This window comes from Rhinoderma darwinii, chromosome 2 (genome assembly GCF_050947455.1).
Source record: "Rhinoderma darwinii isolate aRhiDar2 chromosome 2, aRhiDar2.hap1, whole genome shotgun sequence".
In the NCBI taxonomy this organism is placed as follows: domain Eukaryota; kingdom Metazoa; phylum Chordata; class Amphibia; order Anura; family Rhinodermatidae; genus Rhinoderma; species Rhinoderma darwinii.
In genome coordinates, this window is record NC_134688.1 from 44,343,696 (window position 1) to 44,487,874 (window position 144,179).

Here is a 144,179-nt window from a genome sequence, read left to right on the forward strand (position 1 = left end):
CCTTCCCATAACTGACAGGGGCAGTGGGAACGTCTGTAATCTGCTGAACCTCAGGATAGTTCTAATAGGACAATCTTTCTAATTCAGAGCAATTAGTTATTGTAGTCAGTGGTTTGGATGAAGTGTAATCTTCCCCAGAGACCTGACTGTTGTACAATATGTCTAACGTGTCATCCTCTCCAGTCCATACAAGCAAAATGGATGATATCGTGAAGAAATATGAGCTAACAAACAATGTATATGTTCTAGATTTCTGTAATTTTAGGAGGCTGTACGTTCTCAGAGGGCACCTATAAACTTGCCCTTTTTGGAGATAGGAGGGAGCCATGATACAGAGTTATGTCCGGTAATTTGCCCTACTAACAGGGGGTACAACAAAAATGAGCATTACATTTACAGCACCCCTGCATCAAACTAAAGCTAATCTGGGGGTCCCAGCAGCAAGACCCCAGTCAACCAGCTTCTGGCAAAGTGACCAGTAATCTACAATTAGTTGTCCAAACTGGCCTTTAAGGTCTCTTACGCGCCTTTGTAATGACCAGAGAATGGTTCGTAATGGGAAGAAAATTGGAGGACAGGCAGGACAGTTATTGAGGAGGAACATAGGGGGAGGGGGCATTGTTGAAGCGGTGAGAAAAAAAGATAATGGTCGACATGATCATATAGTTACAATCCTCTTATGCTAGTCATTGGGACAAGGTTGTGACCATCTGAAAAAGGGGTTTGTGTGAATTGTTAGATAAAATATCTGTTGCTTTGGAATATTTGGTGATGAACATGAAATGGTTCAAGAATACATGGTTGTAACTGAAAAGTTATACCAAAGATAAACAAGTAGGGGTAACTTATATTTTTGGTAGATCCTTCGCACTCTATGAATTATGCAAACTGTTCTTCAAAGGTGCAACTTGAAGCTCCTGGGCCCCAATAAAAAATTTGTAACAGGGTCCCCACCCACCATGTGCCATTTATAATGCTGGTGGGTCTTTTTGTTACCCTCAGGCATCAGGACCCAGATGCAACTGTTACCTCTACCCCCTACTATAACTATGCCATGTGGGTATCTGGATAGACCAGGCCGCCATCTTAAAGTTTGGGTATTACAAACTCTATAAAGTGCTATCAATCCCACACAATGACTTCTGCCCTACAACATTATGAAATGTTCTGTGACTCTATGTCTAATTTTTACTTTCCTTCATTTTTAGGAATTCAGGTCATTTTATCAAGGCTTTAGAACTAATAAAAAGGTGGAGCCGGACACATGTACCGGCTTCATGGGCTTAAAAGATGACTTTGGCCATAACTTTGGGCGCCTTTACACAGAGACCAGTGATACACACTTAAGTGCAATTGTACCGTGGACTATTCTGCGGAAGCCAACCATGGATAAAGTTAATTCCCGGAAAGATGATTCAGACAAAGATACCTCTGAGGAGACCTGTAGTTCGAGTTGTGACTCAGAAGAAAGCACAAATTCTGATAATGAGTCTGAACTGTCAAGTAGACTTGTAGCAGAACCTTGCCGAGTGGCCAAGAAGCATAGACAGCTCTGTCGTTCTCCTTGCATCGAGCCATATATACTAAAAAGGAATGAAATTCTAGAAGACCTTAAAAGTGAACATGACCAAACAGACTGTAAGGTGATAAAGAATCCACCTAATGAAGTAAAGGAACACCAAACTAAATTGGACTTTGCACTTAAATTGGGTTACTCAGAAGAACAGGTTCTTCTCGTCCTCAACAAGCTTGGTACAAATGCTTTAATTAATGACATTCTGGGTGAACTTGTCAAGCTTGGAAGCAAGAGCGAGACTGAACAAAATGGTGGTATGAGTAACACAGTTATACGGGAAGCATCTTCCTTCGAATCTCAAAGACCCGAATCTCCTTTTCATCAGGAGGTAATAGATGACCGTGAAAACCTAAGACCAATTGTACTTGATGGGAGCAATGTTGCTATGAGGTAAGTGATGGCGTGAGATCCATTTCATGAGATGTGTGGACATTGATATGGCTGAAAACCAATTCATGTTTTATTTGGTCCAGACGAAAAAAGCAATCCCATTGATCTGGGCAAAAACATACTATATATGAGAAATCGTCTACAAAAATTGTTTACATTTTTGTTGTCTCGCAGTTTTTGGCTGAATTGTAAGAAGAGAGAAGAAAAGCCAAAAGTGATTACTTTTAAAACAGACGTGTAGGCTCTGAGCTTGGCCAGTAGACAGAGCTGGATACTAAAATGGCCGACAGGAAGTAGCTTCTAGTGTAAGACACTGAAGGCAGCAGAAGCCTGGGACACAAATGGTTAAGCTTATAAGAGGAAGAATGCATACTGTTATTACCCATATTTCCAGGAGATCTGCTCATTTTTATATTTATCAATTGTGCTGCTGATCTATATGGGGGCACTTAGATCAATGATTGATCTAAATTTACATTGCCCCCATATCGATCAGCAGCACAATCGATAAATAGAAATGACGCTCATAGTGACATTTACAATACATACATTAATAAATAATAGTAAATATTGTATTTCTTAGAAATAGTCTAAGGAGTGACGGGGCCACATGCACTTTGAGCCACAGATGGCTGTTTGTATACAGAATCCTTAAAGGCAGCTTTTATCCTGCACAACATATGGATTAAGACTTCCCTTTTTTATTGATCTTGGAACTAACCCTTGGGAAAGATGAAAACCATGATTCAGGATTACCTGAAAAGGGCATTGCAATATTTGACAGGATGGTGGTACGCTAGGTGAGGTGCTAGGGATCTGTGCCTCCCAGAGACAATGCTGAACATAAAGGGTTGTACAGGATTATAAAAATATGGCTGCTTTTTCCAAAAACAGCGCCACACCTGTCCACAGGTTGTGTGTGGTATTGCAGCTCAGCCCCATTCACATCAATAGAGCTGAGCTGCAATACCAGACACAACCCATGAACAGGTGTGTCGCTGTTTCTGGAAGAAAGCAGCCATGTCTTTCTATATTGTTCACTTGATCTGTTTTAGTGCGCAATTTAATTGAATAACTTATGAGAGATGATACAATGGTTACTTGATGCAGCGTCCCGTTACTATTACATTGCCGTGTAGCTCAGCATTAGACGTCTTTATATATAAGACGTCTTGTTGCCTTTTCTATAGGAAAATTAAGTTATGAGGTGAAGAGCAATAAATGGTACTTGGCAATGACTGAAAAAGAAAAAGGTTTATTTTTGCAGCAACAGCGACACTCTTATTCATAGGCTGTTTCTGGTATCGCAGCACAACCCCCTTGCCCTTGAGATCATGCCACAGCGGCGTATGACGGAAGTGCTGAGTTATTCTTCATTGACGTTGATCCTTGTGCCTTGAATCAGTGTTTACTGACTGGATCCTATTTCACTACTTCTCAATCTGTTTCAGACACACTAAATATATTTATTAGCTGTACACTAAAAATATAACCCTGCCCCTAATGTCACTATTCTCAGATATTTTGTCTTTTATGTACATATTGACATTTATAATCTGAGCAGAACTGTTAGTCGATTCACTTGGACAAAGTAAAATGGAATATTTGCCTGAGTGCAACATAACACTGCCCCTAGTGGCCATATTAACATATACATTTTCAAAAGTGTAAGGTCCCGTGCACACAGCCGACCTGAGCCTGTACGGCAGTGCACAGAGACTATGCAGCAGCCTAGTACACCGGTGTCCGGTGTACAAAGCTATTCTCCCCTAAAAGTCATGTTTGGAGCATGCCACGAAAAAAAAATAATCTGTATGAAAACAGAGACAGGTGGAGGTGCAGTAGAGGCCCCATACACTTGAATGGGAGTCCTATTACATATCCATAAAAAATGGAGCAATAATGTGGCCATGCGCACGAGGCCTAATAGTGTGGAATGAATTCACCAACGACAAAGCAACTGTGCTGCATTGAGGAGATATATAATATTGTGGTCAAGCTGTTTCTGCCATATATCAATTGTGTTATGCTTAGCGCAGGGCCTGAGGGGCGGTGCATGACAGATAAAACTATTATGGTAAGTTCTCTCAGGGCGGATATGCTGCGTAAAACGTACACAGCATATCCGCCCTGGTAGCTGCTGGGAATTCCATGCGAAAAACCGCATCAAATTGTGGTGCAGTTTTTCACCCGGAATGTCCGCTGCGGAAAACGGCAGCATTAGCATGTTTCATCCTGCGATTTTTTGCGACGTAATCACCACAAAAGTCGCAACCCTTGACGGTTTGTTGCAGGTTTTAGATCCCCATTGAATTCAATGGGGAAAACCGGCAAACAAAATACCGGCGATTCCGCAACCACAATTGACGTGCTGCGGCTTAAAAAACTGCACCACAATTTGTTGCAGGTCAATTTGTGTGCAGAATTTCCGCATAACACGTACGCGGCGTGTGGATGAGATTTCTGGAACTCTCATCCACTCCTCTGCTACTGTATTATGCTGCAGATTTTCCGCGACTAAATATGTTGCGGAATATCCGCAGTATTTACGTCACGTGTGGACTAGCCATTAGCCTTCTTTTACACACACTGTTTGGCAGTTTGTTTGTTTTGGGTGTTTTTTTTAAGAAAAGCTTGTAAAATGGCAACTTTTTTATGGTACATGCACCTTTTCTAACATTGTTACAGCGTTTTTTGGTTTTAGTACCTGCATTTTTACATGCGTTTTTTGTGACGTTTTTCACATTGCATATCATGTGATTAAAAGAGCATGTGATTCAAAGATTCCTCTTTGCACCATATGTTTATTCTGGGGAAAAAGACACCAAAAAAGGCATAAAAAAAAACACCATAAAAAAACATGACACATTGACACATATTTTTTTTGGATCAGCCAAAAAAAATCCTATAGAGGTCTATGGGAGAAAAACAGCACTAACTTGCTAAAAAAAAAAAAAAAAAGCGCCAAACCAACCCCCTGTTGCAATTTGAAAAAAAATGCCACTGAGACAAAAAAAAAATAAACGCAAAAAAACGCACTGTTTGTAGTGCGTATAATATTTCCCTATTGACTTCCTGCTAACATCAGCAGCAAAAAAACTCTAGGAAAAACGACACCATTCTTTTTGCATTTTTCCTAATAAGGGCGGGTTCACACATGGCGGAATTTCACTTAAATTCCGCTGCGGACACTCCGCAGCGTTAATCCGCAGCGGAGCCGTTTCTCCATTGACTTTCACTTTAATTTAGCAGTGTTCGTTTACACGATGCGTACAATTCCGCTGCGGAGCATAGGCTGCGGAGCGGAATTTGGTGTCCGCAGCATGCTCTGTCTGTTGCGGAGCAGTGGCGGACTGGTTGCGGACTCATGGCGGAATTTCTCCATTGACTTCAATGGAGAGTCAAAATTCCGCAATGAAGTCCGCAGATCTTATGTGTGCTGCGGAGCGTATTGTTTTTACTACCATGACATTTCTTCATTCTGGCTGGACCTATGTATTTCTAGGTCTACAGCCAGACTGAGGAAGTCAATGGGGCTCCCGTAATGACGGGAGCGTTGCTAGGAGACGTCTGTAAATAGTCACTGTCCAGGGTGCTGAAAGAGTTACGCGATCGGCAGTAACTGTTTCTGCACCCGGGACAGTGACTACCGATCTCAATATACATGTATCTGTAAAAAAAAATATAAGTTCATACTTACCGAGAACTCCCTGCGTCTGTCTCCAGTCCGGCCTCCCAGGATGACGTTTCAGTGTAAGTGACGGCTGCAGCCAATCACAGGCCAAGCACAGGCTGCAGCGGTCACATGGACTGGAGCGTCATCCAGGGAGGTCGGGCCGGATGCCGAAAGAGGGACGCGTCACCAAGACAACGGGCGGTAAGTATGAATTTCTTTGACTTTCACTAGGGAAAGTGCTGTCCCTTCTCTCTATCCTGCACTGAATAGGGAGAAGAGAAGCACTTTTCCTGCAGTCCGCAGCGGCCAGTCCGCATCAATTTTCTGCACATTTTGTGCAGATCCGCTGCAGAATCTGCAACGCAGATTCTGTGCGGCATTGATGCGGACAGTTGCGGAGGAATTCCGCCATGTGTGGTCATGCCCTTACTGTGTCTGGAGGCAGCCTAAGGACTTGCCCACACGTAACAGAATTGCTGCAGAAATATTCTGCAGCATTTCCGTTAAGACTAGCAGACATTCTGCTACGGAAAAACTGCACCATTTCCTGCGTTTTTTTTATGGCAGAAAATGGTGCATATTTTGCTGCGCAGCAATTCAGTCCACTTTCCGCAGCAGGGATTGACATGCTGCGGTGCGAAAAATACGCACTGCCGGTGAATTTCTGCTCGGAAATTTTACGCAGCGTGTGGAGGAGATTTTTTAAATCTCACTTACTTTGCTGCTACTGTATTCTGCTGCGTATTTACCGACCGCAATCCTGGACGGAAAATACGCAGCAATTCTGTTACGTGTGGACAAGCCCTAAGACTACTTAGAAAAAAAGGATGTGGATAAGTGAGCAGACAGGCGGCACTTCTAGTGATATCACAAGGGCCAGATCAACTTGTGTGAACTTTGAGTTGCTTCCTTTGCTGCGTTTTCGTGTGTGCGTTTTTTGTGGTGTTTTCAATTGTTGGGGTTTTTTTTGCAAAGTTTTTGTTGTTTTTCTTTTTGGTGTGGCCAGATGTTATATTAAAGTCTATAGTAAAATATAAAGAGCATTTCACACAATTGCGTTTTGGTGTATGGCATATTTTAGGCATTTTTGTGGTCAGTGGCCGTTTTTTCTTAACGCAGCATGCACTGTATATGGCGTTTTATCAGCCATTTTTTTCTTATAGGCTTCTCTATAAGACTTCAAAAAAGGGCAGATAAAACGGCATGCACATTTAATTAACGCTATACTTTTTAGAACCTTTAGTATTTTGCATTAGTATGTGTAAGCCACAGCCAGGAGAGGGTCCAAAACATAGAAGGGGTACAAATCTTTCCATTATACTTTTTCTCTGTGTAGATTCCTCTCCTGGTTTTGGCTTCCAAATACTGACCAAAATACTGATCAAAATACTGCCATGTGAATGTGGTCGTAGTCTTCTATCATCTACCTACACCCTGAACAGCTCCAGTTTTTCAGAACGTGGAACTGATTGCTAGGTGTATCCATGATGCCGAATACTGGGGGGGAGATCACTGAGTTGTTTTACTTAGCAGGTAATGAGGCTTGGAACAAAGTTGGTTCTTTCATCAGGAAGTCCAGAAATTGATAATTGCACTACTCCTGATTGAATATTGTTCTACGTGTGAAGTGCGTATTGTCTGACGTTAAGAAATTCAAGCAATAGGGGAAAGTAGTTAAATTCCACATGGTGTTCAATTAATTATCTATCCATTGCAGCAATTCCCTGGGCTGCTCTGAATAGAAATGCGTGTGATAAGTAGTCACTGGTATAATTGCTAATGTTCTCCAAGAGATCCTACTCTAGACAAGAAATCATTACATCCAAATTGCTCTTGTAATTTCCTTTTCATCTGTTGGATTTCGAGAGGTGATTTCAGACAAAGGTTCTGCCTGAAAGTTTTAAATTAAGAGAACGGGTGAGAATTTTGAAGAAACTTTAAGTGACTAATCATATGTTTCTGACAGTGAATGACAGGCATGTATTTTCCATTGGATTTTTATACGAACTTCTTCGACCAAATTGTGCACTCGGGTCATTTCCATTCACCTTATCCACCACAGAAAGGGGTTGTATGAGATTCAGTTTTTTTTTTTAGAAGCAGCGCCACCTTAGCCCATGGCGGTGTTTGGTATTGCAGCTCAAATAACCCCTTTAAACCTAGGGATGACTATAGACACAAATATTTGCGTATGGAAAGGTCTCCGCCAGTTGTTTTCCGATGCTGCAGGGATAATGAGTAGTCAATGAAAATAATTTTTTTACTTCGCTCTGATAAATTTTCTGACGATGGAATAGATTCTCTCTGGTCAGAATGCTCTTTGACATTTATAAGCTCTGTGTACCATCAAGATTTCGCAGTCTTGTGAGTTTTAAGATTTAGATGGCCATAATACGACAACCATTTTGACATTTGTATGCCGGCCACAAGACCTTAACATCCATTAGTTCTAATAATCTGATTTTAGGTCATCTCAGGGTTCCATGTGGCTGTACCAAGGATGCTAAAATGTGGCCGTATTATAGCCGTCCGAAACCAACATGGAGCAACGATCATGGCTATATAAGATCTTCAATACAATATTTCGTCCCCATACAGTATGCATCTTGTCGTGAGCACATTCCCTATTTACACAGGTAGACGTGCTGCCGACAAACAATTATTTTTTAGGTAGCATCAATAATCTGATCAGCCATGTTTATACAGGTCAATGATCGGGAACGAGCATTTAAAAATGTGCTTCTTCATCCGATCATTGGCCCATGTAAAAGGGCCTTTAAGGGGGTTATCTGGGACTTTTTACAATCAGCAGAAAGGCAGGTACTGGCATAACATAATAAACTAGCAAATACTTACCCCTGAAGTGTCCCTCCGCTCCAGCACTGAGGTCCTGTTCTCCGCCACTCTGGTACCGGTAGCTCCTTCAGCGGTCACGTGCTGTTTATCAGTCACTTTCTGCTGCAGCCAATCACTGGCCTCAGTGGTTATGCTGCCATGAATATTACATAACAGCTGTGGGATCTTACAGGACAGGAGCAGCGAAAAACGGGACCTCAGCGCTGGAGTCCAGCTGCTGATTGTGAAAAGTCCCTTATAACCGCTTTAAGGTGGAATAACGCACATGACTAGATTACCCCAATTTCGCATTTTTCTGCTGTATTTTTGACGTTTGCTGAAGTACCTATGTCTTCAGGTGTGTGGACAAAACTCAAAGGAGATCAATTAAGGGGTTTATTAGCCCTCAATTCCTCTGACATAGGGAAAGTCTACAGACTATGGGGACAGTCTAAAACCCGATTTGGGGAAGATAATATCATTGTCAGTCTGGAATAATTATTCCAAATTATTCTTTGGCCCTACTCTTCGGATCACACAAAGCAAGTACATGTCAACTTTAATTGCTTGATAACCTGTGCTGTTATCACTACACCGTCCCCCGAAAGAGAGAAATCAGGAGTCTTATTATGGTACAGTCTCATGTCTGACTATGGTTGAAATTGATTCCGCATCCACTAACATCAACTTCTGTCTGTTTTAGTCATGGAAATAAAGAGGTGTTTTCTTGCCGTGGGATCAAGCTCGCTGTCACCTGGTTCCAAGATAGAGGACATAAAGATATTACAGTATTTGTACCTGCCTGGCGGAAGGAACAGTCCCGACCGGATGCTCTTATTACAGGTTAGCGATAATATCCAATCCCCTCAAATCTGAAATGATCATTTTAAAGTTATTCTAATAATTTGTATTACTGTGTGCCAGGGCAAAGCAAAGCATTCGCCCATTACACTTCTTGCATTTCCTACAATTGTCCTGCACATTATTTTATTTAAGGGTGTTCCCGCTTAAAAAAATTCTTAGGTGTCATTAAGACAAATCATAAGATTACAATGGGGGGTCCGGAATCTGTTCTAAATATCGGAAAAGTTGAACGTGCTTTTACCTTTTTTCTGATTAACCCAAGCAGTTTTCTATTTAAAAATCGAATCATTGCATTGAACTATCTTGTTGTTTTTTTTCCAGATCAAGAAATCCTACGGAAGTTGGAGAAAGATAAGGTTTTGGTGTTCACACCATCTCGGCGTGTGCAGGGCAGACGGGTGGTCTGCTATGATGATCGCTTTATAGTAAAGTTGGCTTTTGAATCAGATGGCATTATTGTGTCAAATGATAACTATAGGGATCTGGCAAACGAGAAGCCTGAATGGAAGAAATTCATTGATGAAAGGCTGCTCATGTATTCATTTGTCAATGACAAGTAAGTCAGTCATTTATATTGTCCAAAGCAAAACAAAAAATTGCATAATATTTGAATTGGATCAGTATCTGTGCAGAAGTTTATATGTAGAAGGACAAGTTTAAGGGTATGTTCATACGGCCTATTTTCAGACGTAATTCGGCCATTTTACCTCTCGAATTACGCCTGAAAAGACGGCTCCAATACGTCTGCAAACATCTGCCCATTGCTTGCAATGGGTCTTACGATGTTCTGTTCAGACGAGGTGTAATTTTACGCGGCGCTGTCAAAAGACGGCGCGTAAAAAGACTTGCATGTCACTTCTTGGGATGTAATTGGAGCCGTTTTTCATTGATTCAATTGAAAAACAGCTCCAATTACGTCCGTAATGGACGCCGCGAAAAACGTGTGCTCATGCAAAAACGTCAGAAATTCAGGAGCTGTTCACATGTATTTTGTTAAGACAAGTGAACATAACCTTAAGCATACAGTGAAGGCAAAATGTTACTGGACTATGAAGGTTGTGCTATGTGGAGTCACCTCTACATCTCAAACTAGGTGATCTGGTAGGATTAGTGTCATTAGGTTGGGATGATATTTGTTCCTAAACTGTAAGATTATGTTTCTTGTTGAACATCCACTATATATATATATATATATATATATATATATATATATATATATATATATATATGTGTATATAAAAAAGTGGTCCGAATTTCTGGACCCTAAGGGCATTCGAGTGATTCTCACAGGGTTGGAATTGTCTATTAGAATACCAATGGATTCTCCAGAGTTCCCTGCCTCTGGCACAATAATGTTTACCTAATATAAGAGGGCACCAAAGGTCCAACAGAAGACAAACCCATTCAATGCTGGCAATGGAGCCAATCACTTATCACTAGGGTCTATTTCTTATGGGATAATTTGGTAATAACCTATTAGACCTTACTGGAGATATGTCCTGTGTGTTCAATGATAAGAACAAATAACAAATTTAAACTAAAATTGGACGTGTACATGTTCTGTACAGATATGAATGATATTCTGTCCTCCGAATCATCTCCTCTGGTGGGTCCAAGGAACCCCAGTCTGACACTCACGGGAACATAGACTGAATACAATTACATAGATGTTGTATATATAGTTATGATACTTGTTGAATATGAGGAGTCCTTATGCCCTATATGGGGTGACTAAGTGAGGAAGAAATTAACATGTACCAGATGTGTCCTCTTCAATCCTTTGATATGAAATCTAATTTCAAAATAATGGATGAAAACTACTAATCAAAATTGAGACAGAATTCTGGTGGACATGCCATGCGCCACATTTATGTGTTTTGCACACTTTTTGCCACTCACTCGACAAGGGCCATGGCCGATAATAAAACAGGCATGGCTAAAGATGCAGAAAGCGTTTGCTGCAAAAAAGTAGTCTAAAGTTACCAACCGAGAGGTGGTAGAAGGTTAGACAGAAGTGTCTAAAAATGCGCCAAATTTATCCTCCAACGTGAGCCACTATGATCATTTTAGGGCATCTTGTCTAATTCTAAGCTGTCTAAACTTAAGACAGTATTCGTAAATCTGCCCCAATGACTTTTAGTACACCTTCTTATTCATATTCTAGTTTAGCACAATTCACTATTTATAATGTACATGAATAAAGTAGACCCTCTACGTCACATCTTTCATCGTGCCAGTATTAGCATTTGTGATTCAGAATGACGTTGGCATAAGCGAAATCTCATAAGCGCAGAAATAGAAAGGAACCTCATATAATAGAGCATTGAAGTAGAAGATGTCACGTTACTCTCGTCTGTAGACCGTTCAAGAAGCAGTCATCTATAAATAGCGTTGATGTAACGGTCTTTTTTGCTCCTGCACGCATGAATGCTTTTATGAGTCAAAGACGTAGATAAGGTGACCTGAATTGTCTTAGAAAATAAGTTGCATTATAAGATAATAAGACAGTGTACAGTCAATGGGATCAGTAATAAAAACCAGATCATGTAATGTGAGGACTTTTTGTTTTCCATTTAGTGATAGCCTTCTCATGTTAAAGGGATTTTCCAGGACCAAAACATTGGTGGCCTATTCTTAGGAATGAAACCCCTGCTTATCATCGAAACAATAGTGCAGTGGTGGCACTTGATCAATTGTCATGGCCCCTTCCATGTTTATCAAGGTGCATCCATACGTGCGGCTCCGCTTGTTACTGCATCTGAGCTCCATTTATGTTGGACCCACCGATGAAACATTGATGTCCTATGTTAAGAATAGACCATCAATGTTTTAGTCCCTAAAAACCCTTATTAGGCCCCATGCACACTACTGTAAAATCACCCGTAATTATGGGCCCATTCATTTCTATTGCCAACGGACACCTTCCAGTATGTCTACGGGAGGGAGTCCGTGCCGTAGAGACCTGCCGAAAAAAATAGGACATGTCCTATTTTATTATCTTACGGACCGTGCTCCTATACTTTATAATGGGAGCACGGCGCATAAAAAGTCTGAATGTCCGCGGCTGGCCGCGCCCGTAATTACGGGTCGTAATTACGGGCACGGTCGTGTGCATGAAGCCTTAATTCAATAAACAGCAAGCATTGACATATTTGAGACACAAAACGGTTGATTTCAGAGCAGTTATATATATATCTTTTATTTTTTTGGTAGATTTATGCCACCTGATGACCCTCTAGGCCGCCATGGACCAAGTCTGGACAATTTTTTAAGAAAAAAACCGGTAGTGCCTGAGTGCAAGAAGCAGCCTTGTCCCTATGGTAAGTTACTAATCATTTGCAGCAATAATCTAAGATCAATAGCATTTTCAATCTACTGCTGTCAGGTTAGGACTGGCCCACCTGAGTACTTGTGGATCTTTTAGTAGACCTAGGCTCTGACACAATGATAATGTATTTCCCTCATACAACACGGCTCTAAAGGTCCAGCACGAGCCAAACCCATTTGGAGCTGATTTTGGAGACACTCACTTGCCACCAGGGTATATAGGTTTTATTTAAGGTAGAAATCACCAACATCCACAAATATAGTTCAGACACATTGTTTAGCACAGAGGCCACTACTTTACATTCTAAATATTGGGGAACGTCCAAGCTAACAGACAAATGAACCCACGGAAATGTCAGATCCTCCTTTAATAGTAATAACTAATAATATAGTCCTGATATTTAAAGTGGTTGTCCAGTTATAAGAAATTGATGGCCTATCCTCAGGATCATGGGGGTCCGACTCCTGGCACCTCCGCCGATCAGCTGATTTGAAGGGGCCACAGCGCTCGTACGAGTGCTGCTTTCCCGTCCTTCCTTATCTGCTCGTGCTACAAACCTCTGACACACTTTTAGCGGCGGTTCACAGTATTACAGAGTTCTTCCATTTAAGTGAATAGGAGAAGGCTGTAATACTGTGAACCGCTGCTACATGTGTGTCGGCAATTCACAGTTCGAGCAGGGACAGGAATGAAGGAAAAGCAGCACTCGCCGCAGTCCCTTCAAAACAGCTGATCGGCGGGGGTGCTGGGAGTTAGACCCCCACCGATCAGATATTAAAGGCGTATCCTGGGGATAGGCGATCAATTTCTAATGACTGTATAAATCCCTTAAATGTACAGTGAGAAACAAAGTATTCAAAGTTGTAGTAGCGTATTGTCTATTATGTGTGTTGTAGTATTCGTATGATTAAAGCTGAATTTGACCATAGAGCCTTTTGAGAAAATTGGTGTGATCCATATTCTCAAAGATCACAGACAAATCATTCGGTCAAAATGAATAAAGATTTCATATTGTCTATTCTTTATTTTGTCTTCTTAGGGAAGAAATGCACCTATGGGCATAAGTGCAAGTATTACCACCCAGAAAGAGGAAACCAGCCTCAGCGGTCAGTAGCAGATGAACTTCGTGCCATGTCTCGGAGCAACATTACTAAGTCTGCCAATGAAGTTGGGTTAGTCAAGAGCAATAGTGTTCCATCAAACACCAAGATGGACACTAACTCAGATGTAAAGCGCTCAGCCCCAAAGAGGCAATCAGACCCTAGTATTAGAACTCAGGCTTATGATATGGAGGAGAAGCTTCCCTCCAAAAACAAGTTGGAAACAAGGTCTGTGCCATCCTTAGTTAGTATATCAAGTATGAAACCACAAAGTACAACTCCATCTAGAAACGGCTTACATACTACTGTGCATTTACCATCTCAGGACCAAGTACCACCAGGACTCTACTCTCCAATGCTAATGTCCACAAAGAATCATGGGACAATCTCATGTGAACAGTATCCCAAATGTGAATCCCCCGTTGATTATGGATATTATTCCATGATGAATGCTTACTCTAACCTCGGCATCTCTGGAACACGGAGTCCAGAACGGCGTTTTTCGCTGGACACGGATTACAGGATCAGTTCTGTGGCATCTGATTGCGGTAGTGAAGGTAGCTTGAGTTGTGGGAGCAGTGATTCCTATGCTGGATACAATGACCGTTCCTACGTTAGTTCCCCTGACCCACAACTGGAAGATAATCTGAAGTGCCAACATATTCATCCACACAATCGATCAAGTTCTCAAGCATTCATGCAAGGCTACCATGATTCCTTAACCAGAGTCCAAAGTTTTGGGCATGAACAAGAAGTGAAGCATCACCACAAGACTCTACCACCCTATATGTCTTTACCTCTGCAGCACCATGCTGTTGAAGCTCGGTCAAGTTGCCCAAATGAGTACCATGTTACTCAAAAATCTCCTGTATCAAAGAATGGAATTATGGGCAGATCTCTGGTGTCTACGAGAATGGAAAGCATCTCTGATTCAAGATTATATGAAAGCCCACCACAGCGTCAACACAAAACCTATTTAAGTCAAGAAAGTCCCAGAAGCTGGGATCGAATGAGTTATGGGGATGCTTATGGTTATCGACCAAATTACCCAATGCCAGGCAACCCGTCCCAACCGTGTTATGAGCAGTTTGCTTTCCAAAGCCCACCAGAAAGCCAAGATCCCTCTTGGAGGGTACCATATTGTGGAATACCCCAGGAACCCCAAAGATTTTCAAATACCAGAGAAAAGATTTTTGTGAACTTGTGCAACATCTTTCCAGCAGAACTTGTGCGAATAGTTATGAAAAGGAATCCGCACATCACCGACGCCCAACAGCTTGCGGCAGCCATTTTGGTGGAAAAATCCCAATGTGGATATTGAAGATAATAACACAAAAAAACGATACACCTTTTGCGGTGTGAAGTTTATTTCTTTTGTTCAGCTAATGCTGAGGGAGGTTTGCTACAATAGCATTTGTAATCTCCTTCTCAGCAAGGGGGTTATATAGTAAATCATGTATGTTAATAACTGAGCCATGCATCTCCAATGTACACCAGTATGCTCACATTTTAGCAGTGCTCACGTATTGTATTGAGGTGTGATTGCTCAGTTACAGCACAGGGTTATATTGCATTTGTACTACAAGCAAAGGTTGTTTTTTGTCACATTACATAATCGGCAGCCTTTGGCTTGGGCCTAACATTAATTTTATAAACATAGATATTTTATTTATATTTTGATATTTTTGGTGCATCAGGGGTTTTTAGAGAAGCACTTTTTATTCCTCTTCTCATTTCCTAATGAACCAGCTTAAAGCACCAGTCCCTTTTTTTTTTTTACTTACTCCTCATGCCAACAGTAGAGCTCTACAGAGGCACACAAAGTCCCTGTGGCTGTGTACTACAGAGCTGTAGGCACTTCATTTGCCGCCATATGGTGCTCCATATTATGGAGATATTCTCTGGAAGAAATATCTCCAGGTGAGAAGATCTCCTTAAAGAGTACCTGTCACTTGTCCTGACATCTCTGTTTTGGTAAATAATTGTATTCCCCGTAAAATAACAATTTTTAAGCATTTTTTCTTAGAACTCGACATGGGCTTCTCCTCTGTTATACCTCCTAGAAATGTATGTATACATTGACAACTGGTTATTTTTAGTTGGGAGGGGGGTGTTCCTACACAGACTGACAATGCTAAATCACTTCTAATAGAGTGAGACTGTGCAGGGACACACCTCTTTGACAAATTAAATGGTAGCACCCAGCTGTCAGTTTATTCATACATTTTTAGGAAGAATAACAGAGGAATGGCACAGTGCAGATTTCTAAGAAAAGATGATTTAGAATTGTAATTTCATGGGGAATACAAGTATTTACTAAAAATAGAAATGTCAGAAGAGGTGACAGGTTCTCTTTAATATGACATACGGAGGTACAGTAGAGCCCCATAGACTGCTATAGGTGCTGCATTACAGCTCCATACTTGTGTGCATGAGCCCTTATATGAGAAGCAATTATGCAGTGGTGACCTGCTTGTCTTTTTGTTTTTTACAATTGACAATGATATACATTTATCCAGTAAAAAGAATGAACTGCTTCCACTAACACTATTCTTTAGTTCTTCCGAATTCATTTATTATTATTATTGTTCTATTTATTAATTTTTTTTCCATTGTTCCACTCTAGATTAGAGTTTTGAATGATATCTATGTATATCCTCAGAAAAGAACTAGTGTTCTGTCAGCTTGTGATCAAAATGAAATTAAAAAAGGGACTGATTCTTTTGATAGTGGGTTGATCACACATGTAGCTTAATACATGAACTAAGCATTATAACTCTGTAAATTCTTTGCATTATATAAGTGTTTTTTTGTTTTTTTTTTATTTATAAAACAAAGACCAAACAGCACTGATTTTATTTTATACCTATTTATTTTTTATGGTTTCATTTTGTTTTGTATTTTACCAACTAACATGGGTTACAATATATTGACGATGTACACACAATGTACAGGCACTTTTTATAGTATTTTTTTATTGATCTCTTTCATAACATTTATTTTGTAAACAGGATATGGCTCTACATGTCCTGAACCATAGATTCGTATGAGTCTACTTTACAAAAAGCTATGTTTATAATCCAGTTTGTAAAATGGGCATTAATTTGAGACGTTTCTTACATAATTATACCTAGTACAGAGGAATTTGTGTTATACACAGCTTTATTGTATCCCTCTGAACCATTTCTGAGCATAGTTGGAGAGCTCTATTACATCTGGAGAGTTTTTGACCATCATAAACATGCCAATAGTGATGTCATACATATTTAACTACTGCACATTAGACCACATTCCCAATTTAATGTATCAGGAAGGGATTATCACACGTTATTGTGTAGTGAAGACAACATTTAATGCAGAACTGATGATGGGAATTAGGTGTGGAAATTTGCACAATGTTAAAATTGGAAAGTTGACTTTACCATAAATTTATCATACAGTTAGGGTCAGATTGGCCCACCAGAGGATAGGAGCTTTCTACTGTTGGCCCAGGCCTGGCATGATAATCGGCCACAGTCATAACAAGGCCATTAGGTTTAGCAGAGTGCACAATTTAATGAAAGGAGGCATGCACCTATTCTGTATAGCAGGATGGTGCGCCCTCAGTCTTAACTCCTCTGGTGGACTCAAGGTAATCCAATCCGACCTTGCAAACTTTATGTATTTGTTATTGTGATAAACCATTATTTTTTTTGTGGTCCCCTCTTAAACTAGGGTCACATTTGCGTTGTAGTTTTCATTAATAACGGAACCCACAACGCTCTACCGGATCTGTCACACGACAGATACCATCGACACCTCAAGGACCCTATTGATTAACAATCAGGTACATTGGTTTCCATTGTGATTTCTGTCTGTTTTGACAAGAAGAATAGCTCTGCAAGCAGCACTATTCTTCCAGTAAAATCTGCTGGGACTGCCAACAGAGGTTTCGGCAGCAGTGTGAACATTCCCTCAGAGATTATAAATGTAAATAATATCATAATTCCCTTCCTGATAAAAAATTGCTTGATATACTATTACAATTCTCTTGACAATAATGATACCAATATTCACAAAATATATATTTTTGTATTTTTAATGCGACAGGTAACTAATGCTCAGCTATTTGCATATAGATCCTTTGTGAATTTGATATTCTGTTTATCACATTCCATTTTTATAGTACAAAAAGTAAAAAAATTTTTTTAAAAGACAGGAAAGCTGGCCATAGACATGAGATTTTTGTTAGTGGTGACTGGTAAACTGTTTCCTATAGTTTCATATGGGCCCCCTGAGATAAGCATCACCAAATGTGTCTGGTCACCACTTATCCCACTTTTATCATTGTAGTAATTTGCTCGCACATCTGTCTCAAATGTGCATAGTTAAGTCACGAGTGGTGGCTGTAAGCCGAATGATTATTCACAGGACAGTAATCACATGTCTATGGCTTTAGTTGGAGCAGTAAATGTACTCAATATTACATGCTTTGAGCAGGGAAAAAATAAAACATCAAATAATTTAATGTCAATGATGACAGCAATGGGAGAGGAGTGTGCTGATTTTGTGGGAGACAGTGACTTGTCCATTCATGTGATTATGTTCATAAAGACAGGGCTGAATGTGTTTGGAGCGGTTTTATAAATTGTGCTAGGATAGAACAACATGTAGCCAATCAGATGATGAGAATGATGGCAGCAGAAGATGAAGAGTGTGTTGATTTAGTGGCAGTCAGTGATGACAAGATGACAGACTGGAGAGACCTGTTATGATCTAATAGAGAAAAATGGAAACTTTGGATGAACATAGACATTTAGTGGATATAGTAAATGGACCAAAGCTTCGAACCTGTCTCAATTTGAAGACAGTTTTGTAGAGCCAAAAAACTTCTTGAAGTAAGACATAGCTTCATACAAATATATTGGACATTGGACATTGTGGGGAACGGCTGTTTTTCAATATGGAACATTGAGAGACATGGTTACCAATGTGAGGAAGTCATTGCTATCAAGCAGAAATTAGAAAAACTTGTAATGTTGGATGAACATTGTTACTGAATAATCATTTCTGCAATTTTTTGAAAATAGTCTTAAGTTTAACTACTGTATGAGTTGTATATAGACAGCAGCTCCTCTGGCGTTTGATGCTCCATTAACAAGTGGAGCACTCCAGTGACATTAGGAGGGGCTGTGACCGATTCCTGAGTACTGAATATATAAGCGATATAGGTTTTCTTGTGATACAAAATGTGTTTTGAAATGTGCTGTATTTTTTCAGTAGCCATTCTCTCTATTCCCTGGTGGCTTTTCCCAAATGAGATAAATGAGAAAAAAATGCAAAACACAAGTGAGTATTTACTTACATGAAGTAGGTCTTACTTTTTCAATCATTCTGGGGTATTTTTGTGTTTATGGCACCACTATTGAATCAAAAACAGCATGCACATTTACACTATTAGGCCTAATTCACACGAACGTGTCCGTTTTGCACGCATAAAAAATGCAGCGTTGCAGTTCCGTGTGGCATCCGTGTAAGGTGCGCGTCTGCGTTTTTACACGCGTATGTCATCCGTATCTCACACGTTTTTTACGTCAGCAAAAACAACTGAAGGAGAGGTTTTTGTTTTTCTCATCATTCCTTTAGCAACTGTTGCGTGAATCACGGACAGCACACGGATGTGCGTCCGTGTGCTGTCCGTGATTTTCACGCACCCATTGACTTCAATGGGTGCGTAATGCGCAAAAAACACACAAGTATAGGACATGCAGTGAGTTTCACGCAGCGGACACACGCTGCGTGAAAAAAACGGAATGTCTGAATGGCCCCATTGAATTGCATAGGTCCGTGTGATGTCCGTTTTTTTAACGCGCGTAACACGGACGTGAAATACTCTCGTGTGAATAAGGCCTTAGGCTGCGTTCACATCTGTGTCAGAGGCTCCATTAGGGGCCAGTGAAAAATGCCGGAAGAAATAGTGCAGCATACTATGCTATTTCTTCCGCTAAAACAATGAACACTCTGACGGAACCTGTTAAAGTCAATGTGTTATGTCGGACTTCGTTAGTGTCCGTGATGCAATGGCTCCGGCAATTCTATTTTTCGATTCTCTGTTCCTATGATAGAACAGAAGAACCGAAAAACTAAGCGGAAATGTGAACAAAGCCTTAGGGTAGACTTACATCGTCATTTTTTTGTGGTTTTGCAGCCCTTTTTTGCCATGATTTTTGTATTTGTGGCAAAACCATGCCATTTTTGTAAAACAGCAGCGGTTTTGCCACAATTAAATAAATAATGGTAAAAAATGTAAACACCAAAAAAAAGGTGCCCATAGCCCAGAATCACACACAGTTTTAATGCAGTTTTTGGCTCAGTTTTTCCAGCCAAAGCGGAAGTGGATAGTGGATCCTCAAGGAAGGAAATGTTTGAAGAAAAGACTGATGCATCTTCCTTAGTTTTTGTCCCCTCTTGTTTGGCTCAAAAAACTGATGCAAAAACTGCATGTGTGTGATTCTGGCCTAAGGCCGGATTCACACGAGCGTGTGCGTTTTCTGCGCGCAAAAAACGCGGCGTTTTGCACGCGCAAAAGTTCCGTGTGTCAGCAGCGTGTGATGCGTGGCTGCGTGATTTTCGCGCAGCCGCCATCATTATGACACTCTGTTTTCATGTTTGTAAACAGAAAAGCATGTGGTGCTTTTCTGTTTTCATTCATAATTTTTACTGCTGTTGCGCGAATCACGCGCGTCCCACGGAAGTGCGTCCATGTGCCGTGCGTGGTTTTCACGCACCCATAGACTTCAATGGTTGCATGATGCGCGAAACACGGCCAAATATAAGACATGTCGTGAGTTTTACACAGCGGACACACGCTGCATGAAACTCACTGACAGTCTGCACGGCCCCATAAACTAACATAGGTCCGTGCGACGCGCGTGAAAATCCTGCGCGTGGCACGGACGTATTATACGTTTGTCTGAATAAGCCCCTGAATAATCACACGCGTCGCACGGACCTATGTTAGTCTATGGGGCCGTTCAGACTGTCAGTGATTTTCACGCAGCGTGTGTCCGCTGCGTAAAACTCACGACATGTCCTATATTTGCCCGTTTTTCGCGCATCACGCACCCATTGAAGTCAATGGGTGCGTGAAAACCGCGCACGGCACACGGACGCACTTCCGCGCTACAGTAGTCAAAACTATGAATGAAAACAGAAAAACAGAGTGTCATAATGATGGCGGCTGCGCGGAAATCACGCAGTCACGCATCATATGCTGCTGACACACGGAGCTTTTATGGACCTTTTGCGCACGCAAAACGCAACTTTTTTTGCGCACGCAAAACGCAACTTTTTTTGCGCACGCAAAACACACACGCTCGTGTGAATCCGGCCTAAGGCTGTAATCGCACATGCAGTTTTTGGTGCCGTTTTGGGTACAGTTTTTAAGCTAAACACAGGACTTATTCCAAAAAGAAGGAAACGTATAAAGGAAAGACTGATACAGTAAGTATCCCTTCTATTAGCTCAAAAATCTGCACCAAAATCTGTATATATGAATCCAGCCTAACATTTGACTTTTGGATGCAATAGTTTATCAATGCCCCAGTGCGATCCCAGCCGAGGGGAATTTTGTTATAAACCCCCTTACTGCGATACATTTTTGGGTCAGTACAGCTGTTGTCCCCATAGCAGACATGTACTACAGTTAAAGCATATAGCTAGAATTCCAGTTAGATCTCTACTAAAGGGAAATGTGTTACTTTATTTGGAAGAATTTGTGAAATACATCGAGTACATATAGTAAAAAAATGTATTGTTATATAAAATATGAGGTCGGCTGACTCTAGGATTGACATTGGGATCTCCATTATGACTTGTAAGTCATTCTAGAGGGCACTTTATTAAGGGCATGTTCACACGTGGCGGAATTGCTGTGGAATTCCGCTGCGGACAGTCCGCACTGGAAATCCGCAGCAGACAGTCTGTCCATTGGTTTCCACACCTTTTTAGTTATCTTCGTGCAGACGTTGCAGACAACTCCGCTGCGGACCATAGGCTGCGGTGCGGAATTTGGTGTCCGCAGCATACACTGGCTGTTGCGGAGTTGATGCAGACTTGTGGCGGAATTTCTCCATTGACTTCAATGGATTTGCAAAATTACGCAATGAAATCCGCAGATGTTATGTGTGTTGCGTTGTGGATTGCTTTTGCGAACAGGATATTTCTTCATTCTGGCTGGACCTATGTGTTTCGAGGTCTATAGCCAGACTGAGATGAAATGTTTTAAAAGAGAGCAGGATGTACTCTTCACCTGAATACGCAACGACTAATCCGCAGCATTTTACTTCACATTTTAGGCAAAGGCGCAACGGAATCTGTAACGCAGATTACGTGCGGCATTGATGCGGACAGTGTCTGCAGAATTCCTCCACGTGTGAACATGCCCTTATAGTGCAACTTCAGTGTGTAAATCCCTTCTGATAGAAGAACAAGGCTGTTGTATTACTGTTGGATCTATCCTTATACATAACTAAGACACTGTTATATTGCTGGTTAATTTGTCTTACAGTCTGGGCTCATACACACATCCTTGTCCTTTTATACGGACCCAAAAACTGGATCTGAAAGAAAAGGACCGCATTGACTAGAATAGGTGAGACAGATCCGCAAAAACTAACAGGGATAAGACCTGCCCTGAGCTTTGCGGATGGGACACACCGATCCGCAGAAAAACCCAGATGTGTACATGTGCCCATACAAATGAAAGGGTCAGTGTCCTATCCGTTAAAAAAAATCAGAAAGCACACTGAAAAAATTAACTGATATGTGCATGACCCCTAAACTTACACTTTTGTGGAACTTTAAAGGCTTACAGAGCCCCTGGTGTTCACATTGGAAATTGCTTACATAACCTAATGCCAGGAGAAGGTTGTAGGAGCCGTAGATTATTCAAAAGGAATGTACAGGATTAGAAAAAACACGTCTGCTTTCTTCCAGAAACAACGCCACACCAGTCCATGTGTTGTGCCTGGTATTGCAACTCAGCTTTATTGAAATGCATGGGCCTGAACTGCAATACCACCCACAACCTGTAGACAGGTGTGGCGCTGTTGGTAGACAGAAAGCAGCCATGTTCTAATCCAGTGCAACCCCTTTAAAGCACATGATATGGAGCTTCAGGTCCGATTGAGTCCTAGAAGGCAATGTGCTTGGCATGTGCAGGATGAGGTGGGAGATGTGATTCCTAGTGCTAGCAAAACAGGAGCTAAATAGTCTGTGCTTGTGGTTGGACCCAACTGTATACCAGCAGTTTTCGCTGCCAGACTTATAGGATGACATTAGACAGGTCCATGGTTTTCTTGTATTTTTTTAGTTGTTTGATAGGAGCCAAAGGGTCATTCGATTTAGGATATGGATTTAAGTGCCTGTCAGACAGCAAATCTTATATTACCAGTCCCTTCTGTATTCTCCAGCTTTGAAGAATGATGTTTACTAGCAAAATGTTGTGGCCAGCTATGCTACTGTGTATGTTCATCAAAGGTGGTCCCTCCATGAAAGAAGCGAGTCCATAGAGGTGTCCAGTGTGGATTCTAACAAAATGTCAAAAATGTAGAACCAAAGGAAAAATAGAATCCAGTGGAGAATGTTTCATTGTAGACCCACAGATAACTGTTAAGTTCTTCTGACTAAAGACATTCTCCTGTAAAACACTTGTAATCGGTGCAGGTCCAACCACTCAAACCCCTTCTGATACCAAGAATGGAGGTGCCAGGTCTGCAAGTGGGAGATACAGAAAAAGCCAAAAATGTGTTTACCTCCCACGTGACAGGCACCACTGTAGAGTATATTTTCAAAAAGAAAGTGTCACTAGAAGATATGCTTACGTAGGATATTTTTAGAATTTTTTTTTACTTATATCCACTATTCCAGAGTAAAATGAAAAAAATATATATAAAATTTCATAAGAAAAGAATAATGAATAAATAAAAGTAACATTTCATCAAGAAGCATTGCCAGTAAAAAACTAATTTTAGTAAAGACCACAAAAATTTTATTTTTGCATCCTGAATAAAGACCTTTTTCTAGTATATAAAATAAAATATATGGTTGATACAGCAAAGATATTCCGTAGAAGATTTTCCTATAGCTTCTATTTATATTTTGATATTCCCAGAGACAAATTTCAGTATGCTGGTATGAACAGCAACTAGGGATCTAACAGGAACCTCCTCCGGCTACACTTTTTTATTTTTGGATCACTCTAGTTGAGCTTTGTCACTGCATGTTCTAGTACTTCTATGTACCTTGGTAAAATGATGGGGTGATGGCACCTATAGATTGTCTCAATTACTAGGAGAGAGGATTGGGAATTTGGGAATGTGATACCAGTCAAGATGGACCTTAACCTTTCTTTTTGTCCATTAGTATCCAACATGGGATCAAGTGGCGGACACGCTATGTAACTTTGCCTAGGTTGACCCTACACATCTGATCTTACTCTGAGTGAATTATGTAGGGCTTCCTTCAGGAATGACAACGAGCTGACAGAAATGCTCGTTGTGGCACATAAAGATTTTCACACACTTTTGGCCAAGAATTGGGAAGTCTGAAGAGACATTTGCCCATACATGATCACATTCAGTCCTAGTTTTATGACCTTTTTCCAATTTATTTATTAATAACTTGAATCTTAATGTTATAGCTGTGAGTGACTAATAGAACTATACATAGGCTGATCATCGAAACCAGTTCTAATAAAGTATTAAAATGTATCCCATTTTACAGATACCTGAGTGTCAACATTTTATAAAGTATTTTTGAATAAACCTTTTTTATATATATTTTTTTCACTACTTTGTATATTACAATGCACAGTGCTGTACCTTCATCAACATTGTATGCCGATGTCCACTGTTATTGATTGGATGATCAAATTATTAAATCTTTTAAAATTCACCCAGCGGAAAATTAATTTTGTTTTATTGTGCATACACACAGTGGCCATGGGTCAGAAATATATACAGTGACATCAGGAATTTTCCTTTAAGCACCTTAGGCCTGGGTTTAGCGTCCATGGCCGAGGTTTACTCACCTCCCGACGCCCGCAGCCATGGATCTGTGAGCGCTGGTCCCCATCTCCTTCCTAGGAGACGCAAGCGCTCACTTCTGCTCCGTTCTGCTGTGTCCCGTAGGGTGTGCGCGCACGCTCGTGCCTGCCACGCGCACATCAGGAAATCATCATCATAAACGGCCCATGATTTCGTGGTCTATAAGAAGGCCCCAGCCCTTCTGATCCTTGCCTGAGCGTTGTTAGTTATCCCAAGTCTGTCTTGCAAATGGTCCCTTAGTGTTTCCCGTTCCAGTTGTTACCCGTGCCTTGTTACCTGTTCCTGTATCCCATGCTGTTCTTGTTCCTGTGCCTATTAGTGTCGGAGTCCTGTCACGTCCTGTGTCATCTGCCATGTCCGGAGGAATCCGCCATGTCTGGCGCAACATGCGGCACCTGTGTCATCCGCCACGTTTGGAGTTACCTGCCGCACACATCTCCATCTGTACCAGAGCTGCGGCCACTGTCTGGACTATTGGGGTACCCTTGTGCGGGACATTGCATTGCTGGGGTTCCCTGTTGTTTGGCCTGCTGCCTCCCCGCTACGGCAGTACGGCCTAGTGGGTCCACAAACCCGCAACGTGACACTGGATCTATAGGTCACCCTGGGTCAAGGGCACCTGCTTAAAGAGGACCTGTCACTAGGTCATATAAGTTGAACTTGTTTACTGAACTGAATAGTGCTGTCTCCCTGATTCCAGTGTTGTTATTTCCAGGACCCCCATTCTCAGATATATGGCCCACTGTTAAGTTGGCTCCCTCTATACAAATTTGCTGTAGTTAGCCAAAAGTGCGTGAACTATTCTCATCTACATTTGCGCTGATTGGTCAGCATCAGAGGCAGGGAAGCTATCTCCACTCCGTACAGCAAATTAGCATATAGGGAGCCAAAACAACAGTGGTCCATATCTCTGGAACGGGGGAGGCAGCGATGGAATCAGGGAGACTGCGCTATTCAGGCCAGTTAATCAGTTCAACTTATATGACCTAGTGACAGGTCCTCTTTAAAGGAAAACTTATATATGAATAAACTAAAGTCATATATAACTTATAGGTATTTGTATGTCACTTTGACACACTCAGTGCTGTCGGAGTAAGAGCAGAACACCCAGGGGGGGGTTTGAGATTTTGTGAGAAGTGCCATGCAATGCTCTTTATTTTGTTAGACCAGACAAAAATTTTACAGCCATATATGACTTGTGTGGCCTTAATAATGGGCAGGGTCTATGGTGGGGAATGCTCCAATTACCATATTTTCGTCTTGTGCTTCCCCTTGTTAGGTATTCCTCCTAAATGTGTCTTCTCACATGCCTATAATTTATCATAAAATAACATTGGTGGGGACTCCATGAGTTTGGACCTTCAACGATTCTCTGGAAAAAGAGACTATGGAGCTCTGGCACAAACTACAAAAGGTCCCTGTTCAAAAATAGTGTGAGGGCCCCTTCTCTCCTACCGCTGATCCGCATCCCATCTCTCTTTTAGTTCACCAAGCGTTTCAAGATGTCAGGACACATTTTCCTACTACACTTACTAGCGTTAATTAGAGAAATAGATATTAAGATAGAAAGCCATCTTACTCAAAATTCATACAGATGGTGTCCAGGTTGAAGTCAATCCCAGGACCAGTGTTACATAGCCGTAATGATGTGATCCCCTCACCTATTAAAAGGGTAATGGTGCGATCATACATAGATTTCCATAATTCCCTTTTTTTTTTTCAGTAAAGAAGGGGGGCAACACATGCCCTATCATCATCAGTATAGGCATACATTAATTTACAACATAGGTGGGTGACCCAGCTACTGGACCCTCACTGAAGTAAAAGGATTTAATGACATGTCAATCAGATATATTAGAATAGTCCTTTAATAAAAAAATTAAGACTTATCCTGGGTTATAGGCCTCATGCATATGGCAGAGCTGTGTGCTTGGGGCCTCTATGGCTCCACACAGATTCCCTGTGGCTCCGTACACTGTCGTATTATCTTCCCTAGAAGCAAGACATACAAAGGTAAAGTATGACCCCATCAATTTCTATGGGTGCTGTACAAAGTTATAATTCAGCCGTGTGCCTAATGGGATTGTAATTGAAAGTATTATTAGCATTAAAGTCTATGTAGACCTTTGCAGGGCATTTTCTTTTAATAAAAAGGTCAGTCTTTGTGATTAGTGCAACTTTATAAATAATTTTTACTTTTCGAGATAAAGCGGCTCCGTATTCCATATACAGGGCAGCTGTATCGTTCGCTAAATCCTGCTTCCGTCAAGTCCACGGGACTGACGGGTTCAGTAAAAGCGGGTCCTGCGTGTCTCTGACAAGTTCATAATTTAGATGTGATAGATTACAGGTGGAACCTACATGTCAGAGACATGCAGGACCCGTTGACACTGGACCTGTCAGGTCTGCGTAACTGATGGATTCAGGTCTTGGCGAAAGATACAGCTGCTTTGTATAGAGAATACAGAGCAGCTGTATCTCAAAAAGTAAAAATAATTTTTAATAAAAACTATTTATAAAGTTGCACCAATCACACGAATTGACCTTTTTTTATTTAAAAAAATAAAAATAAAAGAATGCCATTCAAAAGTTTACATAGTTTACAATGTCTTTACCATTTACCTTAAAGAGTAGGACACCAGGAATTATCCTCTAACTCACAGGCTGTCTTGCCACAGTGACCCCCAGCAATCAGCTGTGATCTGTGGGAACACCTGTCAGAAACTGTTTAATTTCCATGCAGCGCCACCATAGAAAAAAGTGAGCGTTACACATTATCCATGAAAATCAATGGGCTGTCCCTGTGCATGAACGAGTTGGATCCTCCAGAACATGAGACGCTCTTCGTAGCTGTACTCCACTCCGGCTAATAGATGAGGGGTCTGAATGAGGGATCTCCTCTATTAACTCAGAATTAAGGTATACGAAAATAGTTTTTTTAAACCAGACAACTCCTTATATATGGTAAAAGAGCTTTATATAGCTTTAATATATGAGCGCAGTTAGCATATCTCATAGGGGGTAATTTATCAACCTTTTAATGCTAGTTTTCTGGTGTAGAAAAGTCGCAAAAGGGCCCAAAAGTCACAATATGCGGTGCAAATTGCGACTTTTGTCATTTTTGCGACACCCTAGCCTCTTTTGTGGAAAGGGCCGTGACTTTGAGGAAAGGGCGTGGCCATGGAGGCCCCATAAATTTATTATAATTTATGCCAGAAAACTGGTGTCAATTACAGTGGAAATCTATGACAAAAAAGGAACTGGCGTAGATTATATTCTATGTGGCGTAGCAAGGTAGAGACCTGTGCTGGGCCCCCACCTTGCTCTCCACGATAAGACATGAAACATTTAAAATGAAAAAAATAAATAAAAAATATTAAATCAGACTCACCTCTTTGCTCTTTTTCTTCCCTGGCGCAAGCAGCGTCAGGACCTTGTAGGCAACGCAGCATTGATGACGTTGAAATGCTGCATCGCCTACAAGGTCCTGACACTGCCCGGTGTCAGGATCTTGTATGAGCGACGCTGGAGTCATGAGGGAGCCAGAAGGGAGAAAAGGAGCAGTGAGGTGATTATGAGGATTTATTTATTTTATGTCCAATAGGGGGGGATGGATGCCACAATTACTGCGCACGACCTGGCTGAAATATGCGACACATTTTTTAAGAGGTTTTCGCCTCAATGTGTAACTGTTTAGTACAACATTTTTTTTTTTTGCTCCCATTGTGCTTTCACATTAACCACATATATAGCTGCTGTTCTGCTATGTAGCATTGTGGGGTTTCAAGAATATGGGCCTGGTTGCAACTCCAACCTCTGCATCCCATATAGCTTCCCCTCTTATAATACAAATATCCACAATTAAATAAGAACAGTGTACGCTGTAAAATAACAGATGGAGTAACCCTGCCGCATGCCCAATTTACCTCCCTTCAGGCAAACAATAGCAAATAACAAATGTGTGTGTGTTCAGAGCAGAAAAATGGAAATAAACACTTTAGTACAGTATGTCATGTTCCTTCTATACACGACACACAATTATTCACTGTAGGATTTTTTTATATACTGTGTAGCTGACATATACTGTGTATATAGAGTTTATTTCATACCAGGATATGAAAGGGAAGAATATCTGTCGTTTTCACTATGGAGATTTATCAAAACAAGCGTAAGGGAAACGAGGAGCTTGTGGCAACCAATCGGTTTGATGAATGAAAGTGGCAATATGATTGGATGTTATGGACAACTGCTCCTCTTATCCCTTGCACTAGTTTTCATAAGGTCTAATGCACATGATGGGATGAATAATCGGTACAATACGGTCCTCTATATGGATGTGCACTTGTGTGCTACCGTATTTTGGCACATGGAAGTATGAAAACCTCCATAGTATAACTTTACTGCCGTATTTCAGCTCTGGGGAACTTGTATAGAGATGCAATGCGGTCATGTGAATGAGGCTTAAAGGGGGTTTCTACCTTCTGACACTGATGACCTATCACTTTTTGACCAAAAATATAGCGATTCTGGCTTTTCCAATTTTTTGTTTTTTTACGGCGTTCACGTGCTGGTTAAATAATGATATATTGTAATAGTTCAGACTTTTACGGATGCGGTGATACCAATTATGTTTATTTTTTTACTATGCTCTAGGGGGGAAATGGGCAAAGGTATTTTTTTTTTAACTTTTCATTTTTTTTATACATAAAAAAAACACGTTATTTTACAAATTTTTACTTTTTTTTTTATTAGTCCCCGACAGGGGACTTCAACCAGCGATCGTTAGATCGCTTGCACTATATACTGCAATACTAATGTATTCAAGTATATCGTCTTTCTGACAAGCCTCTAATAAGCCCTGCCTTCATTAGGCCCCCAGGCAGCCATAGCAACCATCGCCTCCCCCACGATTGCAATGCGGGGGGGGGGCGCGATGAGCTGCTAGACGGGGTCGCCCCCCTCTTTCTAACGATTTAAATGCCGCAGTCGCTATTGACCGCAGCATTTAACGGGTTAAATGAGCGGGATCATGCTCAAGCGCGATCCTGCTCATTACTGTGAAGTATCGGCTGTAACATACAGCTCTGTGAGCCCTTTCCATACTTCCCGTTCCTGGCTATGACGTATGGATACGTCAAATGTCGGGAAGGTGTTACAATACAGCGGCATTAGTCACTGATAGGCTCCCATGATGAAAAAAAAAAAGTTTACCTCGCGGTATGCTTTTTTTTTTTTTTGTTAGATGCTTCTGGATAGAATAGCGTAGTCGACTACCACCCAACGGAGGCCAAAAGAACACTCTTTTGGCCTCTGTCAGTATAATGGGAGCCTATGGGTGCATTTGAATGTTTTCTGACTTTTACTTCTCTATGGGGGCTGCCATTTTGTTTTTCATCTCTGTATGTGTCGATTAACGACACATACAGAGATGGAATACGGCACATACATCCACATAGAGAATGCGAACCGGAGCCGTTCCATTCTCAGTTGCGTGCGCCGTCCGTGTGGGAACGGCGCATGTGCCGCTCCCACACAGACCAAGACAGAGCTCGTTCGTAGAGCGAAATCCGGCGCCATTTTCATGTGGACCGGAAGCCGCTGCCGGACAGTAAGATGACGACTTCTGGCCGCTGCTTCCCGCCATATGTTCAACGAAGCGAAGGCGCAAGGAAGAGGAGCGTAGACCGGCGGAGGCGGCGGCAGGAGCAGGTAATTTATGTTTGTGTGTATTATGTTCGTGTGATACTGTCTGCTGAGCCCTGTATCTAATCCTCCTAGCACTGTGCAGTCGCTCAGAAAATGGCAGCACACAGTGTAGGAGGTTTGAAGACATTCAAACCCTTCCTTCTCCTGGCACTAGCCAGAAGAAGGGAGGGGGGATTGTGTGAGGACACTAAAGGAGTGTGTCCACCCCAAATTTGAAGCATACATCAATGAGGTTGCTTTACCACAGTGACCGTGCTGCAATTTTGGAAACTGCTCCCTCTAGTGGCCAGCACATGGAAATGTTATAAAATAGAATCTAATTTATAATATTTCCTGACTTGTGAAAAAATTAAAAAAATTAAAACAATGTGTAATCACTTATATACTAACTGTTTAACTGAAAAAATAAAAATAAAATATAGTGACACATTCCTTTTAACGCATTATCACGTAACTGTACGTGATAAGGTTTAAGGGGAAGTATGGAGCGAGCTCACAAGCTAAACACACGCTCTATACACAGCGGGTGATGGCTGTGTTACACAGCCGGCAGCTCACTGCAACGGGCAGAATCAAAGTTCACTTTGATTCCGCCCGTTTAATACCATAAATGCCGCGGTCAATCGTGACCACGGCATTTAAAGTGTTAAAATCAGGGGGGCACTCCATCAAACAAGCCTCGCGGCACGATTGGCTGGTAAAAATGGTTGTTATGGCAGCATGGGGGCCTAACAAAGCCCCCCAGGTCTGTCATCTTTGTACTCCTTTGAAGCTCTGCCTCCGGCAGGGTTTCGAAGGCGACTGTCCGTATCACGATATCGCAGTTTTTTTGCCCATTTCACCCCACAAATAATATTTTTTCAGCTTCCCAGTACATTATGCGGTACAGTAAATAATGGCATGAAAAACTACAACTTGTCCCGCAAAAAACAAGCCCTCATATGGCTATATAGACAGAAACATAAAAAAATTATAGCTTTTGGTAGGTGGTGAGGAAAAAACAAAAGTGAAAATCAAAAAAGGGGGGAAGGGGTTAAATGCTATCACATGTGTACGGCAGCTGCTTAATAGCAGGATGGTCAGTTGAAAGCTATGATATGGAGTTGGCACCTTGTATTATTGAATTCACAAATCATTTTCTGTATAAAGCGATTATCCACCTTGAACAAGTTCTCATTCAAATCAATGGGTCTGTCCATGTAAGGCAGAGTGAGATAAGGGGATTTTTTGAGTACTCATTTTTGTCTTAGGCTGGGTTCACACGTGGCGGAATTTCACTTGAATTCCGCTGCGGACACTGCGCAGCGTTAATCCGCAGCGGAGCCGTTTCTCCATTGACTTCCACTTAAATTTAGAAGTGTTCGTTTAGACGATGCGTAAAATTCCGCTGCGGAGCATAGGCTGCGGAGCGGAATTTGGTGTCCGCAGCATGCTCTGTCTGTTGCGGAGCAGTGGCGGACTGGTTGCGGACTCATGGCGGAATTTCTCCATTGACTTCAATGGAGATTCTAAATTCCGCAATGAAGTCCGCAGCTGTCATGCACATGTTATGTGTGCTGCGGATGCGTCTTGCTTTTTTAACATGACATTTCTTCATTCTGGCTGGACCTATGTATTTCTAGGTCTACAGCCAGACTGAGGAAGTCAATGGGGCTCCCGGAATTACGGGAGCGTTGCTAGGAGACGTCAGTAAATAGTCACTGTCCAGGGTGCTGAAAGAGTTAAGCGATAGGCAGTAACTGTTTCTGCCCCCTGGACAGTGACTACCGATCCCAATATACAGCAACCTGTAAAAAAAATAGAAATTCCTACTTACCGAGAACTCCCTGCTTCTGTCTCCAGTCCAGCTTCCCAGGATGACGTTTCAGTCTAAGTGACGGCTGCAGCCAATCACAGGCTGCAGCGGTCACATGGACTGCCGCGTCATCCAGGGAGGTAGGGCTGGATGCCGAAAGAGGGACGCGTCACCAAGACAACGGCCGGTAAGTATGAAATTCGTTTACTTTCACTAGGGAAAGTGCTGTCCCTTCTCTCTATCCTGCACTGATAGAGAGAAGGGAAGCACTTTTTCCGCAGTCCGCATCAATTTACTGCACATTTTGGGCAGATCCGCAGCCGTAATCCGCAACCCGGATTAGGTGCGGCATTGATGCGGACAGTTGCGGAGGAAATCTGCCACGTGGGGGCATGCCCTTAGGGTCCTCTAACACGGTCTGACCATATAAACGAGCGCTGATCAACGAGACTGCTCGCCTTTAGTGTCAGCCTCCTATTGGCGACAGCCTACACCCAAGGTGCCTGTGTCTCCCAATGACACGAACGAGAAATCTAGCTGCTCTCCACTCGCTCTATTAACTTAGAATACCCTAAGAGGGTATTTTAAAATGGGTTTTCTAAACAAGACAATTAAGCACACACTTTGATGAAGTCAGTTGCCTTACATTAAGAAATATAATATGGCATAGTCAGTGCTGAGTCGGGTAATATAGAACGCTTTATGGGTATAAACAATTTAGAACATAAGATTATTTTTTTGGGCAAATTTTCTTTATTTCAGACAACAGTTACTATGGTAAAGCACAGCAAATTGTACCAATATACACATCTCTGCTGAACCTATGCTTCGTTTTTATTACTGTGCGCTGTGTTTATTCCTATGACAGCCACTCATGCTCTTATAAGGTGTTCCAGGAAGTAGCTCAGGTACAGCAGCCATTTTTAGCAGCTATAGAGCTGTAACGGTCACAGGGTCACCAATTTTTTTTTTTTTAGAAATTCATGATCTATACTTCTCCCCTTTCTGTGACTCAAAACAGCTATTTTCATAGAATAAGATGGTCAGATTGCTTCTTCCACTGTCGAGTCTGTCCACGTAGGACAAGATCTCATCATTGATATTACCTGCAAGTCTAATGGCTTGTCCTGCAATAATAGTCTCTCCTTTTGGTGCTCCTTTTCTAAGTGTTGTGTCCAAATATTTGTTCAATAGTCATTACCATGTCACCAACAAACATTAATACTTTACTGATAAAGGGAAAAATCACTATGATGCTGTAAATCGTCCATCGTTGCCAACCTTGGGAATATAAAAACAGGTTTATTTCAATAAAAAATCAGGTTGATGTTAGTATAATTCTGAATTTCTCTAGGTCTATATTATTCTTGGATAAATAACCTACCTTGAATGCTTGTGTTCGGTTGTATTTCCGGTCCCGGTTTCATCTAAATATTTCTTGTTACAAACCGTAGCAGATCTCATCAGCGGGAACGGTAGAAAACAAGGGATCCCAGTTTTAAAGGAAATCTATTGTTAGAAAATGACTAAGTTTTTATGTTGAATATATTTGAACATTTTTTGGTGGTTCTTTACTGCCAAGGACGTATGTAATATGTCATGCCCTTAAACGCTTGCTTCGTGTAGAATATTAGGACTACAGCTATCAAAATGATACCAGGCTCAATATTCTAGGTGCTATATATTTAGGGAGCAACACTCATTTGAAGTCGTGGAGCAGCAGGAAAAGCTGTCTTTCCTAGCTTGTGCCAGTGTAAGGAAGGGGGCAGTCTGCAAGTGACAGCAGGAAGACCACAGCCTAGAAGGGTATGTTCGCGCGCTTTTCAGACGTATTTTTAAGCAACTCGCGTTTTTCGCAGAATTTTTGGAGCTGTTTTGCTATAGAGTCAATGAAAAACGGCTCAAAAAGTGACATGCACTTCGTTTTAGCGGGCATTTTTTTTTACGCATCCTTTTTCCGATTTTTCAGCCGTTTACGGTCCGAAAAACGGTCGAAAATAAGCCGTCTGAACATACCCTAACTGCAATCTCTCGCCCTGGACAGCTTCCAGTAACCCCAGGGGGAAGGGACACAGGAACTTTTCTTCATGTTATCACTCTATTACAATAATCGTCGATGTGCTTTCTGGTTGTCACATTTAGGGCTTGTCCACATGTAACAGAATGTCTGCGTATTTTCCGTCTGGAATTGTGGACAGAAAATACGCAGCAGAATACAGTAGCAGCAGAGTGGGTGAGATTCACTAAATCTTATCCACACGCTGCATAAAATTTCAGACCAGATTTTGACCTGCGGTGCGTATTTTTCGTACCGCAAGTCAATTCCTGCTTTGAAAAGTGGACTGAATTGCTGTATTATTCAGAGATGTCACCATCTCCCCACATTGAGAAAACGCAGCAAAATCCGCTCCATTTTCTACAGTAAAAAATGCAGGAAATGGTGCAGTTTTTCCGGAGCGGAAATCCTGCTAGTTTCTGCGGAATTGCTGCAGAAATTTGCTGCAATTCTGTTACATGTGGACAAGCCCTTATGTGTATTATTATCCCTCAGGCACACGGCTGTAGCTTTGTGCACAGTCCGTGATAACAGCACGGACAGGCCGCAGTGTTATCGGCAGAATGTTCGCAATCACGGACTGTGCACACATAAAATGTGCATTCATTTCAATGTGCCGGGACTGCAATTGCGGACCGTATAATGACATGTCTTATTTCTTTTTTTGCGGTCCGGGCTCTGGGCAATGCACGGACCGTGGAAACTAGGGTCGTGTGCATTGGCCCGCAGGTTAATATGTGTTCTATCAGCATTGTGAGAAACTAGACATGGACCGCACAATCCACAGTATATACGTTGATCTGAGCCGCTAGGCATAATTTAGAAACATGAACATGAGGTTCTTTGTAAACATTTTGATCAAACTGTATAAGCCCACTTGCCACTTCACGGCGACCTCTTTAAAGTGGGTCCCTACTCTAGCGGTTGCAGCACCGCATGGCGGCTACCACCACCGCAGCACCGCTCCTGCAGATATGTGTTCTATACTATCCGCAATTGCAAATAATATACGGCCACAAATGCACAGTTATGTACATGACACCTTAGAATATAAGAATTTACATATCTAATCACCCCCTGCACATGATCAGACCATTTACTGACTTCATGACTTTTTACCGGCACCAATTGCAGAGGTTTTTGGTGATTTTGTGAAGATATATACATAAAGATACAGGGATAAGTCGAATGTAGAAACTCTGCAAAACTTGGAACTTCTAGTTTTGTGCATCTCCGGCTCTGCTTGGGTCAGATTTTTAGGCTAGGTTCACACGACCTATTTTCAGGCGTAAACGAGGCGTATTATGCCTCGATTTACGCCTGAAAATACGGCTACAATACGTCGGCAAACATCTGCCCATTCATTTGAATGGGTTTGCCGACGTACTGTGCAGACAACCTGTCATTTACGCGTCGTCGTTTGACAGCTGTCAAACGACGACGCGTAAAATTACTGCCTCGTCAAAAGAAGTGCAGGACACTTCTTTGCAACGTAATTTGAGCAGTTTTTCATTGAATTCAATGAAGAACATCTCAAGATTACGGGCGTCAATGACGCCTCGCAAAATGCGAGGAGCATTTACGTCTGAAACGACGGAGCTGGTTTCTCCTGAAAACAGTCTGTAATTTCAGACGTAAAAGCCAGTTGTGCACATACCCTTAGCCACAAACATACATTTTTATGAAATGTTATGCTTTGATGCAAACTTGCATGAAGGTGCCCATAAATATGAGGGTATGATCACGCGCAAAATCAAAAACGGCTGAAAATGATGGAGCCGTTTTTGAAGCTGAAAACTTATTTTTGAGGCGTTTTTCTCTAGAAGTTTTTGGAGTTGTTTCTCCATTGACACAATGGAAAAACAGCTCCAAAAACGGCTCAAGAAGCGACATGCTCTCTTTTATAGGACGTTTTTTTTACATGCCGTTTTTTTAAACTGCGGTGTAAGAAAAACACCCCGTCTGAACAAACCGCCGTTTTTCCCATTGAATTAAATGGGAAGATGTTTTAGGCATTTAGCTACTGTTTTTTCAGATGTATTTTGGGGCATTTATGACCCAGACTACGCCTGAAAACACAGCGTGTGAACATTCCCTAAAGTACTGGGGGCCATTTTCACAATGTGCTAAGAGTCTTTCAAAAAATCTACAGGTATGGGGATATATGATTTTTATATTTAATAATTCAGGTTATATTTGTGTTGGTCAAATGCGTTCGACCAGTCCTGGCAGCAAAAGGGTTAAAATACGGATACTATTGCACTGAATCCTTTTTTTTTTTTAAATTGTCCATTTGCTTCCCAATTGCAAAATTAAGCAATTTTCTACATAGTGTTCATTCAAAATGTTCTTCTGTTAGGGAGTCTATGCTTGTATGAATTTTGAGGCGTTCACTTTATCCAGATTCACTAGCCATCTGTGTGATCCTTTAGACATTGATCAAGAGTATCCTTTTGTAAGCTATTAGGCGCTTACTTCAGGTGACACATTTCTATAGGCTACTTCACACACCGTTTGTCAGAAAATAAATTTATATATATATATATATATATATATATATATTGTACTTCTTTACATTGTGACACCAACTTGGATCTAAAAATTTTTTTGTATCTTTGCACTGTACCTTCAACTACACAGTTGGCCCTGTAACATATATATATATATATATATATATATATATATATCTCCAGCCTGCACTTGGCTTACTGTTGTATTTATTGTTTGGCCTATTTTAATGGATTTAATAAAATGTATATTCTAAATCAATTCCACTGGCTGTGGTTGTAATGCTCCTATAAAGGTCTTATGTAGATTTGATGTTCTTTGGAGTTTAATTCCAAATTATATTCGGTCTATGCTCCGGCTTCTGACAACCCACTGGTCTGGCCGGCTGTGTCATCTGCTCTCCCCTTTGCGCTCAGTGTAAGGTCGAATTTAGACAAACGTGGGGAAACGTCTGAAAAACGTCTGTTTTTCACATCAGAGTTGCCCCCGTGCAGGTCCCATTTTCACGATCCCCATAGACTTGAGTATCGAGGGATCCATGAAAACGGAAGAAAATAGGACACGTTCTATTTTTCAATTGACTCTTCACACAGTCCGTTTAAACAACAGCCGTGTGAACGGCCCAATTTAAACACAGCCGTCCGTGTGATGGCTGTTTTAACGGCCATCTGAATTCGGCCTTCGCGATGGACACAGCAGAGTAAATGATATCAGATAACGAGAAAAGAACCCACAGCAGAATCTGCAAGGGGAGGAATCAACTGAGGCTGTAGCTAGGGAGGAGAGAATCCGAAGCAGAGTGTGCAGGGGTAGGAAGAAATCAGACAGGCTGTACTACAAAGTAGATAGGGAGGAGAGCACACTTGGCAGGATCTACATGGGGAGAGAGCGAAATCACAGGCAGCATTAGTGTATGCACAGTAGGGAGGCGATATTACAGGGGCTGTATTAGAAGCAGTACAGGAACCAAGCTGTGCAGATACAGGAGAGCTAGTGAAGACCGCAGCATCCTGGAGTCACAGCACTTACATCCAGCATGTACAGTGTTACCAGTAGGGACACATCCACATGAGAAAACCAATGAGGAGCAGGTTGTCAACTGAATATCAAGGGGTCTGAAAACGTATGAGAGAATTAAGATTCCTCCTGAAACCATTTTTATTTTAACTCTAAAACTTGTTCTTAGCTTTTAAGCTTTGCACTTTTTCCACAGTGGCCACCGAGCCCTCACAATAGGCTGGCACTTCGTCAGTTTTTAGCAATACTACATCTGATGGAACAGGTCAGGATTTCTTCTCTGTCAGATGCATATAAACCCGTAGATTTAAAAAAAAAAAAACAAAAGAAAACCCCTCAACTCATGGTTTTGAAGGCATAGCGAGGTACAGTAGAGCTTCAGAGCGCTGTGAGAGCAGTATCACAGCTCTATACAACTGGGTACATGAGCCCTCACAGTGAAACTGAAAAATACGTTGGGTTTTTTTCTTCTCAAAACTCCACAAGTCCCTTTAAATGAAGAAAAATTAAAACCATAAACATATATTCATAATAGGCCATTGGGACCAGTCACAAGAATGCATTTTGGGAAAAACTCCTTAAGAGGATCTGTCACCAGTTTATTAATGTCCTATCTCCTAACTAATCTAATAGGCGCTTTGCTGCTGATAACTACAATGTGATTTTTTTTCAAAAACTTATTTGCAAAGTAGTGAGCATTTGTCTAAATATGGTAATTTGGTTATAAAAGCCAAATGGGAGGGGACTTTCTTTTCACTCTGGACAGCGTCATACAGAAAACATTACACCGTCCAATCAGCATACAGTTCTCCTCTTCCCAGCCCCACAGTGTGATCACATTGTATACGGCTTCCATTCTCTACTGTGTTTTCAACTGGTGATATCTCCGATTGTTTCACAGCTAGAACTGCGATCCTGGCGTCGTATGATTTAGAATCTCATATTTCATATGCCACGATATGGCTATTTGAAGTGATCCCGCTTCCCTCCAGCCTCAGTCTCTCACACGGTGTGAAGCAGCTTCATGCTGATAGGACAAGTCAGAGGCAGTGAGGAAGCTCCACCTCAGGAGAATCGCTGCTGTTGACGCCCATTTGTCAAGTATAGACACATTAAAATTTTTGGGCTCTTTTCTAAAAATGCAAAAGTGAACTTTTTGGGACACAATTGTTACTAGTATTATCCGTGTGACAGCGTCTATCAGTTTAGCGGGGAGATGGGGCATTACTAGAATAGTGACAGATCCTCTCTAAATCTACCACCTTTCATATTGCAATCCTGTATAGCAGAACAAACAATAAATATAGGCCCAAAAACCATAAGAAATGTCCATTATATCTTTATTGTTAAACAACCTGGCTGAAAATATTTGCAACTGCAGCTTTAATATACAAGAAAGATGCATAAAAGGGAAAATAATCCTAAATTTACTGTAATGAAATGATGCTGATCAATATACAGTCTTCAGAGCGTCTGTCTGGTATAGACCACATCTCTTCTCTTCAAGAAACTAAGAAAGAAATCTTTAAAGCCATGTGCCTGCTCTTGTGGGATGTACAGGAGCATATCCGAAGCTAGATATATATTAACCATTTTCTTCAAATGGAGCTGCAATATATTGCTTGCTGATTGGCCAGCGCATTAGGCCCATTGGTCCTTAGCAGGATTAATTGCGATAAAAAAAAAAAGTTTCCCTTTTCCGATAATGGCCACCTACCTGAATCAAAACTTCAAGTGCATTATCATCAAACTTGTCATTTATACCGGCACTACAAATGAACCTACAAATCTGCTCATCATTGTCTAAACACACCAGTAAACGACCAGAAAACCAACACTGATAGTGATTTAGTAGACTACGTTCACACGTTGCGTAAATTCCTGTGCGTAAATTCCACAACGTACTACAGGGGTCAGCAACCTTCAGCACGCCAGGAGTTGTAAAACTACAACTCCCAGCAAGCCCAGACAACCTTTGACTGGAATAATAAGGGGTTGTAGTTCCACAACAGCTGGAGTGCCAAAGGCTGCTGACCCCTGGCGTATTACAATAGCAGCAAAGTGTAGGAGATTTGAACAAAACTCATCCCCAAGCTTTTGTGCGAATTTTTTTCTGCTACGTGTGGACACTAAATCTGCAGCTCCTCAAATTTCGCTTGCAAAAGTGCTGCAGAATTTACCTGAAAATTCTGCAGTATTTACGCTACGTGTGAACTTCGCCGTAAAGTTAAAGCCTGCCGCACGATTGTCCCTCCAGGATCAGTTACAATATAAAGTATATATAGGAAGGAACCTATGCACATGGCTGGAAACACAATCTGAATGCTCTGTCCACTGCAAATGCCAACTCAGATACAGCATTGTTATAAGGCCGGTGCTATATCTACGGACAAACACATATATGAAATGTAATGACTGCAGCCACATTTTGCACGAGCCCATTATAGTGCAGGTTGGCGAATACTTTGGCTATGATCTGCCTCTAAACCAAGTGACGGCCAACGCTGACCTGCCCCCGGCCCGACCATGTTGTTGGTCATTTCTCAGCTATGTTTTAGGAGTCCAGGGGTTTGGCAGGAGATTGTCTGCAAAGTTGAATCTGCTTTTTGCATGGAAAGTTCAATCAGGACGGTCTCCATGTCAGCTCTATGTGCTTGGCTTATATGGGCCAGAGATCAATACCTTAAAGAGATATACACCTCCAAATGATATGTCCGTACAAGACACGTAATAACGCTGCTTTTTTTTATTACATGTGCTAAACCACCAGATGCCATGAATTCAACTGGTGATCGCGATGGGTTGTACTGCCCAGAATAAACCTATCCAAAGCAGCCAAAACGGAGCGTCATACATTACACGGAAGGCTGATTATGTGGAGGCGTTAATATCCCATAATGCGATGGTGGACATTTATAAAGGATTTCATGAGAAGCTCTTCATTACTAACTTCACATTTATCAAACAGAAAAGAAAAATAATCACATACTGAATGAAGGACTGAGCAGCCGGCAGCTAGCGGAGCCTGATGGGTGAAGTAGTTTAGAGGCTGCTTATAGACAATTACCATTCAGGACTGGAAGGTGGGACGTGTAACAAAAGGCGCATTATATGAAGAACGGATTGCATACAGTGCTTTCATGCCTAGAACATTTGAATGGTTATCAGACTCCTCTAAAATAATATGCTTATGACGACATACAAACTAGTATAGACATGTTATCAGTGGAAAATGAAGTTAGAAAAAAAAAAAAAGTTGAAAAAAACAACTCAAATCTTAGTGAAAAAACCATGTCGCTGGTACTAAGGACCAGTCATGGTGAGTATGTGAGGTAGTAGTAGTATAAAGCGCACTCCCTAACACTAACCTCTTATTAGAAAAGAAGCAAAGAAATCATATAAATGCCTTGTTATTGCTCGCATGCTAAACCAATCGTCAGGACATGGAACCTTAATTATGTTCCAGAACATTCTAAGCGGAGAAAAAAAAAATGTGCCAAAAATTATTATAGAATGGGATGTAAAATTACCAATGATCCCAAATTATGCAAGAACGAAAAAAAAAAAAAAAAAATTACATACGCACACACTAAACCGTCAGTTCTAGGCTCAAACTTGAGATGTCCTTTCAAAACTCAAAGCTTTATTAGCGGCTAACAACTACCTTTTAGGAAACTAATTGTGACGATATGAATAAGCAACATTGATATGGTGGAGTTATACACTGAAATCAGGCGCGACATGTTCAGCACTGCGGATAAAACCCATCTGTAATAGTCTCGCTTGATTCTATCCTCCACAGTCAGACTGCTACAGGGGCTTTGGCAAGGGGTGGGGCACTCTCCGTCATTGATTCCTCAAAGTCCTACTTTCTAATGTTGGTGATTCAGCATAGTGTAGAACGGGGTCCGTGCCTCTTCACATGGATTCGAACTCATCGATGCGCTGTTTCGTGTTCCCTTGTCGTATCTGGCGGAGCGTCTTGTACTTGTCGCGGCCTGCTTTCACGTTTTCGGCGTGAAGAACGTCGTTCTGTGTTTTCTTGGTTTCATCTCTTGCTTGTGCCAGCTCAGAACTTAAAGCCTGAGAATAAAATAAAAATGAAGCAACTTTTGCAAAATGTAGGGCCAGGAAAAAAAGCAGCGCTGGAATCAGGGAGACCGCACTATTCAGGTCAGTAAACCAGTTCAACTTATATGACCTAGCGACAGGTCCTCTTTAAGAGGACCCATCACATTTCCCGACATGTCCATTTTAGTAAATCGTTGCGTTTCTCCTGAAATAACAATTCTGGAACACTTTTAGAACTCTACGTTGCACCGTTCCTTTGTTATTACTCCTAGAAACGTGTGAATAAATTGACATCTGGGTGTTACCATTATCCTTGTTAAAGGGGTGTGTCACTACAGTCTCACTCTGTCTGCACTGATTGGATAAGGTCAGTCTGTGTAGAGACACGCCTCCCGACTATTAACACCCAGTTTTTAATTTATTCATAAACTCCTAGGAGGAACAACAGAGGAATGACACAAGAAAGAGTTCTGAGAAAAGCTGTTCCAGAATTGGTCATTTCATAGGAAATACAATTATTTAGTAATACAGACACGACAGGGGAGGTGACAGATCCTTTTAAAATTAGGAGAATATAGTGCGATGGGGTGGAACGGTTTATATTGTAAAGTTGTAGTATCGGTAATACAAGTTGGGTCATGGCATCATTATACGCCCCATCACCTTATTCACCGAATGGACGGCATAAATTTAATTAGGCCAAAACACAGCAAGGCCACTGCATAAGAATAGCGGAGGGAAGGTCTGGTCCCTTGTAGTCCAATAACTCCAACTATATTCATTAAGGTAATAAAAACACAATCTGCAGGACGTCTGTTTTTAATGTCTTAATAAAGTTATAAACGTGTTGCGTGCGCCCAGTCACCAGTCAATGGACCAACATCCAATCAAATATATGGGAGATGGGGACCGGAGTTCCTGCAATGTTTTGGGAGGGCGGCTCCTGAATGAGGTCGAGTTCCGAGGAAAAAAACCCATTTATGTTTGTGGCATTTTTCCGCTGATAATTAATAACGCAGCTGATGTTAGTTTAAAGTCAATAGGGAATGAAACGCACGATGAATAGCGCAGCTTTACTTAGCGGCTGTGGTTTTTGTTTCTTCGGCCCAGTAGTACTTTTTTTTTTAAATTGCAGCAAGCCTGGCTTTGGCATTTTTTGCCGCATTGTCTCCCATAGCCGTCCACAGGTTATCGCCTCATCACAAATGCACGTGTAAATGTGTGGGGTGTTTTTCAGAATTAATGACCATAAAAAAGTGCTACCAAAAGCATGTGTTGCAAAGAAGAAACTTTGCACCACATCAATTTTTAAAAATCACACGATTAGTAATGTGAATAACGCCACCTAAAAAACCCCGCAGGTAGTAAAACTATTTGCAAAAAAAAACACCAAAATTGCTATTAAAAAAAAAAATGCACGTACCATTACTAAAAAAAATAAAATAAAAAGCGCTTTTTTTTTAAAAAAATATTTTTTTTTTTTACACAAAATGCAATAAAGTGTGTGAAGGAAACCTTACGCTGCATATAAACATCAGTTAACATGAGCGGTTACCTGGAGCTGCTTCTTTACACGCTCGTTCTTTTCCGTTTCGGTCAGTCTCTCCTCTTCGCTCCGATGATTCATTACCCCTTCAGAGGAGAGTTCTGCGCTGGCCTCGGCGCTGTTCTCGTCATGCTCATCGTGCTCGTGTTCATTTTCTGCCGGCGCAGCGGGTGGTGGTGGAAGAGGCGGGGGAGGGGGTGGTGGCGCAGACATCACAGATTTCAGCTCTTCTTTGGTTTTTACCAAATCTTCTTGTGCAGAATATGCCTGGCAGAGAGAGGTAGAAGTCGTCACATTCTAAGTCTACATATAATGGGGGGATTTGGTAACTTTTCTGGCGTACAAAAGTCGCAATTTGTGGTATTTCTCTTTTAAAAAGGTGCGGAGGGGCGGTGCCACCTGCGGTCCGACACATTTACTATAATTATAGTGGAAATTTACACCAGCTCCTAGCGGTCTTAGATTTCATTGGTGGCAAACCGTCAAAGATGCAATAAATTTATTAGCCGGCGTGCGCCTCTAAATAAGTTTGTCGCATCTTACTCCTGCGGGCCAGTCTGGCGTATGAAATACCAGTTTTCGTTATTGCGCCCATGTGTTGAAGGATTCACAACAATGTCACGTTTTAGGACAAGGCTGAAGCGCTACTACCGAGATATCTTAGTACCGCTCAAGCTCCTCTGGCAAATTGTTATTAACACTCTACACTTCCACGACTTCACTGTTTGTAATACAAGTCAAAAGTCCTTGAAATATAGAAAAACTACAATTAAAAACCAGGGGTAGAGAAAAGACGTCTCTCTGTGAGAGATAAGAAAAACACAGAAGCCAACGTGAGACCTTATTGTCACCAACAGCTACAAAAAACCTCTCTAGAAGGGAATGTGGCCATGTGCTCAAATGTTTGAGTTCGCCTTCTCCATACTGTCCATCGCGCTTTCTGGCAGAGAACAATGCTGTGAAGGAGAAGGATGGGCTATAACTTGACCAAGACCCTAAGCATTGAGAGATATAGTGGTGGCCCATTTCTCAAGGCTGTGTTACCGCCATTACAGAAAAACTATTTCCACCCGAAAGAAAAATACGTCATGAAGATTTACAGGAGGCAAAGCAAACCCCAAATCCTCACCACTAACCATAGTACAAAATCTGTGTATATGTTCAGATAGCACCAGATATGTGGAAGGATGGGGTTTTGCATGGATAGGGGCCCAACCCGAAGAGTATAAGGCACACCAATTTTGAAACAAATGTATTTTTATTTTTGATGCCAGTGGCAGAGTGCGACGTTTCGGTCAAAGCGACCTTCATCAGGCACTGAGCCGTGCTGGAAAACTGTATAGGCGAGCGCTAGTGGTGCTGATAGCGGCTGGCCGCTGTATCATGGCGCTCAGGTGCTTTCAGCACAACTAGCGCTCGCCTATACAGTTTTCCAGCACGGCTCAGTGCCTGATGAAGGTCGCTTTGACCGAAACATCGCACTCTGCCACTGGCATTAAAAACAAAATATACTTTTTGTTTCAAAATTGGTGTGCCGGATACGCTTTTATACTCATAGTACAAAATCATCGGGCTCGGCACGGTTTGTGCAAATATTAGTTTATTCACCTGCATCTTCCTGTGTGACGACCAGCATGTAATATCCCCAAAAAAGCAGAGCAAGTTCCTAATCTCTTACATGCAATGGATCAGATTTTCCATTGATTGGAACCTGATTGTTTTACCAACAAAATACAAGGATAACGAAACTTTTTTTTTATACTGTACATCATACCATATACATCAATAGCAAACCACTCAAAAAGTTAGGCATTGGCAGCAAATTTATAGGCGTATTGCTAGCAGGCTGCTGGGATATGTGGAGCCCTGATATACATTGTAGTAATGTACAGGTTTGCCCATTAGTGCATTTAGACCCAGAGAGGGAAATGCTGGAATATATGGTATGTCGTGTCCCCCCTCCTACTATAGATGCTAGAATAAAGAAAGCAAAGGAAATCATCTGTGTGGCACTAACAAAAAGACTAAAGAATATTTAGGATTGCCCATCTTATTTCAATCTATCGAAAACCTGATCCCTGAAGAGGTGGAATTAAAAATAAAATGATAAAAATAATTATGACAATGATCTTGATAAATAGTTCAGTTTCCTCCGCTAGCCTCAGGAAATGGTTGATCTCATACTTCTCTAATCCGAATCTCTCTCAATTAGACATTAAACCATGACACACAATGCAGGAACGGACTGAAGAAAACAGCGCAATCCGACTGCTGGAGAGAGGACGGATGGGAAATGATCTGTAATTCTGAGTCATATGTTCTGGACTTCACTACATTAGAATTAACACGGGGAAAAAAATAAAAAAATTCTCATCCTTGTTTGGTCAAGGAATTACCACTAATGTTCAAGGAAAGACGCAGCAAACGACTGAAGAAATTAAACTATTTCGCAGATTTTATATACCATGATTATAAAGAAAAGAAAAAGTCAGCAAGACACACACAAACCACTTTGGGATGTGGGAAACCCGATACGTATTGATTTATAATGGCATATGCGTTCTACACCTTCCAAGTGCGATTCACAAGAAAGCTACATATGCAGTAAAGAAGCTTTGAATTTTTCCCAAAACCTTGGAATCCATCTGGAAAGGACCGGAAGGAGGAGCAGCTGACATCCGCAGTAGTGAGAACAATCCCATAGATGAATGACAGGTCAGAACTCTCCTCCCTTGTCCTTTCCATATAGATTTAGGTACGATATACAGCCTCTCCCCAACGTGGTGATTATAGTCATTTGACCGAGGAAAAAACATAAAAGTGGGTAATCGGGAGTACCTGCGGACACTGGCGACAATTGTGCTGTTCTTTCTTGCCCTGCAATAAGCCCCATGGTGCAGGGAGGTGGGGGAAGGTAGAACAGCGGCACCACAACTCCTGAGGTAGCTGCGCAAAGATGATATTTTTCTTCTGTGCGCAGATCAAGCGAATGTACGACGGTAATTGCAGCTGGAGATATTTTGGGTCTACTCCAAAGCTTGTCTGCCGCCAAATTGTTTTGAAACGAATAACACATTTGTGTACAAGTGTTTGCATGTTCATCGATCATAAATACACAATGCAGCCATGTCTCGGGGCCGCGCCTCAAGGTGCTAAAATTGTTGAGAAAATGTCTAGAACCAGTAGATCCACAGCGGGCAGAGAGAGAGATTACCTTCTGCTGCCACTCTGACGCTTCGTCCTCCTTTATCTTCTTCGCCTCTTCTAGTAAAGCAATCTTAGCGGTAAACTCTGCAAGCTCAGCTGCCTAAGGCGGAAAAATAAAAAAGTACACATCAAAAGCCGTAATCTTATTCTGTGCTGAATATCCAGAATATATACACCATAGATCAAATCTAGGACTACATAGAATTTCCTCACAGGACATCCAGTGCACATTCGTGGTTTCCTTCAGTCCCCCTCCCAGGACTGCCCCACTTTTTTAGTAATTAAAGTGCATTAGGGAATGTACTTTGCCATTTGAGTAATTTTTGCTAAAATATAAGTCCATCTCCCGCTACCATTTTATTATTGCTTAAAAATGCAACTTTGCAAATAGTCTTGATTAAAAGTATCCTCGTGTTTTGTGTCTACAGCTACTGTGGGCGCTTTCATGGTTACGCAGCACAAAAACTGTAGTCCATATGTCGAGTAGAATAGCTAAAGGCTCAAAGGCCACGGTGCAAAAGTCCCCCCCCCCCCTCCTTTCACTCTGGGCCAAGGGCCCCAACTTTAAGCCACATCTCTGGGTCTCACTGGCGGCCAGTGGCATCGCTAGGATCTTAAAAGATCAGTGGCCAAAGTCCCAAGGCAGGATGTGGTCTTCTCTATGTGTGCTGTGTATGGGAGACATGATCGCAGTTTTCCCTGAGCTAGTGGGTTGAGCCTAAGAATTAGAGACAGCCTGCAGAGGGGAAAACTGCGGCAAAAAAAAAATGCAGACTACAAGATCTCGATATAGATAAAAATGTCGACATTTAAGACTACAATTACCTAATGTTCTGATGGGAAATACTCCGTCCAGATGATTATATGTGGGGCTCACTAGAACTCTCCCTGAACCTGCCCCTTGTTCGTATGGGACACCTCCTCCCTACCCTGAGCGCGGTCTTACCAGCTGTTCTTGGTTTTTCATCTGGTCTGCCGCTTGTTTGGCCAGTGTAGCCTTGGCTTCTTCTGCAGACCGTCGCTCTTTCTCCAGACGTTCTGCCTCCTCTTTTGCCTTTTTTCGTTCTTGCTCCAACTCTAAAGCTTTACGCGTCTGCTCTTCTAACTCTATCAACACAAAAAACTGAAGTTTGTACACGAGCGCTTCTTCTTTCCAAGGTGTTTACTCACGACCGCACATACATCAGTTGGTAGCCGATATAATGAAAAACAAATGGATAGACCCAACATACCCGCACATGGTCTTGTAATGACGGATGTGCACTTATCGGTTTGGTAAGAGATCTGGAAAGCAAGTCACTTCTCATACAAAATCCGGATGTGGGGTCTTATGAGGAAGTGATTCCTTTTGGCCCCTTCAGGCACCAGTTCCCAAATGTGGCCACTGAAACTACGCTTCTATATTCAGCAACCAATCAGCTTTTATCAGTAGGCACCAATGAGCACTTCCCTCTGAGGCCCCATGCACACGACCGTAAAAAAGATCCATAATTGCGGTCCGCAATTATGGACCCGCCCGGTTACATTTGCTGCGTACATCTTTCCGTACCGCTATGGATGGGTGTCCGTGACGGGAATTATGGAGCATGTCCTGCTTTTCAATTTTTACGGGCCGTGCTCCAATACTTTGAACACGAGCACAGCCCGAAAATGCGGCGCGTGGCAGTCGACGGCCAGCCGTGCTCGCAATCGTGGGCCGTGATTATGGGCGCGGCCGTGTGTAGGAAGCCTAAAAACCTACAAAATCTTGCGGTTTCTTACATAGTAATATTATGTTTACATACGGCAGATGTTTCAGAAATTCCTGCAACCTTAAATCCTTCCCATACATCTGAACGGGGTGGTTTCTGTAGCATGTGCATTGATTTCTGCAAATTCCATTCAGATCAATGACAGATGTAGAAAATTTCTGCAACAAATGTGCCTGTGAATGTATTTTAAGCCTCCTGCACACGTGGCAGATTTGGTCACAGATTTAGCTGCAGAAACATCCCAATTAATATGAATGGAACAGATTTTAGGTTACTGTAAAAAATTTATGTAACAAAATCTGCAGTGTGTGCAGGGCCTAAGACTATGGTCACACGCAGAATTTTTCCCGTGGAAAAATCGGACGTGGATTTGTCTGAGATTGCACGACAGAAATCAAAGACGGGCCCTTGGATTTCGGATGTGGTTTCACAGTAAAAACAGCCGACTTAATTCCTGCAGATTAGCCCCATGCAATGGGTAGAACCTGCGAGCGGATGGCAGACACTTTTTGTGGTGCGATACGCAGTGTAAACCACATCTAGAATGGACAGGTCACTTATTTTTTTCAGCGAGGCGGTTTGCAATTCCGACTAAACAAGGTAGTTTCCCATTGAAAGCCATTGGAGGAAATCACCGATTCAGACGCTGAAAACGCATCAGAATCATGCCAGTTTACCTCGAGGTTTGTCCCCCCCCTGCCGTCACAATTTACTGTAAAGGCCCCACTTCACATCAAGTTTGCGCCCCACGTTTATTGCGCAAGTCGGAGAAGCTCCTGACAAACGATAAACTTTTTTTTTAATAGGGCTCCTTTTGGCGTCAGTCGGGCTGGTATAAGTTTTTTTAAGGATGGAATAGTGTAGTAGGACGCAAATCCTTCCAGAGGGATTACGCAAAAAAAAAAAAAAAGTATGCTCTGCGGTATCTGTCACAGGGATATGTTAAACGTATACATCAGTAAGCTCCCGATATCACGGTCCATAGATTGACCGGAGTCCCCGGGCAGAGAATATGGACAGTAACATCAGGGGATTCTCCAGGGGCGGATTTAGAGAGTAAGGAAGGAAACATCTGTATCACCTAGCTTTCCAAGACTCCGACATGGTAAATCTACCCCAATCAAAGGAGCCTTGAAAAGCCAGATAACATGCCAGGCGAGCACTAATATTGGTTGTCATCCAACTTTCCCAGAGACAGATAATTATTAAATGACAGAACCCCCATATTTACATCCACTCTCTAGAATTACAGCTATAACAGTCCATTCAATGAGGCCTATTCTTAGTCAGTTTACCTGGTAGAAGGCAGTAAGTATGAGTGGTCGGCACTAGTCGCCAGCTGTCTACATATGCAATAAGCTCTTGTTACAGATATCAGAGTATAAGCAGCTTGTAACACCAAATCAGTTTTACTTGTATAAAACCTGGGTGACATGCTGACTGGTTGGAGGATCACACAGGGTATATATGAGGAGGTTTGCTGCAGTATATTGGGGAGCACGATCGGATGCCACGGAATAATCAGTGTGTCCACTGCAAGCACTACAGGATTTTGAAATCTTGTGATTCAATCTGGAAGCTGCGAGTCCTACTTCCGGTTCACCCCACTTACAGTCAACAGGCCGCACTGTTCTCCCTCCTCGCAGTGGGGTAACTGGGTGATCTAGGTCTGTCTCCTACACTAAGCAAACGACTGCAACTCCCTCGTACAAATACTAAAAGCAATTAAAAATCTAAAGCTTCAAAAAAGGCAATATGTTTAAAAGTGTAGCTAAACGTTCAAACAAACTAGTGACATGTCAGAAGTTTGTATTGGTGGGGTCCGAGTGCTGAGACCCTCACCCATCGCTAAAACAAAAGCAGCAAAGGTGCTCGTGTGAGCGGTCCAGTGCTTCGTTTCTATTCAGCTTTTTACGGAAAGCCGATATATCGGAGTACGGGCTCATAGACTTTCTATTGAGTCCGTACACTATACATTTATTTTCGGAAAAAGGCGGACACTTAGCGGCTGAGCGCTCACACCAGCACCTTTGTTGCTTCGTTCTAGTGATTGGTATGACAATTCAGAAGTTTGTCAAACGTTTAGCTGCACTTTAAGAGGCTGAGCGTCATTCAAAATACTACCTGTCTGCACAAAGCCTTAAAAATACAAAATTAACAGTGTACTGTGAATTTTCAACTGCTGCGTGCGTGCGTGCCTCTTGCAGATTTTACTATTTGCAATGCAATGGGTAAAATCGGTCACCGAATCTGCACCAAGATCAGTATGTGACGGATTTCATCACAGATTTTTATGCAGGTATGGTTTCTGCTGCAACCCGGCAATATCAGCCCTTTACCTTTTTCCAAAATTTAGATTCACGTGCTCTGGAAGTTGAAGCAAAATGTCCACTGAGAGAGACTTTTTTAATTTATCATTTGGATCTCAAAATGAGGCTCTTGGTAAATGCTGCAACTTATTTTTTTAATATCATTAGAAATTTCTGTGGTTCTTTACTGATCAGGTCTACAGTAAACATAACAGAGCTCAAAATACCTCCATAAGACCCCATTCACATCGTGTTTGTGCTATCCACAGGGCGTATACGTTTTCAAACGCTAAAAAAGTATTGAAACGTATAGCTCAGCGCATACATGGACTATAATGGGTCAAGCGTAGACTGAAGTAACATCCGTTTGGTCTATGTTTGTCATGGTTTACGTTGGGATACTATTTTTTGAAAGTACTGAAAACCATAGTCTGCTAGGCTATTCTGTACTTCAAAAAAAACATATACGCGACGTAACTTTTTTTTTAGCATTGATCTCAATGGACGTTTGCAAACGTAATGCTATATGTTTGTATCCGTTTACATACAGTAGATCTATCAGCTTTTTTTTTCTATCAGTGTTCACTTTAACCCCTTAGTGACCACTAATACGCCTTTTTACGTCGGTCACTTATGGGCTTTAGGCTAGGCTGACGCCTTTTCACGTCAGCCTAGTCTAAGTCCTGCACGGGTCTCCCGTGCAGGCAGGAGCCGGGGCTCTGCTGTCTGATGACAACTGAGCTCTTGCTCCAACGCCCGCGATCCAAGTTTACTTCGATCGCGGCCGTTTAATGCCGCCGTCAATAGCGACCGCGGCATTTAACTTTGTTTACAGAGGGAGTGCGCTCCCTCTGTCACCCATCGGCGGCCCGCGAATGCAATCGCGGGTCTCCGATGGGGTGTCATGGCAGCCGGGGGCCTGATAAAAGCCCCCAGGTCTGCCCTGGACATATGCCTGTTAGGACGCGCCGGAGGCACGTCCTAACAGATTGCCTGTCAGATTTACACTGACAGGCAATAATGCTCTGGTATACGAAGTATACCAAAGCATTATAGCAGCGATCGGAACATCGCACAGTAAAGTCCCCTAGTGGGACTAATAAAATAAGTCATCAAAGTGAAATAAAGATTATTAATAAAAAGTACAGTAAAAAAAATAAATAAAACCATTTTTTTCCATAAAAAGTGGTTTTATTTAGTAAAAGTGTAAAAAAAAAAAAAAAAAGTACACATATGTGGTATCGCCGCGACCGTAATGACTCCATTAATAAAGTTAATATGTAACTTAAACCGCAAAGTGAACACCGTAAAAAAAAAACGAAATTGCAATTTTTTTCCATTGCCCCCCAAAAAAGTCATAATAAAAATGAATCAATAAGTCCCACGCACCCCAAAACAGTACCATTCAAAACTACGTCTTGTCCTGCAGAAAACAAGCCCAAAATATCACTACATTGATGGAAAAATAAGAAAAATTACGGCTTTTGGAAAGCGACGATGCAAAAACAAATAATTTTAGTTCAAAAGTGTTTTTATTGTGCAAAAGTCGTAAAACATAAAAAAACCTCTACATATGTGGTATCGCCGTAATCGTACCGACCCATAGAATAAAGGTCACATGTTATTTATGTCGCATAGTGAACGGCGTCAATTTAAAAACGCATAGAACAATGGCGGAATTTCAGTTTTTTTTTATAATCCCCCCCAAAAAGGTTAGTAAAAGTTAATATAAAAATTATATGTACCCAAAAATGGTGCTATTAAAAATTACAACTAATCCCGCAAAAAACAAGTCCTCATACAGCTATGTAGACGAAAAAATAAAAACGTTATAGCTCTTTGAATGCGACTATAGAAAAACGAATAAAATAGCTTGGTCATTAGGGCCTAAAATGGGCTGGTCACTAAAGGCTTAAAAAAAAATAAAAAAATATAAAAAAAAGAATATTTTTTTTTTTTACCTAAAAAAAAAAAAGTGACATACGTCGGTATAAGTTGGAGTATTCGCTAAACGTACACGCATAAAAAACCAGACGTAAACAGAAAATGGTACACGTTTAAGTTGGGACTGTTCCACGTTCTTCTAAAAATAAAACCTATACGCTCGGCGGATAGCACAAACGCGATGTGAATGGGGCCTTACTGATCTGCAGGCAGGCGAGAGCAGCGCAGCTGACCGGTGAACATGCAGCCAGTCCTGGGACGTGTGGTTCACTCCAGACAAGGAGCTTACAATGCTTCCACCAGTCTATCGTCATGTGATTCATCAATATCCCTTTTCATCCACATTGCCCTTATTATAGACTGGTAAACATGCCCTATACGCTGGTCAGTAGGAGCTGCATTAGAATAATGTGAAGCAAGAAATTCTGACGTACTCACTAAAGGCCACATCATTATAAAGAACAAAACAAGGTAAAAATGGATGAAAAATATTATAAGTCCCCAAGACATTCTGAGGTCACTTACAATATCCTTCCCACAAGTGGTACAAAACCTCTAAGACGAGGTTCAGCAGTTCGGGGCTCGGAACGAGAAAAACAGCCATTGATGTGCATAAGGCCAAGCTTACACAGGGCAGATTTAATGCTTCATAACTTAGATGTGATCGATTTTAGGTGGACCCTGCGTGTCTGACCCAATCTCAGCCGAGCCGTCAGTTCAGCCGAACTGACGAAATCTGCTAGGACAGAACGATTCAGCTTCTCCGTATACGGGATACATAGAAGCTGTATCGTAAAAAAGAAAACATTTTTTTTTTAAGTCAATTTGAAAAGTTGTTTAAAAACACAAATCATTGACTTATAAAAACAAACAAGCAAAAAAATCCTTAAAGAAGGTGTACGGAGCCTTTAAGAATTCGGTTTCTTTTACTTTTTCGGTTTTGTTGCAACATAAATATTGGTTATCCCAGTTGATTTCGTTTTTCAGACTATGCTGATCAGCTGTAAATTTCTCATGTTCAACGTGACTGGGTTCACACTGTGCATTTTTGGTGAGTTTTTAACCCGTTTTTTTTTGTTTTTTTTATATTCCATTTTAATTTTTTTTTACCAAAAGCGCAGTGTGAACCCAGCCTTACAGTTTTCCTATCAGCTTGTGAAAAGCCAATTCAAAAGGCAACAACCAATATTGCGGAATAGGAAAAACTTAATCTCTCTGTAAAAGAAAATCACTACCACCAAGGATAACCATTAAGGACAGGCCATCAACATATGAGAGGTGGGGATCAGACTCTCGGTACCACCGCCGATCAGCTGTTTTAAAAAAAGCCGTGGCACTCGGGCAAGGACTGCTTCCCCTTCATTCCTGTTACCGATTCGCAATGTGAAATGCCGATACACTTGCAGCAGCAGCGGCGGCGGTTCACATTACTACAGCCTGCTCCTATTCACTTGTATTTCAACAAACCCCAAAACATTGTGTAAAAAAATAAATAAAAAATAAAATGAATTTCCAGCGGACTTAAGACATGCGGCGGATTTTCAAAAATGTAGGATGACCTGATCTGTTGCGCAAATGCTGTAAAATTTGACCGTAGGTTTATTTAACGTCATTACTGAATCGGCGGCTATAACCGCACTGAACCTTCACATGCAGATTTTGTTGCAGACAATATTTGCGACTAAAAATCAGTCCCATTCATCCGCATGAGGAGGTTTCTGCAGCAGGCGCATGCATTTCTGCAAGTTCTTAAGATGAATGGAACAGATTTGCAGTCACAGAAATTTCTAACACGTGGATTCAATCGTGGATTTGCAGCCTGGATCAAAAGCAAAATATTTACGTGATGTGGGAATATCCAATGCTCTCCAATGATGATCTAATCATTTGTACCTGATCTGCTGGCACCCAATTCTAACGTTAAGGTAGTGATCAGGTTTTGCTTTGATGCCGCTGAAAAAAAATCTGAGGTTTGAGAAAATTCACTGCAAAAACAGCCACATTGTTGCAGCCTGTGAATACAACCCAAAAGCGGAGTACTTACTTCTTCCACAGAAGGAGAAGCAATGAATTTTTTTGATTCATTATTATAGCCCAAATAAATCCTGTGGGTTTTTTCTTAGTAAAGGATTGACCTTCGATATAACCGGTTAGATTATACAATGAATAGTTGTATTTCACTGGTTTTATACCTTTCTGCGCCTTTAGTGTCTGCTCCTCAATTTGCCGGAGACGTTCGATCAGTTCGTCCTTTTCCTGTTCTATTCGCTCTTTTTCCTTCTCCGCTATCTCCCTTTTCTTCTTTTCATTTTCTAGCTGAGCTCTAGAGAAGAAGAACAAACATGCGGGGGTGAAATAAACAAAGCCAAAAGGAGAACGGTAAGAACAAATCTTAATGACACTTCCTAACACCTGGCGCACAGCTGGGTGGTGTCGGCTGCAGACAGCTCATCGCGGTCTCTTGTACAGTAGGTGCCAAGAGAAATACTCAACACACAATTATCAGTTTGGCCACTGAGTACAACCCATAGATCATTAGGCAGTTTTTCTTTATGCGTAAAGCATTTAAAGAGACCGTACATAGAAAAAAAAACCACAACTTTTTGACCTATAGTTTGTAACTATCCATTTACATTTTTTTACAAGATTAGGAAGAAAAACAAATGGTCGGTTTGATGTGAATGGGGCTGAGCTGTAATACCAGTCACAGCCTCATGAACAAGAGTGGCGCTGTTTTAGTGGTGGAAAAAAAAAGCAGACCTTTGTTCTAACCCTGGATCAGAACTTTAAATCTACTAAAAGTAATTTAAAAAGTAATTTAAAACCAGACTACTTTCTTTCCCTGTGATGGTCCAGCGTGTTTCCAAAGAGTCTGAAGAAAAATGGTGCGGAGACGTCTCCTGCAGCACAGCGTGGCGACAGAGCCATTAACAGCGCGCACACCCTGTTGATGAATCTGAAGGGGGTCTTAAAACCATTCCAGTTCGGAACCAGCATTTTTTCCCTACCCCTTAAGTTAGAAAGGTTTGATAAAGGAGTCGCGCTCGGTGTGACTAGGAAGTCCTGCCTGGATTCCAAAAACATTCATATATGTCGGAAAAGTGTAGCACAGAGGGTTAATAAATTTGCAACAAAAGTTTGAGGTATGTGATCAGTTTTTCCGTGCTCTCTGTTGAGCTCTATTTTAAACTTTTTTCTCTTTTTAGTAAATCTTTACATAAACAATTCTATCGTTCACAAGGCATTTTTTTTATTTTTTTTTAAATCATCAACGGGTGTCTGCAGCCATACGGACACACTATGTCCGATCACCACCACTGCGGGGCTGGTCCTATAGGAAGATAAATCCACAAGTAAAAGTAAAAAAGTTTCGTTACCCTTAAATGATAATCGTATCGTCTGAAACTTTTCATGTCATATGTTGATGTGGCCAGAGAGCCGTGAATCTCTGTGCTACATCTGTACGATTTACATACGGGCGTGTGTAAGGCAAGTATATGGGCAGTATATTTTATTTCTGTCCGATTCCATATGAAAAAACAGTCAGTAAGTCTCTATAGGACATCAGAGGCATACAGAGATACAGTAGAGCCCCAGAGACTTCTATGGATACAATATTACAGCTCCATACAACTAGGAGTATTACGGCCCTAAGACAGATATAGATGTATGATATATATATAATACATGAGCTTCCAAAGTGATTTTACCTTCCTACACTTCTAGGACTAGCACAATAATATAACATATTTAGTTAGTCCTTGCTTATCCGATGTAAATCATTTTGCAGAGTCCATACATAACTGCACACCAGTGACCTGCAAGATGTGCCCCCCCCCCCCCGAGATGTTACAAAACTACACCTCTCATCGTGCCACGACACCCACTAGCCTCAGACCACTGCTCTAGACATACCTGCTTTACTATAGACAACCCGTTTACCGTATAATGACACAGACGCCGGTCTTCTTGATGAGAATGTTATATACAACGTGCAGTCTCATCAGAAGAGACACTTGCTACAGAGAAGTCCTACATCCCATACATAACACTGCAGATTACTGGAAGCAGTCAATGTAAATCTGTGTAACATAATCTAGTCTGATCTACTCACCAACTGACACGGTGAGAAGAATGTCTTGTAGAGATATTTAGCTGCGTCCGGCGGACAGTAGAGCATCTACCAGACAGGCCAGGGCATATTTAAGCCATTTTATACCATCATCTTCATTGAAGGTCTTCGGTTTAGTGACTGCCAACCTGACCTGTGTCTCCACCCCTGCCCTAATTCAACAAATCCTCATCATACGTGTCCCCCCTCCCCTAATGTATGTCATCTGCACAGCAGCAGGTAGAATGGAGGAGAATCACGACAGGTCTGACAGGTGCCAATTCTAATGCAAAGTGCAGAAAGGTTGGTGATAACTGGTCATAAAAGTAGAGCGGTAGTTATAGCCCTTATATTTATTGCAGCGGGGAGGAGGAAAATAAATAAAAAGAGCAACAAGTTAACATGAAGATTTAACCATGTAAAGGGTTCACCATGTAAATAAAGTTAAAGGATTGTAGAGAATTTTAAAAAACATAGCCGCTTTCTTCCTATAACAGCCCCGTCCCTCTCCAACGGTGGCGTCTGGTATTGAAGTGAATGGGGCTGAGCTGCAATACCATACTCAACCTGTGTACAGGTGTGGCGTGGTTTTTGGATGAAAACTCCAAAGAAAACTTCAGACTGGGAGATTTATATAAACTGATGCAAAGGAAAAACCAATCAGATTCCAGCGCTCCTTCAGATGCCTTTTGGAAAAGGAAAGCGGCAACCTAATTGGTTGTTATGGGCAGCTGTAGCAATTTTCTCCTAATCTCTGACGACCCCCCCACACCACCTAAATTTGCAAATTGCTAAAAGAAAATAGAGAAAAAAAACGAAAACTTTACTTAAAATTCCTGAGTCAAGGACCAAATAAAGCGTGAATTTCCTGGAAATCATGCGGACTATCAATACTTCTGTAGCAGAGGTGACCACACTGGATCTACAGACCGGAGTACAGATGCAATGTGGACACCTCTACCAGATGTATAACAATGATGGTGTATCTGACTGCTCGTGCCATTGGAAAACCCCTTTAATGAATAATGCCTTTAAAACATAACTGCGAAAGATCGGCAATGAGTATGAACTTCTGCAGCTGTACATTTGGATCGCTACTACAGCTAAAAGTGATTCTGTAACATTAGATTAGGTACCTTATTTAAGGGGAACCTGTCAAGCTGAAAATGTAGTCCAATTCAAGTGCATTATGTTATATAGCCGGGGGAGCTGAGCAGATTACAAGTTATATTGTATCTTTTGCTGCAGAGATATATATATATATATATATAGTATTCATTTAAACCTCAGAATATTCTGGGATCAGGAGTCCAGTGAACGGTCCTAAATCACTGATTGACCACTCTCTTATGCACACTCCTATAGAGAAGTCTGTCAATCAATGATTAGGACCGCCCACTGGACTTTTAACCCCAGAACGAGCAGAGGTTTAAACGAATAAATTACAAATTATACTGAATCTTTGGCTACAAAACTATATATAATCTGCTCACCCACTCCTGCTGTATTACATGCTGCCCGCAGATTGGACTACATTTTCAGCGTGACCGGTTCCCTTTAAGTTGTTCCCTAATAGGCAGCTAAAAAGTGAAGAGACACCTTTGGCACTTTCATACTTTTCGCACACTAGGAGGCATGAACCCAGAAACTGTACCTCTCCAGCTGCTTCTGATGCTTCTCTTCTCTGGCTTGAGCTTTCATTTGCTGAACTTCGATTGTGTCTGGTTTCCTTCTCCTCATGTAGAGCTCGTGGTTGCCCATGCACAGGGCCAAGATCCGTTTGTTAATTCTTAAACGTGGAGCATAAAATACAAAATCCTGCAACAAATTATATGAGGATTATTTACAGTTTCAGCCATTTCCCAAAGGAACGTAGATTTATAGGGGTTGTCTGGTTTGCAAAACTAATTTTCTAATATCTTATTAGGAAACCCATATCTAGAGTGCCTACACATAGCCTCTCTCTCTGGAGGACCCAGCACGTCTGCATTACATATACAGCGCATTGATTTCATCCTTTGTGGTGGCACTGCAGGGTAATTGAATACTTGCTGCTGGGTTCCCGCACAGTATGCAGCCTAATGCTCAGCGTCCCAATAGCTTATGATCAGCGGACCCTCCTAACAAAAAAGGGATTGTCACATTGAAAAAAAACCAAAACACATTGCTAAGGGTCTGTTCACATCTGCGTCAGGGCTTCTATTAATAAGTGAAGCCATAACCATGTGCCGAATCTATTGTAGCACCATTCATGTCACAGACAGCATGCAACCTCCAGCCCTCTGCAAGAAGGGACATAGATGATTGGTTGGCAAAATTCTTATATTATCTACAGCAGTCAGAATGAAGGAGATTCAGTGATAACTGCAGAATACAGAGAGATGCAAATCTGCATTTGTCATTCAATGCAATCCTGGATTGATGCTATGCAGTTGCTCCGGTCAATTCGGATTGCTATTTTACCACTAGAAACGGTCGAGAAAGCAGTGTCAGAGATCATGATTACAGGCGAGTTATGGTTTTAATTGGAGGTGCCTTTTAAAAAAGGATTGTCCCAGAATTAACGGGGGGGGGGGGGGGGGGAAAAAAAAAAAAAAAGAAGAATGGAAATGAGACATAATATAGGGCATGACAATCCATAATAAATCTAGAACCAGCCCTGTATCTTGCATGGATCCAGAGATATCCCCATTTCTCCAATCCCTCTGCTAGATGTTCTTCAGGCTAGCAGATCAGGGGGTGTGTCCTTTCTGCTGCAGCTCCTCCCCTTCCTGTCAGCTTGTATAGGAAGATCGTTCTGTGTCCCTGCCCCAGCCTCCTCTCTAGAAGCTTTACAAATGCCCCCCATTACATGTATTTTTATAGGTAGAGCCCCAGCCCTATAACACGTAAGAGCGAGAGCCTGCAGCTTACACACAGTGAGAGGATGAGCAGGAGAGGGGAAAGCCCAGCCCTATATAACTGCAGGAGAGCAGAGAGCCCAGCCCTATATAACTGCAGGAGAGCAGAGAGCCCAGCCCTATATAACTGCAGGAGAGCGGAGAACCCAGCCCTATATAACTGCAGGAGAGCAGAGAGCACAGCCCTATATAACTGCAGGAGAGCGGAGAGCCCAGCCCTATATAACTGCAGGAGAGCGGAGAACCCAGCCCTATATAACTGCAGGAGAGCGGAGAACCCAGCCCTATATAACTGCAGGAGAGCGGAGAGCACAGCCCTATATAACTGCAGGAGAGCGGAGAACCCAGCCCTATATAACTGCAGGAGAGCGGAGAGCACAGCCCTATATAACTGCAGGAGAGCGGAGAGCACAGCCCTATATAACTGCAGGAGAGCAGAGAGCCCAGCCCTATATAACTGCAGGAGAGCAGAGAGCCCAGCCCTATATAACTGCAGGAGAGCGGAGAGAACAGCCCTATATAACTGCAGGAGAGCGGAGAGCACAGCCCTATATAACTGCAGGAGAGCGGAGAGCCCAGCCCTATATAACTGCAGGAGAGCAGAGCCCAGCCCTATATAACTGCAGGAGAGCAGAGCCCAGCCCTATATAACTGCAGGAGAGCAGAGCCCAGCCCTATATAACTGCAGGAGAGCGGAGAGCACAGCCCTATATAACTGCAGGAGAGCAGAGAGCCCAGCCCTATATAACTGCAGGAGAGCGGAGAGCCCAGCCCTATATAACTGCAGGAGAGCAGAGAGCCCAGCCCTATATAACTGCAGGAGAGCAGAGCCCAGCCCTATATAACTGCAGGAGAGCAGAGCCCAGCCCTATATAACTGCAGGAGAGCGGAGAGCACAGCCCTATATAACTGCAGGAGAGCAGAGAGCCCAGCCCTATATAACTGCAGGAGAGCGGAGAGCCCAGCCCTATATAACTGCAGGAGAGCAGAGAGCCCAGCCCTATATAACTGCAGGAGAGCAGAGAGCCCAGCCCTAAATAACTGCAGGAGAGCAGAGAGCCCAGCCCTAAATAACTGCAGGAGAGCAGAGAGCCCAGCCCTATATAACTGCAGGAGAGCAGAGAGCCCAGCCCTAAATAACTGCAGGAGAGCAGAGAGCCCAGCCCTAAATAACTGCAGGAGAGCAGAGAGCCCAGCCCTAAATAACTGCAGGAGAGCAGAGAGCCCAGCCCTATATAACTGCAGGAGAGCAGAGAGCCCAGCCCTATATAACTGCAGGAGAGCAGAGAGCCCAGCCCTATATAACTGCAGGAGAGCGGAGAGCACAGCCCTATATAACTGCAGGAGAGCAGAGAGCCCAGCCCTATATAACTGCAGGAGAGCAGAGAGCCCAGCCCTATATAACTGCAGGAGAGCGGAGAGCCCAGCCCTATATAACTGCAGGAGAGCAGAGAGCCCAGCCCTAAATAACGGAAGAAGAGGGAGAACCTGTAGCTTATACACTGAGGATGAGCAGGAGAGGGAAGAGCTCCACGCTGTATGCAGGTTCTCTCCATCTAAGCAAACGGCTGGCTCTCCTGTGTATTTCTTACGGTGTGAGTCTCTACTCACACTACAGGCTGTGTCCCTAAATAAAAGCTTCTTCTCTACTTCTTTACTGACCAGCAGAGTAGAAAAGAGCATGTGCGTCCTCGGATTCAGCTCAGTAGGAGGACGTGCACACTAATATACAGATTAAACACCAGGGGGCGCCACTATAATGAAGGGAATATCTCGCAAGCGGACCATTTATGTAACATAAGGTACAATACAAATTCTTCAGTTTTAATGATGAGTTATATTACAACATTTAATACTGGGACAACCCCTTTAAGGAAGAGCCTACTTCTTGATATGACATTCTGATAATCCGGCACGTCACCAGGAAGTAGTTTGAAGGGCCCTCCTATCAGTCAATTCAGGCTGGGGAGAGGAGGACTGCAGAGTTTTGATAGGATTATTGATAAGAAATCCAGAAAAATTCCTGCCCTAATAATCACTACTTTGTCTCCAGTTCTGACAACCTCCAGATACCTGAACATACCATGGTGTGAATGATACATGCAGTTTTTCTTTTTTATAAAGGTGTGTAGTATTTGGATCCCAATGAATTCAGCCCATAAAACAAACAATGAGCCTGGGACTATTCTGGGTATAAAGGGCCGGAATAAATAAATTATCCTAATATTTCACATCTCTATTCCTTGTGATAAAGCTGAGGAATACATTTTTGATGTGACATCGCGATTCAATGCACCAGAGCAGACTTAATAAGCAGAGGATGAAAAAGGAACAAGATGTCCTGGAAAGCCGGACACTGGTAGATCAATCACCCCAGAGCAGCGCTGCGGAAAGAAATCGTTCGGTATGACAAGTTTCTCACAAGCAGCTCTTACCGGAGCCTTTTTGTCGATTGGTTTTATAACAAACTTTTTGTCGTTAAATGAGATGTTTCTGATTTCACTCCAAGGAAATCCGATTTTAGGCGTCAACCTGAGGGAAAAGTTAAGAAAAATGGAGATCTTTACAGTGGGATGACATTACATTTCTGTGGCTGCAGATTACATAGCAGGGTGCGCAACGCCAAGTAAATTGCCCACAGGTGTTAACAATGCTGCGAACACATTTATAATTCTCTACCCAGTAGACAAGTCAAGCATTTCATTTAGAAAACCTCAGCGCCATCGCATTACAGAACAAAATCAGGGACCGGGTCGGGTCGTTTAGCCATTTTCATTCCTGCAGAGAAAATCTTTGAAAATGCAGTTTTGTGCGGAGGAAACTTGTTCTAGTTTAAGTGCACAATCCCACCCTGATCAGATGAATACCTCATGGCAGCAGCAGCGGTAGCATGTCAGCTATTGAAAGTTGTGTGAAATACTGTGGTTGTGTCCAAACAATCTGATACAAGATCTGTTTACTTCTACCTTGGCCTCATGAACACGTCAGTGCAGGAGGGTGCACGGAGTGACTTCATACTACAGTCCTGCTCCAAACAGCATCCTATAATGTAGCCATCCCCCCTCCCTAACAATTGGGGGGATACCTTGTAATACAACGTGCAATGGAGAATGACCGTTTTCATTTTGTCAGATTCACATGGAATCGAACAGAAAAACCGCAATATGGAAGTCATAGGTATATAGAGAAACAGGGAGGTTCAATAGACTTGTCGGAGTTCTCTATTAGGACTCTGTACAACGTGCAGGCTGCATGGAGCTGTAATACGGCAATGTGCATTACACAAAACGAAAAAAAATTTGCAAGAGGAAAAAAAAAATACAATAAAAAGTAAGAATTGAAAATAGACGGTTTTATTTTATTTTTATCTTTCTCGGCTAGGATTCTGGTAAAACGTGACCTCTCTATGCACAAATCAATGGCTTACTGTTTAGTTGGACAAGAGATTAGTTACCCATTAATAGACCCAATGAGACGGGTTTTGTATAGTAGATGGTGTAACTAACCAGCCCGGTCAGAGAACACGGATCTAATGTCTATGGGGCATTTAGTGCAGCTTAAAGGCTCTTTAAAGTCTATGAACATCTTTGAAATCCTGCTCTTGTGCATCAGTGTGTTTGGTGCAACTTTCAAAATACAGCTGCTTTGTATCCTTTATACAGAGCAGCTGTATCCTGTATCTGTCAGGTCAGCGGCAATGACTGGTTCAGTGACAGCGGGTACTGCGAGTCTGACACGTAGGAGTGAGACGTTACTGATTACATCTAAGTTCATAACTTAGACATGCAGGATCCACCTGTAATCTGAGACTCACAGTACCCGCTGTCACTGAACCAGTCAGTGCCGATGACCAGACTGATACAGGATCCAGCTGCTCTGTATACAGGATACAAAGCAACTGTATCTCAAAAATTAAAAATAAATTTTGAATAAAAAGTATTTTGAAAGTTGCACTAAACACTCAAGGAATAATAAGTTAGGATGAAGGTTGTTTTGTCATGTTTTTTTTATTCATAATGATCATGTTACATGTAAGGCTGAGTTCACACTGAGTTTTGTGCAGGCAGAAAATTCTGCCTCAAAATTCTGTTTGGAATTTTGAGGCAGATTTTCATCTGCCTGCACGTCGTTTGCCACGTTTTTCGCTCGCGCCCATTGAGTGCCACGGGCAAAAACGCCACAAAATACGCTTTCTCTGCCTCCCATTGATGTCAATGGGAGGTCAGAAGCGTAAACGCCCAAAGATAGGGCATGTCGCTTTTTTACTACAAGCGTTTACCGCTCGCGGTAAAAAAAAAAAAACTGCGTCCGTCTCAAAGAAAACAAGAGACATTTTCAGCCGTTTTTTGGCGCATTTTTTGACGCGGTATCCGCGTCAGAAAACTGTCAACATGGTCCAAGAGAACCCCATTACTGGTTTTGCAGTTTTTTTGGTTTATTTTTTTATCCCGTTCACGTTTTACACAAAATAACCTGTAAAAAAATTATTCAGGTAATTATGGTCATGTAGATACCGAATATGAGTAGGCTTTGTGTTTTTATTTAATTTATGGGCTACAAAATACATTTTATGCTAAATAAGGACTTCTTTCGACCTTTGTAAAAAAAAGTTGTCCCTTCATGGGATTTAAAAAATAAATGTTATACTTAGGTATCAGCATCCTCCTGTATGCTAATACATTACACTGTCACTATGACACATGCGGCTGTTCGGGCAATACATAGTGTGCCAAAACAGCAGGCAAACTGAATAGACAGCCCTGGGGTCCTTTCTAGGTCACCAGGGCTGACTGCAGAGGGATGCCCTCAGTCTCCAATCACTTCACCAGGTTACCGGTGACTTGCTCGAAGGTTATTGAACAGCGATCAAAGGGTTAAACAGCTCGAGTCGCGAGTTTTTTCGGATCCCTGCTATATTTAAGATTAATCTCCAAGTTCAGGAGTGGTTAGTAACAGCTACTGCTTACAGAATGAGCGCTCAGACGCTTTTTTTTTTTTACAGCGGTGCCAAAAGATGTCGCTGTAGACTAAGGACCTACACCGCCTGCCGTCAAAAGACAGTGGGCAGTCGTTAAGGAGTCACTGTTCAGGGTAAAGGCTATACTTCCCAGAATGCAAATTACCAGAGCAATCTGTGTGTACATTGTGAATGCGGCTCTGGTAGCGCGTCAGTTCATGTAGATAGACAAACGTATTTATAAAGATGTATCTCTAAAGACTCGTATGTCACAAAGCAATGTGAAGGTAACAAGGACCAAACTTACTTGTCATCATGTTCATAAATATTAAGGCCTAATGCATCAACACCGAGCCAAAGTTCAGTTCCTTTTTTATTTTTTATCTCAAAGTAATTGACACCGTACATCTCCAGATCCTGGGCAATCTTCAGATATTCCATCATAGAGTCTTCCCTAAAGAGAAGGACATAGAGAAGACACGTTCATACAAATGTCTTCCAATACATAAACCCAAGTATTCCTTCATCAGCCATACAATCAACTACATGAACTAACCCCAAACCTGCTATAATGACCAGACAACACCCTGCTAGAAGGTTCACTAGTGCCCAGATCCAAGGCGAAAACCACCAAGGATCCGGAGGAGGACAGCATGACAGACGTCTTTCATTTAGAGCATCAGTGTGAGATTGGGGGGGACTTTGAGTCACATGGTGTATCACTTGATCCCTCTGACCCAGTCAGCAACTCTGAAGAGGTTAGTCATAGTGACTGGGTCTCTGGTCACGCACAGAAAGATTTCCTCCTAACCCAATCAATACTGTTAGTATATATGGTCAGAGATGATTGAAATGATGGCAGCAATTTTTAATAGGCAAAATTGTTCCCATAATTTAATGTCCTAGCACACGGTCACATGAGTTATTTGTCAGGTGACCATTTCGAGATTGAAGGTTCAATTAAAGAGAGACTACACTTTCAAACTTTTGATATGTCGTAGATACCAAATAAAAAGTTTGGCTTGGTGGGGGTCCCGGTACGGAGATCCCCACCGTTGCTGAAACAAAGGTTCAGAAGCGCTCATCGTCAGGCTGAAGATGGCTCTCATATACCGTCTATGTAAGCGGTCTTCAGGCTGACGATGAGCGCTTCTGCACCGGTGGGGGTCTCCGTACCAGGATCCCCACCAATCTAAACTTTTGATATGTCTCGGACATATCAAAAGTTGGAGGAAAATGTAGCTCCTCTTTAAATAGTGCAGTCCCTGGGGTGCATCACACCTTAGACTGTTGCTTTGGCCATCTCCAGTTTGTGGACCATTAGCAGAGTGAATAAAAGTGCTCTGTAGTTCACCGTACATGACTAAAGCCTCTAACACATGGATTGTTAATGCCAATGGTATTGAGAACTCTTGATGATTGGAAATCTCAGGTATTGCAAGGAAATTTCCCCAAACATTGGTATTATGTACACACAGTGAGGCCGGATTTACACGAGCGTGTGCCTTTTGCATGCGCAAAAAATGTGGCGTTTTTCGAGCGCAAAAGGTATTTTAACAGCTCCGTGTGTCAGACGCGTAGGATGCGTGGCTGCGTGATTTTCGCGCAGCCGCCATAATTATGACACTGTTTGTAAACCGAAAAGCACGTGGTGCTTTTATTTTCATTAATACTTTTTACTGCTGTTGCGCAAATCATGCGCCTCACACGGAAGTGCTTCCGTGTGCTGCGCGTGATTTTCACGCACCCATTGACTTCAATGGGTGCGTGATGCGCGAACAACGCACAAATAACGGACATGTCTTGAAAATCACACATGTTGCACGGACGTATATCACGTTTGTCTAAATAAGCATTTAGGGTATGTTTCCACAGGCAGTAGACGCTGCAGATTTGCAAAAAAATCTGCAGTGGGATCTTTAAAAAAAATTAAATAAAAAAAAAGAGCTGGTAAATCAGTCACAAAAATCTACAGTGGGTTTGTGCTATGCACATTGCTGCAGAAACACTGCCAATTTTCCACAGCCGTTCTACCTGCAGATTATTGTGAAGCATTGATTATAGCAAACTATGTGCACGTACAGATGGTCTTTGGCCTGTACTGCGATCCCGCTGCTGTACAAACTGCAACACAACTCAACTTGTAGCGCAGCATCTCCGCACAGAATACGCAGCATAAATGGAGAAGCCGCGGACTTGAAAATTGCGCCACAGAACACTTCCCACATGACTTCACTGCAAATTATTGCAGAATTCTGTGTGGAAATTTGCGATATTTCGCAATTGTTTACAAAGTTCGGGAACCCAACCTAACAAGGACAATCTGCAGGCAGTACCTCAACATGCTCCTGTGTTCTTCGTGCCACGTTTGTATTCTTTCTTCCCATTGTTCTTTTGTCAATTTATGTTGTTCCAAAACACTGAAAATAAATGAACCAATGATAAATGAGGAAGCATTCGTTATACCAAGAAATAACCGAGGGCAAACTATAAAGTTCATGCTGAGGACAGAGCTGATATATTCTATGTAAAACAATCTTTGCATAGATAAATACAGTGATTGTTCTGCACCAGCGCCGGCAGGCAAGCAGGAGATACCGCCCCGACCTATTAACAGTGAAGGCTAATATGTGCCATCATCATTTTGGGGTTTAAAAAAAAAAAAAAAAAAATCTTGCTATTTTTTTCTTCCAAACTAGCAATTTTTGCCAATGCCACATTTCTTCTTCAAACGCTGTGGTTTGCTTTTTGTTCAGAACCCCCAGCAATCAGCTAGAATATTTGGGGGAGCCCTGTAGTCCCCTGCAATGTGTATGCGTGTGTCTACCCCTTGATCTAGTCTTGGCTTTATCAAAGGACCACACTTTACATTCTGCCAAGAGCTGCATGTAAGGCCCCACTCTCCGCTCTGTCATAAGTTTTGATCGGTGGGGGTCTGAGCACGGAGATACCCACTGATCGCTTAAATAAAGTGGCAGAAGCACTCGGGTGAGTACTGAGCTGCTTAGGTTATGATCGGCTTCTTTCTGAAAGCCGAACAGTTGGTGTACAAGCTCATACTCAGACTTTCTATGGAGTCCGTACAACATTACCTCTGCGTTCGAGAAAAGCCGAACAGAACCCAGAGGCTCATCGCTCGCCCAGGCGCTTCTGACACTTTGTTTTAGCGATCGGTGGGGGTCTCAGTGCTCGGACCCCCACCATTCAAAACTTCAGACAGGTCAGGAGTTTTCTGAAAGTTCAGTTACCCTTTAATAAATAGCCCATAATAGCCATGTGCAGTGTGAACTTGTGATACTCCACTATAGGTTCTCTAGTAGTTGGATGAAACACATGCCCTACATGTCTACAACGCTGCACAGTATACACACGTGGTGCATCACGAGATACTAGACGGAAGCAGCAGGCGTTTCTCTCTAGTCTGCAGATATGTTCCATGAAAACAAATGTTAGAATTTCACAGAAGCTCCGGCTGAGCTCTGCGAGGGTATGTTCACACGGCAACCTCCGTTACGGCTGAAATTATGGAGCTGTTTTCAGGAGAAAACAGCTCCGCAATTTCAGACGTAAAGGCAAGTGCAGGCGCTTTTCGCGGCGTCCATTACGGACGTAATTGGAGCTGTTTTTCTATGGAGACAATGGAAAACGGCTCCAATTACGTCTCAAGAAGTGACAGGCACTACTTTGAAGCGGGCGTCTTTTTTACGCACAGTCTTGATAGCGGTGCACAAAAAAAAAAAAAAAGACAGTCGGCACAGAATATCGTAAAGCCCATTCAAATGAATGGGCAGATGTTTGCCGGCGCATTGTAGCCGCATTTTCGGACGTAATTCGAGGTTAAAACGCCCGAATTACGTCCGTAAATAGGGTGTGTGAACATACCCTTATTGACCGATTCCAGTACACACATTACTGAAGATCAGATGAAGTTTAACCCCTTAATGACCAGTCCATTTTGCACGTTCATGAACAAGGATTATTTTTGTTTTTCTCACGGTCGCATTCCAAGTGTCCTAACTTTTTTTTTTTTTTATTCAGTCAACATCTATTAACTTTTGGGTCGGCACGATTACCGGGATACCAAATATGTAAAAGGTTTTATGGGTTTTTCTACATTTGCAAAATAAAAACCCTTTTAGAAAAAAATTGCTTGTTTTCACATCGCAAGAGCCGTAACTTTTTTCTTTTTCCGTCAATGTGGGCTTGATTTTCGCAGGCCGAGGTGTCGTTTTCATTAGTACTATTTTGGGGCACATGGGACTTATTGATTAACTTATTTTATTTTTTTTATGGGGGGGGGGGGAATGGGAGGAGAGAGAGAATTTTGCAGTTTTTTTTGGACGCCGTTCATCCGGCGATTTAATGAATGTGTTAATTTTATTGTTCGAGTCACGATCGCGGCGATACCAAAATGTGTGTATGGGTTACTTATTTTAACATTTCCTAAATAAAACCATTTTTTGGGGAAAAAAAAGGTTTTATTTTATTTTGACTAATATGTTATTTATTTTTCTTCATAAACTTTATTTAACCGCTTTACATTTTTTCATTTTTAGTCCCACCAGGGGCTATTGACAGCGGCATCTAATGATAAACTGCCGGCACCGGAGCGCACTTAGATTCCAGCAATTGCCAGGCTGTGTATAACCGCCATGCTCCTGCCACTGATCGCGTGTGTACACTGGCAGTACCCACGCGATCACATCCGCTCTTATGTGGGAACTAGCACCTGCATAGGATGGATATATTGGTCAGTCGTTAAGAGGTTAAAGGCAAAACTTGTTTGTTTGTAAACTTCAAATGTTACATCCTGTAAGACGACGGGTATATTCAGCATTTCAGCAAGTGTTTGGAATGTTCAATAAAAAAAATTTGTTTTTTTTAAAAAAAAACAAAAAAAAAAAAAACAGAGAAAAATAAAACTAAAAGCGAAAAACATCAGAATAATATAGGACAAAGGGATGGGAATGACACATATTTTGAAACGAAACTGGCTCACAAATTGCACTCTCTCATCTGTGCTAGTTATCACAAGCTATTGTTTGCCGTCTGAGAAGAAAAAGTGCCAACCACTTATTTCGCTAAAGGAGGACACGGATTTACAGATTCCATTTGATGTCCATTCTCTGAGAAAACAGGAATCAATAATCCAGAACAAGAAAAATGTCAGGCCATTCCTTTCATTAGATTGGTATTAGATAGCAGCTTCCGGTAAGGGCATTATGTGGGCGCTTTCGTCTCCTCACTTACCGCTGAGGCAGCAGGCGGTCATTGGCCAGGTAACCCGGCTTGTGGACATCTTTACTGTAGTCTCCATATTTGGCCTGCACGGAATAGGAGGCCAGAAGGACGGCCGTCTCGGGAGGACAGTAGATTTCATCATTTAATATTGCCTCTTTAACTTGCAGAAAAAACAGTCTCTGGGTTATCTCTTGAATTAATTCTTCTGAAACATCCTCTGGGAAAAACTTTGCTCGAAACTTGAACTGCATAGGGTTTTCTTTCCGGACATCCTGCTGAGTCACCTGAAAAATAATTATTTATTTATTTATTTTTTAGAAAATTTGGTTTAGAAAATAGAAATTCTTTTGAAGTTGGATCTGATAATATCACCAGGATGTGTGATGGGAAGAAGAGAAGCTGGCGGAGGCTCTGGGCAATGCTCTGCTGCGAAATCTTGGGTCCTGGCATTCATGTACCACCTACCTAAACATTGCTGCAGACCAAGTCCACCCCCACATGGCAGCAATATTCCCTAATGGCAGTGGCCTCTTTCAGCAGGATAATGTGCCCTGTCCTGTGGTGGTATTAATGTTATGGCTGAATGGTTATGTATAAATATTGTGTTTGTGCATTTTTCTTAGGGTCAGTTCACACTGTTTTTAGTGTGGATTTTGATGCGGAAACCGCGTCAGAATTAGCGGCAAAACTTCCTCTACCTCCCATTGAAATTAATGGGCGATTTCGTTTTTTTTTCCCCCCAGGCGGCTTTTGGCCACTCGCGGGAACAGAAAGCGGCATGTCCTTTTTTTTGCCACGGTTTCCGACTGACCTCCCATTGAATCAAAGCGTTTTACGCTGCATTTTTTCCCCGCGGTACTTGCATTAGCTTCATTCGGAATTCATTTGAAATTTTTTTCTGCCTGCAAAAAACGGTGTGAACAAGGGCCTTAAGATATACAAATTTAAAATCCAAATTTTGCCTGCAGAGATCTGTGTGCCATACAACGCACCGTCTCACATAGATTACCTAGACTCAGATCAAGGCGAAACTAGTACTGAACTGATGAAGGAAAAAAGTACATGAAGATTTGGCAGATATTGGAGATGGCACAGGCTAAGGGAGCAGAGCCCCCGGCATCAGCAGCAAGTGTCAGCTGTAACACACAGCTGCCACTGTGCTGCAAGAACCGGGATCGGAGGTAACTCAGTTTCTGGCCATTTAACCCCTTAGATGACAGTCAATGGCGACCATAGCACCCAAGTGGTTTTACAGAGGAATGAGCCTGGCTTTGTAAACCCATTGGCACACTTGCATCACAATTGCTGGGTGCCGTTGAGTCGGGGGGGGGGGGGGGGGATGCGCGCCTAATAAAGGCCCCCAGGTCTACCCTGGATGTGAGCCTGTAAGGGTATAAAAGAGAAAACAGAAGTGCGATTAGCTGATTTGCGATTCAAGTAAATCCACATGCGAAGGAAAGTAAATCACAAATGGATGGTGCACGGCACGAAAACTGTTCCTGACGTAAGGGATAACTACACAGATGAAGGTTGGGTCCAGCACTAACCCAAAGATAAAAAACAAAACACTCTATACAGATCCACTTATGTAGGGTGGACATCCTTGGATGTTCTTATGCTTTTACGGTTTCAAACCAAACTGGTGCTTAATCATAGCGGAGCCAATTCACATTTCCAGCTCTGCAACCTTTATATGGATGGATGGATGGCACGAATGTTATACACATTATATGAAACATACAGGGGTTAAAAGCGGCAAAACCTGTACTACTGCCCTCCGTTCATAATGTACCTTAGATTATAAAATCTGTAACAATAGCTGTGGATGACAATCAGATTTGCAGGTATCCGGCTCTTTTTGCAAAGTTTTTTTAATCCACGCTAAACACCAAATTATTAAATCAGCACTCCAGCAAGACAAAACTTGGGACACGTGTTGCGGACTCAACAGCAATATTCTAGTAGTGTCATTAGATTCTTCCCAGCTCAGCAGGGTCCATCAATATTAAAGCCTTCCACTATGGGCAGCTGTGTCATGTGATCTGTCTGACCACCAGAACAGACCACGTTTTCAAGTAGACAGGAGGGTGACTTTCTGTGAACTACAGGATTAATTAAATCACCAATCAAATCCTTCCTGGCAGCTCTCAGAGACCCCCCCCCCCCCCCCCAACCTGGTTCTTCTGCATATAGTACTGCTGAAGAGATTATTTCTGCCCTAAGGGAGCAGGAGTGCAGTGATATGGTGAGTCCATACAATCATTAGCTGCAGTTATAAGCCTCCCCTGACTCACACTGTCTATACTATGTGCAGAGAGTTGGGTATGTTTCTACGAGATGCAGCTTCACACTGTTCTCCCCTGCCTAATGCTTGTTATAGCGGACATGGAGAAACCAATCAAGCAGGAAGCAGGGAGAGCAGTATGAAGTAGCATCTCATAAAACACACTGGAGACTCTGCGCACAGCACTCACAGAGTTGAGAGAAAGGCGGCGTGTGTCAGGAGAATTTTACCCAATCATCCCAGGCTTCTGCCGCCTGCTTGTGATTGATAGATTTCTCCCTGTCAGCTCTTACAAAGAGGAGGCAGAGAAGAACAAAACGAAGCTGCATCTTATAGAATACACTGGAGACTCTGCAGTGTGAGTTCAAACTATGGTCCTTCATTAATACTTCCCTATGTCACTTGCTGCCCTTAGATAGGACTCAGAGCAGAGCAAGTGCAGTGTAATGAGACTCCGTCCCTTCCGCCTCTTAAAGAGCCACAAGAATGATGGGAAAAGTAGGCTGCACATAAGCCTGCATTAGCGGAACCACATCAGAGGGGAAAAAGGGAGTTAAAATGGCACATGGTAAACACAAGGGATACATAAGAGTCGATTTTTTAATTATAGCTTATGCGGCTACTTTAAGAAACACTCAGCAGACACCATTTGGTTTCCTTACTACAGATCTGAGAATACAGCAAGGTTACCAACTCCTCACATTCCCACCTGCTGCTGCTGCTCCAAAAATAAATATATTACACTTGAAATAAAAAAAATAAGTAATGATGACTGAATGCACTGAATCAAAGGACATGTCAGAACAAAGGGTTTGAGAGATAAAAGGAACTGAAGAAGAGAACAAACCTTTTTATTGAGCTTCAGCCATGTAGAGTAACCCTTGCTGTCCACATACTGCAGCCCGAAAAACCAAACCTCACGTAGACCCACGGTTTTCACCACCTGGAGAGGTACATAGAGAGAGTCAACAGTTAATGCAGCACCAGATTACCGAGTAGAGTGGTTATGTGTCTCCTGTTGGAACTGCTCTGCTTTCTTTGGAGGTTACATGGTAGGTCCATAATGGTTACTTGCTGAACATGCAGTGCGGAGCTGAAGACGACAAAGTGGCACGGTGCTTTCCTTGCACCACTGCGGTTGGAACCCAACCAATCCTAGCAATATGCCATCAATATCTATGCGGAGATAACCCGTTATCCACTCCGGAAAATCCCTGCCCATAAGCCAGAGCAGAGAGAACCTGCAAAGAGCTAGGCCGACACCTCATCACTTCCATGGTCTGCCTGTCACAAGCCAACTGTGGGCAAATTTCATTTTTTGAATCTTAAATTTACGCCGTTTGCCGTGTGGTAGAAATAACTTTATTCTTCATGTTGTTACGATTACGGCAATAGCAAATTTATATAGTTTTACTACTTTTACACAATAAAGACACTTTTTGTAAAACTATATGTTTTTGTGTCGCCATATTCTAAGAGCCGGAACTTATTTTTCCGCTGACGTAGCAGTATAAGGTGTTATGGTTTCCGACTTCATTTTTATTTGTACCGTTTTGGGGTACATACAACTTTTGATCGCCGTTTTTGCTTTTCTTGGAAGGTAGGGTGAACAGAAAACAGCAATCTTGTTATTTTAGGTTTTACGACATTCACCGTGGGGGTTAAATAACGTAATAGTTGTAAAGTTTGGGTCGTTACGGACACCATACCAATTATGTGTAGCTTTTTGTATTTTTTTTCTCCCCACAATAAAGCTTTTTATAAGGGGAAAAGGTGGGTATCCGCGATAGGGATGTCACGATACCAGCATTTGGACTTCGATACCGATTTCGATACCAATTTAGATACTTTTGCCAACAGTAATAAAAAAAAAATCTTCCGTTTTCTGATGGGAGGCGCGACGTGTGATGAACTTTGAACGCGCCTCACATTAATAGTAATTAATCCCATCATGTTTCTCAGTCATAATGGGTTAAAGTGCGAGGTACATGATGGGGTTAATTACTATTAATGTGAGGAACATGGAGGTTAAATTCATCGCACCTCGCGCCTCACATTAATAAGTGATAGAAAGCCGTGTTTATTTCCTTTTTTTACAGCGCACACCTCATAAATGATGCAAAAAAATTGTTGTCCGCGCCATTACTGAATGTGTGAATATTATGTATTTATTTTAATGTTTATTGTAAAAAAGGTGAATGTGTATTTTTTTTTACATTTAACAATACTTTGTTTTTACTTTATTTTTAAACTTTAATGTACTGACATATATCAGATATATCCCAGTACATTAGCCTGTGTACGAATAGCACACAGACATATATCAGATATGTGCCAGTACATTAGCCTGTGGAGGATAGCACACAGGCAGTTGTTAGGACATACTTGGGTATGTCCTAACAACATGAAATATGGTAAGACAGCCCTGGGGTCCGTCAATAGACCCTGGGCTGTCTGCCCATATATGGTATGGCCCTCGATCGCGTCACAGGAATTCCCTGTGACGCGATCCCGGGGCATCCCCCCTTCTCACTTTCCCCTGAATGCTGCAGTCAGCTTTGATCGCAGCATTCAGGGGAATAACGGCGGAGATGAGAGGTTTCTCTGATCTCCGCCGTTATAGAGCGGGACTGCGGCTGTGTAATATAGTCATTGCCCCCGCTCCTGACAGGAAGTGCGTGCGCGGTCAGCATGAGGTGATGCGGCCGGCGCTGCACTAATGAGCGGCGGTTCAGGCATTGAGGACAGAACATGGGGGTGTATTGTAGTGCGCGCGCCATGTTCTGTCTCCAGTGCCGCCGCTCATTAGTGCAGCGCTGGCCGCATCGCATCATCCTGACCCCGCGAACTTATCATGACTCAGGAGCGGGGCTGTGGCTGAATTACACAGCCGCAGCCGCGCTCCCATACATTCATGTATTACTATACTGAGCTGTGCGGCTACGCAGCTAAGTATCGAAATACAGGAAATAGCGGTATCGAACCGTTTAGGGATGCACAGTATCGAAGTTTCGATGCACCGTGCATCCCTAATCCGCGATATTGATCGCGGAATCAAAGGGACTAAATGGGCTGGTTTTAAGAAAACTGATTGCTCCCGTTAGAGCAGGATGCAGTCTTTAGAAAGCCTGACACCTGCTCAACTTCACAGCGTTGTGAAAAGGCGGCACTGGGGCATAAGTACCCTTAATAACCGCCATGAAAACACGTATTGGAGGTCATTAAGGGACAATCAGATTCTCGTGATCAGTTAATTATGTAGTAAGGGGATCTGCCACGATGGGGGGGTCCTAGGTTGGACCTCCTCAAAGGATATGTACGTCCTTTGGAAACGGGCTCGTTTTTAATAAGGTCTATCAGTGCAACTTTCTAATTATTTGTACTTTTTGAGATACAGCTGCTTTGTATCGTGTATACGGAGCAGCCGTATCTAGCGCGAAGACCTGAATCAGTCCTGTCAGAGGCACTGACTGGTTCAGTGTCAGCGGGTCCTGTGTCTCTGACACGCAGGATCCACCTGTTATCGACCACATCTACATTATGAACTTAGATATGATCGGTAACAGCTCGATCCTGCAGGTCAGACACACAGGACCCGCTGACACTGATCAGTCAGTGCCGCAGACCTGATGGATACAGGTTTCAGCGCTAGATACAGCTGCTCTGTATACACAAAGTTGCAGCAAACACAATGATAGAATTCCTGCTCCAATCAGAATGTTGCATTGCAGTAGTCAAATAAAGGTCAAATAGTAGCTATGACTGGATCTGTCGAAACTACAGAGAATCTTCTAATCCAATCACTGGTATTACTGTTCGTAATTGGTTAATAGTGATAAAGCGACACAATTTTGGAGACCAGCAGGACTTTGGAATAATTGTAAAATGTACAGTTTACATTCTTGCAAAACATCTGTGTTTACTAAGTGCTCAGTCCGACGTCCCCATAATTATCTAGACGTCTGTCTGACCGGAGGCAGAATCAGTGTGTAAATCAGGCCCATGTCAACGGATCATCGAGCATCTGCACACTGGCAGCAAGTTCCATTATCCAGCATACCTGGTCAAAGAGCTGTTTGCCGGTTGTATTCGGCTGGATGGCAAACTCCAACTCCGCGTCCATGGTAGTGACCCGTACGTTGATCTTCATATAAAAAGAAAACAAGAAAAGAAAGATGAATTTCAATGATTTTTATCCATGAATAATAGGAACGCACCAGCCGGAGGGCTAGAAAGGAACCAGACAATGATGCCTTCAGGTTCCCCATGAACAGGCGCTTGTCATGTTTGTATCAGGACTTTGCCGCTTCCAGACAAGACAAATGACAGGATGTGATTGATGCGGCATAATCAGTTGTCACATGAAATTGGGATATGTCACTGAAAACGAGTCCCGTCATGTGCTCCTGTGCTGTGGGGCAGGATGAGGTTAACAGTGCACAGGGAACAAGACCCAAAGACCAAAATAGAGCTGAAGTGTAAATACATGATCCGGCCGACTGCACAGGAACAGCCGCACATGCCCCCCATATCAGAATGACCGGAGAAAAAAGTGGCCAACAACAAGGGAATTGTAGGACAACCCAGCGGAAAATAGAGAACCCGTATTATTTATTGCCACTGTACCCGTCCTATAGTGAACAAAGCAAACACAAGTGACTGCGGCAGTACAGGACTCAGCATTTATACAGTTTACCTCCAGCGGATACAACTCTGTCCATGGTCACGTGATGGACACATGGTTACAAGACACAGCTCTGTTACACTTATTGTAACGAACTGTGCACCTGTGTGTTCTTCACATGGCCATGGACAGAATTTTATCCACTAGAAGTAAACTATTAATGTTCCCACTGAATGACAGCAAGCAGAGATATTAAGCCGTGAGAAATTAATGGCGGTACTTTCGGGTTCAGTGACATCTGGTCCTGTGTCTCTGACACGCAGGATCCTCCTGTTATCCATCACATCTAAATTCATAACAAAGATGTGATAGATTAACAGGTGGATCCTGCGTCCGTCGACACTGAACCCATCAGGTCATCGGGACTGACGGATTCAGGTAATAGAGAACGATACAGCTGCTCTGTACACAGAATACAAAGCAGCTGTATCTCAAAAAGTAAAACTAATTTTTGCAATAAAAACTATTTAGAAAGTTAGGCTTGATTCACACGAGCACATTAACGTCCGTATAGGACGGAACGTATTTCGGCCGCAAGTTCCGGACCGAATACACTGCAGGGAGCCGGGCTCATAGCATCATAGTTATGTATGACGCTAGGAGTCCCTGCCTCTCCGTGGAACTACTGACCCGTACTGAAAACATGATAACAGTACGGACAAGTTGTCCTGCAGAGAGGCAGGGACTCCTAGCATCGTATATAACTATGATGCTAGGAGCCCGGCTCCCTGCAGTGTGTTCGGCCCGGGACTTGCATCCGAAATATGTTCCGTCCAATACGGATGTAACATGGTCGTGTGAATCCAGCCTTACACCAAAAACAATGACTGACCTGTTTACTAAAAATAGCCCTGCAAAGGTTTACAGAGACTTTGATACAGAAAGTATATTGTAAAAATGATACCTTAATTACACAAAAAAAAAAAATTTACTTGCTGAAACCGGATAACCCCTTTAAAAAGGGACCCAGCCAATTTTTTGCCTCAAAGGGCCACAAGATTTTAAAAATGTTTAGTTTCACGTTTAATTTATAAAATTTTCTGTCTAATGGCGGAATGCAAAAAAAAACAAAAAACTATAGTTTATTTATACACCATTTGTGTTAGTTAAGAAAATAACTATTCCATTGGTTATTGAGAGTCTGGGATCCCCAATATGTACAGTGTTTCACTATTTTTTTCTTGGGCTATTTTATTTAATCGTAAAATTAAACTTTTTTTATTTTAGCCCCAGTGACCGTTTTAAACTGTAAATGTAATGTGATGTGTCTATATAACATTATATTACTGCCTGGGAATATAAAATGCACAGGCATCTATTAGGGCGTACCCTCGGTGTGCAGCAAATACTTAGCGCCGGTTCACACAGTTTTTTGACATGGAAACAGTCGGAAAACACGCCAAAAACTGCCGAAAATGCCTACCATTAATTTCAATGGGAGACGGAGGTGGGTTTTTTTCTGGGACCGGAAAAACGGGACATGCCCTATCTTCGGGCACTCATGCCTCTGACCTCCCTTTGACATCAATGGGATGCAGAGAAAGCGGGCGAAAAACACTGCGAAAATCGGCGTGCAGGCAGATGAAAATCTGCCTCAAAATTCCAAACTGAATATTGGGGCAGATTTTCATCCTGCAAAAAAAAAAAAAAAAACTCAGTGTGAACGTGGCCTTATACTGGACAGGTATGGGGGCCCTCATTAGACCCCAGGCTGCCAGTATAGAACAGGGAGCCCTGGCGATCACAAGGCTCCCTCCATTTTTCATCCTCTTGATCACCATTGAAGGATTATATGCCAGGGGTTTATTTATTAGGCTGCTTGTACACATTCCAGTTGTGCCAGGATAATGGTTGTGCAGAAGAGATTGTCACGGTTTTGCTGCAAGTACAGGTGAAACACGTGCGCCAATCACAGCACCACAACCGATACGTGTACGAGAAGCTTTACATTAAAAAAAAAAAAAAAGTGAGAACATTTATATACATTTTAATAAGAAGATTAAAAAATAACCGGACTGGCCCATGTTCTGTTTGCACTCATTTTCCAGAAATGCCCCCATCTGTTTCATTCCTACAAGATCCAGCCTTTTAAGCCCTAACAAAATTTTTTATCTAACCTCTCGTGATATTTTGTAGTAAAAAAAAAAAAGTCACAACCAGCACCAGTGCGTTCTTCACCTTTACCGACACCAACCGTATTATTGACACAAAGCAAAGGGATTACAGCAAGTAACAGAGATCGCTTCACAAGTGCGGCCTCATCCACTCCGTTATTCTACGAGGTGTTAATCATTCTCACTAAACAAACGACTATTTATAGGAAGGATAACCTCCTGACCGCAGCCCGAGTGCCTTTAATGTCTTCAACCACAGGATTAGCATCAGCAGCAAAACACGGCACCGCTCAATATTTCTACGTATGACTGGCATAAGTCCTAGTTCACATTATGTTTGGTGTGTACACTGAGAATATCTCCAGATATATACATCACAGGCGCGTCCGTACACGTCTAGAGAGCCTTTGGCATACATTTTGGTGGAATGCATCGATATATATTTTTGGAAAACACTCGATCGCACTTTCAATAAAAAGGGCATCCCACAAAACAAAATGTATACCGCCCTCTATACTTTACAACGGGAGCCCGCGGCAGATGCAAAGTCCAGCACATACAGGAGAGCCCAAGCATGGACAGAAGGTAGAAAAGGTGATTAAAAGGGTTGTCCCACAAAACATGTATTCCCTATTCACAGGATAGGAGATACAGGTGTGATCGCTGGGGGTCCGACTGCTGGGACCCCCATCGATGAGAAGCGGGACTGAAAGTCACCTGAAGTGCTCCATGAGTAGCTTGGGACTTCCGGGGTCTGTGTCCGCAGCTCCATAGAAATGTATGGAGCACTGGTCACACATGCGCGGCCGGAACTCATTTCTATGGAGCTGCCGGACACAGACCACGGAAGTCACAAGCCTCTGACCTCCCATTGAAATCAAAGTGAGGCAGAAAAACGCCCGCGGTCCATGCATTATCTTCAATGGCCGCGGGCAAAAAACGAAGTGAAAACCACAGCAAAAAAGTGATTTCAGGTCAAAATCTGCCTCAAAATTAATGGAGGAATTCTCAGGTAGATTTCTTCTGCCTGCAAAAAAACTCAGCGTGAACAGGGCCCTATGGGTATGTTCACACGTAGCAGAATTGCTGCAGATTTTCCTGTATGTATATGTGAGAAGCAGAAAATCTGCAGAATATTACAGTAGCATCAAGTGGATGAGAACAAATCTGATCCACACACAGCGGGAAACATCTGTGCAGAAATAGACCTGCAGCTCAGATTTTTAAACCCGCAGCAGGTCAATTTATGCTGCGGAACTATTGAGCTATGAATGACAAATGTTGAGGGTTTTTATTTGCTATGCAATAGCCGCATTTCCACAATAAATATTACAACTAGGATAAAAACAAAAAAAACTATCACTTTAAAAAGCCGCTCCTGTAGCGACGCGTCCCTGCTCCCATTGGCTGGTCTCTGTGCTGCCGGCCTCCTGGGATGACATTTTTTCGCATGTGATCGCTGCAGATTTACATGGGACAAAGTGTCATCCCAGGAGCCCAGCCGCACAGACCCACCAATGGGAGCAGGGACGCGTCGCCACAGGGGCGTCAGGGAAGAGGAGTATTTTTTTTTTATCTCCCTCTTCCCTGCAGACAACTTTCCCTTTAGATTTCTACACCGCTTTTTTTTCCCCTTATCAAAAATATGCCATGAATCTTCACTGGTTTTTTTACACAAGTGTTTCTTTTGCGGCATATTTTATCATGCACACATTTTCAATATGCGTTTCTTCTCTTTTTTTGGAGGGGGGGGGGCCGCTGCAGCCAGATGTTAGCTGAAAGAGGAATATAAAAAAAAAAATCTTGTTGTTGGAGGCAGTTTTCCTGCTTTTTGGGGTTACGCTTTTTATGGCGTTTTCCCCAAGTCATATAGGGAGCTTCTGGTATGTATGTATGTATGTATGTATGTATGTATGTATGTATGTATGTATGTATGTATGTATGTATGTATGTATGTATATATACATACACACACACTCTAAAGTGGACCCGTCAGTTCTCATGTGATTTCAGTTCTAATAAATACTTGTATTTCCAATATATAATAATGCTGGAGCAGCTTTTATTAGAACTCTGCATTGTGTCATTCCTCCTTGAAATGTATACAGCAATTCAGAATTAGGTGTCATCATTCGCCCTTGTAAATATAGGGTCTCTCAAAATAGCCTAAAAATGTCAGACACAACTGGACAGTGTTAAAGGGAAGGGGTCATGAATTATTTTTTTTATCCAATTGCTTTTAAAGCGGCTCTGTCACCAGATTATAAATGCTCTCTCTCCTACATAGTCTGATCGGCGCTGGAATGTAGATAAGTGGTTTTTATTTTGAAAAACTATCATTTTTGAGCAATTTTAGATTTATGCTAATTAGTTTCTTAAAAGACCAACTTGGCGTGTTTTTACTTTTGACCAAGTGGGTGTTGTAAAGAAGTGTATGAGGCTGACCAATCAGTGACCAATCAGCGTCATACACTTCTCATTGTTCCAGCCCAGCGTCTTTCACTGCACAATGACACTGTGCTGTGGATCATTGCTGTTCTCTACATTACAGCTCCGATCAGATTATGTAGGAGATAGGACACTTATATTAAAGAGGCTCTGTCACCAGAGTATAACAAAATTGTATTTGTGTTCTCATGGTCTACTTTTTTCTCTCTTTTAGTTCTCTATGGGGGCTGCCATTTTTTTTTCATCTCTGTATGTGTCGGTTAACAACACATACAGAGATGGAATACGGCACAGAGAATGCGAACGAGAGCCGTTCCATTCACTGCAGCGTACACCGTCTGTGTGGGAACGGCGCATGCGCCTCTCACACAGACCAAAACGAAGCTCGTTCGCAGAGTGAAATCCGGCACCATTTTCATGTGGACCGGAAGCTGCTGCCGGACAGTAAGATGATGACTTCCGGCCGCGGCTTCTGGCCATATGTTCAAGGAAGCGAAGGCGCAAGGAATAGGAGCGGAGGCGGCAGGAGCAGGTAAGTTATGTTTGTGTATGTGATGTGTATTATGTTCGTGTATATTAGTGTTATACTGTCTGCTGCGCACTGTATCTAATCCTCCTACATTGCGCAGTCGCTCAGAAAATGGCAGCAAACAGAGTAGAATGTTTGAAGATTCAAACCCCTCCTTCTGGCACTAGCCAGAATAAGGGAGGGGGGATTGTGTGAGGACACTAGAGCGAGTGTGTTTACTCCAAATTTGCAGCATAAAGCAAGGAGGTTGCTTTACCACATTGACCATGCTGCAATTTTGGGAACTGCTCCCTCTAGTGACCAGCACATGGAAATGTTATAAATTAGAATCTAATTTATAATATTTCCTGACTTGTGAAAAAAATTAAAACAAATGTGTAATCACTTAAATAATAATAGTTTAAAAAACATAAAAATTGCTAGCGACATTCCCTTTAAGCTCGGTTCACGCCGCCATTAATTCTTTTCTGTCCGGCTGCAGTTGGATTTTGCCTGTCAGAATAGTGTAACCCGATGCAGTTTTGTACTGAGCAAAAAACGGTCATGGCTCCAGTAAAAACTGAAATTGTGACGCAAGTGTGAACACAGCCACAAAATTTTATTCACCAAGCGTATACCTAGTACACACGGGCCTAAAAAAATCCGGCAAAAAACGCTTGGTTTAAGCTTCCCATTGACAATGGGAAAGCACAACGTTAGAGCGTGCGACGCGGTTCTTTAGACCAGTGTTTGTTTAAAAGCCGTGTTGCGTAAAAAAAAAAGCGGCGTCCGGTCGATGCTTTGGTGCGTAAAACGCGCCTAATTCCCATTGTCAATGAGAGTACTGACAAAGTAGGCGGCAAAGAAAAACAAAAAACTAAAGCGCGCAGAAAACACGCCTGTAGTTTAAAAAGCACTTTACAAAAAAGCTACTGTTTTTGACACATTTACAAGTTGTTTTTTTTAGCTCCGTGTGCACGAGGCCTAAAGGTTTCCACCCATAAGGAGAGCGCGCGGAGGCTTCTACCCGCAAGGAGAGCGCGCGGAGGCTTCTACCCGTAAGGAGAGCGCGCTGCTTTATTTTCTATGCTCGGTCCTAATGTTCATCTAGAACAAGGCAGATATTACATGTTAAGAGAAAGCACAATGTTAATACAGTCTAAACAAAAGCCTCTGCATGAAGTCGTCCGCCAGTGCTCGGACACGTAACTACGTCGTTTTAAAGTGGCGCGTCTGTTTTGAATAGGTATTTAAAGCTTGCAAATGTGATTACCTCATTCTGAAGCGAGTGTCATTTGCTTACTGTTGCTATTGACATACACAAGCTGCGAGTCCCCAGCTGGCGTGAGGCTCCGCAGAATGCCGGGAATTTCAGCATCAGTCCCAGCATGTTCATAAAGTACCAGAAGAGAAAATCTAAGTATATACAGAACATGCACAACATCAAAGGAAAGAGCAGAAACTGATCATGATCGTCACTCAGTATACAGGACACCATCACAGCAATATCTACTGCAGGTCTCCCAAATAATAAAAAAAAGGAGGTCACGCAATTGTTTCCATGAAAAAAACAACAACTTTACGTAACAGATAAAACGCATTACCATTGAAATCAAGGATAGTGATAGTTTCCGTTCGGCTTTCCGTACATCGGTTGCTCTGACAGGAAGGTTGAACAAGACAAACGAACGGAAACCAGAATGCGGATGTGAACAGGCCCTGACATCAGAGCCCCTTAAAGAGATTTTCTGGGTATTGTACATCAATGGGCTTCTTTTAGTATAGTAGTAATGTGTATAAATACTACGTGGCCCCCGGTGTGGGAGAAGTCTGCTGTATGTAACACAATTTAAAACAATTCAGGGACGTTAACCCCATCGGTGTAACCAGGGTAATCAGGGTTTAGGGTGAAGAATACATCTGGAAAATTTGCTGTGCACATCCTTCCATAATGGAGCCGAATTCTCAGATAAATATCAATGTACGTCCCAAAAGGCAGTAAGCCAGCACTCGCCTATATATGTATAGCCCCTATACCCATGACTATTGCATATGGTAATACGTGCAGTTACTACTTTAAGTGAAGGGGCCACACAATGGTTAAAAATAGTCCTTGTTTTTTCTTTTCTGTACCCCATCCCCCCCCCCCCCCTAGAATACTTTAAAACAAAAAATAAAGAATTTACAAAAAAAAATAGTTCATTTTCAGGGGATGGTGGGTGGGAGAATTGCTCTGCCGAATGTCCCTAATTACATGTTTTCACGCTGCCCCCGCCTGCATTACTTGTTTTTTCATTCCAGCAGGTACAGAAACAGAGGTGACCGGCAGTGACAGTCAGCAGAGGAGTCATTGTCATCACCAGCGCAGCCGATACTCTTCACCACGCATTTCACTAGCTGCAGACGCGTACGTGATAGGGCTTTAAAGGCTATCTAAGCTTATGAAGGCAATTATTTGTTTTAATAAATCAACATTTTGTTTCATCTTTGATTTTTTATTAGATTTTTAAATAAAAATGTATTTAACTTTGAGATAAAAGCTGTATCTTGAACTCAAAGCCGAATTCATCATGTCTGCAGGGCTCGCGGCTTCGGTGAACGCTGGTCAATGCAGGATTAGGGCATGTCCACATCAGCGCTGACTTTCCGTTCAGGGGTTCCGTCAGAACGGAACGGACACCCCGTGATAAACTTCTTTTTACGGAACACATCTAACAAAAAATGCATCGTGCAAAGAGTGGATCATTATAGATCTTTTAAAGTGTTCGGCGCTGAAGCCATTGAATGTTGCAGTGAACCTGGTACATTAGCAGTCTAATCTTTTTCTATAGACCGAGAGATAGAATTATTAGTACGGTCTTTAATTTAGGCAGCATAAAACTAGACCAAACAAGCAAAAGATGTCAAATTCATCTATGTGGCGCACACGGACATGTCAAGAAAAATGCGCTAAATCTGTCAGACACTTATCTTGTTATTGCCACCTTTTGGCTCATTTTACTCCAGTATTTTTGCCAAAAATGTGGCACAGGTCATTAAAAAAAAAAATACATTGCATTTTAGGACTCCACTTAGCCACACACCCCATAAATCTGCCCTGTTTGCTTCACAGCATCTTCGTTTGCCTGTTGCCTAGCAAAAGCTGAATGGTTCTGAATGGTCACTACTATGGGGCTCAGGGAGCAACGCTGTTTCCGTAATTTATGGTCAGGAATCACACGCTTCAGCCACAACACAGCAGTAGAACGGGGTTTAGGGGGCCCCGTTCTAGAGATGGGTGAGGGTCCCAGAGATGGGACCCGAATCTCTGACATATCCTGTGGATATTTCGTACATGTCTCGGATGAGAAAACCTCTTTAGGACCCCACAAGATAGAAGATGATACATTTTATTTCCTCTTTTTGTTACATTTATGTTTAGAGGGTGAGCAGCAGAAGACAAACACACATTTTGTTAGAAATAACATACAATAAGTTTTAATGAACTCACCGGCTTCGGCATCTCGTCTGCGTTTTTTTTCACAAACAGCAAATGATTGTCCTGCGGAGAAGAATTATAGTAATTAAGGCAAACCATTTAAACAGTGTAATACAGAAAAAAACAAACACCATGTGTGCCGGCATTCTAATATTCTGAAAATCTATAAGCAAATATGGATACATTTCAGATTAACATGTTAGCAAAGCTGGTCGAGTGCTGGTGACATGACAAAGCTGCAGAAGAAACGTTGGTCACAGCTTCCTCCGGCAAAAATGATCTGCCTGCCAAGAGTGCCGGTTGCCGATCCTGCGATGATCAGCTGATCCCTGCGGCGGCGGCTCCACAGGTCTGTGCTGAGAAAACGCTTTTTAGGAAAGTCTCCCCAGAACCAGACTATCAACTAAAACTAGGATGCAGATGTGAACAATGGACCCATTGCATGACCGATACCATGGGCGCCCCGGTCGGGGTTCCGCTGCGGTGTCTGTCGTTTAACGGGAAGCCTAATATTCGCATTGAGTATTCTGTATTAACCCCTTAAGGATGCAGCCTATTTTGGAACAATATTTTCTGTTTTCTCATTGCCACGTTTTGATGCCTTGCTTTTTGCAGTGGGACAATGTATTTTATAATGGCATCATTTTGGGGTACATATAATGTAATGTATAACTTAACTTTTTTTGAGGAGAGATAGGAAAGCCATTGTTAGGCCTAGCAACACCTCGGCACCCTTCGATCACAGAGCACCAATGGGGTAACAGAGGGAGCCCCTTTCCTCCGTCTACCACTTGGTTGCTGCAGTCAAAGCGGACCATTATATCTAAGGGGTTAAACAGCAGGGATCAGATTTTCTCTGATCCCAGCCTTTAAGAAGGAGGTGTTGGCTGTAAATTACACAAATCTACACCAGCAAGAAGTAAATTATAATAAACTTGTTGGGCCATGGTGACCACGTCGCTTTTGCCAAGGTCACACCCATTCCCACAACCGTGGCGAGGCTTGCGTAAAAAGGCCAACTGTTTGGCACTTTTGCAACATTTCTACGCCAGAAAACAGGGGTAGAAAGGTTGATAAATTACCCCTATGTTTTTTTCCAAAACGCGTCAGTGCAGAGTATAACAGTGTAGAGAAATCAGAGCACCTGTCCCCATGTCATGCTGCCTGTGGTTAGGGAAGCATAAACGCACGAACGGATTCCTTTTAGTACTGTATTCACAGCGCAATCGTTTCTGCCACAATCTTCTCGAAAATTGCAGGAACATTTTTTGTTAAAAAAAAAAAAAAAAAATCAGACTATTTGACCGCTGTTACTCTACCTCATGGCTTCTCAATCTTTATCTACAGGTGCCTCACCAGCATGAGAACCGTGATGCCTGGGCCTCAGAGGCGTAGCTAGGGGGTTTAGCACAGGGAGGGGGCATCCGAGTAGGCCCCAACCCTGTGGGCCCCCCCAGCACGTTTACAACTGAAGAGCATTTTGATTATATACCTGCCATTGTCCGTGTGCATGGCCCCACCATCCTCCCCGTTTATAAACCCCCCCCTGTCCTCCCGGTTTATAAACCCCCCCTCAGGCTAAGCATACAATCACTTCTGTCAAATCTGCCTCCCTGGTGCACCCCACTAACCTCTGGTTCGTCTCACTGGGCCGTTTACAGACAAGTACAAGTCTACATTCTGCAAGACGACTGATAGGAGAGGTCAAAAGTAGAGATTGTGTGTAAAACCTATTTATAAATGGCCGATCACTGCAGGAGCTACTGATGTAATTTACAACCTGGCAGCTGCACTTGGCACCGTCCCTTATCAAAATCAAACCTTTTTTCGGCTATCAGGCCCGGACAGAAGGCCCTGCTGCAAGAAACTGACTAGGAGTATAGAATAGGTTATTGTAATGTAACATTAGCATCCGCAAGAACGGAGCATCTGACGGAGTCTTGAAAAAGCAAACAAATGCGGTATATAAAAGTATCGTAATATATACGAAAAGCAGCTAGAAAAACTCTAGAAGAAGGAAAGAAATCCAAAGTGCCTTAGGCCAAGATCACACACCGTTTGGATGCAGTTTTTGGATTTTTGAGCCAAACACAGAAGCAGACGAAAAAGTGTGTGTGTGTGTGTGTGTGTGTGTGTGTGTGTGTGTGTGTGTGTGTGTGTGTGTGTGTGTGTGTGTGTGTGTGTGTGTGTGTGTGTATAAAATGCACTACACACAACTGCGTTTTGGTTTCTGCCGTTTTGTGGTCAGTGCCCTTTTTTACCAGACGCAAAATGACCTAGGTATGAGGTTTTTTTTTTCCAGGAATTTTCCCATAAGTTTCTCATAAAACGTGCAAAAGAAAAAAAAAAAATGCCTAAGATCGCATGTCATTTTTGTAACGCTAGTGTTTTTTTTAGATTCAGTTTAAAATTGGCAGAAAAAAGAAAAAAACTGTGTTAAGGAAGCCTTAGGCCCCTTGCACACAGGAGTAATGTTCTTCCATAATTACAAAATCCGTAATTAGGGACCCATTAATTTCTATTGGTCACAGACACCTTTCCATATATTTACGGATGTGTGTCCGGGCCGTAGAAATGATCCGCAAATTAGAAAACATGTCCTATTCTTGTCCACAATTACGGCAGAGACTCGCCCATAGAAGTCGAAGGCCGCTTCTGCAATTGCGGACGGCTACAGATGTGTATCCGTAGCCATCTGCTCCGTATTTGCGGACAGTAAAACCCCTTATGGTTGTGTGCCCGAGGCGTAACGCCTCATGCACACGACCGTGCGTGCCGTCCATGTCCAGTCAGTGATCCGAGGAAAGATAAAACATGTTCTATCTTTCCTCGGATCGGAGGCTTGGACCATTTTTCACAGACCTTATTCACCTGCTAAAGTGAATGGGTCCGTGAAGTCTATCGGGTGCTGTCAAAAATGGCACAACGGTCGTGTGCAAGAGGCCTAAAGGTCCATTCACACATTGCGGTTAGGAACGCATAAGAAAACATCCAAAAACCGCAGGCGTTTTATCCGCAATTTGATGCATTTTTTCTATGCGACTTTAACCGCACCTCAATGTCTTAAAAGATCCTTAAAAGTTCATTGACATCTTGACAGCTGCAATAAGATCACTTTGTAAAACGGCTTTTGGGCTTTAAATCAGCCAAAAGCAGTTCTAAAGGCCCGGCGTCTGTGTGGTTTTCTACATGCACGTCTACGGACTCGCAGCGTACAACAAGCTCTGTGTCGTGTATTGTGACCGAGAAGTTTTAAAAAGTGGTCAGAAATTAAAATGTCACAAACCGCCTTAATACATATCATGCACATATAGGACATTCCCACCAGCGACACACATTACACATGAGCCCCAGGGAGAGGTTGGCAGCTGCTCAGAAATTCCTGCTCCTGTGTACAGGATATACATCCTGCTCATCCCTCCATGATCAGCGGGTCCTGAGCACCGATCACAGCGACTGCTTCCAAGGAAACTCATCAGCTTTCTAAGTTATAAGGAAACAATGACAACTCCTTCACTCAATTCAGCTCCAACTGTTGTACTAGAACTGTATGATGAGGAGGCACTGAAACCTGCGCTGCATCTCCACCGTCCACGTGGAAGTACAGAGTGGGGGCAGGGATGTTGGGATTACACACCTTTACATAAAATATTTAGTGCATTGTGCAGGGTGTGCGGGCGCAGACTTGACTTCCTGTCTGGGTGACAACCATTATATAAAGCTTCATGTATGAAGTGATCAAAGGAAGTTCTTACAATACGGACCACCTCTTCATGTCAGGCGTCACCTCAGTTTATCCGGAGCTGTGCAGGCTGCAGGAAAAGGTTTATCCCTGAGCACTGACAGCGCAAACACAGGTACACTGATTACTGCGTGTGCTGCGGTCTCTCTACCTTTTTGTGTCTATTTTGGAGTTGAATTGGCTACGACTCCACCCTGCCCGCACCGATCTAAACAGGAGAAAGTTTCAATGCCCCCTGTGACTGATGTGCCACGGATCTCGCTTTTCACTTTATTTGTATGTGACTGATGATTGTCCCCTTCCCGAGAAAAAAAAAAAAAAAAAGTTATGGCTTTTGAAAAGTGGGCAGGAAAAAGCAAAAACGTGAAATTCCCCAAAAAAATGGCTGCGGAGGGAAGGGGTTAATGTTATCCGGGCCCATGCAGTCATTAAAACTCCAGCATTAAACAAAATGCCTTGTAAATCACGAGCATATGCTTCATTCAGTATACATTCAATCAGTGGCGTTCCCCATGGGGCCGGCAGACAATGAGAAGCTGAGCCGCCGCTATGCAGGGACCTGGTGTTTATTTTCACTGTTCGCTCATTAACATGTGTATATACAACACGCCACAGATACTCACAACTGTCTGCCCAAAACTGCTGCCCAGCGCCAAGCCATAGAACGGAAAATTATTAACAATTAATAGTGAGCGGATGCCCCAATGTTCGGTTATAGCCGCGCTGCAATGCACAGTACATGGGAACCACAGGCATCTCTAGTCAAGATCACTTCCGGCCGGAGCTCATGTATAGAACTTTTTTTTTTTGCAGTTTTGTCACTTGGCTATTTCACAAATACCAGAATTGTGGAGAACAGTGAAATATGGAGGTAACGAAACAAAACCGAATGTAAATACCTTTGGGGTATGTTCTTATGCGGCAGATTTGTTGCAGAAAATCAGGTGTTTGCAGCAGGTGCGTGGAGTTTTACAAACCCTATTCAGACATATTGGAAAGTCCCAAAAACGTCTGCACCAAATTTGCCCCTTGTGAACATACTTTATGCTGAGTTCACACATGAGATTTTCGCTGCAAATCCTGTACAGAGTCCCTATAGTTCTGTATGTGGGACCTGTAGACAGAAGCAATGCTTCTAGAGGAGAATACGTCATCCGAAAGAACACCAAATAATTATTTTTTTCTCGTGAGAGAAAAAAAACAAAAAAAAAAAAACTCCCAGTGCCGCCATATAAAATAAGACCACAGGAGGTACAGTATGGGCACATGGAAGACTATGGCCACCACATTAGGGATCCGTACAGCAGAGATCTGTAACGTGGCCGCGTGCATTGGATAAAAAGTAGACAATTATAACAAATTAACCCTTTCATGCCCAAGGGTCATTGATGCCCCTGTGTCCAGGTCAAGTTTTCCATTTTTTATATGCACTTCGTTAAAGAGGCTCTGTCACCACATTATAAGTGCCCTATCTCCTACAAAAGGAGACCGATGCTGTAATGTAGGGGACAGCAGTGCTTTTTATTTAGAACGACGAACTATTTTCACCAAGTTGAGCGATTTTAGCTTTAGGCTAATGACTTTCTTAATAGACAACTGGGCGTGTTTTTACTTTTAACCAAGTGGGCGTTGTGGAGAGAAGTGTATGAGGGTGATCAGCGTCATACACGTCTCTCCATTCATTTACTCTGCACATAGTGACCCTTCGTTGTTCAGTGTGCAGTCACATACTCACACATTAACGTTACTGACGTGTCCAGACAGTGAATAGACATCGCTTCCAGCCAGGACGGGATGTCTATTCACAATCCCGGCACTTCGGTAACGTTTGTGTGCGACTTACTCACACAGCACATCGAGATCACGTTGTGCTGTCATTTACAGCGTGATCTCGCGAGATTACGCTTGCTGTGCTGTAAGTCCCACACAAACGTTACCGAAGTGTCTGGATTGTTAATAGACATCACGTCCTGGCTGGAAGCGATGTCTATTCACGCTCAAGACACTTCAGTAACGTTAATGTGTGAGTATGTGGCTGCACATAGTGAACAATGCAGGATTACTATGCGCAGAGTAAATGAATGGAGAGAAGTGTATGGTGCTGATTGGTCACTGATTGGTCAGCGTTATATACTCCTCTCCACAACGCCCAGTTGGGCATTAAGAAAGTAATTAGCATAAATCTAAAATAGGTCATAACTTGGTGAAAATAGATCGTTTTTCTAAATAAATAACACGGATGTCACGTACATTATAGCGCCGATCTCCTTATGTCCAAGATAGGGCACTTATAATGTGGTGACAGAACCTCTTTAAAACGATAATATTTTTGGAACCGCTTTGAATATCACAACTATTTTTACTTTGGTTTTTTTACAAGACTTATAAAGCTTTCATTTGCTAGATTAGTTTAATTAATTCAGTGTTTTTAATTTTTACTATGAGCAGACAAAATCACAAAATGTGAAAAAAAAATTTTTATATCCATCCACACATACACTGTAGAGCTCTGTAACAATTAGTCCTCTTCTCTCTGTCACCCTGGATCGCGTAGAGTGGATAAGAGTGCTAGAAGGCTATATATACACCATATACCTATACATATACACACGACACGACCGTGAAAAGAAAAAAGGGCAGTCAACAATGGATCAACGGTCAGTTTTTCATGGCTGCTTTGCAATGCGTCTCAAAATTTGAATCCATTTCCTGTCCGTCTGACCGGTTTTAACCGCAATGTGCCATCGGTTTTTCATGGACGTTAAAAAAACTAAATTGATGAATTTTAATAGTTAAGGGCCTGTTCACGTCACCGTTCCGGGGTTCCGTCGGGTGAACCCCGCAACGGAAAGTGAAAGCACAGCTTCCGTTTCAGTCACCATTGATCTCAATGGTGACTGAAACATCGCTAATGGTTTCCGTTTGTCACTATTCCGGCAGGTTTCCGGTTTTCCAACGGAAAGATTAGCGGAGTCGACTGCGCTATTGATTCCGTCGGAAAACCGGAAACCTGCCGGAATGGTGACGAACGGAAATCATTAGCGATGTTTCCGTCACCATTGAGATCAATGGTGACTGAAACGGAAGCTGTGCTTTCACTTTCCGTTGCGGGGTTCACCTGACGGAAACCTCAGACGGAACCCCGGAACGGAAAGTGAACGGTGATGTGAACAGGCCCTAACCCCCTGAAAACACCACAGTGCCCATGTAGATAGTTACGCATTGCCCAAATATATAGTGCCTACGGTAACTAGTGCCACAGTGCCCACATAATGTTTTCACTGTAAATAATGCCCACAGTGCCCATGTAGATAGCACCAGTATCCCCTGTAGGTAGTGCCAATATAACGCCACAGTGCCAATGTAGATCGTGCCACACTTCACGTACATTACACACCCTCTTGTATTTAGCAACATCCCCCCTGCAGATAGCTCCACCACCCCTGTAAATGGCACCCCCTTAACACCACAGTGGACAGTGACGTCAGCGGTCAACTCTAACAGCGGAATCCCCTGCCAGAGTGGGGATTCCGCTCCAGGAGTAGCCCCTGACGTCACTGTTCATATATGGATAGTGACACCAGGGGCTTCTTCAGTAGCAGAATCCCCGGCCAGAGTGTCAGCTGGGGATTCCGCTCAGTGAGCCACTAACCGTGTCCAAATGGACAGTGACATCAGGGGCTCTCTCTAGAAGCGGAATCCCCGTCCAGTGCGATCTGACACCGGGGATTCCGCCCCTAGAGCCACTTCAGGTGGCGCCATCTACAGTCGGGGGGGGGGGGGTGATGCTATCTACAGCAGGGGCATCCTCTGCCAGAGCGCTGGCCGGGGAGGCCGATGCTGGGGGGAGCTTTGGTGAAGCCATCTACAGAGGATTTTGCCCTACCTACAGGGAGTTATGGGGGGGGGGGGCACTATCTACAGTGGGGGTGTATTCCAGGGCTCTCAAAGCCCCGGCCTACATGAAAGTGCAGCGCTGCTCACACTGAAGCAGCACTGCACTCACTAAACCACTTCAAGGCTGTCAACATCTATACACGTGCTAACTACATGGGGTATCGGCAGTTAGAACGTATATAGCCATATGGCAGCCGTGAAGGGTGAAAGGTTAAATAGCAGGCTCCAATATGTTCAGGGAAGGTTAAACTTAAAGGGTACCTAAAAACTTTCAAACTTCAGACATGTCATAGTGAGATGTCAGTAGTTTTGATCATTGGAGGTCCAAGCACTGATCTCTAAAATGAAGTGGCAGAAGCGCTCAGGTGAGCGCTGAGCCGCTTGGTTTCTGATTGACTTTTTCCGGAAAGACGAGGTAATGGGGTACGGGCCTAAAGACTTCCTATTGAGGCCATACACCAACTGCTCGGCTTTCCGAGAAAAGCCAATCAGAAACCAAGCGGCACAGCACTCACCCGATCTCTTTTGCAGCTTCGTTTTCGCAATCTATGGGGGTATCAGTGCTCGGCCCCAACCAATCAAAACTTCTGACATGTCACGATCACGTGTCAGAAGTTTAGTTACCCTTTAAAGAGTTTTCTTAAAGACATACAAGTCCTGGCACTTCCAATTGAATTGAAAAACCGCATCTAATAATTGCATGCAAAAATGAAACCTCATTGAAAAACACCGAACTGCGGTAAAACACATGCAGTTTTTGAGGGCTTTTTTTTAGCCAAACACAGGAGTGGACACAAAAGAAAGATGTATCATTCTTTTCTTTATATTTTTCCTTCCTTTTGGATCCACTTCTGTGGTTGGTTAAAATAACAGAGCCCAAAAGTAAGAAAAGTGTGAGTGTGTTACTGGCCTATGGGTACATTCACACGTAACAGTTGAGGTGCAGTTAAAAAACACATCTGCATTTTAACTGCAATTTAGTGTATTTTTGTTTAACGGTAGAATTGTATGGTTTTTCCCATGCGGTTTTGAACCGCACCTCAACTGTCAGGGAGAGGATTTTAGATGCATTGAGAGTCCCTTTTCTGAATGAGATGGGACGCACATCCCACAGACCAGAGTCGAGTCCTTCTACTTCCCTGTAGACAACCTCACATTAATGGAGATTTCTTCAAAATAGGGACCAGAAGCAAGCGAATCCCAAACTAGATTAAATAGGGATATTTTACCTTCATAACACGTACAAACAATATAGATTTCCATGTGCACTGTAGAAAATCTATTAAACCAAAATGGAAAAAAGTAACATTTGACGTGAGGATCAAAGTGGATTCTGGGAACATTCAGAATAGTCTTTCCATGCAAACGGCTTCTCTTGGGACGAGACAACCCCCCTTAGACGCGCTATTTCACTGCTCGTATTCTCTGGAAATCCTCATTTTCATTGTAATGGATTATCTACTAGAAGAACTTCGCCAAAGCGGGGGCAATATTAACTTTTCTGCACCACTAGATCCCAGCAAGACCTCAAGACATGCCCCACCAGCCAATGTACAACCGAACCTTTCCCTTCTTAGGCCTTATTTACATGAGCGTATTTCACGTCCGGACCTATGTAAGTCAATGGGGACATTGACATTCCGTGTTTTTCACGCAGCGTGTGTCTGTTGCGTGAAACTCACTGCATGTCCTATACTTCAGCGTTTTATGCGCATCACGCACCCATTGAAGTCAATGGGTGCGTGAAAATCACGGACATCACACGGTGTGCTGTGCGTGATTGGCGCAACAGTTGCTCAAAAAATGAGAAAAAAAGAAAAAACCACCTCCTTCATTTAATTTTGCATACGTCATAACCACTTGACATAAGGCTGCCATACGCGCAAAAATAACGCAGGCACGCACCAAACACTGATGACACGGGACTGCAACGTGCGCAAAACCCACACGATCATGTAAATAAGGCCTTAGTCACATTTCTCAAACCATGAAATCAGACCCAAATTTAATCCACAATTTACGCCAAGTTTTGGTAGGGACATTATTCATTTGCAATTTTGCATTTTTTTTTTCAAATTTGGAAAACGACGATAAAAGTAAAACGTGGTCCCCAAGGAGACATCGCTTAGGACACATTTATTAAGAAAATTAAATAAAAATGGTGAAAACACTGGCACATATTTGCATCCGCTTATCTGCAATAAGATTTGGCATAGATTTTATTTTCAGACAGTCCAAAATGCCCCAAAATTATTAAGAGGCATACACCTTACCTAGACTGGTGGAAGATATGCCAGTCATAGTAAATCTGGGCCAATGGGTCCTTACCCACCTAAACGTGCTAGAAAAGTGACGTGATGCGTGATGGCTGTGCCAAATTTATTGAGCCGCGCCACTTTCGTGGTGTTTTTTAGGATAACTTGAGCCGGTGCCAAACATTACGTGGCATGTGCCGTTATAACAAATTTGGTACAATTTAAGTTACCCAAGTAAAGGCGTTTTTCTCATGCATCTTTTTGTATGTAGGAAAAGGATCTCTGTGTTAAGCCGACCATAGACCAGATATGTGACATTTGTCTTAACCCTTCACGGGATCATTTTTTAACAATGATTATGATATTTAATGGCGGGTCAACACCCTCTAATACAAGAGAGTCGCTAATTCGGGACAGCCATCAAATAGTCAAGAGTGTCAAGCAGCTCCAAAAAGTGTCGTCACTGGAGGACCCAGGATGTCCATGGTTGTAAATTATTTGTTTTAAATTGATGCTTCACTTCTCCTGTGGAGGTGCTGCAGGAGCACTGAACCCCTTTTAGCAATCCCCTGGTATATTAGTGCACACAACTCTTATATGGCTCATATAGAAAGCTGCAACACAACAATCATGCACCTTGTTACTCACGGGTGAGCACTAAGGCCCCATGCACACTAACGTGCTTATTTGGCCTCTTTCAGTCAAGCGTATTTTTTTATCCCTATTCCATTCGTTTTTTGCGGATCGCTATACGGAGCTAACGTTAATCAATGTGGGTACTTACATGGGCATATAAAACGTGCACGTATTTTAAAAATGCAGTATGCACTATATTTATCCATGTTGCAGATGGAAATCGCCCATTGAAGTCTATGGAGAGTGATGAAAATACAGATGCATCCGTATTTCGTCCTTATGGGATTTGTATTGCATCTGTTTTTCAAAGGCGTTTGCTCATGTAATGGTCTCTGTAGAAGACAGTCCATCATTCTGTAATATGGATGAAATACCGCTGCAATATCATCTGCAATACATCCGTATTATGGACGTTTACAAATACGCTCGCCTGATAAATGCCTTTGCGTGAGTTTCCTCCGATTTTCTCCCACACACCAAAAACATTCAGATAGAGAATTTAGATTGAGCCCAGCTGGGGATAGTGATGATAACTTCTGTACAGTGCTGTGGGAGATGTTGGCACTATATAAGTCATGAACCGCACTACAGTCACTTGTTTTTAGGTCCTTTACACTCAGGCAGCAAGAAATGAGAACATTGTGCAAGAAATGCCACAGGGACATAAAACAATCAAAGGAAAGATGCAACACTGTACAGCTGTGCTGGGCGCTACCGAGAGGGAGGCTTGGAAAAAAGTTTTGTGGTGCAAATAGACATAGGCTTCAAGGAGAGTCCTGTTGGCAAGTCAGTTTTCGATTAAAGGGTAACTAAACTTTCAAAAAGCTTTTGTCAAGTCATAGTGAAATGTCAGAAGATTTGATCGGTGGGGGTCCGAGTACTGAGACCCCCACCAATTGCTAAAACGAAGCGGCAGACGTACTCGGGAGTAGGGATACACGATGCATCGAAACTTCGATACTGTGCATCCCCAAACGGTTCGATACCGTTATTAGCTAAGTATAGTAGCACATGAATGTATGATAGCGAGGCTGCGGCTGTGTGATAGCCATTGCCACGCTCCCGAGTCCTGACAAGTGCGCGGGGTCAGGATGATGCGATGCGGCTGGCGCTGCACCAATGAGCGGTGGCACCGAAGACAGAACATGGCGGGAGCACTGCAAAACACCCCCATGTTCTGTCTTCAGTGCAGTGCCTGCGCCGCCGCTCATTAGTGCAGGGCTGGCCGCATCACCGGGGCAATGGCTATTACACAACCGCAGACCCGCTCTATAAAGGCGGAGATCAGGGAAAACTCATCTCCGCCGTCATTCTGACGAATGCTGCGATCAAAGCTGACCGCAGTATTCAGAGGTAAATGAGAAAGGGTGATGCCCCTTTGGATCGTGTTACAGGGAATTCCTGTGACGCGATTGAGGGACATACCATATATGGGCAGACAGCCCAGGGTCCATTGAAGGACCCCAGGGCTGTCTTACCATATATCCTGTTAGGGCATACTTTGGTATGTCCTAACAACTGCCTGTGTACTATCCGTACACAGGCTAATGTACTGTAATATAGATATATATACCAGTACATTAAAGTTTAAAAATAAAGTAAAAACAAAATACACATACACCTCTTTACAATAAACATTAAAATAAGTCCCAATACATAAAATATACACATTCGGTATTGGCACGGCCGTAATAACCTGCACAACTATTTTTTTTGCATCATTTATGACATGTAAGCTGTAAAAAAAATAAAAACTGCTTTCTATCACTTATTGTGAGGCACGAGGTGTGATAAATTTAACCTCCATGCACCTCACATTAATAGTAATTAACGTGAGGCACGTGGAGGTTAAATTCATCGCACCTCACGCCTCACATCAGAAAATGGAAGAACTTTTTTTTTTTTTTTATTACTGTTGGCAAAGTATCGTTTTGGTATCGAAATCGCAATACTAAACGAAGTATCGGTATCGAAGTCCAAATTTTTGTATCGTGACATCCCTACTCGGGAGAGTGCTGTGCTTAGTTTCTGATCGGCTTTCCTCAGAAAGCCGCGCTAGTGGTGTACAGGCTCAGACTTCCTATTGAACCCATATACACATAACCCATACAAGCCAATCAGAAACAAATCAGCACAGCGCTCAGCCGAGAACTTCTGCCACCAGCTTCGTTTTAGCAATCGAAAGGGGTCTCCGTGCTCAGACCCCCACCGATCAAAACTTATGGCATGTCAAAAGTTTTTTGAAATTTAGTTACACTTTATAGAAGTGTCTGGGTGAGGAACTCCGCTTTACCTGTTGCAGGGGTAGGGGCTCCCAAAAATATCAAAATATTCTAATACAACCTATGCCGAAGATTTGTCTGAAAACAGTGACATTTTGAGGGGCGTAACACAGCCACATTTTAGCATCTGTATTATGGCTGTAATACCCAGACTTCCCACGGTTCCGTTGGACCGGACATCGACCACCATTGGTCTCTTTGGTGGTATGAGTCCGGCTCGGCAAGGCCGCGGGAAGTCCAGGTATTGTGGCCAAAAAACATTGTAATCTCCAATGTTGGGAGGGAGGAGATGTGAGCAATGACCGTGTACAGATCTGCAGTATGCACTAGAGCCAGAGATCAGGAAAAATATAATAAAACATGAAAATCAGGTCTCTCCGGGAACTCAGCAGTCCGAGAGTTTTGCTAGATAAAATTCAATTTCAGAGCACATCAGTTTTCAATCAACTGGGAGAATGTCATGCTTTGTTTTGTGCGCTGGTTAGAAAACGTTTACTGCGTTTGTATAAAGCGTTTTCCTTACAGAACAGCGAGGCTTGTAGACAAACGTCATGAAGCAACAAGAGGTCCTCAGGATGTCCCAGCTGTTTCTTCATTGTCCTCCTACAGTAGTGTCAGAGAACAAAGTGGCGCACTCCTATGTGCTGGATGTAACGGGAGGGCTCCTCCTGTCGCTAACCATACAATTCTTTACATTCCCACCCTACTTCAGATGTTTATAGAGGGGAGGCGGATGGGAGCGAGAAAGCAAAAGACAAGCAGAATAAACTTCCAATGTCTTCCTGCTGCACTTACTCAAAGTATTTTCCCACCCAAAATTACATTTTACTAAAGTGACAAACTGAGCTACAAATAGCAGACATCCCATGGGTAATTGTGGCGCTGTTTTCCGTGGTCACTGTAGGTGGTCACAGATGCCCTAGGGTATGTTCACATAGTGTTTTCAGGTGTATTTCGTGGCATTTACACCTCGAAAAACGCCTGAAAAAAACTAGCAGAACGCCTCCAAACTTCTGCCCATTGATTTCAATGGGAATTACGGCGCGCTCTTCTGACGGGGTGTTTTTTACGCGGCCGTTTTTAAAAACGGCCGCGTAAAAAACGCCCGCAAAAAAGAGCTGCATGTCACTTCTTGAGCAGTTTTTCATTGACTCTATAGAGAAACCCCTCCAAAAACAACCGTAAAAAACGCACCGAAAAACTAGTTTGCTAAAAACAAAAAAAAAAAACAAAAGGTCTGAAAATCAGGAGCGGTTTTCCCTTGAAAACAGCTCCATATTTTCAGACGTTTTTGATTTTGTGTGTGTACATACCCTTACAGTGACTGCCGATTAATGTATATGTCATGAAAAGCTCAGAACATACATATTTAACGGCTGAATGTGACGCATGAGCAATTTGTCAGCTATAGGCTCCATTTAAAAAACAAAAAAAACAGCATTATTTCTTTTTATCAACATTGTATGGAACAGCATGGTTTACGACGTTATTTAACACTTTATATTTTGTGGTATACCAGCTGGACAAAAGGTAAAAAGGCAATATTTTTTTTTGCTTTCCTCAGGCTAATGTTACTCTATGGAAACGTTTAGGGTGCACATCAGGAGCTTTCTTGGCATACACACTAAACGTAAGTGAAAAGACGGTGTACATCCGATGTACTAAAAAAATAAATACAAAAAAAGTACAACTGAGGTCTTCATTTCAGTGTTGCACTACTAAACTACTAGGCAGCATGCCCTCTGTCTTGGGGCTATGCTCAACTCAAAATATTCCCTTTGTCTTTATATTCAATTACTTGCACGTTCCTTTCACCTGTACCTCAAAAACAAATCCAGAATGCGCACTTTTCTTACTGTGGAGACAGCCAAGACTGTCGCTCTGATTCACTCATCTTTACTGTAAGGGTACGTTCACACGGCCTATTGTCAGTCGCTTTTCGGGCCGTAAGTGGCCCGAAAAACGGCTGAAAATACGGGGGCTGGACGCCTCCAAATATCTGCCCATTGATTTCAATGGGAAAAACAGCGTTTCATTTCCACGGGGCGTTTTTTTACGCAGTTTGTAAAAACATTGCATAAAAAAAAAAAAAGTGCATGTCACTTCTTAAGCCGTTTTTGGAGCAGTTTTTCATTGGGTCAATAGAAAAACCGCTTAAGCGTGTGAACATACCCAAACTCCTTACTAAATCTTCCCCTGATCAGTGTCCACCACCCTACCCATGCTCTACTTTCTGCCATCGATCCATAATCTGAACCTCCCACTCCCGTCTTCAAGACTTTCCCCGTGCTGCACCCGTCCTCTGGAATGCGCTACCGCAGACAATCAGATTAAATTCCAATATCCACAGTTTTAAACGTGCCCTGAAAACACATCTTTTTAGACAGGCCTATAACATTCACTAATCTGAATCTTTTCCTCCTCCCTCTCCATCACATTAGTCATCAGCACCTGACCCATTTATTCAGCAGTATCCCCCACACTGCTTGCACCCTAATGCACTTCATATCTGTTAGGGCTTATTCAGACGAACGGGATATACGTCCGTGCAACGCGCGTGATTTTTCACGCGTGTCGCATGGACCTATATTAGTCTATGGGGCAGTGCAGACAGGTGCGTGATATTTACTCAGCGTGAGGCTGCTGAAAAAAAAAGCCACGACATGTCCGTTCTTTGAGCGTTTTCCGCGCATCACACACCCATTGAAGCCAATGGGTGCGTGAAAATCACGCGCAGCACACAGAAGCACTTCCGTGCGAACAGCGTGATTCGCGCAACAGCAGTCAAAAGGATGAATGAAAACAGAAAAGCAACACGTGCTTTTCGGTTTACAAACATCCAAATGGAGTGTCATAATGATGGCGGCTACGCGAAAAGCACGCAGCCGCGCATCATATGCTGCTGACACACGGAGCTGTTAAGTGCTTTTTGCGCACGCAAAACGCAGCGTTTTTTTGAGTGTGCAAAACGCACATGCTCGTGTGAATCCAGCCTCATACACAGACACTGGCTGGTGACCGGCTCATGCAGCTTTATCTTACTACCCCATGTGTATAAAAGATGGCCGGACCATTGACAAGGTCTCCTCTTCTTCACACCTTTACTCACAATTAGCATATTTGACACCAAAATGAAGCAGGTACCAGAGCGGGGCAACAAACACGACATGTCTCTAACCTCTAAAAAAAAAAAAAAAAAATTTAAATTTCAAGAAACTCCCCTAGAGCGTCTGTAAAAGTCTGAACTATTACAATATATCATCATTTAACCCGAACGGTGAACGCCGTAATAAAAAAAATTGTAAACGCCAGATTCTCTATTTTTTGGTCACCTCATCTCCCACAAAAAAAAAAAAAAATTGAATAAAATGTGATCAAAACGTTGCATCTGCCCCAAAATTGTATCATTAAAAACAACAGCTTATCCCACAAAAAATAAGCCCTCATACCACTGAAATCGACGAAAAAAAAAAAGTTATGGCTCCCAGAATTTGGCGACACAATAGATTTTATTTTTTACACTTCGGTTTTTACTTGTAGAAGTAGTAAAATACAGAAAAAAAAACTAATCTATATATTTATTTGGTATCGCCGTAATCTTATTGACCCACAGAATAAAGTCAACATGTTGTTTTAATTGCACAGTGAATTCCATAAAAATTAAGCACAAAAAAAACAAATGGAAGAATCGTTGTTTTTTTCATTTTCTACCCCACCAACAATTTTTTTCCCGTTTCCTAGTACATTATATGGCGCTACGAAAAACTACAACTCGTCCCGCAAAAAAACCAAAAAACAAGCTCTCATAGGATTAGATTGACGGAAAAAAAAGTTATGGCTTTTGGAAGGTGGGGAGGAAAAAAAAACGAACGTGTAAATCTGAAAGTTGGTTTACGACGGGAAGGGGTTAATCACCCAAACCCTGGGGCAATTTACATATTTTCCCTACCCTCCTCCGTTATTCAGATATCGGTGCCGTTATATTTGGCGCCCGATATTTAAATAACCCCCTGAACTGTCAATTGCGCGTGTTACTATTGCTGTGACACTGTCCAATCCGCTACACACAGTGTCATGGCAAGAGCTGGGGAGTGGAGAGTGCGCGAAGGACGAAACTGATATCTCACTTGAGATCACAGTCTTGTCCTGGTCTCCCGAGAGCTGAAGAGTGAGTGAGTGAGAGTGCATGCGCACACGTTCTCCACTCCCCAGCTCTTGCCATGACATAGTCCGTGGCTGATTGGACAGTGTCACAGCCATGTTACACACCCCATTGACAATTCAGGGGGTTATTCAAATATTGGGCACCAAATGTAACGGCACCGATATCTAAATAACGGAGGAGGGTAGGAAAAAATGTAAAGTGCCCCAGGGTTTGTGCAGCCCTGCCCATTACGTGCTGCACATGTAGGGGCAGGTGAAAGGTTCTCTTTAATGGGAATGTGTTTTTTTTTTTCCAGTTAAACAATTTTTTAAGTGATTACACATTGTTTTGATTTTTTTACAAGTCAGGAAATATTATAAATTAGATTCTAATATATAACATGTGCTGGGCACTAGAGGGAGCAGTTCCCAAAATTGCAGCATAGTCAATGTGGTAAAGCAATCTCATTGATTTATGTTGCAAATTTGGGGTGGACACACTCGCTCTAGTGTCCTCACACAATCCCCCCTCCCTTATTCTGGCTAGTGCAAGGAGAAGGAAGGGTTTGAATCTTCAAACCTCCTACACTGTGTGCCGCCATTTCCTGAGCGACTGCAGTGTAGGAGGATTAGATACAGGGCTCAGCAGACAGTATAACACGAACATAATACACACATCACATACACGAACATAAATTACCTGCCGCCGCCTCCGCTGGTCTACGCTCCTATTCCTTGCGCCCGAACATATGGCTTGAAGCCGCGGCCGGAAGTCGTCATCTGACTGTCCGGTAGCGGCTTCCGGTCCACATGAAAATGGTGCCGGATTTCCCTTTACGAACGAGCTTTGTTTTGGTCTGTGTGGGAGCGGCGCATGCGCCGTTCCCACACAGACGGCGTACGCTGCAGAGAATGGAACGGCTCCCGTTCGCATTCTTTATGGGGATGTATGTGCCGTATTCTATCTCTGTAGGTGTCGTTAAGCGACACATCTACAGGAGATGGAAAAAAATGGCAGCCCCCATAGAGAAGTAAAAGTAAGAACACCGTAAAACATGAGAACACAAATGACATTTATGATATCATATTAAAAGCAAAATAATAATGAAAAAAAATAAAATAATTCATGACACCTTCCCTTTAAGGCTGCATAGACTTGTTGAGACAAATGGAGAAGCATAAACAGCCAGAAGGAGCAGACGTGTACAAATAACTTGGCCTAAAAAAGGAAAATTAGGAAATGGTCACCTGACATTTCTTTGTGGCATTTTCTTGGACGATATTTGTATCACCACTAGAATAGGCTGTGCTACTAATAAACACGCTTCACATTTTTCTTGTTTATTCCATTTGTTCCATCAGATAGAACATCTACGTCCGGTGATACCAACCATTGAGAACCAGTACCAGTCAGTTATAATTATCGATTAAACTAGGTGTAAAATTGTTGCATCTTCAAACAGCTCGGACAGGTACACTGTTCTCTCAAATACACATGTGCTATTATTATCAGTGTGAAATCTGCTTATCTTGGCTCAGACAACAATAATCTGTCACCAACCATCTATCTACTAGTGATAATGACTTAACCCCTTGCCGTCACAGCCATTTTGGGGTTTTCCCTCCCCACCTTCCAAAAGCAATTATTTTTTTTACTTTTTCTGTCAATACAGCTGTATGAGGGTGTGTTTTTTTTGTGGATCAAGTTGTAGTTTTTAATGGCACCATTTATTGTATCATAATGTATAGGAAACTGGAAATATTTTTCATTTTTACAGTGTTCACCATGTGGTAAAAACCACATATTAACTTTATTTTGCCAGTCAATATGATTACAGGGATACCAAATTATATATATTATATTTTTTTTATTTATTTATTTTTTTTATGTTTTACAAGATAAAAAACTATTTGTTAAAAAAAAAATCATTGTTTTGTGTTGCCATATTCTTAAGCGCTATAATGGTTCTATATTTTCATTGGAGTGGTATGAGGACTTTTTTCCGGGCGAGCAGTCGTTTTTAGGAGTACCATCATGGGTACATTATGCCCAAAAAACAACCACTGGCGTTAATTTTTTTGGGTGTTCACCGTGCAAGATAAGGCCCCATGCAGACAGTTTTGCCCGTAATCACAGGCCGAGATTAGAGGCACGGCGGCCGGCCGGCCACATTCTTGGCTCACGAGCACAGCCTGTAAAACGCAGAAGATAGGACATGTATGGATGATTTTTACGGTTGTGTGCATAGGGCCTAAATAATGTTATATTGTAATAGTTCAGACCGTTTTTTTTACTAGAGGCAATAACCGTTCTGTTTATTTTCCACATTGCTTTATGAGAACATTTGGAAAACAGGGTTTATCTGAACTGGATCCCACATCCTCCCCCCGGCTAGGACGCAGTTACATCAAGTGTCGGGACGGGGGTAATCCTCATCAAGACAACCCTTGTATTTGTGTACTATTAGGACATTTGGAAGTCAAAGCGCTTGGAACCCCCCCTCTAAGATCCAGAGCCACTATGTACATGAATCACCCACTGTTGTGCCCTCAGATCAGCCATGTCAATATATAATGAAATCGTAGAATACATATGATGTGGCTACACGTGTCATGTTTGTGTAACATATGTTACAAATACAACGGGATTCGTTTTTAGGGCGGTCTGTTCAATGGTTTATAAGGCACTTGTGTTACACTCCTTGTGTGCCAGGGAAGAAGCCAATAAGGCGAAACCCAGGGTCGGGCTGACTTGACATTTTTAAAAGTTTGTGAGTAGAAATAAATACCTTATGCTTTTTCAAACTTACTGGCACTGCTACTCTATTTGTCTTCTCATCTATAGTATGCCAATTGGAAAACATCCGAAGAAGCCAGGGACGGCTGTAGAACTACAAAGCCCAGCCATCATTGACAACTGCTGCACCTTTGCTTTTTTTACCTTTCCTCAAGGTGGATTTAAAAAAATAAAAAAAAAGATAGACACCTTCAGCACTATTGGAGTCAGTTTATGGAGTCATTGGGTCGTCAGAGCGGCTAAGTCTATATTTATCTGTGCAGATCAGCCATGTGTTATGTGGTCGTCCGTGCATTTGAATGGGCACCATGTAAAAAGGGGAAATGTAAAAAATCACCGCTCATCTTTTCCTGCAGCCACAGCTCTTTGAGGCGTCACAGAACGTCGCTCTGCTGCTCGAGGTGCGGTCGGTTTGCTAGAAAAATACTGATGGTGCAGCCGTTTAATAAATTGGAGACCGCATTAGAAGTCCTACTTCTATAAGGTTGGCCGCTATATATTTCCATTATACAAATGTAAAGGGAAGACAAGACGTAGCGCGTGGCCAGAACACATTTCAACAAGTAGCCTAATTATAAGCTTATCAAGAATAAGATCACGGATATGGGAAACGAAACTTGCAAATTGTGACTCTGGAACAACAGAAAGGGCATGGCCCACAGTTTCACAGGCCGCTCATTATAGCTGTGACTGTAGATAGTCCTGACATACCGGAGGACGACTTCCCCTCTATTTATATCCAGGAATTCTACTATTCCAGCACTGCTTCAGCTATTTCCCTTCATTATGTGTGAATGGCCGACACAGATAACAATCTAAGGCTGACACATTCAACCCAGGGATAAAAAAAAAACCCTCTGTAAATAGAAGGCTGGCCATACAGTTTAGATAGGTGTCGGCCGACAGCTGCTCCTAACAAGTCCTCCACACACACTCGGCTCGGCCGTTCTTGCATGTATTTTCAACAGGGAGAAAGTGGTTACCAGACTCATCTGGCAGCGGCTTATCTCCAAACAAGAGGATTGGGCATACCGAAATTGAACATGCCGACCCTTCTCTACACTGACATATGCCGTCAAGGGAGAGCTGGGCTGGCGCCACACACATTAGTTGGTCGGCCAACCGCGCCAAAGTCAGTGGGTTCAGCCAACATACATCGAAGGGAATGTTCACACGAACAATTAAAAACGGCTGAACATTACGGAGCCATTTGCAAGGGAAAACAGCCTCTGATTTTCAGCCGTTTTTGAAGCAGAAAACATTTGAGGTTTTTTTTTTTTTAAATTGTAGACATTTTTTGAGTGGTTTTTCAATTGTCCATATGAAAAACAACTCCAAAAACGGCTCAAGTGACATTCTCCTTCTTAATTGTCGTTTTTTTTTTGTTTTGTTTTTTTAAACAGCGGCGTAAAAAAACGCCCCGTTTGAACAAAAACTCAGTTTTTCCCATTGATTACAATAGAAAGCTGTTTTCCGGCATTTCACTAGCGTTTTTAAAGGCGTATTTTGAGGCTTTTACGGTCCGAAGTACGCCTGAAAACACTGCGTGTGAACATACCCTAAAGTGCACAGCCAGCTGAAGACTCGGATTTGTCTTCTTAATAAAAACGCTCCTCAGCCCATTTCTTGGTTGTATATTTTTTTAGGAAAGCTGCGGGACAACGAACACGGCTGCCATCACAGCGGTTATCAGCTAGACCCCTTAATAGAAAACTGATCATTTATTTAGCAATATAAAAATAAGCGAGATATTATTTTAGAACACCCCAAAAAAAAAAAAAAGTGTACAAAGAAGAGTCCACAGGGAAAACTTCACGTGTGAACTCTTACTAGATGTTCAGATGCCGCAGTGCTTATGCAGCGGATTTTGCCATAAGTGGCATGAACTCTGCACATCTTGTACTTTTAGCTCTAGCTGTTGTGCGTCTCAGGCTCTGCTTGGGTCAGACTTAACCACAAACATGAATTTTTATGCAGTTAACACACATAAGGCCGTTCCCATCTGCGTCAGGGTAGTCCTCTGATGGAGCAGAAGGGAATGCCGGACAACTGTTCCGTTGCAACACGGACACCACCGGCGACCGACGGAACCTACTGACTTTAATGGGTTCCGTCGGCTTTCCGTAGTTTTACCAGAAACAATGTTTTCTGTAATTTCTGCCGGATCTGCGACTAAGGCCCCTAACTGGGCCTCCAACGCAAGTGTGAACAGAGCCTTACACTTTGATTCAAAATTGCATGAAGGTGCCCATGAAATTAAAGTGCAGGGTGGCATCTTCACATTGTGCAAGGGGTCTACTTTGATAAAATATAATGGGGTTAAAAAAGAATTGTTTTATATTAGAATTCATGTTTTTTTTTGCATACGTCAAAAGGGTAAAAATTATTGTAGCAGCAAAATGGTTAAACAAAGGTGAAACGAACAACTTTTCCAGTCTAAGCCCCACAGTTAAATGATTTTGACATACAGCGGTCAGATCATATTTCCAGAATGCAGCTTTATTCCACATTGACCCTCCAGTGTCGACAACACATAAATCAAAGATCTTGAAGAGTAAAAATGACCATATCATACAGCATTTGTAGCGAAAATTGACAGCGTTCATTCATTCAACACCCTCACCACACAGTCCCACCCGACTTGATCTAATGGGACTTTTTGGTACTACAAGTATATGAAGCCCTGTATAGTAAGGTGGTCAGTAAGTAGTTAATCATCCCTGTCATTTACACTGCTAAATGAAACCTTGTTTAGGGCCTGTTCACATCAGCGTTGTCTTTCCATTGAGGGGTTTCCACTATACATAGAAGCTACACAACGCCGCTGTAAGCCGAATCCGTCAGTCAGCTGGACTGACTGCTAAGCGGACAGTGGTTCTGGTGTGTCTTTATAACCGAGGGTATAGCCACACAGCGTTAACACTGCAGAATTTACATCCAGGTTTCGTGCGCAAAAATTCAACAGTGTATTATAGTAGGAGCCGAGTGGATGAGCTTTGTACAAAATCTCATCACAACGCTACAGAAAAAATTTGCAGAAAAGTGCGGAAATTGAACTGTGGTGCAGATTATCAATCATGGGTAAATACAGATCACCGTATTCAGCCAAGTATCTACAAGTGCACTGGTTCTGTATCCACTCCCTGTGGAGTCGGGTGATTATTATTATTGTCATGAACATAAACATACACTAATCTCAGAAGTGACAACATCTATAGACTTGTCCTTGTGGTGTCCCCCTGGAAGAGAACACTTCTCCAGTATCTGCGTTTGGTGGGAGACGTCCGGGCTTCATACCTGTAGGGGATAGTTTAGGGTTAATGTGAAGATCTGCCTAGATGATCAGTGACTGTTCGGGTGCAGCGTCCTGATGCTTTATCCAAAAACACTTCATAAAAAGCAAAACCGGCACAGTATACTGCACAAGAGCCCGTAGACCATGTATCCTGCTATACGCCTATTTAGTGGGGTACGTTCCAGCTTTCCATCGGAGACATACGTCAAATGGAAGGTCATAGCGCCATGTGAACAGGGCCGTACAGGTAACTTTTTTTGTGGTATTAGGTCTTTTGTCATGAGGTCTAAAAAAAATGCAGAATTTAATATTTTTTTCACAATTGCAAGAATCACAGTCGAGAACGACGATAGAAAATGTAAAAAAAAATAAAATTAAATCACATTTTTTTAGGGTCTATTCCCACATAACGGTTAGGGTGCATCCGAAAAAACACATTCAAAAATAGCACACGGATTTACCGCGATTTGGTGTGCTTTTTATGTGATTGATTATTTTATCGCAAAAAAATACATGTCAAATCGTTGTAAAACAGAGGCGGTTTTTGGATGCGGTTCTAACCCACATCTCAACCGCAACATGTGAATGGACCCTTAGGCTCAGTCTGAAGCCAGAGGCATATGGGAAGTATAGTGAGGCCCTATACACCTCTATGGGCGCCATATTAAAGCTTCATGTAAAACGGAGGCGTAAAACAGCCATGTGAATGATGCCAAAACAGCAATATCCCTGCTCCATAAAAATACTTAGGCCTCATGCACACGGCCGTGCCTGTAATCACAGCCCGCGATTGTGGGCACGGCCGGCCACGAGCCACATTTTCGTGCCGTTCTCCCGTACAAAGTATGGGAGCACAGCCCGTAAAATATGAAAATTAGGACATGCTCCATATTTCCCAGCACAGTTCTACGGCACGGACACCTTGCCGTAGCGCAATGGAAAGGCGTCCGCGGCCAATAGAACAGGGCGGGTGAGTAATTGCAAACCGTATCGCGGTCCGCAATTACGGAGTTTTTTTTACGGTCGTGTGCATGGGGCCTCAAGGGGGTTTTACACTGGACGATTATCGGGCAGACGAGCGTTCTAAGAACGCTCGTCGCCGATAATTGTCCTGTGTAAACAGGGGAACGGGCCTTAAGGCTTGCTTCACACGGTATCAGTCCGTGAGAGAAGCCTGGGTGTCGGCTGTATTTCCCTGACCAAACAGTTCAGGGAGCCGTACTCCTAGAATCAGTCATCCATGATGCGGTGAGTTACTGCCTCTCCGCGGGAATACTGTCCCGTACTGAAAAGATGATTATAGTACAGGACAGTATTCCCGCGGTGAGGCAGGTGGGGAGGTAATGCCACGGACTGAAGCAGGCCTAATTGGGAGAGAGGGAAAGGTGGATAGGCGTTGGGCCATCACGCGCTCGTACTACTTATCACTATTCGTTTTACACCCCTTATGGATAGTCATACGTGGCAGAGTGGTTTTGGAGCAGATGTAGAACCATAAATACAGCACAAAGCAAGTCAATGGGATTTTAGGAGACATTTTTCACACTCGGCAGAAGACAAATTCGCCTGGATTCAAGCAAGGGTTGCGATATTTTAATGGGAACCATGAAATACTACATTCCCCTCCCCCAGGGAAAAGGAGCGCATACATTCACACAGGGCAGATTTTACATGCATTTTGTAAGCCAAAACCAGAATTGGATCCAGGAGATGATCTATAAGGCCTCTCTTTATACATTTCTTCTGTTTAGGTTCTGTTTCTGGCTTACAAAATATATATAATATCTGCAGTAAATCTGCACTGTGTGAACCCAGCCGCTGCGGAATCTCCACAACAGAATTTTGTGTGGAAATTCCGCAGCATTTAAAGTAACAGCAAAATGAAATTAAGAATATCTCATGTCCACGGCGCAGAAAACAAACAGCGAAAACTTTAATAAATTGACTTGCGCTGCAGAATTTCACCATGACAACGGCCTAGGTAAGTATGGACGTTTTTGAAAATTTTTATTTCTAGACTGCTTACCGCAGCGGAAATTCCGGTAAGCACAATGTGGTGCGGTTTCTCGGACGGAATGTGCTGCGGATTCCAGGTTGGATGCGCTGCGTGATTTTTACACAGCGTGTCCGACCCGTGGTATGTTCCGACATGCTGCAAATTTTCCGCAACAGAAAGTCTGCAGCGTAATTTCCCCCAAAATAAAAAATGCAGCTAAACCAGTCACAGAAATCCACAACTATGTTCGCCAAAAGCGCACTATTGCTGCGGAAACACTGCGGTTTTATCTGCGGATTTAGCGTTAAACATTGATATAGCAAAGTATCTGCACTCCTGTCGATTTCCAGTGATTTTTACTGCGTTTCCGAAGCGTAAAGGCCGTACAAACCGCAACAAAAACTATCTGTTGTGGACTTTCTGCTCCCCATTCAAGTCTATGGGCCAAACACGCAGCAACTCCACTCAGAATACGCGCAATAAATGGACATGCTGCGCCGCAGAACACGTTCCGTACGACTATTGTGTTTTTTCCTGCGGCGCGTGACCAAGAGTTGCGATATCCAATTCACTTTGCCGCTGCGGAATTTCCAAAAAGAATTCTGTTGCGAAAATTCTGCAGCATTTCCGCTACAAGGAAACCCGGCCTTGGGCAGAATTCAGACGATTATAGTATACATCCGTTAAAACAATGGCCGTCACACGGACGCACGTATTTCAACGGTGCCGTTCACACGGCCGTTGTTTCAACTGGCTGTGAAGGGTCAGTTGAAAAATAAAACGTCCCATTTTCACAGATCCCTCGATACACTCAAGTCTATGGGGATCCGTGAAAATGGGACCCACACGGGTGAAACTCGGACGTGAAAAACTGCCGTTTTTCACGTCCGAATTTGCACTCGTTGGTGTGAATCTGGCCGGAGTGTGACCCTCCAGCTTTAATGACCATTACGACCACACTGCGGTAAAACGCCACACCGCTGTCACGTCATATCATTGTATAACATGACACAAGTGTAACGCCACAAGCGACTTACTACGCACACCGCCACCTGACATGGGTCCGGTCAGTATAAACCGCACACTACATATAAAGTCTAGTCAGTATAAATGGTCGCTACACAGAGTCACACACACACACACACACACATTACAGCGGTTTACTTATAATGAAGCTTCTGTGTGACAGGAAATCGTGCTATTCCCACATACATTATAATCGTGCCCTAATATTTCTGACCACAAAATCCTTACACCCATAATGACATCTGCACAACCAACACCAGACATCAGAGACGAGTCCAAGAAAGTTTATACATAACCTCTGATGTAGTAGAGACGAGTTTGTCATTTTAGTTTGCGGACCAGTGACAACTGGAGAGTTATGATACTGCAGCAGCTTTACCGGCAGTCCTATACAAGAGCCATAAGTGTGGCAACTAATGTATGTGACACACTCGGCTCTGCTGCATCAGGATCACGACAGAGGCCTTTATATGACACATACATAGCAGGTCACAGACACCGGCCGCCATCATGTACTTGCCCCCCTCCTCCCCAGCGCTGGATTAATACCCGTGCATTTAGTAAAGTTGCGCTCATCCCCGACTTATTCACTTCATAGCGCCAAAGCGCATCGTTATGCAAGAAAAGGCGCTAAACTTCCACAGAATGGCTCCCCCATCCCCGTCTTACCTGTATGAGGGTCCCGGGCTCCGCCGTTCCCGCTTCCACCTCCCAGCTGCAAGCTCCGTTACTTGGGCGGCTCTGAAGGATGTCGGCGCTGCTGTGTGGGCTGAGGCCGCGCAGTCTCCCTGGAGAGGAAGAAGAGGAGGAGACAGGAGGGGGGAGGAGGGCTGCACAATATGGCCGCTCATAGAGGGTCTGGGAGAGGGGAGGGAGGTCACAGCGAGAGGAGAGATTATATGATGTGTATAAAGATGGAGGACACTTCACTAATAACACTTGGGGGGGTCATGTGCCTTGTACATGATGGCGCCCACATCCTGACTGGAGAAGGTGGATGACACTTGTTGCCTGTGAGGGAAAGTCTGTGGAGAGGAAAACAAGTACAACTCTGCTACATACAGGAGATCAAGTCAACGAAAACCATCACAATAATAAAAACATATTATAATGCTAAAATAGGAGTCGTCCTGTCAGGTTAATAAACGATTCCGTTATACAGTGCCGGGAAAAAGTATTTGCCCCATTCCAAATTTCTTCTATTTTCGCATATTGGTCACTCCGATCATCAAACTACTTTTAACGCGTTAATAACCGCCCACTGTCATAACGACGGGCGGTTCAGGTCCCGAGTCTACACCAACATCATTTGGTGTCGCTGTAGAAGAGGATTCTCTAAGCAGGATTTGTAACTAACGGCTCCCGTTCTTAGGCTGGATTCACACGAGCATGTTCGGTCCGTAAAGGACGGAACGTACTTCAGCCGCAAGTCCCGGACCGAACACACTACAAATTACACAGTAGTTGATATGCACCCCCCCCCCCAATCCTCGCCGAAAATAATAAAGCCTCATACAGCAACGACAATGAAAAAATAAAAAAAAGTTATGGCTGCTGAAATGTGGAAAGGCAAAAACAAAAATAATTAGATCGTCGTTAAGTTCCTTTCAGGCCTCGTCAATAAAAGGTGCCTGTTCACATCAACGTTCACTTTCCGTTCCGGGGTTCCGTCGAAGGTTTCCGTCGGGTGAACCCCGCAACGGAAAGTGAAAGTGAAACCACAGCTTCCGTTTCAGTCACCATTGATATCAATGGTGACCGAAACATCGCTAATGATTTCCGTTCATCACCATTCCGGCAGGTTTCTGGTTTTCCGACGGAATCAATAGCGCAGTCGACTCCTCTATTCATTCCGTCGGAAAACCGGAAACCTGACGGAATGGTAACGAACGGAAACCATTAGCGATGTTTCGGTCACCATTGATATCAATGGTGACGGAAACGGAAGCTGTGGTTTCACTTTCCGTTGCGGGGTTCACCCGACGGAAAACTCCGATGGAACCCCGGAACGGAAAGCCAATGCTGATGTGAACAGGCCCTTAATATTAGACAAAGATAAGTAAACACAAAATGCTGTTTTTACTTGATGATTTAATTTATTGAAGGAAAAAACCTGTTCAGCCCCACCTGGATGTATGTGAAAAAGTAATTGCCCCCTTAGCTACTAAATTAACCAGTTAACCTAAATTAATTGACAATTGGGTTACATTTCACTAGCCACAGCCAGGCCTGATTAGTGCCAGACCTATTGAATCTAAGGCCGGATTCACACGAGCGTGTTCAGTCCGTGATATACGGTCCGCAGGTCGGTCGCATTTCTCGGACTGGGCATACTGCAGGGAGCCGGACTCCTAGCATCATCGTTATCTATGACGCTAGGAGTCCCTGCCTCTCCGCGGAACTACTGTCCCGAAATACGCCTGAAAACACTGCGTGTGCACATACCCTAAGAGTCGTCACTTTTTTTTTTATTCTGCCAACATAGCCGTATAAGGGCTTGTTTTTTGCGGGACGAGTTGTATTTTTCAATTGCGACATTTTTGGTTGCATATAATATATCGATTAACTTTTATTAACATTATTTTAGGAGAGAATTGAAAATAAGCAGCTATTCCAGCATTGTTTTTCACAAATTTACGCCGTTTACTATGCAGCGTAAATAACATGTTACGTTTAGGCTGGGTTCACACGAGCATGTTCGGTCCGTAATGGACGGAACGTATTTCGGCCGCAAGGAGCACACTGTACGGGACAGTTGTCCGGCAGAAAGGCAGGGACTCCTAGCGTCGTACATAACTATGATGCTAAGTGCCTGGCTCCCTGCAGTGTGTTCGGTCCGGGACTTGCGGCCGAAATACGTTCCGTCCATTACGGACCGAACATGCTCGTGTGAATCCAGCCTAATTCTATGGGTCGGCACGATTACGGGGATACAAGATATGTAAAGGTTTTATAAGTTTTCCTACATTTGCAAAATAAAAACCCTTTTAAAAACAAAAATTACTTGTTTTTGCATCGCTGCATTTCAAGAGCCGTAACTTTTTTATTTTCCCGTCGATGTAGCCATATGTGGGCTTGTTTTTTTGTGGGGCTAGGTGTCGTTTTCATTGTTAGTATTTTGGGGTACATGGGACTTATTGATACTTTTATTGTTTATGGTGGGAATGGGAGAAAAAAAAGGAATTTTGCCATTGTTTTTTTGCAGTTTTTTTGGACGCCATTCACCCGGCGGTTTAATTAATGTGTTAATTTTATTGTTTGAGTCGTTACGATCGCGGCGATACCGTATATGTGTATGTGTTTTTTTTTTTTTTACACTTATTTTATTTTTACTGTAATCTTTTTATTTTTTTTTCATAAACTTTATTTAACTGGTTTACTTTTTTTTAGTCCCACCAGGGGACTTCACCATGCGATCTGCCGATCGCTTATACAATGCTTTGGTATACTTATTAAACCAAAGCATTACTGCTTGTCAGTGTAAAACGGACAGGCAATCTATTAGGCCCCTGGCCAATAGGCAGTCGCTGAAGGCAGACCTTGGGGCCTTTGTTAGGCCCCCGGCTGCCATGGAAAGCCAACGGCGACTCTAGATTTTTTTGCGTGGGCGCTGATGGGGTCACAGAGGGAGCTCCCTCCCTCTGTCAAACACATTAGATGCCGCTGTCGCTATTGACAGCGGCATCTAATGTGTTTAACTGCCGGAATCAGAGCGCGCTTCAATTCCGTCAGTTGGGGAAGGAGCCAGGCTTGTGTATAACAGCCGTGCTCCTGCCGCTGATCGCGTGGGTACACTGGCAGTACCCACGTGATCAGAGCGACGGATATATCCGTCGCTATACGGGGACTAACACCTGCTTGCGACCGATGTATCCGTCGTTTAGGAGTTAAAGAAAATAAAAGGAAACATTTTTTGGCCTCAGTCGGGCAAATAGAGCCCACGTACACATTTAGCATGTATGCTGGGAGCTTTCCTGATGTACCAGTCATACATAGGGCATAAACCTGGTGTGAAGGGGGCTTTAGCTGTCGTCACAAATAACATAGCAGGTTACATTATCCAGTACATGGCACAAAAATAAGCGCATTTGTGGCACAATATATACAAATGTACTGAGAGTAATTAGTTGGTGAAATTTATGAGGCATTTATGCAGTTTAATGGGGTTACCCTATCAGGAGACCGATTATTAAGGGTTACACAATGACTTATCGCACACGATTTACAGTGGAGTCTTCATTCTGAAGATAGAAAAAAAATCACGTTCATATCGCAGATTGATTTTAATAAAAAAAAAAAAATTGCATCATAAAATACACGTACCCATGTGATTTCATCTGAACCCAAGGGGATGCTTTACTCTCGCTATTGCACTGCAATTTAATTGTGTTTTTTCGATATTTGTGCCTGTTCATTCGCTTTGGAGCCCTTTATGTGGGGCGATTATGATGTATAGAGTAAAAGTTCAATCATTGGCCAGTGTGAACATGTGCCGCAATTGCACGATTATGGAGAAATTGCATATGACGTCATAAAAATTATCATTTGCCGGCGGTACATCTCCTCAGGAATCTGCTAGTCGTTGGGAGGCGAGACAGGAGGAGTAGAAATATATGTTTTTCTATATCGTCAATCGGCGCTTGTATTTTTAAAATTTTTCTTTACATGTAAAGGGGTTTTCCACAATTGACATTTATCACCTATCCACAGGACAGGTGATAAATGTACGATCATTGGGGGCCCCCACCACTGGGACCCCTATCGATCTCTAGGACGGGAGTTCCGACCTTCGTTCCTGCTCACTGCACGATTGCAGTGAGGAGGATTTTGAATGTAGCAGCAGTCGAGCATGCGCGCTGTCGTTCCATTCAAAGTATGAATGACGCGTTGCACATTCATTTTTACAACTGTAAGGCCCCATGCACATGGCTGTGCCCGTAATCACGGACCGCGGACATCTACCCGCATTCTCGGCCTGGGAACACGGCCCGTAAAAAGCAAAAGATAGGACATGTCCTATCTTTTGCAGTACACTTCTACTGCCCGGTCACCTTCCCGTAAATAAACGGGAAGGTGTCCTTGGGCAATAGAAGTGAATAGATCCGTAATTGCGGACCGCAATTACGGACGATTTTTATGGTTGTGTGCATGGGGCCTAAGCATTCACAAACAGGTTCACAAATTCAGGTAGTGTACGATCACCTCACACAAGAAAAATACTACTTTACTACAGTTCTACAAACTACTAGGAAAATACATGTTCATTTTTTCCTAGATATCGTGCTGCTGTGTGCCAGATTGTGTGACCTGGAAACATCTGCCCGCTGCGGTACATGTGAAACCGACCTAATGAATATAATTATTCAGACGTGTCAACTCATATTAAATATTCTACCAAGTGGAAATTCTGTAAATAAAACCTGACATTTGTGATGTGAAGGGTCCTGCAACCACAAAATTGTGCTGTCATTACTCCTGAGGAGCGAGCTGTAGACCCCCTCCCCCCGTCAGTGCTTGACGTGTCAAGTTGACAAGGTCAAATTTTCACATGCACTTTTGGTTTACTGACTGAGCTACAGTGAGTAAGACTATATTTGGCATCACTAAACAAAAGACAACTGAATACTTTGATATTGAGTCAGGAAGAAAAGTTACCAGCTAGATAGATAGATTAATACACAGAAGGAAATCCAGTGTATCCCCTGCATATGTACAGGTTATTTTAGGTTTTTCTGTTGCAGTTTTTGCAGCTGCAATACCAAAGCAAAAGAAGAACATTGAAACGAATGAGGTTTTACCAAGTATAGTTCATACATTGCGGTGGATGCATGCGGTTTTGGTCCTACATTTTGGTACTTAAAAACTGCCGCATGCTCTATCCACCATGGTAATTGGGTATAAAGTGTTTTTCCTTCTAGAACATTTTGTAGGGAAAACCGCTAACACATTTAAAGAGGCTCTGTCACCAGATTTTGCAACCCCTATCTCCTATTGCAGCAGATCGGCGCTGCAATGTAGATTACAGTAACGTTTTGTTTTTTTTAAAAACGAGCATATTTGGCCAAGTTATGACCATTTTTATATTTATGCAAATGAGGCTTGCAAAAGTACAACTGGGTGTGTTTAAAGTTAAAGTCCAACTGGGCGTGTATTATGTGCGTACATCGGGGCGTTTTTACTTCTTTTACTAGCTGGGCGTTCTGACGAGAAGTATCATCCACTTCTCTTCAGAACACCCAGCTTCTGGCAGTGCACACACACAGCGTGTTCTCGAGAGATCACGCTGTGACGTCACTTCCTGCCCCAGGTCCTGCATCGTGTCGGACGAGCGAGGACACATCGGCACCAGAGGCTACATTTGATTCTGCAGCAGCATCGACGTTTGCAGGTAAGTCGATGTAGCTACTTACCTGCAAACGCTGATGCTGCTGCAGAATGAACTGTAGCCTCTGGTGCCGATGTGTCCTCGCTCGTCCGATACGATGCAGGACCTGGGGCAGGAAGTGAGTGACGTCACAGCGTGATCTCTCGAGAACACGCTGTGTGTCTGTGCACTGCCAGAAGCTGGGTGTTAACGAAGAGAAGTGGATGATGCTGATTCGTCAGCATCATACACTCCCATTCACAACGCCCAGCTAGGAAAAAAGAAGTAAAAACGCCCAGATGTACACACATAATACACGCCCAGTTGTACTTTAACTTTAAACACGCCCAGTTGTACTTTAGAAAGCCTAATTTGCATAAATATAAAAATGGTCATAACTTGGCCAAAAATGCTCGTTTAAAAAAAAAAAAAAAAAATGTTACTCTTCTCTACATTGCAGCGCCTATCTGCTGCAATAGGAGATAGGGGTTGCAAAATCTGGTGACAGAGCCTCTTTAAGGGGTTATCCAGGTTCTGATTTTATTTTGTAATAGCTGCAAATGAGATGAATTATGAAAAGAAGCAGTACTTAGCTAGTCTTTTCCCCGCTGATCCAGCTCTGACGATCCAGCAGAACTCCCGGTGATTGTTTACAGCCAATCAGAGGGCTCAGTGGTCATGTGTTGTATTTCTGGTATTATGCGAGAAATATGATTCCTCAGCGCTGAGCCCCTCAATGCCCTCTGATCATATGCTATGTGCAGGGGCGTTACTAGGAAAGACTGGGGCCCATAGCAAACTCTTGACTGGGGCCCCCCAGGTGCCACAAGTAGCCCCCCTTATAGATAGTGCCCCCTGTAGAATGTGCCATAAAGCCCCCCTGTAGACAGTGCTATACAGCCCCGCCTATAGACAGTGTCACACCCCACTTGTAGATAGCGCCCCCACCTTCCCCTTGTAGATAGTGCCATACAGCCCCCCTGTAGATATCGCAAAAAGCCCCCCCCTGTATATAGCGCTATACAGCTCCCACTGTATATAGTGCAACACAGCCCCCTCCCTTGTATATAGTGCCACAGAGCCCCCCTTAGTAGATAGTGCCACATACAGACCCCTGTAGATTGTGCCACACACAGCCACCTGTAGATAGAGCCACAGCCCTCCCCATTGTAAATAGTGCCATACAGCCCCCCTAGTAGATAGTGCCACACAGCCCCCCCTTAGTAGTGCCACACAGTTCCCCATGTGTATAGTGCCACACAGCTCCCCCTTGTGTATAGGACCACACAACTCCCCCTTGTGTACAGTGCCACAAGGCAATGGCGCATCCGAGAAAGTTGTATCAGCCAGGGGGATGTCAATCAAACATGGAAAGGTGGGTTTGAGGCAGGACTATGTGACTCTTCAGGATAGCGGCACCGCCCCATGACCCTCTAATGAGTAATTAGCATATGGTGTGCGCCATTTTAAAAGTGGATTTGAAAGATTTTGCTGCATCTGAAAAAAACATACATTTGAAAATATTGTCAGGTCATGTATTACCGCATGGTGGAGGCTCAAGGGGTTAAAACTACCAGACACGTTCCCATGAAATATACAATGAATTGAGTACAATTCCATCTGCCCTGCAATTTTGTTATTATAAATATATTCTATAGAATGACATCTCCAGAACCAAGCTCAATACATATATACATCCCCAGAACTGAGCTCAGTACATAGATACATCCTCAGAACCAAGCCCAGTACATATATACAGCACCACAACTAAGCTCAGTACATATATACAGCACCAGAACAAAGCTTAGTACATATATACAGCACCAGAACCAAGCTGAGTGTCACGTTGGGTTCGTGGACCCACTGGGCCGTAACGCCTTTCCGGTATGGCAGCTGGCAAACAGGGCGCAGGTAACAGTCTATAGTTCGTATAGTGTACCTGTGGCAGCTCGGACAGTAGCAAGGCAGGATCGGCTGGGACTAGGCAGCAGGCAGACGTCAGGCGTGGTGTAGCAGGACAGGCGTGGTATGCAGCACAGCACGACTACAGCTCAGCATGGCACTTGACCGGGTAGCACGGGATACAGGATACAGGTACAGGAACAGGGAACGCTGGGAACTGGAAAACACTAGGAGACCATTTGCATAGACAAACTTTTGGTACGACACCAACGCTGAGGCATGGGAGGAAGGGGCTGGGACCTTCCTATAGTCCAGGGTACTCATGGGTTAATTTTACATTAAAGTCTGGTTCGTGCATGACAGTATCCCCCCTTCTTGGGGCCAGAGCGAGAGAGAAACTTCTTCAGAAGGGTAGGAGCATTGGGGTTCTCCTCTGGCTCCCGGGACCTCTCTTCAGGACCAAATCCCCTCCAATCCATCAAATAAAAAGTCTTTCCTCTTAATTTCTTGGTGTCCAAGATCTCCTTAACCTCGAAGGTGTCTGAAGGACCGTTGGAGGCAACTGCAAGGCTAGCATGCCTTGGAAAGCGGTTCAGAACCACCGGTTTCAGGAGGGAGACATGGAAGGAGTTGGGGATCTTGAGGGTAGGAGGCAGCCGAAGCTTATAGGCGACAAGGTTGATCTGCTGTAAGATCTCGAAGGGTCCGAGGAACCTGGGAGCAAATATGTATGATGGCACCCTCAATCGAATATTCCTGGAGGACAGCCAGACCTTCGAGCCAGGGAGAAGCTGAGGAAGTTCTCTTCTCCTTGTGTCCGCCTACCGTTTCTTGCGGTCGACCGCCAGCAGGATGGAGGATCGAGTCTGCTGACAGATCTGCAGAAAGCCCCTAAAAGCAGTGTCAGCAGCTGGTACCTCGGACGTATCAGGCACCGGGAGAGGATTTTGTGGGTGTTGGCAATAGACAATAAAGAACGGTGTATTCCTTGTGGACTCGCTGGTGTGATAATTGTAAGAGAATTCAGCCCACGAGAGCAACTGCACCCAGTCATCATGCTGCTTGGAGATGAAGTGGTGTAGGTAACTCTCCAAGATCTGATTGATCCTCTCAACCCGACTATTGGACTGAAGATGGTAAGAGTCCGCAGAGGGCACTCCAGAACTTCGAGGTGAACTGAACCCCCTGATCAGACACAATATGCTGTGGCAAGCCGTGCAGGCGGAAGATGTGTTGGATGAAAAGCTTGGCCAGTTGAGGAGCAGAATGAAGACCGGTCAGAGGAACGAAGTGGGCCATCTTCGAATATCGATCCACCACTACCCATACAGTACAGCATCCAGCAGAGAGAGGCAGGTCAGTGATAAAGTCCATAGCTATATGCTGTCAGGGAGCATTGGACACAGGCAATGACTGGAACAGGCCAGCAGGTCTGGAGTGAGTGACCTTGTTAGCTGCACACACTGAGCAGGAAGAAACAAAGTCCATAATGTCTTTGGGCAGCGTGGGCCACCAGAAATGACGGGCAATCAGATCTCGGGTCTTACGGGTCCCCGCGTGACCTGCCAGACTAGAGGAGTGTCCCCAGCGGAGGATTCTCCCTCTGTCAGCCAGGCGCACAAAAGTCCTCCCTGGAGGAATGTCCCCAACTTGCAGGGGGTTGACAGAGACAAAGCAAGACGGATCAATAATGTTCTGTGGAATTTCCATGGTGTCTTCTGTCTCAAACGACCTGGACAAGGCATCGGCCCTCACATTTTTGTCAGCCGGGCGATAATGGAGCTCAAACTGGAACCAGGTAAAGAACAGTGACCACCTGGCCTGACGAGGATTCAGCCGTTGGGCCGTTTGGAGGTAGGTGAGATTCTTGTGGTCCGTAAAAATTAGGATGGGATGAGCTGCGCTCTCTAGTAGATGTCTCCACTCCTCCAGAGCCAATTTGATGGCCAGTAACTCCCAATCCCCAATCGAGTAGTTGCATTCTGTGGAAGAGAAGAGCTTAGAGAAATATCCGCATACCATTGACTTGCCCTTGGAACATCTCTGGAACAGGAGTGCACCAGCACCGACAGAGGATGCGTCCACCTCCAACTAGAACTGTAGAGAAACATCTGGATGATGGAGGATAGAGGCTGACGTGAAGGCACTCTTCAGGCTATTGAATGCAGACTCTGCCTCAGGAGTCGACACCTTGGCGTTCATGCCCTTCTTGGTGAGGTTAGAGATAGGAGATGTCAGTGACGAGAAGTTTGGGATGAACTGTCTGTAAAAATTGGCGAATCCTAGAAAGCACTGTATGGCCCTCAAGCCTTGAGGTCGTGGCCATTCCACGACGGACTTTACCTTTTCAGGATCCATCTTGAGATCTCGATTCGAGACGATGTAGCCCACGAAGGGTAGAGCATATCTCTCAAACACGCAATTCTCCAACTTAGCGTACAGACGATTCTCCCTTAACTGCAGCAAAACTTGACGGACATGTCTCTGATGAGTCATAGGATCTGGAGAAAAAAATCAAGATGTCATTGAGATAGACTACTACACAAACATAGAGGAGGTCACGGAAGATGTAATTTACGAACTCCTGGAAGACCACAGGAGCATTACACAGTCCGAAGGGCATTACTAGATATTCATAGTGTCCATCACGGGTGTTAAATACCGTCTTCCATTCGTCACTCCGGCGAATCCAGATTAGGTTGTAAGCCCCACGCAGGTCTAGTTTGGAAAAAATCTTGGCACCACGTATACGATCAAATAGTTCTGAGATCAATGGCAATGGATATTTATTTTTCACTGTGATTTGGTTGAGCCTCCGGTAGTCGATACAGGGACGCAGAGAACCATCCCTTTTCTTGACGAAGAAGAACCCGACTCCTGCCGGGGAAGGAAGACTTCCATATGAAGCCCCGCTCCAAGTTCTCTTTAACATAGGCGGACATGGACAGAGTCTCTGGTAAGGAGAGAGGATATACCTTACCACCGGGAAGGAATGCACCAGAAATTAGCTCGATGGGACAGTCATACGGCCGATGTGGGGGCAGCGTCTCTGCCTCCTTCTTGCTGAAGACGTCCGAAAATGTAGCATAATGATCAGGCAATCCTGCCAATGACTGAGGCAGAGGAGGCTGAGCCTCGGGAATCCACTATAGAATCTCCAGTCCAGGACTGGGGCATGTAGTCGGAGCCAAGGCAGGCCCAGCAGCACGGGGTTAACGGCCTTGGACAAGACAAAGAACGATAGCAGCTGAGTGGAGAGCTCCCACTTGGAGCCTCAGCGGCTTGGTCAGAGCTATAACTGAGTCTGGCAGAGGTAGTCCATTTACCGATGTGACCATCAATGGCCTCTCCAGAGGGGTAGTGGGTAATTGAAGAAGATCCACCAGGTCTCTACAAATGAAATTAGCAGTGGATCCAGAGTCCAGATACGCAGAGACCTGATGAGTTTTCTCGCCGGACACTATGGTCACGGGGATGGACAATTTAGACGGTAGGTCCTTTTTTACCCAAGGTCATCTCTCCTACCAACCCTAGGCTTTGGGGCTTTTGGGGACACAGACGCACAAGATGGCCTCCGAGGCCTCAATATAGACAGAGTCCCAAGTGCGTCTGCGTTGTTTCTCCTGGATAGATAGCTTACACTGGTCCATCCTCACAGACTCCTTAGGGGGATCGGCATCTGAGGACAGCAGAGGTTTCTGCAAGGGTGGGGCCGGACTAGGAAGGCCTCCCTCCCGACGAGCTTCTTGGACCCGTTCTCGGATCCTCATATCAATCCGGGCGGACAGAAGGATGAGGTCATCCAGGGTAGACGGTAGATCTCGAGCGGCAAGTTTGTCCTTAATCTTAGGAGACAATCCCTGCCAGTATGTAGCCACCAGGGCCTCATTGTTCCACAACAGTTCTCCCACGAGGGTGCGGAAGTGGGTGACGTACTCGCACACGGAGGTGTCTCCTTGGCGTGGGTTTAGCAAGGAAGCCGCTGCAGATGAGACTCGTCCAGGCTCCTCAAACACCATGCGAAAAGTCCGGAGGAAGCCCTGGAAGTCACGGGTCTCTGGTCCTTGTCTCTCCCAGATAGGATTCGCCCATGCAAGGGCCTTGCCAGTAAGGAGAGAGATGATGAACGTGACCCATTCGCCATCAGACAAAAATGCACTTACATAAAGACTGAAGTGGACCTGGCACTGGTTCAAAAATCCACGATAGGTAAATGTGTCTCCATCATAGCGGTAAGGAAGTGGCCTGTCATTTCAAACGAGATTACGTTTGCCTTGCTGGAATCTCACAGAAAAGATTCAGAAGTGTCAGGATTCTGAATAAACATCACTTCCTTACTGGAGCTAATGTATATTCATTGTCAGGACACTGCAGTAATGTTAGTGTTTGTGTATGTAGCTGCACATAGCGATATAACTATATCGCTAGTGCAGTGTAGATGAATGGAGAGGAGTGCATGATGCTGATTGGTCACTGATTGGTCAGCGTCATACACTCCTGTGTACAACGCCCACTTGGTCTAAAGTAAAAACACGCCCACTTGGGCATTAAGAAACTCATTAGCATAAAGGTAAAAATCGCTCATAAAGTGGTAAAAATAGATAGTTCTAAATAAAAAAGCATTACTGTCACCTACATTACACCGCCGATCTTCTTATATAGGAGATAGGGCACTTATAATGTGGTGACCGAGCCTCTTTAAATAGGGAATCAGTACAAACAGTTACAAGGATATATATATTCTGCCAAAGGAGTATCATATTTGCAATACCAGAGATAGAATCATGACTGACAACAGAAAAATAACTCAGCTCTGCAAAACAAAAAACAAGGAAACAGCGAAAGCTGTATAACAAGTGTGTGAGGGGGAAAAAAGTCAAAGTGAAGTTGAATCAAGATGGATGCCTTGTGCACCAAATATCTTCAAAGTTACCTCGAGAAATGTAGCCATATTGCTTTCAGCGATGTGGAGATTTGTGTCGAGTAATCTTATGCCATTCCTAAGTCAGATGTTGTGGAGGGTGGGTCAAAGGTTTAATCGGGTGTTGAACCACGATATTCCATTGGCGCAGAATATTCGTGCCTTCTTCCAGTGATCTATAAACATGCATAACATTCTGTCGTTTGACCAGTAGCTTGACTGGAAATCCCCATCTGTATAAGATTTGGTTTTCCCTGAGCGCCAACATGATTGGGGTCAATTGTCTACGCATTTGCAGTGTCGCTGCCGATAGGTCAGGGAAAACGGATATCATCCTAAATTGTGGCGGGATGATTTCTTTCTTCCTAGTAAGTTCCATCAGTCGTGCTTTAATGTGGAAAAAATGTATGCGTGCCAGTACATCTCTTGGTACGTCCGCAGCAAGATGTTTGGGTCTGGGTGTGCCGTGTATTCTTTCTACAATAAGATGCCGCTGGGAGCATTCCGGCAACATGCTTTTAAGGAAGTCCTGCGCAAATTTGTTAAGGTCCTGCGGTAGAATATCTTCCGGTATACCCCGAAATTTAACATTATTGCGCCTCGACCTGTCTTCCATATCTGCCAATTTAGCTTTAACTTGTGCACGATCATCAGACATGTCATAATGAGCATCTATCAAATCATTATGAGAGGAAGTGACTTCTCCCATTTTGTTTTCTAAATGGAGAACTCTATGTTCAACCTCCTGTACTGAAGCAGACAATGGGTGAATAAGGCCTGCCAGACTTGTATGCAGAGAGTGATGTAAAGCTTGCAGCATATTTTTCATCGTCAATTCAGTAACTGGATCTGAAGATGAAGGCAAGTGCCCCAAAAAAATCTAGTGCCTCTCCCAGGGATACGAAGCCAGGAATTGAGGGGTGTCTTACCCACTCCAGAGAGTCGCCTGGACTGAGCGTTCGTTGCTTCTGTTTCTCAGGACTTCTGAAAGATGGAGAAGATGGCACCGATAAGGCCGACCCACGTGGCGTGAAGCGCTGATGGCGGGTGTCATCTATCCCACGGTGAGTACCTGAGTCTCTCTTCTGGGGGCTCCTGATCTCAGGAGCCAAGTGAGGGGACACTAGTGGGTCAGAGTTACACCTTTTGTGGTCGATGGTCCCTGCCGGCCGGTACCATGTGAGGTCAGGTGGTGCCTCCGAGTGCAGAGATCCGGCATGAGAACCCGAATCTGCGTCATCACGATCCCCACTTGCCTAGCAGGGATAAAAGTCAGTCAATTTCGCCGGTCTAGCCACCGTTTTTTTTTCTCCTCGGCATACCGAAGGTTATGAAAGACACTTAGAAGCAGTGTGAACAATTTGTGAGGTTTTTAGTCGCTGTTTAAGTCGTTAAGGTGCAGGAGCTCACCAGTCAGACATCCATCTCCTTCAACAGCCAGGCCATGTCCCCCAAGGTGATTTATTGTTATACAATACACATCAATAGAAATTATCCACCGCTCTATAAATAATACTTGTAAAAACATCAAATTGTGATATCAGAACCTGACAATTACACAGAGATGAGTGGCACTACATAGGCACTGCTTATCTCTTTCTGTCTATCACAGATTGCTTTTGTATAAAGTTCCTTCTCCTGTGCCAACCACTGACTGACATGTAGTGTTCTCTCTTTAAGAAGAGGTTATTCAGCAGCTGCATTCTGTATTATATAGTACAGTGCCCCAGCTGCTACAGAACAAAAATATACAGTAGCCAGAGAACTTTCTTTATAAGGGTATGTTCACACACACTATTTACGGACGTAATTTGGGCGTTTTTGCCCCGAATTCCGTCCGAAATAGCGGCTCCAAAGCGTCGGCAAACATCATTTGAATGGGTCTTACGATGTTCTGTTCAGACGGTCATTTTTTTTACGCCCCGCTGTCAAAAGGCGGGGCGTAAAAAAGACGCCCGCATCAAAGAAGTGTCCTGTCACTTCTTGGGACGTAATTGGAGCCGTTATTCATTGACTCCAATGAAAAGCAGCGCCAATTATGTCCGTATTGGACGCAGCGTTCAAGCGCCTGCACATGCCGTTACGGCTGAAATCACGAGACTGTTTCCTCCTGAAAACAGCCCCGTAATTTCGGCCGTTACGGACGCTGTAGTGTGAACATACCCTCAGGGTGCTTCATATCAATCAATGGTGGACAAGAAGTTCCCTTTTTCTCTTCAAAAAAAGTATATAGGCCCTTTTACATGGTCCAATGTCCTGGCAAACAAGAGTTTATATGAACGCTCATTCCCGATCATTGCCCTGTGTGAACAGGGCAAAGATAAGCCAATGATCAAGCAAACGATCGTTCATCGGCTGATTGTATCATTTATGCAGCATTGATGGCAGCACTTCGCCCTGTGTAAACAGGGAGACTTGCTGCCGACGTGATGGAAATATATGGTGATGAGCGATTGCAGTAACGAGCGCTCGTCCCAATATATAACCAATCTGCCTGTGAAAGGAGAAAACGAGCGCCGATCAACGAGCTATCTTGTTGATCGGCGCTCGTTTTCACGGCCCATATTGGCCGGTGTAAAAGGAGAATCAGTCTACTTAGTCTGCGGCCTCGTGCTTTTATGTGGTCATGGAACTCCTCGGTGACTTATTATATTCTTTTTTTGTAAATTCTTTCTTTATTTGCTTTTTCAAACCAGCAACACATCAAGCAAGGGAACAAAAAGAAAAACGGGGGGAAGGGACAAGGGCACATAGGCCCAAGATATTCAAACAATTTACAAAATCATATATGCCACATTAGGAACAGAGGAGGGGTAAGGACAGGGGAGAGAAAGAAAAAGGAAAAGGGGGGGAATGGAGGAAGGGGGAACACATAGGTACATGATCCAGAATACAATTCAAAAACGTCTGAAATTTCAGCTGGCCATGATGGTCCGATATTCTAGAGAGTCCTGATAGACAATCCAATGGGACCAAGTCTTGGAGAAGCTGCCAGGTCTGTTAGTCAACTGAGATGTAAGGTCTTCCATGCGCTTAATTTCCTCTATTTTATGAAACCAGAGTCTGAGAGAGGGAGGTTCCGTACTTTTCCACAGAACAGGTATACAAGCTCGAGCACTGTTAAAGAGGCTGTCACCAGATTTTGCAACCCCTATCTGCTATTGCAGCAGATCAGCGCTGCAATGTAGATTACAGTAACGTTTTTATTTTTAAAAAACGAGCATTTTTGGCCAAGTTATGACCATTTTTGTATTTATGCAAATGAGGCTTGCAAAAGTACAACTGGGCGTGTTTACAGTAAAAGTACAACTGGGCGTGTATTATGTGTGTACATCTGGGCGTTTTTACTTCTTTTTTCCTAGCTGGGCGTTGTGAATGGGAGTGTATGATGCTGACGAATCAGCATCATCCACTTCTGTTCGTTAACACCCAGCTTCTGGCAGTGCACAGACACACAGCGTGTTCTCGAGAGATCACGCTGTGACGTCACTCACTTCCTGCCCCAGGTCCTGCATCGTGTCGGCCACATCGGCACCAGAGGCTACAGTTGATTCTGCAGCAGCATCAGCGTTTGCAGGTAAGTAGCTACATCGACTTACCTGCAAACGCCGATGCTGCTGCAGAATCAACTGTAGTCTCAGGTGCCGATGTGTCCTCGCTCGTCCGACACGATGCAGGACCTGGGGCAGGAAGTGAGTGACGTCACAGCGTGATCTCTCGAGAACACGCTGTGTCTGCACTGCCAGAAGCTGGGTGTTAACGAACAGAAGTGGATGATTCTGATTCGTCAGCATCATACACTTCCATTCACAACGCCCAGCTAGTAAAAGAAGTAAAAACGCCCGATGTACACACATAATACACGCCCAGTTGTACTTTTACTGTAAACACGCCCAGTTGTACTTTTGCAAGCCTCATTTGCATTAATACAAAAATGGTCATAACTTGGCCAAAAATGCTCGTTTTTAAAAATAAAAACGTTACTGTAATCTACATTGCAGCGCCGATCTGCTGCAATAGCAGAAGTGAGTGACGACACAGCGTGATCTCTCGAGAACACTGCCAGAAGCCGGGCGTTCTGAAGAAAAGTGGATGATACTTCTCGTCAGAACGCCCAGCTAGTAAAAGAAGTAAACACGCCCAGATGTAACACACATAATACACGCCCAGATGTAACACACATAATACACGCCCAGTTGGACTTTAGCAAGCCTCATTTGCATAAATACAAAAATGGTCATAACTTGGCCAAAAATGCTCGTTTTTTAAAAATAAAAACGTTACTCTTATCTACATTGCAGCGCCGATCTGCTGCAATAGCAGATAGGGGTTGCAAAATCTGGTGACAGAGCCTCTTTAACTAAGTGTCAAAGAATAGACTTTTTGTATATTGGAAAAGGAATGTCGCTGAGATGAAGCAGAAAAGAGGCCGGAGTAAAAGGTATGGTGTGGTCAGAGAATGAGGAGGTTATTCTCCAGACTTCCTGCCAGAAATGAGACAACACTGAACAATCCCAGAAGGTATGGAGAAGGGTCCCTTCAGAAGACCCGCAGCGCCAGCAAAGAGAAGAGACATTGGGGAACATAACATGAAGTCTAGACGGAACATAGTACTATCGAGATAAATGTTTATATCCTGCCTCTTGGATACGACTAGAAATTGACCATCCATGAATTAAATCATAAATCCTGGTCAATTGGGAGTCAGAAAGAGATAAATTCAATTCCCGCTCCCACTTGTCCACAAAAGGAGGCGGCGGCTGCGTCGAAGAGGAGCCCAACATGGCATAGATAGCGGAAAGGGCATGTCGCACTGGACCCGTTCCCGGTCAAAGGGTTTCCAATGGGGTGACGGAACGGGACAGGGCAGCGGGGGGTTGGAGGGAGACAAGGAAATGATGGAGTTGGTTTGACTTCCAGGATCCCAAAGGACAAGGGTCCAGAGTGGAAGCGAGAGCTTCCAAGGTCGGCCAAGATTCCTCTGTCAAAAAATGGATGGCCCGATATCGTCCAAAAGACGCCCATCTCTGAAAAACAGGGTCCGACAGGCTCGGTGTGAGGGAAGGATGGCCCAATATCGGGAGTAACGGGGAAGGACATGGTAGAAGTTGGGACCCAGTAGAGTTTCTGATTATTGTCATGGTAGTGGAAACGGTAGGGTGAGATGGAGAGGACAAAGACGAATTGGGAAGCCAGGGCAATATGTGGAGAGGCGAGGAGCAGAAGTGTGATTCCAATATAACCCAAAGTTTGGTATCAGCATTACGATGCCAATCCACTAGCCTAGTGAGGTGTGTAGCCCTATAGTATGCATAGATATCAGGTAATCCAATTTCCCCCTGTCGTTTGGGTCTATAGAGCAACAACTTTGAGATTCTGGCTGTTTTATTATTCCACACAAATTTGGAGAAGAGGGAGGCAAGCGCCCTGAAGAAGGACCGAGGGATATAAATGGGCAGGGCCTGTAGTAGGTAAATAATCCTAGGGAGAACGTTCATCTTTAGTATTGAGCAGCGTTCAAACCACGTAAATGTACCCATAGACCATCTATCCAGGTCTTTTTTAACAGAGGACAGTAGGCGAGGGAAGTTGGCCTAGTAGAGTCCCAATGTACGCGGGGTGAGGTGAACTCCCAGATATGGTAAGGTAGACGTGGACCACTTGAACGGGAAGGAAGCTGCTAATGAAGCAAGAGCTGTCTGTGGAAAAGAAATGTTGAGGGCTTCCGATTTCTGCAAATTGATCTTGTAATTTGATAGGGTCACGTATCGGGAGAGTTCAGCGAGAAGATTGGGAAATGCGATTGTGAAAGAAAAAATAAGAGGTCATCGGCATAGGCGGCAATTTTATGGGTATTGTCTCCGACCTGAACTCCTGTAATATCCACATTCTGACGAATGCATCGAATGAGAGGTTCCAGCGTGAAAATGAAAATAAGAGGGGAGAGGGGGCAGCCCTGACGGGTACCATTCAGAATAGGGAAATAGTCAGAGAGGACTCCGTTAATATTGGCAGCCGCAGAGGGCCTTGAGTACAAACTACCAATCCATCGGAGCATGTTGGATCCAAGTCCTATATGTTTTAAGGTCTGGGTAAGGAACCCCCAATCCACTTGGTCGAAGGCCTTCTCGGCATCAGTGAAGAGAAGAACAGCTGGGATAGAGCAGGAGGAGAGATAATGTAGGATACTAATAGTCCTGGTGGTGTTATCTCTAGCTTCTCTGGTGGGTATGAATCCAGCCTGGTCACGATGGATGATATGCTGCAATAGGGGAGTAAGATGGGTTGACAGGATTTTTGCAAACAATTTAAGGTCGACGTTCAACAGAGAAATGGGTCTATAATTCGAACATTGGGAGATCCTTACCCTCTTTGGGGATAACCAAAATGTGGGCCCTGAGCATGTCAGGAGGTAGAGTAGCATGTGCGGCAAGCAAATTATAAGCAGAGAGAAAGTGAGTCTAAAGGTCTGGCATAAATGTTTTGTAGTAGGCTAATGTGAGTCCGTCTGGGCCTGGGGCTCTACCCGTTCGAGAATCTTTAACGGCGAGTTCGAGCTCGGGAAGTGTGATAGGTTCTTCCAAAATTGAAACAGCGTCCTGGGGAAGGGTGGGAAGGCCGGCCCGTTGCAGATAATTATCTATGGAGAGTTTGCGCTCTTCAAGGGCCTGTTATTGAAGGGGCTGAGTAATCTTATAAAGCTTAGCATAATAAGCCTGGAATGTTTCTGCAATACGTGAGGAAAGGGCATGTTTGTGACCCCGTTCATCCGAGATGAGAGGAATAAACGAGCGTGCTCTCTGTATGCGCAGAGCTCGCGCCAAAGTCTTCCCCGGTTTGTTTCCAAACTCGAAGAAATGGCGGCGACATCTGGTCAGGGAAGCTTTCGCGTGAGAAAGAGATAAGCAGCTAAGTTGTTCCCGTAGTGTGATAAGTTCAACTTTAGTTTGAAGCGCAAGGGATTGTTTATGAGCTTTCTCTAGAGCGCCGATCTTGGATAGAAGGTCTGTGAAATGAGCATTCCTCTAGCGCTTGAGCCGGGCACCATGTTTAATGAAAGTGCCTCGTATAAAGCATTTATGAGTTTCCCATACCACAGGAGACGATACTTCTCCCGTTGCGTTATTAGTGAAGAACTCCTGAAGATCTGTACGAAAACCTTTGACCATGGTTTGATCTTGTAAAAGGCTGTCATTCAGACGCCATCTCCAAGTACGCGGTTGAGAGGACAGGAGGGAAAGAGACATGGATATGAGAGCGTGATCCAAAAAAGAGATCGAATCAATATGCGCCGACTGCAGCAAATAAAGGTGAGTATGAGATAGGAACAAGTAATCAATGTAATCAATGCGTGAGACGGAGTCATGATCGTGAGAAAAATGGGAGTAATCGCGGTCGGAGGGATGGCGCAAGCGCCATGTGTCAATTAATTGAAAATGTTGCAAGGAGGCTTTTGCTTTTCTAAGGGAGATATAGGGCAAGTGAGAGGATCCAGTCGAGGTATCCAATATGGGGTCTAATGCCATGTTGAGGTCCCCTCCAAGTACAACCACCCCCTCCAGAAAATCTTCTACATCCCTGAGCATGCTATCCAAAAAACGAGATTGTCCAGTGTTGGGAAGATATGCCGTACCAAACGTAAAAGTTGAGTCTGCCATCTTACCTTTGACAAACAGATATCGTCCCGCTTCATCACAGCGACAATCCACATACGTCCAAGGTGCAGAACGTGCAATAAGAATGGAAACTCCTTTAGTTTTAGGGTCTGGGGAGCAGCTGTGAAAGACATCCGGGAACCTCCTTTTCGAGAGTCTTGGGATCTGGTCTTTCCAAAAATGAGTTTCTTGCAAGAAGGATACGGAAGCTCGCTTCTTCCATAGAAGATGAAGCAAAGAGGACCGCTTCTCAGGGAGATTGAGGCCCTGGACATTCAGAGATACTATGTTGAGTAGATCCATGTACCTACAAGGGGGGGGGGGAAGGAGAGAACGAAGAGAGGAGAAAAAGCGAAAAGAAAAAGGAAAGAGGAGAAAGAAAAATAACCAAGAGTAGTCCTATGAGGACTTAACAGGAAAACCGTAAGGACAGAGACTGTCCAGCAGCAATCACGCGGCTGGGCAGTGTCCGACCACAATTGCGAGGGAACGTAGAAGGAAAGAGCAAAGCAAGGTGCTCCAGCAGGAGAACAAGGCACAGCGGCATAAGGAGTATACTGCATCAAAGAGACATAATAAACCAAAATGACATCAAATAGAAATAAATAAGGAATATACATTGCGCATACCAAAAAAGCGGGGGGAGTGGGAGACACAGGAATGTGCGAGAACACACGATCCAACTAGGGACCCCAATACCAGTCCGGGAAATAGGGGGGAGGGAAAAAGGGGGGGGTGAAAGGAAGGAAGGAGGGGGGAGGGGATAGGGAGGGAAAGGAAATTGCGGGAATAGGGGGGAGAGAGGATGGAGCCTCCCGGAAGGTAAGGCGGCCGACACAGTACAGTGGAAAAACCAATCCCATGAATACACATTAGTATATAAGCCCCAGCCCTAACATATTGGACAATGAGGCTCCAAGTGTCCGAGAGAGATAGCTTATGAAACCCTGTAAGCTAAGAATCTACAAACCCCTACATGTCACACAGTAAACCAGTTGAAATAAACAGGGCAGGTAGAAACGTGTAAATCCATGTATGTCCTGAGCACAAAATCCCCGTCCTCCCATCATTTAGAGAACGCTATTGGAGAAAAAACAAGAACCCAGTCCAGGGATGGGACCACAGAGTACTCACAAAGTCCCGTCAAATGCAGGAGGGGGAGGACAAGGTCAGGCAGTGGGAGGCGTAATCGGGTGCCCATCCTGGGGGGCCGCCTCCAAGGCACGTTCTGCCGGACGAATCAGATCCACTTGTCTGGGAAGGTTCGGTAGTCTATCCCCATTCGGACGCTGAGGGGCCCGCAGAAAAAGACCAGGGATTGTCCTATCCGGGATTGGAATGGAATCTCTTCCCAAAAAGACAAAGGCCTCCTGTAGGTCTTCCGGAGCTCTCACAGCAAATTCTGCACCCCCTTTCCATAGAATAATATGGAAAGGATCGCCCCAACGGTATGATCCACCCGCCTCACGGGTCTTATCCAGCAAGGGTTTTACCCTGCGTCGCATATTAAGAGTGCAACATGACACATCTGGGAGCAAAGTGACAGTCGTCCCTGCATGTGGAATGGGGACTTCTTATATTCTCATAATGTACAGTAGAGGGGACTTCATCCCATATATTATCACACAGCATCTTGGTAATAGATTCTTTGATATGTGAGCCCTATTTTTTCACTACTTCTTCTGCTCTCGTGTCCTGCTCTTTGTTGCATTGACTTTTGTAACATCTGGAGATGATTGTGTGAATCCACAACCCTTTAAAGAGGCTCTGTCACCAGATTATAAGTGTCCTATCGCCTAATCTGATCGGCGCTGTTATGTAGATAACAACAGTGGTTTTTATTTTGAAAAACGATTATTTTTGAGCAAGTTAGGAGCAATTTTAGATTTATGCTAATTAGTTCTTAATGACCAACTGGGCGTTTTTTAACTTTTTACCCAGTGGGCGTTGTAAAGACAAGTGTATGACGCTGACCAATCAGCGTCATACACTTCTCTTCATTCCAGCCCAGCTTGTTTCACTGCACAGCGTGAAATCCCCAAAGGTCCAGCAGAAGACAACCGTATTTGGAGCTGCCATTAGGGTCTATTTCTTATGTTGAAAACCTATTGGAAATCCTATTAGACCTTATTGATCAGCATTCACAGCAAACTTTACTAGGCAATTAACCACAAATTAACTGCCATCAGTACTGATCCTTGTGCAGATGAAGGGAGGGAACACCCCGGCATTGCGATCAATATTACAAGTCTCATCGTTCCCGTAATGAGCGTTCCAATAAAGTTATACTATCTATTTATTTTGGTTTTTATTGATAGGGGTTAAATGGCTGGGATCTGAATTTTCAATAACAGCCACACAACTCCCACTGGTGATAAGCAGTGCCCATGATGTACAATGAATTACATCCCACAAATAATGTACAGGTACATCATTTTGCAAGAAGTGGATTTGCACATGTTCTGTTTAGAGAATAAGACTTCAGAATAATTTCTTCTGTTGAGATCCCAGTCCAAAACTGATTTAGGGGACCATAATGGCAAGTAACTTTGGAGAACCTGCAAACAATTTCACAGTTGATGCTGTAATACCCTGTAGATGGATTGGCTGAGGGGCTGTCCATAACAGGTCGCCAAACAGTCGGGCATCCTAGTCTTGTAGGGTCTTTAACTATAGAGGTGTTTTATCTGTTCGCACTGCAAATATTGGTGGAGACCAATAATATATTTGCCATGTAGTTAACCCCTTAATGACTAGCCCATTTTAAACCTTAATGACAAGCTAATTTTTGCGTTTTTCCCATCGTCGCATTCCAATAACTCAAACTTTTTTATAGCTGTATATAGCGACATAGCTGTATAAGGCTTATTTTGTATTTTGTGCGGGACAAGTTGTATTTTGTAATAGTACTATTTTGGGGTCCATATAATGTATTGATTAACTTTTATTAACTTTTTTTTTGGGGGGGGGGTAGTGTAAAAAAAAACATATATTTCACCACTCTTTTTTGCGTCGTAGATTTACGCCGTTTACTGTGTGGTATAAATAACATAATAACTTTATTCAGTGGATCATTATGATTGTGGCTATACCAATTTTATATAGATTTTGTATGTTTTACTGCTTTTATACAGTAAAAACACTTTTTTTCAAAATTATTTGTTTATGTGTCGACATGTTTTAAGAGCCATAATTGTTTTATTTTTACGCCGATACAGCTGTATGAGGGCTTGTTTTTTGCGGGACGACTCCTAGGTTTTATTGGTACAATTTTGGAGTAGATGCGTATTTTTGATCACTGTTTTTTTGATGGACATGTGTCTTTTTTCAGCCGTACTAACTATGTAATAAGGATGAACAGAAAACAGCAATTCTAGCATTGTTTTTAATTTTATTTTTTACGGTGTTCATCGTGCAGGTTAAATAACATAATCGCATTATAGGTGGGGTCGTTACGGACGCGGCGATACCAAATATGTGTAATGTTTTATTTTATTTTTTGTTTTTTCATATTAAAGTATTTTAAAAGGGAAAAAGTGGGTTTTTCATTTTTTTTATTTGGGATTTTTATTTATTTATTTATTATTAACTTTATTATACTTTTTGTTAACTTTATTTTTAGTCCCACTGGGGGACTTCACTATGCGATCTCCTGATTGCTTTTATAATACACTGCAATACTTCTGTATTGCAGCGTATTATTGCCTGTCAGTGTAAAACTGACAGGCACCTGTTAGGTCATGCCTCGGGTATGGCCTAGCAGGCATTCACAACAAGCAGACCTGGGCGCCTTTGTTAGGCCCCCTGCTGCCATAGAAGCCATTGGCACCCTGCGATTGTAATTGCAGGGTGCCGATGGGGTGAGAGAGAGGGAGCACCCTCCCTCTAAAACCACTTGGATGCGGCGCTCGCTGTTGAGCGTTGCATCCAAGGGGTTAAACAGGTGAGATCGATATTGAAATCGATCCCGCCCATTAGTACAGGTGTCCGGCTGTATTTAGACAGCCCGACACCTGCTTTAGTCGGCAAAGGACACCCATGCCGTGCTTATGTCAGAGCGCCGTGAAAAGGCGGCGCTCTGGCATAAGTACCCTTAACGCCCGCCGTGTAAAGGCGTATTGGCTGTCATTAAGGGGTTAATGGTGGGTTAGCAACCTGCACTTTTGTAACTTTAACTAACCAGTAGGATCTTTGTACTCCAGGCGGTTGGTTGATAGCCTTTCACTATCAGTCTTCAGGATGTTACTAAACCATATATCAGACTATATAAGTATCCAAGAAATATCTTGCATTTTAACCCAGACGCCTATGTTCCAGGCATCATTGAGCCAACTGAAATGTTGAACAGCTCCACTGATGAATCTATTGTCCAAATTCTCTTGATTACTGCCCCTTTGGATTCCTTGCCATGATAGGTTGATTGGTTTCATCCTTTTGGCTTACTATATAAGCCTGGAACCTGCACTTTCTTATTTTCAGACTGTTGGGCTTTCTTCCTGTAGTCTAGTTCCTTGCTAGCTCTCTACAAACTGTTGCTGCTCATTTGTGTACCGAACGTGGATTGCTTCCTGACCACGTCTCTGCCTCATGCTACAACATCTTGCCATTTATCTGTGTACCAAATGAGGTTTGTTTCCTGGCCACGTCTCTGCATCACACTACAACCTGTTAAAAACCCAAATCATAACACTAGTGTGACCATAGCCTTGGGGTCATCTTACACAGCCCGACATGGACCGTGTAAAGGAGCACCGATCAACGAAACAGCTCGTCGGCGCTCGTTTGCCCCTTTCACAAGGAGCTTTGTTTGGGTTAGTAACGATCGCTCATCCTCATTGATTTCTATCATGTCGGCAGCATGTCTCCCTGTTTACACAGGGAAATGTGCTGTCGACAACGATAATAATTCTTGCAGCATAAATGATACGATCAGCCAAAGAACAATGTTGCTCGTTTATAGGCTCTGTTTACACAGGGATATGATTGGGAACGAGCGTTCACATGACTGCTTGTTTAACCGATACTTGGCCCGTGTAAAAGGGCCTTAAGTCTATTATTTATTAGAGGGAGTACATGTTTAATAAAGTTTTGTTACCCTTTAATAGTTTTAGCTCACATAAATGTAATATTTTCTGCATTATTTCTTAATTTTCCAGAACTAGTAGTAACTAATTGTAGAAGTAATATTTAGAAGTAATAAAAAAAGCACTGCTTGGGAGACATCTGGAAAATATACTGCAAGTATCCGAAACATTTCACAATAATTAGGTTCCCTGCACATGTAGCGGATTTCTTGAAGACTTTGAGTCCGGAATTGAAAATATCTCTTCAACATGCTGCCGTACATTTTTCGCACGGAAATCAGAGCATGCGACAAATTTCCAAATTTTACTTTTGACTTTCAAATAACATCTGGTTGCTGACTTTTAACCTCCGCCCGCACAAAAAAAAAAAAAAGAAAAAATTAAGAAATTTAAAAAACGCCACAAAAAAAGTGGTTAAACGCTATGTGTGTGAAACTGGCCTAAAACATGTCTATTTATAAATGAGTCTAGAGGGTTGTAGCTTTAGCAATGCCTTTGACCGATCCCATTTACTGTTGTACAGAAGTAAATAAAAGGTCATGCCCACCAATCAGCAGAACAAAGGGGCAGAGGCACAGCGGCAGTACTGCAGCACAATTACTCTCAGCCTCACTCACTTGAGTGGGCTAAGCTGCAGTACCAGGTACAGCCACACTCATATGGACGTCACTGTGCCTAGTACCGCAGATGGGATCCCCACCGATCATACACTGATGGCGCATTATATGGATAGTCCATGAAAGTTATATCCTGAAGAACCTTTAATCCATTCCTGCAAAGATTTACTATATACCCCTACCTTTGTAAAATATATTTGTACTGTTGCAATTTATTCCCTATAATACAAAAATGATAATTCAAAAATTATATAAATTAGTTGAAGATCCCAATATTTTCTCATAAGCTCATTTGTATTTGTGGCTTCAGAATATTGTAGACACAAATATATAATTTTATGATGGTGCTACTACAAATAAAAAAACCATTGTAATAGTTGACTTCTCATCCAGCGGGTCGTTACTGGTAAAACATATAAACTAATACTGTCGTTATTTGTATCAGCAGAACATTTAGGGTCACATATTTCTGGTTCCTACATTCTTAAGTGGTGCTAAACCTTTTTATTGTTATATTGCACCAAATCTTTGCTCTCCTTATCTGGGCCCTGAATGGTTATCTCTCAGAGTACACAGAAGGCTTTAAATGAGGAGATAACAGGAATTATTCTCTTATCACAATCCGGCCTGACCTGATCATTTACATATGTTTTGTACGGAAATGAAACACAGACGGGAGACACATGAATACTGGCCTGTGATACATTCTTTTTATCCTAAGAACCTATTACAAGCCATGCTAGGGGCACAATGGAGCGTATTTATCTGCCTACTTGCAAAACATGGAAATTAACTGATATGCCCTATCCACTCATTACAAAATGCATGAGGAGTCTTCACAAGTTCCATTGTTTTACACAATGAGCAGTAAATGTGAGTAAAGCCGCCGGGCATATATAGCCTCATGCCCACTTCAGTTATTTTCTTCAGGGTGCTATCCGGTTTTTTAACGGATAGCACACTGACACATTCATTTCAATGGGGCCATGTACACTTCCATTCTTTTAACGTAACCATGTGGCTATTCCGACAAAAATAGCACAGTTTCTACTCCTGTCCGTTTTTGACAGAACAGTCTCGGCCATTTCATTCATTTGGTTCATTGAAACAATGGACTGCAGCCAGCCGTGTGGGGTCCGTGTTTCACGGATCCATCATTAGTGGCCATACGACGAGCAACTGAAGTGTGCATGAGGCCTAAGACTCTATTCACACGACAGAGTCCGAGTGTCAGCCGATAAAAATGTCCGTTTTGGTCAGTTTTTCTCGGCCTATTTGCATTGGTTTTGCATTTGTTCCATTTCTGTTCCAGGCTGTGTTTCCATTTTTAACGTCCGATTTTGCCCCGTTTTGCGTCCATCTTTTTCCCTGTCCGTTTTAAAAACGGATGAATTTCATTTGTAAATTTTTTGCCACACACTTCCCTCTGTAGATAATGCCACACACTGCCTTCTGTAGCTAATGCCACACACTGCCCTCTGTAGATAATGCCATACAGCCCCTGTAGATACTTCCACACAGCCCCCCTGTTGATACTGCCAAACAGCCCCCCTGTAGATACAGCCACACAGCCCCGCTGTAGGTAGTGCCACACAGCCCCCTTGTAGGTAGTGCCCCACAGCCCCCTTGTACATAGCAGCCCTGTAGATGGTACCCCCGGTAGATGTCACCCCCCCCTTCCTGTAGATAGCGCCATTGTAGGGGACCGCTCCAGGTGGTCCCTGACTTCACTGTCCATATATGGATAGTAACATCAGGGACGTTTCCTGGAGCGGTACCCTACTACTGAAGCGGAATCCCCAGCCACAGCATCGCAGGGATTCCACTTCAGGAGTAGGGGACCTCTCCAAGAGAAGTCCCTGATGTCAGTGAAGTCAAGGACTTCTCTAGGAGCGGAATCCCCACCCACAGCTTTGGCAATGTTGTGGCCGGGGATTAGAGGGATTCTGCTCCTACAGGGAACAAAAAAAATCTCCTCCTGCTCACATGCACTTCGCACAGTGGGGAGGAAAAGAGAATGAGCGAGCAGCAGAAAGCACGGCTGTCACTCAGATCACATCCAAGTGACAGCCGTGCTTTGCACGGCCCCATAGACTTCTATGTCCCATTTTTTTACCTCCCGGTTTACCAGGTCGTCAAAGAATCGGCCATGTGAATAGCACCATTTGGGGTATTTTGTTCTTACTGCGGCCGTGGGACGGCCGTTAAATAAACGTCCGTCACACGGCCGAGAATCCCTGTTGTGTGAATGGGTCCTAGGGCCCTTTTACACGGGCCAATTATCGGGCAAATGCTCACTCATAGAACACTTGTTGCCAATAATTGATCTGTGTAAACAAAGCTCGTTCAAATATTATCGTTGTTGGCAGCACATCTCCTGACATGCTGCTGACATGATAATAATGTATGTGGACGAGCGATCGGAGTAATGAGCGCTCGTCCCCATACTAGCACCTTGTGAAAGGAGCAAAAGAGCGTCGATCAACGAGCGTGTCGTTGATCGGCGCTCATTTACATGGCCCCGGACGGCCATGTAAGAGGACCTTTACCCAGAGCAGGACAGGTGGTACTGCCCTCGGGGCCACGCTAAATAAGGGTCCCAATAAGTGCTCCTGCTACCCACCATCATAGAGACAAATAATACAATTATTTTTGCCTGTATCCACCGCAAAGGGAAAGCTCTCGTCATACAGATTTATAAGTCTAGTGTTAAAGGGTTTGTCCGGGATATATATATTTTTTTAGTCCTCTTATTCTTGAAGATTAAGAGGGTTTTTCACAATAATTCTCACCCGAAAAGTGGATCCTTGAGCTGCAGTTGGTTTGGTGCTGGCTAAATTGAGGTGCGAAGTCTAAGGTTTATGTGTTATCCAGTTCGGCACTCTGGGTTTTTCCTGTATACATTTCACTTGTGTTTCCATCTTATCTTGTGTTAATTTTTTTAAACTTAATAAAGACATATTTAAAAAAATAGGGTTATTACAAAAATTTGAAATATTCGCGAAATGTATCGCCTAAACAATAAATATAAAATGCTAAGACTACCTAATGCACTGTCTCTAGATTAATTTGCATTACTGCTACGGTTACTTACAAATGTGAGGTTCTTAGCGCACATTTTGATCAAATTCTGTGAGCCCATCATCCACGACAAGGCGACCTCTTTTTAGTGAGTCTCCCGTTTCATATTGCCTAAACACTATAGCCCTGCATGGATTTTTCTCAGTCCTTGTGTAAAGGATCTGCCAGGCACTGCGGGGTTAACTCCCAGAACTAATCAGTCAGCACCTGAGAATACATCCCTGAGACTGACTCCTGCTTCCACCATTCAGGCTGGCAGGCTTAGGAGTGGGAGAGCCTATCGTAACCTGGCCAGACTCAGCTAGCTCCCGCCCTCGGTCTATTTAAGCCTGCACTTCCTGTCCCTCGGTGCTTGTTATTGCTTTGGTTTCCTTCCTTGTGGTTCCTGGCCCAGCTACAGCTCCTGCTATTTTTGATCCTGCTCCATACCGACCCTGGCTTACCGACTACTCTTCTGCTTTTCGTTTTGTACCTCGCACACTCCTGGCTTGACTCGGCTCGTTCACCACTCTGGTTGCTCACGGTGTTGCCGTGGGCAACGGCCCCTTTTCCTTGCTTGTGTTCCTTGTATGTTTGTCGTGTTTGTCGTGCACTTACTGAGCGCAGGGACCGCCGCCCAGTTGTACCCCGTCGCCTAGGGCGGGTCGTTGCAAGTAGGCAGGGACAGAGTGGCGGGTAGATTAGGGCTCACTTGTCCGTCTCCCTACCCCCTGCCACTACATAATAACAAGCCCATACCTAGTCTACCCCTGGTCCCTGACACCACTATGGATCCCCGTGAGACCCTGGCTCAGCAAATGAAGGGTCTCTCCCTACAGGTCCAGGCCCTGGCTCAGAGGGTCAACCAGCCTGATGCTACCCTGGTAGTTCCCCGCACCGCACCTCTTGAACCCCACCTCAAGTTGCCCGACCAGTTCTCAGGGGACCGGAGGACTTTTCTCTCCTTTCGGGAGAGTTGTAGGCTTTACTTTCGTTTAAAGCCTCATTCCTCAGGTTCTGAGAGCCAGCGGGTGGGTATAATTATGTCCCGGCTCCAGGAAGGGCCCCAAGAGTGGGCCTTCTCCTTGGCTCCTGACGCCCCTGAACTTTCCTCCGTTGATTGTTTCTTTTCTGCTCTCGGACTTATTTATGACGAGACTGACAGGACTGCCTTTGCCGAGAGTCAGCTGGTGACCTTAAGTCAGGGTAAGAGACCTGTTGAGGAGTATTGCTCTGACTTTCGGAAGTGGTGCGTAGCTTCTCGGTGGAATGACCCTGCCTTAAGGTGCCAGTTTAGGTTGGGTCAGTCGAATGCCCTGAAAGACCTGCTAGTTAGCTATCCCTCTTGTGACTCCCTTGACCAGGTTATGGCTTTAGCGATACGACTTGACCGACGTCTCAGGGAACGACAACGTGAACGTTTATGTGTTTTCTCCTCCGACTCCCCATGATGCCTCCCGAAGCTCCGTTGCTTCGTTCCTCCCCGAAAGATTCAGAGATACCTATGCAACTCGGGGCCTCCGTGTCCCCCCAACAACGTAGAGAATTCCGCAGGAAGAATGGTCTCTGCTTCTACTGTGGGGACGACAAGCATCAAGTGAACAACTGTCCTAAGCGTAAGGTTGCAGCCAGAGAACTTCCGCGTCTAAGTGATCATCGGGGAGGTCACTTGGTATTTCCCGTAAATATGAAACGTACTAAGATCTTGCTTCCCTTTCAGGTCTCTTTTGGTGGTAGGTCTGCTACCGGCAGTGCTTTCGTGGATTCAGGGTCCTCTACTAATATCATGTCTGTGGAATTTGCTATGTCCCTTGCTATGCCTCTTATTGATTTGCCTAAACCTGTCCCGGTAGTGGGTATCGACGCCACTCCTCTTGCTAATGGTTATTTTACACAGCATACCCCTGTTTTTGAACTCCTTGTTGGCTCCATGCATTTGGAGCAATGCTCTGTACTGTTGATGCAGGGATTATCGTACGATTTGGTGCTAGGTCTTCCCTGGTTGCAGTTGCATAATCCTACGTTTGACTGGAATACTGGGGAGCTAACCAAATGGGGTAATGAATGTTGTACGTCATGTTTTTCTGTTAATTCTATTTCTCCCCCTAAGGAGGCGAATACGCTACCCGAGTTTGTTCAGGACTTCGCTGATGTTTTCTCTAGGGAGGCCTCCGAAGTGTTACCTCCTCATAGAGAATACGATTGCGCTATCGAATTGGTACCAGGAGCTAAGCTTCCTAAGGGTAGGATATTTACTCTTTCTTGTCCCGAACGTGAAGCTATGAGAGTGTATATCCAGGAATCCCTGGCCAAGGGTTACATTCGTCCCTCTTCTTCTCCGGTAGGTGCTGGCTTCTTCTTCGTGGGGAAGAAGGATGGTGGTCTTAGGCCATGCATTGACTACCGTAGCCTGAATAAGGTCACGGTAAGGAACCAGTATCCCCTTCCTTTGATTCCTGATCTCTTTAATCAGGTTCAGGGGGCCCAATGGTTTTCTAAATTGGATCTACGGGGGGCGTATAACCTTATTCGCATCAAAGAGGGGGATGAGTGGAAGACTGCGTTTAACACGCCCGAAGGCCATTTCGAATACCTCGTCATGCCCTTTGGGTTGTGTAATGCCCCTGCGGTCTTCCAGAATTTCATAAATGAGATTTTACCTGGGGATTTTTCTGGTAGTGTACCTTGATGACATACTGGTGTTTTCCAAGGACTGGAGCATGTCAGGAAGGTGCTCCAGGTCCTTCGGGAAAATAAACTGTTTGCCAAAACCGAAAAATGTGTGTTTGGGGTACAGGAGATTCCATTTTTGGGTCAAATCCTCACTCCTCATGAATTCCGCATGGACCCCGCCAAGGTTCAGGCTGTGGCGGAATGGGTCCAACCTGCCTCCCTGAAGGCGTTACAGTGTTTTTTGGGGTTTGCTAATTATTACAGGAGATTTATTGCTAACTTCTCGGTCATCGCTAAGCCCCTTACGGACCTCACTCGCAAAGGTGCTGATCTCCTCCTCTGG

At 43.3% G+C, this 144,179-nt stretch overlaps 2 protein-coding genes across 2 annotated transcripts; one reads left to right on the forward strand and one right to left on the reverse strand.

Annotated features, from left to right (window-relative positions):
- The first annotated feature begins 1,214 nt into the window (after positions 1 to 1,214).
- On the forward strand, positions 1,215 to 16,409 carry ZC3H12C (zinc finger CCCH-type containing 12C). Its single transcript, XM_075849993.1, has 5 exons — positions 1,215 to 1,966; positions 9,181 to 9,320; positions 9,663 to 9,897; positions 12,555 to 12,661; positions 13,709 to 16,409. Exons 1-5 carry the CDS (start codon positions 1,278 to 1,280, stop codon positions 15,088 to 15,090), a joined length of 2,553 nt encoding a protein of 850 aa, XP_075706108.1. The 5' UTR covers positions 1,215 to 1,277; the 3' UTR covers positions 15,091 to 16,409.
- A 22,852-nt stretch (positions 16,410 to 39,261) lies between these two features.
- Positions 39,262 to 112,548, reverse strand: RDX (radixin). Its single transcript, XM_075851598.1, has 14 exons — positions 112,230 to 112,548; positions 85,504 to 85,554; positions 76,320 to 76,403; positions 73,107 to 73,202; positions 69,985 to 70,259; positions 67,071 to 67,154; positions 65,042 to 65,188; positions 62,213 to 62,309; positions 58,532 to 58,695; positions 54,959 to 55,089; positions 47,709 to 47,869; positions 46,770 to 46,862; positions 43,565 to 43,822; positions 39,262 to 42,021 (listed from the first exon to the last, which is right to left on the reverse strand). Exons 2-14 carry the CDS (start codon positions 85,513 to 85,515, stop codon positions 41,857 to 41,859), a joined length of 1,767 nt encoding a protein of 588 aa, XP_075707713.1. The 5' UTR covers positions 85,516 to 85,554; positions 112,230 to 112,548; the 3' UTR covers positions 39,262 to 41,856.
- Positions 112,549 to 144,179: the final 31,631 nt, after the last annotated feature.

What these genes read in the sequence shown, in the direction of transcription:
- ZC3H12C (XM_075849993.1), top strand. Translation starts at nt 1,278, where the DNA reads ATGGGCTTAAAAGATGACTTTGGCCATAACTTTGGGCGCCTTTACACA. An exon ending in GGGAGCAATGTTGCTATGAG is followed by an intron (nt 1,967 to 9,180) that starts GTAAGTGATGGC and finishes TGTCTGTTTTAG; the next exon opens with TCATGGAAATAAAGAGGTGT. An exon ending in ACCGGATGCTCTTATTACAG is followed by an intron (nt 9,321 to 9,662) that starts GTTAGCGATAAT and finishes TTTTTTTTCCAG; the next exon opens with ATCAAGAAATCCTACGGAAG.
- RDX (XM_075851598.1), bottom strand. An exon ending in CATCAGAAGCAGCTGGAGAG is followed by an intron (nt 55,090 to 58,531) that starts GTACAGTTTCTG and finishes CTTCTTCTCTAG; the next exon opens with AGCTCAGCTAGAAAATGAAA. An exon ending in GTGTAAAGAAGCAGCTCCAG is followed by an intron (nt 42,022 to 43,564) that starts GTAACCGCTCAT and finishes TTTTATTCTCAG; the next exon opens with GCTTTAAGTTCTGAGCTGGC.